Genomic DNA, 115,738 nt, shown 5'->3' on the forward strand with positions numbered 1-115,738 from the left:
TGAAGAAAAACTGGTGCAAACCCCCAAGCATGCAAATCTGGGGATTTTTTTCCTGCTTAGCTGCGGGGTACTCCGTGTCAGCATAACCTAAATGCAAAACGCTGTTTGGAAACTGAATTAGGGCATCATCTGCTGAGCACACCAATGTCCAGCATCCTCCCCCTCCACATGGCTGCCAGTCACCCCTCTGGGGTCCTTGCACCAGCTCGAAGGCAGATGTGTTCATGCTGATCTGCCCTAATGTGACCCATTTGGGCTGAAGAGAATTAGAAAACACCCATGAGGGTGGGACCAATCCCCCAGGGAAGGGAGGCACAGTCTCCCCAAAAGCTCAGCTGGCTCTGGAGGAGGATGCTGTCAATGGACAGGGGAAGCTAGAGCTTAAATGGTCTCAGTGTATGCCTTCCTCAGGCCACAGAGAGCTTTCTTCTGAGCTCGAGTGCTTTGGGTAATGATCACCATGCTTTATCTAGTTTGAAAATCAAATAAACTTAAGCATATACTCATATTTAAGTGTAACTGACTCCTTGGTTTATCCCCACAAAGAGAAATCTGCAATTACTCCTCTCTTGATAACCTTTCTGTGACACTGGGGCCATGCTGCCTCTCCTGCTTGAGCTTCACAGAGTCCCAGCCTTCATCATCCTCAAACACAAATAGTAGATGCTGCTTCTGACAGCAATTAGCTAATCTTCAACTAAAATTTTTTGAGGTCCAGTTTTGAGCCCTGATGGTCCTGATGAATTAATGCAAGTGTAAAAACATCAGTGCTGTTACTGGTTGATTCTGAAAAGGTGCAGCTTCATGTGGAGAGGAATGTGAAAATCCAGAAATATTCAGCCTGAAACCTTACACCAGCAGTCAGCAAAAGCCTAGCAGCAGGAGCTGCCCTGTACTCACAACATTCTAGGTAAAATATGCAAATTGCTCACTTTTGTCTGGATAGTGAAATGTGTATTTTAAGACCAACCTGTTTTGAAAAGCACCAGCCCTTCCTGCTCCCTGCTTTTCATACCCACAGGGCTCATTTAGACACCAGTTAACTAACTGGGAGGTCAGACTGTTGGGGCTCCTGCTGCAGTGAGCAGATTTCTTGCCCTTCATCACCCTGCAAATGTAACTGCAAGATTTTTGCCATGGCTGTATTTGTTTCAAGGAAAATGGGTGATGGGAGGTCTCCACAGCCAGAGTGCACACCTTGCTCTCTCCGAGCCCTTCCCAGCCACCCCCCCACTCCTCAGGCCTGCCAGTTCAGCCTATTTCTCCATGCACAGGACATAGTTTCACCCCCGCAATGTTTTTTTGGTTTTGCCTTTTTTTCCCTTTTTCCACCATTAAATATTTTCGTTCCATTGTTCATCACTCTTCACCATATAAACATAAGGAATTAACTGGCACCAGAAGCAAGGTTTTGCTACGTTAATTACAGCAGCCCCAGTTCTTTTGGAGCGGTGTGGAGCAGCACATCACAGCAGCCCCAGTGGAAAGCAGATCACCGACACGGTGCTGCGCTTTCTCAGGCTGCGGCACCAGGAGCCACCCCAAGGAATTAGGTTTTCTTGATGTCTAAAATTAGGTGGAGAAAATAGTACTTGCCATAGTGGCTACCCCAAATAAAATCAGATGCTTCCTGTGGCAGAAGTGTAAACCAGATCTGTAATTTCTACATCAAGTGAACCCAGTGTTTCTGTGGCACAGCAGCCTGCCTGAAGAGTAGGACAAAGGTGACTGCTTCAGCATCCATCCTTCCACCTGGGGCCCCATCCCACATGAGGTGCTGCTTCACTCTTGGCTTGTCCTCCCCAAAACAGGGAGCGAGTCTTAGTCCTCGGGTACACTCAGTATTAAACAAAATCACTCTCCGTGTCACTGTGACTTTCATGTCAGCTGGTAAATTGTGGTTATAGAGGTAAGAGCAGTCACTGTTCAGTTTCAGGCCGCACACACACAGAAACTGAAATGACCACACTGGATAAATGGGTTTCATGTTAATTTCCGGTAACCTTCAGAATGGTAAATGTAAGACTGAAAAATGATGCACTCCTGGAAAATTTAGGACAGTTGGGATGTGAGGCTGAATTTTGTGATTTATAGCCAGCTGCAGTTTTATGCAGTCTTTGCATTAGACTCTATTTTCCATGGGCAGCTGGTTCCTGCTTCCTGAATCCTTGTTGGCCAAAAATGTAAAAGAACAGTGGCTCTCATCTTGAACATTTCTGGGTGTAAGCTGTTTTTTAAGCAACAGAAATTAAAACTATTTGGGTGTGCATTTATCCCACAGCATTAGTTCTTCTTTTTCCTCATACCCACCATTCTCTACAATTTCACACTCCTGAATCCTCCAAACCCTGAGGTAAGACTATTTAATGGTATCCATACCATGGATAGACCTTCAAAGTGCCATACCATCATCTGATCCCAGTGCCCCAGGAAGCCCTACATGATGGGCAGCTGAGTATGATTGCACAGCATGGGGAGTAACAAACTACATCCAGCTTCAAAAAGCTATATTACATTAAAGGCTAAATCTGTCTGTTTGTCTACCTAGTAATTATTCCAAGATATTACCATGACACTCAGGAAAACAGGCAGCTAGAAATTCCTCGGTAAATTATATATATAACATTATCCTTTTAATAAACAAAATATTTATATAGTCAAGATATTTTTGAGCCTCATGCTTCCATTCTCCATGAAGACTTTACCTGGATATGCACATTTTCACATTTTATTATTAACATAAGATTTAAGTGCATATCTAAGGGTTTAACAGTGCAACTGGAAAGCTCTCCATGGACTATGAGTCATTAGCTGCAGCTTACAGCAGATGAGCACTGAGCCTTTGGAGTAAAAACCAGGGGATTGTGCTTATTTGGGGTGGCTTGCAAGTGCTGGAGGGGAGCAGTGCTGAAGGGTGCAGGTCTAGTACATCAGCCCCAAGGGATCTGTGGTCAGGTGGTGTCCTGGGCACATAGAGTTATTGTATCATTACCATGCTGGCATGTCAACCCATAACTTTATTTATTAAAAGACATATTCCTATTTTTTTTCTCTTTTGCACATGCTAACATCCTCATTTGACATGGCTGTTCAATATATGTGTCTCAGCAGAAAATAAAAGCTAGAAAAGAAGATACAATATTCTTCCTTCAAGACAGCACAGGTCAACCTCTACACTTGTTCATTTGGGGGGTTTTCTACATCACCCCCACTCGCAGCCACCAGCCAGCACTCCAGCACAGCCAGGCTGTTTGCCCAGGCACTTGCGAGAGCCGCTGCAGTGCACGGATTTAAAGGCTGCTTTGGAAAACATCTTGACCTGGGATCTCCTCAGCAGGGCCAGGCAAAGCTGTTGCAAGCTACAAGCAGGAGCAATAGGCTGAAAATCCTACACAGGCAATTCAATTAATCAGGGTTTCTGTGCAGGAGGATGGTACTGGGGCATGAAGAGTGCAGGAGCCAGAACTGGATGCAGCTTTTTAGCCACACTCACTCCCTGTGGGGGAAACTGGATTTATTTCACCTCCAGCAGCTCTGGGAGGATGGCACTGATGGCATTAACACCAGCCACCAGACAAGACTGGGTTTCCTCGGCCCCAGCGGTGCAGGGTGGCAGCAGCAAGTGCCCAGGGAGCAGCTGGGTGCAGGTCCAGGGCCAGCCACACTCTTGGTTCAGCTGCTGGTGTTTCCTTCAGCAGGAGTGAAGTGACACCTTTGGAAAGAAGCTTGAAGGAGGTGAGGAGAACCCCAGACACAACCCCATCTCTGCTAAGCAATGCCAGTGGAGAAGCTAGCAGTGTGGTTCAGCCATCAGCAGCAGCAACTCCAAGCATGAGCACAAGTGGCCACCCACCATGAGCTGCAGAAAGTCCAGAAGAGCACAGTGAAAACCATGAGCACATACAGTTTAAATGAGCCTGTGTTTTGAGGAAGGCCACTGCAAACAAGCTGAGCATCTGAAGATCACACAAGAGTCAATGGCAGTTGCAGGCACATGGATTCTCTGACAACCAACATTGTTTTACCTTTTCTCTCATAATGGCAAGATATTAACAGGAAAACCAAGATGATAGTCCTTACACCCTCCAAAGTGTATTTGCAACCTGATGGACAGGTAGCAGACAGAGAGGACTCCCAGCCACCAAGTGCCAGCAGAGGAGGTGCCACAGCTGTCACTGCCAGCAGTCCTGCTGCAGGAGGGGAGGGCATGCTCCCTCTTGCACCAGTATTTCTCATGGCACGTCAGGTTGCTGTTGTTAGCAACCCAGTCCTGGGCCAGCACAGGAGCTACTGGGCACACCTTGCAACTTCTTCTAGCAGTGACAGATCTGTTCCAAAAACACATTCCCTCTTTACAGACCTCTTTAGTGGTTCTGAATAATTATTCCCTGTGATGCTATTTCCCATAGTTTTAAGAGCCAGTGATATATTTTACTGCTGTCCATCTATTAGATTTTAATTTCCTCAGGAACACAAGCGCTGAGAAAGGAGACAGTGCAGGCTCCCTGTGGTTGGACATGAAGCATTGGCAATAAAAACTTGCAGCTAGTTTTCATTTTCTGCTTTCTTGAGCTAAGTTTCTGGAGGACTGACATCCATTTGTCAAAAGAGATTATAATGAAGCGATACCTATGAGCTTATAAGCGAAACCTATTGACTTACTGTCTCTGTGAAATTTCTTCTCAATTCTTTCTATCAGAGCTGAACGCAAAGCTGGCCATGTCCCCAGGGAGCAATTCAAATAAACTTTTCAGGTAGTACCACTGCCCAACACACCTCCTTCCAGGACTGCCAAGACTTACAGAAACCCACTGGGAAGAGCTGTACAAGTACTGCTGTGGAGAGTTGTGAGATGCACTTCCCTCTGATTTGGTGTGGCCGATGCTCTGGGGGCCATCACACAATGTCTGGGTGGTGGGTCACCCAGGGCATGAGTTATCACTTTCACCCATGAAGAGGATGCTGATCTCCTGCAAATAGTAAAACACTTTCTGCAGCACTTCATCCTCTGAATTAAGGAAAGAGCATGTAGCATGTCCAGGACCTGAAGCTGAAGGAGGCAATTATGCAGCAGAGTGCAGGGCTGCCTCACAGCACACAGGTAGAGACACACAGGTATATTTTCCCCCTTTTTCTATTCTGCAGAACAGCCCAATGCCTTGGCAAAGGAACAGAAGGGTGAGACTGGGGCAAACCTAAGCTTGCCACGCGCTCCAGGCAGGCTGTGCTAATTTGGGCGTGCAATGCCCTGTGCCTCCTGCCGTGCGCATGGGCAGCGCAGGCAGGCTGCGGTCCCTGGCAGGCCGTGGGAGGAGCCAGTCGCCGAACACCCAGAGCCTGTTTTATGGAAATTGCCCTCTGTGATGGTACAAAGTCTCTTGACACAAGCACAGGAAAAGTTTTGGCTGTCTTTTTCTTTGTCATCTCTGCCTGCCGTTATCCCTCCTTGCACTGGAATAAGGAGGTCAGCCAGACCCACACAATTAGAGGAAATTGTGTAAGGTTGACCTTGTACCCTGCCAGGTCCTTTCAAGCATGGGCAGTCTTTATCAGTAGCAGCATAGAAAACAGAAGAGATGTGCTTATAGGTGGGAGAATGAGATTGTTAAGACATTTTTTCCCCTCACTTTCCACAAACTAAGATAGTACCTCTGCCACTTGGGTGAACTTAGGTTATTCCCACTCATATCTGGCAGCCCGTGGTTTCCTCCTTCATCTTGACTTCTGCTATTTTCATTCTGTGATGTCTGTACTTTTGCACTATTGGGAGTGGATTGTGTGTGGATCACTAACTTTTGGACAGGTCAGCTATCTCAGCCTGAGCACCACTAGATGGATACTAATAAGAGGAAACGAATACATCAAAGACAATTCTTTCTTTTACTCCTCATATCCCTCTCCCAGGCACGCTGCTTTCTTCTGCTCTTGTTGTTGCTGCCCTTTCTCACTCTGCGTTTATGCTCTGATTTCTGCAGATGGAGCTGTACCAAGAAGAGGTGAAGATTGGCACTTTTTAGGTCTGCTGGAACTGCACGAATGAGACTGTGTGGAGTCTCCCCTTCAAAAGGGATCATGTAAAAGAGATAATGGATTCTACAAACTGTGCATCACATTTAACAAAACAATTAGAGCTGTGCCTCTCAGGAGACAGGTGATGCTGCTGTGTGGAACACATCGATGGAATGTGAAGTGGCTGTTTGAAGGAGAGATGTAAACCCTGTAAAGGATGGGCGTGTCCACTCCAATTAAGTCATTTGATGACTGGACATGGCTGTAGCTAATATTTGGTCCACACAGGTCTAGATGAGCATACCATGTTTATCACTTCTTGGCAGAAGTGCAGGAGCCCTGGAAGAGCTGAGCAAACATGCCTTCATTTTGTACAGCTTTAAACCACCCAAGAGTGGAAGCCTAGGGGGTCACTGTGGTTGCTATGAGTTGGAAATAAGTTTTTCCAAGGACATTGCCTAAACATAAGGTAAATTTCCCTTTATTCAGAAATAGTAGAATCTGGTAGGCGTGACTGGCCAATACATAACAAGTGTGTACTTGTCCTACCCACCAACAGACCCTGTGTAATTCAATCCAGTGACCCAAGTGAGTTGGTTATGCAGAACTGTTGGGGACCAGAATCTCTGTGTCCACACTGACCTTGACTGCAGACATACACATGTCTCAGCTGCATTGCTGTGCTGCTACTGAAAGCCCAGTTTGACTGGTAAAATCTCAGCTACCAATGGTAATCCCTGAAAAGGAACTGTTCTAGTCTGACTGCCAGGCTGGCTCACAATAGCTGCAGTTAGGAAAAAACATCCTTTACCAGTAAAGGGAGTAAACTGGATTTGGAATCAACAGGATACAATAACCTGGATTTCCAAAATACTGTTTCTATGGTACTTTGAGGATTTCCAGGGCAAAAAGCAAGTATGTCACGTGGCAGGAGGAATGTGCTGGGTGAGACTTCCTCTTTCTGCTGCACTGGAAGGTAACAGGAGACAAGGCCCTAAAGCTGAGAAATTTGGTGTTTTGGACCCATGAATTCAAAGGAGTTGGGAACTTTGTGCAAGTTTGTCTGCATTGGGACGTAGTGTGCTTTCCCAAAGCAGTTTGAGTTACCTTCTCTGGAAACACATGAAGACAAAAATATCCCACATGGCAAAGGTCTGCCAGGACCCCAAGCATTTTGAAGAGCCTGGGAGAGAGGGTGGCAAATATGCTGATTTCCAGCAGCTGACTAATTTTGTGGGATAGTTACGGAAGCACGGAACTCTTGGCTAACCCCTTCCTTATCTCCTGGCCTTTTTTTTTTTTTTTTTTAAATTCAGTTTAAGCATCAGCCATAAAAACAGTAGTGTGGCACGAGGAATAAAGATACACAAACTGCACTCAGTCCAACCCGAAGTGCTCACCCTGCTTTGGATACATTAACAGGTCTGGGCACAGAAAGCAGCTGCTGGAGGTGCCATGATCTGCAAAGGAACCCTGAGACATCAGCTCACATCAGAGAGCCTGGATTAGACACAGTGGAGAGAAGCAAACCAGAAGTGCATGACAAATTAACGGCTTTGCAATTTGTCACAACAGCTATGGTGTGAGGTCAGGTATGCAGACCAGGCTGTCTGGTACCAGCCTCAAGGCACTCTGGGCAGATAACATGTGCAACACATTCTTGAAAGATACAGTGTTCAGAAATAGCTTTCAAATCTGTTTTCAAAAGTGGGAAGTCCTTATTAAACTAATGATCCTAATTAATTAAGCATATTTTTATTATCTTAGCAAACAAGTCAGTGCACAAACACCAAGGTTCAGTGACCAGTTGCTTCCTAGATTTCTTTATGCACAGGCTATTTGTTGAAAGCTGTTTTAATGGCCTGTGCTAAGTAAAATGGAACAATCCTTCCATTAGTGCAACTTGGAGATGGCATCTCACTTGTGGTTTCCATTTTTCAGATGCATTAATAACTACAGTCCATTTTAAATCCCAGCATCAAGGATTTGCTCCCCGTCTGGTTATTAAGCCTGTGGGAAGCTCCTTCCAACCCCCAGGGCACTGCTGGGAACAGGAGCCAGCTCAGGCATCTCCTCCCCAGGGCTGCCCTTCAGCAGGCAGCGTGGCTGTAACACAGCGTACATGGATCACAGGCACCTGTGACCTGTGGCAGCACAGGCCAGGGAACAGTCACAGGGCAGGACACTGGCTGAGCTCCCAAGGAGGACACTGCCAGGCTCTTCCACAGCTGTTTGCAGGTACCCTGTGCCCGTGCTGAGGCTGGCCAAGCAGATGGGCACCAGCTCATGCTGTGGCCTCCTGCCACCACCTACTTTAGCCCAACAGCACAGCAGCTCCTGCCTTTACTCTGCTTTTGGCTCATGTTTGGGTTTTCAATTGCAAGATTCATGCAGTATTTCAGAGACTAAACACCAATCACCTCTGACACTTAAAAACTGCTTGTTTTTAAAACCTCACTCGATATTTGTATGTGCTATGTATTTTCCCTGGTGGTTGTTCTAAGAAATTATGGTGGATTTAAATTTTTTTAACCCAATTATCCTCCTGAATGTTTTCTGCTACCTGAAAAGTAGCATATGGGGGAAAAAACCAACAAGAACAAACTCAAATTTGACCACTGGGGTCAGAAAACATCCTCCCACATGGCAGGGTGGTCCCATCCTTGTGTGGAGGAACTCACAACTGCCCACTCACAGCAGATACCTCAGCCCTGCCCATTTTCTCCAGTTGTGATCTAACACAGCTATTGCACCACATGTGAAAGCAGGATACTCAGTTCAGTGGAAAAGGTGATGTGTAACTTTTTTCACAGTACCGGTGGAAATGCTTCCACTTCCAAAATTTTTCTGTGCATATCAAGGCTTCCTGCCTAAAGCAGGAGATCAAGGCTGTTTTCCAAATGTTTCTGATGACAGACAAGGCAGGTAGAAATGCACAGCCCAGAATGATTTTGGTGCAGATTCCAGAGAGACCTCAGGAGGAATGGACCTTGGACAAAGAACCACCTCTGATCCCAGCAGCATCTCTAGGAAGCACAGCTGGCTTCAGCTGTCACCATGATGCTGGGGCAGGCTGTAGGCCAGTACAGCCCATGCAGAGTTGAGTCAAAATTGATGAAAACTAACCCAGACCACTTTGTCTGAAAGCAGCATGTAAACATTCATATGTTCCCATACACCATTGAGTCCTGCTGTGGGAGGGAACAGGCATTAAGGAGTGGGAACATAATCCTGACTACAAGGAGATATCACCTGGGTTTGCCTCCATCCTACCAGGCTGTAGTTCTCCAGGTCCAGCAGTCATTTTTGGAGGCACTGGCTGTCTTGGGCCGGCTGATGCAAGCCCCCACATTCTGCCAACCCCCTGTGGTGGCACAGCTCTCCTGCTGGCCCCCACTCGACCACCCCCGCGTCTCCAAGCTCTCCCCTTTTGCTAACATTCCCATTAGCTGGTAATGACTGCCATTTAGAAAACATATTTCCTCCCACATGGTTCCAGAGGGGTTTGCAAACTGAGAGACAAGAGCTCAGCAGGGACTGCTCTGCTCTCTGGGGCGAAGCATCGCGGCGGCTCCAGGGTGCACTGCAGCCCAGGAGAAGTCCCACGCACCAGCACTGCTGTGGGACAGGGCTGCCAGCAAGGGGCTCGGCACCGGGGACAGATTCCTGCATGCAGAGCACCCCTTCAGGGGAAGGTGGCCCCAACTCGACCAGAAAGCCTCAGGCACCAGGGGCTGCTGGTGTCCCCAGGCAGTGCTGCACGCCAGCAGGTCGGTGCCCGGCGTGCCGAGGCTGCCCAGGGATCACCTGTGCTGGGAGGGGCTTGGCACGGGAGATTTGCAGCACCTCCTGTCCCTCACCTGTCACGGAGAGACAGAGAGAGCTGGCAGAGACAATAACCTGACAAAATTCACCTACTTTCCTAATTTTCTAAATGTCCAGCCATTAAGTGTTTATTTCAAATTCCTTGCCACAGAGTCATTACGCATTCAGGTGGAGAGGAAAGTGAGCTCCACGGGAGGCTGACAGTAATTCTGCATTAGTTAAGCATTAGATGACAGACGTACAAAGCAAAGCCATTACTCCTGTCAGCCGCTCTGTCCCAACTCCTGTCCCCATTGTGGAGCTCCTCCAACCAACAGCTCCGGAGCACCACATAAATGCAGGAATGAAAGCCTGGCAAGAGGGGGGAGAGGGGAGGGGCCAGTCATAATTAGAGGTGAATGAAAGTGGGGGGGAAGGATTTTGTCTGGAACACAGTTTGTCAAAGTGTTACCGTTGTATTTATTTATTTCGGCGCTTTTCTGTTGAAGCAATGTCTTGGATACAAACCTTTCCTAATGCACACTGGCCATTTAGAGCAGGCACACCAGAAACAATGCTTACATAGACTTCAGATTGCTAAATACTAAACAAATTTGAATGTATTTGAAATTCATCCCATTAGTAATGATATTGTAAAACCACAAGAAGTCCCTAGAAAATTTGGCCTCCAAATAGTTTTGACTAAATCACTTACTACATACAAATCAGTAAGTACTATTAATAGCAAAAGAAATACATTAAGAGATCACAGAGTACAGCCAGGATCCAGAACTGTATAAGAGATCAATGATGCTTTTCTGCAGAGTAAACTTTAAAAAACATTAAATATATAGATAATCAATGCAAATTACAATTTCCTGTTATTGGGTGCAAAATCAAGGATACATGGAGCAAATAATTAATTCTTCATAGCATTTCTTCAGCCCTCAGCCTGTCTGAGCCCTCACAGGACTGAAAACTGGCCCACCACCAGGACCCTGCAGTTCAGAAACATCTTCAGAGCTGTAAGGAAGAATTTCCAATGTGGCAGAAATCAAACTGGTGTCTTGGACAAGTCCTTGTCTAAAAGGCAGAGCAAGTCTCAGGTAAGTCCTTCCTATTGCATTATATTTAATGTAGAATTATGTCCAGGAACTTAAATAGCACCTAATAAGGTATTTAAAGACAAAATAAGGCAAAAAAAAAATCCAACCCCCCCCTAAGCTTCCATTCCTGCTTTTTTACCAAATGGTGTCCATGTGATGTCCATGCTAAAAGTTTTTGCACAAGCAAATGCAAAGGCACAGTGTGAACAGGACCCACATTCCCCATGTGTCAGTTTGTGTGAGGACCCCCACAAGTACAGAAAATAATGTCCAGGAAGAATGTACAGCTCTCTATGATCCTGGTGAGATTCAGCTGAATACTTACATTCAAACATCTGAACAAGATCTGTGGAACTTTGAGTGCAATTAAATCCTCCCAGTACCTCCTGGTGCTATTTTTGCCCCAAATACTGTCACTGCTGTGCAGCTTCAGTTCTCTCACTCTCTGTGGACGGTGTCAGCAGTGAGGATGTTTCCCTTTAAAAGCACGTCAGAACAGCTTTTGTCTGCTTTTACTTTCTTCCAAAAATGGGCCATACAACAAGAGGAAGGGGATGATGGCTGACCCAGTGGCACCTGGATGGCTCTGTGCACCTGAGTCCCCCTACAGCACCAAGCTGTCTGCAAGGCTGCTTTAGGGGTGCTCTGCCCCAAGTCCAGCAGCCTAAGCTGTAATAAAACTTTTCTGTGAACTAAGCTAATACCAGAGGAGAAAAGAATGGTGAATTCTGAGAACCAGAAACCTCCTATTGTATCTCTTCAGTTTTAAGTGTTTAGTTTAAATCAAACTCAGAGATAAAAGACCCTTTAGTCTAGCCTTTAGGAACTCTATGGAAAGGCACAGAACAAACCTCATACCCAAAGGACTTTCTAATGGTCCTGCAGGGCTTCTTGCCCAACACTTGAAGCCTGTTTCACTTTCTCTCTCTCCTCCCACCTTTAACTACTTCAACATTATCCACCTTTTAATGACTGACTTCAATATTTTATTGCCCTATACCACTTTCTGTTAAACCACCCTTTATAATTTCCCTCCTGCCCATTAGATGTTCCCCCTTAATAAATTATTAAGGCCTGTATTTAGATCAGAGAAGCAAAGGAATTAGATTACATTGATCCATGGCAATTTGGTCTCAATTTCTTCATGAAACAACATTCCTGACATGCTTCATTCACATCGAACCTCAATATTCAAATCTCACCTCCAACAGCCTGGGAGTCAGGGTGGGCATGGGGAAGGGGCACACTGTGTGGTGGGGATACCCAGCATGCCCACATTTCCACTGGGCAGGTGCTTTGCAGTACGAAAGCAGGGCCCCACAGACAGGGTTATCAAACTTGAGAAGGGGTATTTCCTTCTTTTGGCATCCCATTTCTCTTTGACAGCATTTTTCTTAAAGAAGAGACAAGATGGAATTTTAATTATTTTCAAGGCTTCCCTGAAATACCAGTGTCTCCACACAGCCCTGCGTCCTGGCTTGGGTGGCTGTGGTGCCTTCCCAGTGACAGAGTGCTGTCACAGGCCTGTGTGATGGCAGCATAACCACATCCCACAGCACTGCAATGGGGACAGGCAGATGTGGAAGGGGCTCACAAAGGCAAATGCACTGGGGAGAGATTGTAAGGGAACTTCTATCCACTTTTATTCGTAGACAATCGTGCCTCCCAAACCTCATCATTCTCCAAAACATTCCAGGTATCTGCATCAATTTTTTGACACAGCAATTTATTTTCAAACAGAAACCATCAAAACAGACAGCGAAGTGTCACCTGCAAGGTACCATAAATAAACAGTACCAAAACCAGCCTGTGCCTCCAGGGAGCTCATAGTGCCACTGGGGGGACTGAGACACCCCATCCCACAGGGAAAGGCTGGGACTGGAAGGCAGGCTGGGATGACTGCTGAAGACCCCTGTCTCTTTCTGGATGGGATGGGGCCCTCATGGGTACTGAGGAGCCCAGCTGAGCCCAGTGCCCACCTCTGAGAGAGGTCCTGCCCTGCTGGCTAATTGCAGGTGACACACTACAGGGCAAAACCCACTTAGCTTCAACAACTTGCCTCTGTGGGGAAATTCATCTCAATCCAGCTCACTGTATTCAAAGCAGAATAGCTATTTCTGACCAACCAAATCCATTATGAACCTTATTCCAAGCTCTAAAATAAGCCCAGGCTGAAGTACAGATGAAGACTAACATTAATCAGGTAATTCAGTTTGTGCCTAAGCATGGGAGGTGACTTCTCACACCAGTGGGATGAGGGAATACTTTCTACAGTGAAAAACAACTCCACTTCTGAGGGGATGCATTTTTCCAGGACAGACAGGCCCAGGACATTGGCATGAGCCACCCTGCCCTGCCCAGACCACACATGGTAAATCAGCAGCACAGGAGGGTCCTGCCTTCATGGGGCTGTGGTCCAGCGGCAGGCACTTTGCAAAGGGGCTGCTGGATGTGTTCATGTCCCCAGCAGCCCTGGTGCACCCATGGCCAGGTGACCTCCTAGACACAGCCGTGCTCCACCCTGTGGAGAAAGGAGCATGTTTCTCTGAATACTTCTCAGTTCTGTAATAAGATGTTAAAGGGGATCAGTTTAATTCTAAAAATCAGCAAGAATAATTGGAGAGGTATACAAAATAGCAGCAGCCAGGGCACCAAGCTCTGCTGCAGAGCTCAGTAGTGTGTGGTTGGCTAGCCTGCACAGCACTCATCTTGCAGATCACAATTATGCTAATTTTGTTAACTTCCCACATCAAAAAATGAAATTAAACTCTTTCCTTCAGAATCCCATTTGAGGCTCGTGAGCAAAGAGTTTTCAAGCCTGCTTTGCCACTGTGGGAAGACAGGAAAGAACCCAACGTGCAAAGGGAGGGTTTCTAACTTGGGAAATTTTGGAGAAAAACAGATGTTTAATTACTCTTGCATTTATCAAATCTTTCAATAGCATATTGAGGAGACTATTAATATATGACCCAGTCTGCATTTGCTACGTGCTATCATAGCAAATCAAAGCAACACACTATTTTCTACATGATCTGTGTTGTTTAGGTGGGCACAGTGCTTCCTGCACAGGAGGTGGAGTGCTCCTGGTTACCTGCCTGTCACTCCCACTCCCCCTAAACACCGAAGTCACCCTCTGGGACAGGCTGGGGTGGTCGGTGGAGCCAGGGGGGTTTGTTTCAATTTTGTTTCTTTGTTTTTAAAACTCAGAGGTAGCTAACAAAGAGTATCCATTTCTCACCTAATTCTAATTAAATGTTTAAATATAAATTTCCATTCTTTGAACAAGGTTTTTAATTTTGTTACATGTTCTCATATAAATGCTCCAGGTTGGAAGGCAAACAAAGAAACTGCAACCCAGAAACAACTTTCTGCTGCTCTGCTTCCAAGTCCATCTCCACAAGCTCTCAGTGGCAGAACAGTTGGAGGACAGATGCAGAAACAGAAGACTAACTTTGATTTTCCCTAAATAAAACAACTTGAAATCAAAATGCCAGTTTAACCAGTGAGGGCTGGTGATTTCCTCAGCCTCGAGGCACGGCTGAGCTTTTCTGCGCCTCTTGTGCCGAAGCGCGGGCCGGCCTGGGAGTGCAGCCGCACAAAGCTGCTCCCTGTGTCCGGCCTCGGGGCTGCAGCTCTCGCCCATGGCGGCCCTGACCCACCACACACAGCCCCAGCTGCTCTGATTGATGCTTTCAGGATATGGGAAAGGAGCTGTGCAGGATACCCCTCAGCCTGGGGAAGGAAGTCCTCTGTCATGCAGCTCTATTTTTCCTTTCTGTTCTTTCTGTAATCATCAGCCAGAGCAGACTCCAAACTGAATGGTTAAAAATACCCTAGGATACGGTACTGATACAGATGGATAGCAGGGAAACAATGCAGGCCTTCCATCATGTTTTACTGACATAAGCATCCCCAGCTATATGAGAACCATCCCAACCGAGCCGAACAATGCTCAGACGCATTATTGTAATTCCCCTTCTTGCTTTCCCCCCTCTCCTTTCTTTTCCGATGGCTCCAGAAGCCAAATGTGTCCTGCAGCGCCAGGATCCTGCTGACCGCCTCCCCCGCCCCCCGGCACGGGTCTTGCTGAGTCTGCCTGGCCCGCGCTCCGTTGGGCCCGGCCATCCCGAACGGCGCGGGCTCCCTTCGAGCATTGCAGCCGGAAAAGGCCGGGGCTCCCTGCGAGCATTGCAGCGGGAAAGGCCCGAGCTCCCTGCGAACGTTCCAGCTGGGAAAGGCCCGGGCCGCGGCGATTCCAGAGCGGGCCGGGAACCCCTGCCCCGCCCGCTGCCCGGTGCGCGGCTGCCCCCTGGTGGGCAAGGGCGGCAGCGCAGGGGGACCAGGGCAGGGGCCCTGCGGACGCCGGCACCGCCTCGGGAAGGAGGCTCAGGGAGCGGAGTTCTCCTCTTCGTCCTGCTGCTGGGGCACTTCCCCTCCCCGGGGCGGCACCCGTGGGCTCTGCAGAGCCGGCCCGCCCCGAGGGCACGGGCAGTCTCTGGATTTCCTGTAGGTTTTGTCTTAACCTGCAACTCCACATCTGCGGGCTCTGCCAAAGCCCTGAAATAAAGCGGGGCCCACTGAGCGCTGCTCCCGCCTGGCAACGCCTATCAAAAACTGTCCAAACAGCCCTTCAGCTTCCCGCTTGTCCTAACGACCCACTCGCATCTTCCACTTGCTTTAAACCCCTGCTTTCCCAATCCTCACGGCACATTCGCACATTCGCGTACGAACCACTTAAAGTCGCGAAGCAGTTTATGTTAAGAGCTGTTTTCTCCTTCCCTCCCCCCTTACGTTGCTGCTCGAGGACTCAGGCATATGGCATTCCTTTGAAAGAAAGACTTGGCGCTGGAGAAAGCAAAAGCACTGAAAGAACGGTTCAGAGAGTTCAGGAAACGTGCGACAGCCCCGGCTGGGCAGGAGGGAGCCACAGATAACCCCACCGGCTACGGCCAGATAATCGTTAGATTATCTGATTACATACTCTGCCCGTTCAGCCAGGTGACTTCTCAACAGAACCACCCCTGTAAGTTAAAAACTGTGGAAAAAACATAGAAAAGTACTGTATCAACAGTGGTTTCAGCAAGACCTAACAAGGACAAGAAGAAGAAAAAAAAAAAAACCAGTAAAAGGAGAAGTCCCTGATTTAATGGGTCAGGCCCTGGAACTTGAGCCACATTTTTTCATTGTCAGGAAGGGTAAAGAACTTCCTAGTTATCTGATGTCTTTGCTCTGCTGAGGGACCTGGACACTCTTATCACATCCAAGCAACTTTTTTTTTTTTTTTTTTAATGAGAAAAATCATTCTCTTAACACTTTAACAGCATGAGGCTTGTTTTCACAGTCTTAGCTAATTTCTGTGGTCTCTAATAGAATACCAGTGTTTCTCCAAATCCCCCCTAAAATATGGACTCAAACCAGGCAATTCCAGTATTTTTCCTCTGAAAACAGCACTTGTAAAAGTGCTCTCCCTCCTGCTAATGGAACCAAAAGAGAAAAAAGCCATGCAAGGATTGGGTTTATGTGTTTCAGTGCAGTCAGTACAGCACTCACTCTTACAGCGGTGGCTGCAAAGCACCATCTCCCAGCTGAAACACAACTTCTTCATGACTGGATGTGCAGGAGCCAGCTCTGGCCTATGCCTGTGCTCGCTGATTGAGTTCACTTAACCAACCAAGTCACTCAGAAGCAAAATCTTGGTTATTTACTACATTGCTGCTTTGCTGTCAGAAAATTTTGCCACAAAAGAGTTCCCATCACTTAGAAGAGCCAAATTTATTGTACAGAGGTTGCGCTCGGCCTGACAAACCAACTCAGCCTGCCCACAGCCTGCCTCTGCCTCCAGCCTTTCCACACAGGTGTCACTAGCTGGAATTTCAGAAAGCTTTAGCCCAAAAGCCTAAACACTTACAGTGAAGGATGAAGAGGCTTGAAGCCTCACAGCTTTCATGAGAAATGAGTACACATCCTGTTGCAATTTCAGAGTAGCTCACAAGAGGCAGCAGATACATTTCCAAGAAGTTTCTACTTCCATTCATGCCATCTGTGATATGTCTTACTTCACTACAGCTCATTAGTTTACACAAATTACACAATCCAGCACTCTTCCCTCCAAAAGACAGAGAGAAGAAGGACCAAAGCAGACATCACTAAAATGTTCCACAGCTGGTTTGCACTGAAATATTAAGGAAATTGCTACTAAGTAAAGCAAAGCTATGCAATAAAGCAATACTGACTCTAAATATTAAAGCAATACAGTGATGCTTCTGTTTGCTTTTCACACCCTAGGAAACCTCATGAAGCTTTACAGATGCAGAACAAAGTGCTCAGATGTTAGAATGTGTCCAAGTTGAAGTGTTTCCAATGCCCATGTACAGTATGGCACATTCTCTGATTACAAGATTACATATTTAAATAAAGATGCACTACTTCTTTAATTGGGTGACTGTTTGATAAAGAACACAGCATAGTTTTGTTTATCATCAAGTTTGGGGCTTTTTATAGGGAGTATAATTAGAGGAGTGCTTTCTATTATCACCCAGCATTTAGCACGCTTAGTGGAAGCAACTTTTCTTCATCCCTTGTCACTGAAGCTGAGGACAAAAGAGTCAGAGGGTTTGGGGTATCCACTGACAGCATACCAACCTTGATACTCAAAATAAAGAAACCCTTTCACAAACACGATCCAGATACTTTACTTGGTTTGCCCAAAGTTACAGGGAAATGTGATAGGCAAGAAACTCCAGGAAGAACATAATGCTTTTTGTGACATCTCAGCTCTCAGGATTACCACAGCCCTAGAAATTTACAGTATGTTGCTGACTTTTATCTATGAGGAGCCTTCCAATTTTGGCAACACCCTCTGCCTCTATTACATAAGGCAGCTTCGATTTTAAAATACCCCAGATATATTGACACAAACATCCTGCACAAATAAGTGAGCAATAGTCACACACAACAGAGGACAATCATAACTAGGGAACACACCAACATCATCAGTCACACCTGGATGGGACTGAACTGGAGACTCAGTTCATCATCTTCTAGACCCTTGATATTGCAGCTTTAGTGTTGTTAATGTAGCCCTGATACATGAACCAGCACTGAACACAACTAAATGAATCACAGCTCCACAGTTTTCAGTTTCTGACTTAGACTTTAGTCTAAGATCTACCCACGAAATTAGGAATTATAATTACTGATGCCAGAATTTGCCAGGGAACATTTCTGAACAATTAGTTCTCACTGAAGAGATATTAAGAAGCTGCTAAGACATCAAAGTAGCTTAAGTACTGTCAAGCCAACACTGTACATAATTTCATTCATAACAGACTTGAGAATGGAATTTTTCTTCCCTCTACACATTTCACTTACCTCCCCAACAGTGTTACAGCCTATTAAACACTATAAAAGAATTATAAGGAAAAAGTACCAAAGAGGAAACAGAAGTACCCAGCAAAATATGTACTTTTACAAACATAGTAAGAAGTTTACAACAGACAAATGAGCCCAAAAGAAAGGATTAAGAGCCTTGGGCTCACACCATTTATTCAGCCCACAAACCAAGAAAAACCAAGCACATGTGAAAATTTCTTAACACAAGAGAAAATAGCATCCTGCCTGGTACCACAGAACACTCTCATCTTTAGTAAAATTCATTTAAAAAAAAAAAGCAAACTAAAAACACAATAAAGAACTTATGCTCAACTCTATGTAGCACAGGTAACTAAAAAAAAAAGTTAGAGAAAGAATGCAGAATTACAAAATGCTTAAAAGAACAGTATGTAAAGGCATTAAAATAATTAATCACCAAGCTTCCATCATCATGCACTCAGACAGTGCAAGATGATGGAAACTTGATGATTAATTATTTTAATCATCTGTGCACTCAGACTTAAGCAGCAGCCCTCATCACTCAGGCAACCAGTATTTGTATATTTCAACACATCTGTTGCAAAGACTGTTTAGACAGTAAAGAAGTTTACTGCTGCCCTGCCACAGTCTCTCAGTCATGCTCTGCAGCTGGAAAACATGAGAAATCACCTTCATAAACCAGTAACTCTTCTTTCTCAATCCTACGGATCATATGAGTGTTTGAGGGGGACTGAGCTGACAGGTTTTCCCATAGCCCACCCAGGATTCATTCTGTGCCTGGGCACCACAAGGCACAGAAACAGCTAAACCAACTGAGGTTTACATGCAGCTGTGCTGAGGTTTTACATGCAGCTTTGCAACCAGCATAAGCAAAACGGCAGTAACCGAAGCTTTCTTTTGCATCTTGCAGATTACTTTAGATAAATATATCATGAATACGTTCTTACCTGGAGCAGGGTCCTTCTCCTGACACTGCAGCAGCAGGCAGCCTTCAAGGTGGTGTGGGAGAGCTGCCCACCCCTGGCACAGTGCTCATCTGCCTGTCACTAGCTGCCAGCTGGTGAAGTAGCAGGATAAAAGAAAAGACAGGCAAAGGGAGCAATGCACTTTCCTCTCCAGTCTGCAGTGGGTAGAGAGCATGTCACCTGCATTTTGTCCATGGAAATAAAAAAGCAAAGCAAGGGCACTGGTTCCTCCCTCTTGGTTGGGTTGCAGAGTTACAAGGTTCCCTGTGTCACTTTGATCTGCTCCAGCAGGAGACCAGCTTCAGATGTCTCCTTGCCCTCCACGACTGGTGCTCAATTCCCAGGCTCTCGGTGCAGGGCTGGCAGTGAGAGCTGTTTTCCTCCTTGGCAGCTCTGACCACAAAGGTGCAGCAGAGCCGCTAGCTGGGGAAATGGGCAGCCTCCCACTCCCTTCATTCCTTGTCCTGCCTCTGCCATGTCAGTGTATGGCATCAGGCTGAGATGAGGCCAGGATGTTGGAACACTGCAGAAAAGTTCTATGCCCTGAAATACACCTTTTAAACAAGGAAGTCACTTTCTCCTGCCTTGGTTACTCAAACTTTACCAGGCTTCTGCAGCTGGATTACAGTTCAACAACATTTTCATTTAGTCCACATATAAAATTTGAGTTCAAAAGCAGGTCAGAATAGCACTGGTGCTTGAAAAATATTTTAAATACAAGTTTTCTGTCAGAAAAGTAAATCCAGCTAAAGATGTAAGAGGGCAAGATGAGAAATACAGTGCCTTTAAAATATACCTCAGGTCTCTCACCACATGAGACCTGAGGAAGCTGAAATCAACGGCAGTACTGGCAGTATGAAGAGAGTCAATAATTCAAGCACTCCGGGCAATATTTTAGCCTTAACTACAGATGAAAGTTATCATTCCTCTTTCTACTTGATCACTGGAGCAGGGTTCCGGTTAAAATCTGACCCGATATGTTTTCTTTTTGGTAAAACGCAATGTAGGCCTCAAGCGACTCCTGCCCAGCTAAGCAGTTTGGAAAACAAACAGCAGATTGATCAAAGGATGTGTTGAGAGCAATTTTCTGCCCTCAGCAGCCCTCCTGTGGGCCCTGATGCTGGTCAAACATGGGGTTTGTTCCCATCCTCAGGTGTAACACAGAGGTTTGAGGACCGACAATGGAGACAGTTTGTGCTCTCCACCCTGGCCTCAGCCAGGCGGCTGTTCCACACAGCCCCACACTCCACAGGCCGCCGGCTCTGAGGGGAGCAGAGGCACCTCTGGAAGCTCCCAGGTGACTCATGAGTGAGCAGCAGAAGCAGCCAAGTGGGAATCTGATCTCTCCACTTGGCTCTCCACAAGCAGGGGCCCAAGGCGGGCTGTGCTGGAGCCCTCACGCCCCTGGGCAAGGAGGTGCTCCCGTGCTGGGCAGTGCTGCGTGCCCACCTCCCTCACACACACCGCGCCTCGACCACTGCGGCACCGCTTCCCTGAGGGAAACACTGCCAGCTCTTCCAAAGTGCAGTAGGACTTGGGAACTGTCCACAGTTCCATTCACCTTTGCTTTCTCTTTACTCACTTCTACAGTGCTTCATATTTTCTTCTTCTACACTTCCGAGCACTGTGAATGTTTAAGGACCACTGGCCTTTTAAACTGATTTTAAAAGAATATACCTTGCCCAAACACCTAATTGAAGGAAAACCAAGCATTTTTATTTGCCTAAAAGTGATTAAAACCATTTGTGAGAATCTGAAAACAGCAGGACAATGAAAGAGGTACATATGCTGCTCAGAGGTTTTCTCAGAAAAATGAATAACAATTCACTTAGATGATAACATTCTGCAAAGCTTGGAAACTCTCAGAAGTTGGAAAAGGTTTGTTTGTTTGGCTTGCTTGGTTTGTGTGGGGTTTTTCCCTGTATTTAAATCACTGAAGTTTCAAACATGATCTCCTTTGTGCACAGGTGTGCTGAATTTAGTTTTACGCTAATTTCATGTCAAAACACTAACTTCAATCTGATTCACTTGAAAAGTAAGCATCCACAGAAGGGCTCCACTTGTGTCCAAATGCAGGTATAAACCGGTTCTGCCTTTTTTAGCTCCCTTAAATTTCCTGTTCATATATGAAAGCAGAGGCCCAAGCTGACTCCTAAAATGGCAACATACTATTCCTTTTCCCTTTTACATGTCTCATTTATTCACAGTACAGGTGTGTACATCTTTCACTCTGTTTCCTTGGGATACTTGGTTTTAGCACCTTCCTCAGGACACAGAGGGATTAGTGTTTGCCAAGGTGCCACTCAGAGCTGGAGGCCACTGCAGGGCCTGATCAATCCCTGCGTGCCAGAGCAGCATCTCAACTTCCCACTCCCCACCTCTGGAAAGAGAAATTCTACACCATGACAGCTAACTCTTTAGCAAAGTTCACCTCAAACCCTCAACCTCAAGTGTTAAAAAAGAAAAGCCCTTAAATGATACAAGTTATTACATTTAATCCCTTTGGGAGGAGTGGGGAATGATTTTGTGATTAAGGACCTACTGTGGGGCTCAAGAGAATTAGTTCAATTCCAGACTCTGAAACAAGCTTCCAGGTTCCCCTGGGAAAGCCTCTGCAATCTCCTATCTCACATGGACACCAGCAGAGCAATTTGTAAGTGTGTGCAGCCCTCAGACATTGTAGTACCAACAGCTAAATAAATTCATAGTTAGGACTTAGATGAGGTTCAATAATTTTGAGGGCTAGTTACCTATTCAATGACAGCACTACCATTACACTATCACTTACCACAAATCATTCTTAAAAATTGATATTACATTCTTGAAAAATAGTAAGCTACATTATTACTTACTCCTGGGCTGACAGGTAGTTCCTAAGGGTTTAGTTAATGTATTAATGAAAGTGATGAATGAATGAATGAATGAATGAATGAATGAATGAATGAATGAATGAATGAATGAATGAATGAATGAATGAATGAATGAATGAATGAACGAATGAACAAACCTGCAAGATAAAAATAAATTGGCAGGTCTTACAGAAAGATACTTGAGATAGTTCTCAAGCACAGGACTATTTTCTATGGTTTGCACTGCAGAGCAATTTTGTTCCATTAAGATTTATAGCTGGTATTGTTTCTTGGAAAAAAAAAAAAAAAGAATTGATCTAAGTCATAGAATGAATAAATTTAATAATGCAAACTCATCTGACAATGAGTTGTGATAGAGAAAATCCAGCAAGAACTATCAGACAAACACAATACTGAAGTCACTGCGTAGTCACCTTCTAGACAGTGAAGCGCTGCAGTACACAATGCACTGTGATGACATCAGACAAGCTGTCTTGCAAAAAGAACAAAAAAATTTAATTACTCTGATATACTGATAAGAACACGTACTAGTCATATTCTTTGCTATTCACTATCAGAGGAAATTTTTTCCTACTATTATGAAAAACAGCTGTCACACACCAGAATTATAAAGCAAAAGCTAATTCACATTTTTAAAGACATAGCAATAATTTAAAAATTTCACTAATTTCTGCAAAGGTACTGTGACTATTATGGTTGCAGGTAATGATGTATTTAATGCATTACAAACGTTACTTTCAGTAACTACACATATACTTCACATACTTCTAAACTATCTTCTGTGTGAGAACAATTGTCTCTCTCAGAAGTTGGAAAAATGCACATAAACTTTCAAGAACAGCATTGCTGGCATGTTTGTTTATGTTCAATCTCTAAGCCATATTTTAAACTTAAATGTTTTGGCAGAACATCTGCCATTTATTTTACATGTATTAAGTCCAAGTATACCTGGTATTTTTGTGGAATGGATGTTAAAAATGTTTAAATCTGATATTTGATTGGAATGTATGTAACTACAAATTAAGGCAGTTCTTCACATTATTTTACTTCACTGCTTTTCTAATTATAATTATTTTGATTTTTTTCTTTAATTTTCCCACTGTTATAATTTCAACTTATAATAGAAGTTAAAGCAGTTGAAAATTAAAAATATCCAATTGCAAGCAAATTCACCATTAAAGAGACTGCTATAAAACTGTTTCAAACTGTCAGTTAATTCACAGCAATTCACACCAACAATTCTTGGTCAGAGTCTTCACCTTCATCTCTCTAAGGTAAAAGACAGAAATGACTGAGGGATTTTCCATGGATTACGAGAAATTCCATCCTACCCAACATGCAGAGAAAGCCAGGCCTGATGAGACCTGCCCATTCTAATCTGAATAGTCTGAAGAAGTTCAAACACAAGCTGAAACTGATGGCAACTGTGTAAAACACACAACTTTATTCTGTGACTGTTTACAACTTGAATTTAAAATCACAAAGGTGCAGCAGTGACATTCATGAGCATTTGTTTTAATGGAAAAGCCTTTTTAAATTTTTAATTTCTCACAGGTGACAGAGGGTGTGATGGTGGTTACAGGACTTCCACTGTTCTCTGCTGTCAGTGTCTTCGTAGCTGAAGCTCTCTGTTGGTACTGCACTGGTTTAACACGAATAGCTGTGACAAAATACAACAAATACTGTAAGGCAGTTGTAGTTTCTGTATTTGGTCATCCTCCCCACATACGATTACATATAAAAATCAGTCCCCTCTTTCATTAGTGAAAGGTTAATTGCCACCTTAATGTTTCATTTTATTGTATTACCAAACCTAATGATTTGATATATACACTTTTGTGTGTTCCATGTCCTTGTGGTGTCCCACACTGAAAGGGAAAGTATCAGTTGCATAGATGCCCATGGCTGGATAGGAATGACAGAAGTCAGAGGGACCACAAAAACTCACAAAGTTTTATTTTGGAATGAAAAACTGGTTATTTAGTCCCTTCTAGCATAAACACACAGTGGTGACATTTTGAGTAAGGGGTAGGAAAGGGAGGAAAGAAGGGAAGGAAGGAGGGAGGGTGAAAGGGAAGGAAGGGAAGGAAGGGATTATTTTCAATATAGAAACAGTACTTTTCAGGCTGACATGGCTGCTGTTTTCATTATTTAAATGAAAAATCCTTTAAATAATTATTTAAATCATTTAAGGTCTCAATTTAGAACAGATGTGTAGTTGTCGGCATCAGGTTCTAAGCAGAAATGATTTACAGATACAAACCAAACAGCTACAGGGCTTTGTCACTCACCTGGTGGTAAAAGGGCAGGTGTCCCTCCAAGCTGTGGTCTTTTTGCAGGTTGATGTCAAGAACATCCCAGAAGTCCGAACCTTTTAACAGGTGCTAAAAGAAGAGGTCGAAGATTTTCCTTTGCATCTGAGAGTCCTGTTTGGAAATAGTTTTTGCGTTTTGTTGTCAACTGCTTTAAACAAACAGTAAAATCCACCTTTGTTTGTACAGGACACTCCTTCAACTGTGAAGGTCTAAAACCACCAGGCTTAAACAATGCCTGAAAACAGGTAACTGAAAGCAGATATAGCAATGTGCAGCCAAAGCTGTGGCACCACAGCCCAAGAGCTACAAATGCCTTGGCCTCTCTTGTTCAGTGCCCTACTTTAAAAGATGTACAGGCACTGAGCTACCAGTCCCATAGGTATTGACAACAGAGCACACTGACCTGCAGTGTTACTAATCATAGCATGAGCACAGTACAAAGTCAAACTCTCTGATATTAATGTTGACCTGCACACAAGTTAAAACAAACTGACAAATGAAGTGCAATTGGTATGAAAAGTTAAAGCCAGATTTTATTTCATGACAAACAGATGTTATCTGAGGTGGTTCTAAGAAAGGATTTAATCCATGACCATAATGTAGGTCACTAGTTTTGATAGAGTTTGTACCTAGTATTCATCCAGACTCAGCACATCAATAGCTGTCAAGAGTGTACATGCAGTTTCTTTTTACACCAGCGTTTAATAAAATAAAATAATCCAATTAAGCAGATGTCACAATGTTTTTTTGCTGACTTCCCCATAATTTTCAATCATTAAAGCAGTATTTAATTTATAACAAAACCCTACACTCTAATCCTATGCATCCAAGAATATTCATGTTTAAAACCTGAACCGCCCTCACCGTTTCTGCTGCCCTTCTGGTTTCCCCATGAGCTTCAGTAACTCAAAAGAATTGCAACCAACTTGGTAACTAAAAAAGAAAGCTTTGTGGAATGGGAAAAGTTCACAACAGGGGAGGAAAAAAAGCATTCTAAAATAGCCAGGTGTTCACCTCAACCCATACCAACTTCAAACAGATGCAAGGACAGTAGCTGAATCTGATTTCAGACTAAGGACATGAAAGATGAGTTTTATGTTCTCATGCTTTTATAACGTTAGAATGAATTCATTTTTAGATAAAGAATAGTATACTCCCCTACTCTCCAATTCTTTCACATAAAATTTGCTCTGAAAATAGCATGGCTGCGTTCCACTCTTTCAACTATTATTTGATCACTGCCAAATATTTGCAAGTTCAGATTTTTCCACATCTCACCCATCTACTTGATTGCAGTTCATGTAGTATCTACTATGTTTTGTTCTACTTCTATGAATAAATGTACTATGGCAAGGGATCAAGTCAGTCACAGAAAGAGAATGAATTACTTTGAAATACGAAGCTGAAAGAGTGCTGGAAGAAGAGCCCCTGACAGCCTTTCACTCAAGTCAAGGTTTAACCTTAGGAAGGATGACTAGCCGAAGACAGCAATACTGCTTGGCAGCAGAGGAGGTGAAGGTGTGTTCAAGGTGTGGATGACAGTGCTTGTCCATGGCCTTACATGTTCATGAGATTGTCTTCATCTTCAGGTGAAGGATGAGTTTGTCCAATAAGTCTGAGTCTAAATAAATACAAGTGGTGAGCAAAACTTCAAAAGAAACTAGGAGGACAAATAGAAGCCTATGAGAATCTCACAATCCTCTTACCACAAGGGCATAAAATAATTTTCTGTAGAGTAGTTCTACAGACAAAATGACACCAACATTTCAAGTCTAACTCTTGTTAAACCAAGAGTTGCATTTTATTTTGATGGATATCACTAACTTAAACGCATTTTTGTGTACAGTGCTATTACAACTTAAATCCTCAACAGCATTAGCAGATGATCAAACACTTTGCAACCGTAACCAGTGAGAGAGCAATTCCCCTTAGGAACATGTGTATATTTCCTTAGAACATGTCTAATTTTGTGAAGAATATCTGCACATACTGCAGGGTGCACATGCCCATTAACAGACATGTCAGCATTTTATACACAAACTTTTTATCTCTAGTGCCTGTCGTTTATTTACAGATTATTTCTTATGTATAAGCAATTTTAAATCAGATTTAAAAGTTGCTCAAAGTTGTATTTCAGAGGGAAAAAAATGAATACCTTAAATTATCTGGTAGTTACAGGGTCACTTACTGGGTTCAACTCCAATCAATCCAAGTATTTTCCTACTTGTAATAGAAATAAGTCTCATGTCCAGAGGCACACTGCACATCTCACAGCTCCCACGCTAGGCAGTCATCTACCAGATCAGCTGTCTAGTGTGAAGCCCTGGTACACTCAGATCTGTTCCCAAGAGCTTTGACTATGAGAGCCAGTGCATCCTGCACAGGCACATTATGATATGCTACAGAGAACAGAGAGACGGCTTTATCAAACTGGTGTTTTCATCGACTTTGCACTTCTCCAGACAGATAGAAAAAATACAGCTGTTGAGTCTGTGCAATATATCAGAATGAGATGTTTAAAGCTGAGTATTGACCCAGCCCTCCTGTAGCTGCAGAGGTTAGTTTTGATTTAGAACCAGTATATGAACACAATTTGAAATATAAATGAAAAGCTGTAAGTTCTCCTTCCCCCTGCCAAATCATTATTGGTCAGTTTTAACTTTAGATCATGAACAAGATAGATTCCCAATACTACACAAAGTCTTTCACAAACATCTACACCCAAAATAACAGGATTTGTACAGATCTTTTTCTTAATTTTAGAATATTTTTAACTGAAGAACAGGGCAGTTACTTTTGCTTCAGGAGAATTTACATTGTGTTCCTGATACACGGAAATCTATAAATTTGTAAATTTACAATAAAAAGTTCTGAAACAAATACAGATAAATCGTAAAAAGTTTTTTTACTTAGTTACATAGAATCAACACAAGAAACTGAAATTATTAGGCAATTACTATATAACTTCCTATCATTTACTAATTATATGTGAGTCTGTTAAGTGCATTTTATGCCATGTAAGCAGCAATCCAGGACAGACATTGAATCACTACATGTATTATGCATTATTAGAAATTTATTCAGTGAACTATTTCAAAGCTGTCTCATTTTAACTAGGTCAAATTCTGTTACCCAGAAGTGCAATGAATCTGTGTTTAAAATTTAAATGCCTTGAAAGAAATTTAAACTGCAGTTCTGAATGAAGAATATTTTAAGCAACTTCTCTCAAACAAACTAAACTTTCTCTAGATAGAATAATGAAGTCTGATTACAGGGCAAGAGGAAAATGCTATGTTGAGCTGTTCAAGAATACAAAACAGTCATTTAACTTGGAGTGCAGGTGTGAGATCTGACTTATGTGAGGTATGTTATTTTCACCTCATGTTCAGGTTCCTGTAAGTGATTGCCTATAATTCCAGAAAAATCCCCTGAAGAAAACAGAAGCTGGTTATATCAAACTAAAAGTCTTTCCCATTGCTGTGCTGTTGCCATCTTGTATGTACCAGAAGCCACAAGAACCAAGTCCAATGCTGAGCTGTGAGAAACCTATAGAACAATATGTTCTTTGATCAGAAACACCTTCTACAAAAAAGAGAGGTATCTGTGATCTCTATTTTAAGCTATGCAGAAAAGAAAGTATTTGTTACAGTAGGAAGCTGTAATATACATCAGAGGAAGATTTTTAGTTAATGATTCCTGCTTGATCACATTTTAGTGCTAGAGTGAAAAAGTATTAAAATTTATATATATAACCTGATTTCATTTCATCATCCTAGCATTCTGAGAAATATTCAGCTGAAAAGAATATTGTCTACTATGAACTATTACATTAACATTATTATAATTTTGTTAGTAGCCTGTTTTTTTGCAAAAATACTGAAGATAGCTCAAAATTAAGACTAGGAATACATATGTTCTGAGGATTGATGCTGAATGTTAACCTTTAAGAATTTTACTGATATCTTGATTTTAGTCATTTAACTTGGAAGATTACATTTCTTAGCAATGTAAAGAGATGAAAGTCACAAATTCCATTTGCTTCACCAACAAAAATGTTTATTCACACTGATCCTGAAATTACGAGTGGAACAGTAGATAGTCAAGGAAGAATGAACTTTTTAATATTGGAATACACCTACTTTTTTAAGCAGTTCTAAAAGTGTATCATATACAAAATAAAGCCACATATTTGATTTAAAACAACTGAAAACAAATCAATTTCTCAGCTTTGCTATTTAATTGTTAAAAAAAAAAATTAAGTCCATTTACAACCTGCTCCAATCATCCCACATGATCTTTGCATTTCAGACACATTAACCAACCCAGCTGAAGCAGCTGTAGTTCTATCTGGATTCCTATGTCTAAACATTTCAATAGATCACTAAACCGTGACAGTAGCAGAGAATTTCTAACTCTCATTTGAAGAGATTATGTACCACTACACATGTGCAACACTCTATGAACCAGAAGAGAGAACCTCTGGTGAAGTTCCAGTCATATCACTATCAGAAAGAGATACATCAAATTTGGAAGTCAGTGAAGAGGAAAAGAATTAAATATTGCAAAAGATACTGCCTAGATACATAAGAAAATTTAAAACTAACTAGAGGTTTTAAGGTGATCCAGAAACATCAAATAGGCATGATCTTCAAACATTATCTACATATTTGCAGGGTCACATTTCTGAACTGGGTTACACCTACCTATATAATTACCATCTCTGCAACAGAATTAGCCAAACCCTTTAATAGGAACCTACTTTTCCCTCTTGCTAGTGGCAGCAATGACAGTCAGAAGGTGTCTGATTCTTTCAGCATCTGTTGGTAAAACAATTTCTCTTTACAATCACCCCTGGTGTAGTCATCTGCAACTAACTGGAAAATCAATTAAGGAGCAGCACAGTCTGCAAAACTGTACTAGAATGTCACCAAGTTTCACTACTTTACTGCTTAACAATGCTGCTAAAAATTATAAAAATAGTTCCTTAGAGCAAGGGGTTTCCCCTTTTCAATTTCCCTGAGTATATTTGTTAGACATGTAAAAAATGCTAAGAACATGGCTGGTTAAACTGGGCTGCAAACTTCTCAGAATTATTCTACTGAGAGCAGCCCATTCATCTATTCCAATCCACAGAACATTACTTTTGTAGCATTCTCTCCTGAACCGTCTTCCTGGGATGCTGGGACTCCAATCTCACTCCAAGGGAAGGCAGTGCAACTAGGAAAAGCCACCAGACTACAGCCAGACACTAGGGACTAACCAGGAATATTCTTCACCTGTGTTACAAAACATCTTTCCTAAATACTTTTAAAGTCATGTTGAAAAAATCCCTGCAACAGACCTACACCAGTGTAGGAGTCATCAGAAATGAGCTTGCTTGCCTATCTCCAACAGAAGCCACCTTCCAATTTTTTGGAGATCTGCCAAATCTACACACAGCATACCAAAGGCCAAAAGTACAAGCATATTTATACAGTTCTATTCAGGCAGTATTTGCATAATGAATCTACATCACTACTTGGCTAAGCTACTATTATTATTAGATACTATTAAATATAATTATTTGCTTAAGTTTCTCTTACCTTGATTTAAAGGTACAGTGCATTTTGTAAAGATTTCTACTAGAAAAGGTAAGAATATGAGTTTAGGTATATGTTACCAGAAAAGACTTTCAAAAGCTAGACTAATCCAAAGTGTTAAACAGATAAAATAAGCATACTTAATAGATTTTCACACTACATTTGTTTTGTAAAGAGTGACCTATCAAGTAGAAGTGATATACTATTTTTCCTTCACCACTCTTCATTAACAAACTCTAGGGAGAAGTGAAAAGGTCAGATTTCCTTCTTTGGGTTTGCCTAAATTACTGAATGCCTGATAACACACTTAGAGCAGCTCAGTCAGCTCCTCCTGACAGTGCTTAAATAAAACCTAAAGTACACGGACATCACAACAGTCATGGCAAAAATTTGCAGCCACAGTGGGACATTTTAATCCAAACTTTCTGCTTACACAAGATGCTTCTAAAGCTTTTGCTACATCCATTTTTCCCTTAAGTAAAGAGGTACTGAAAAGTGTACAGCAGCAAGTGCCTTCATTAAGCATCAGCAGTTAGACTTCTGCATTAAGGGAATAGGAATTAAGCAGAATAAACACCCCTTTTGGATTCCAGCTGGTCCTCAGAGATCAGAGGGGCTGGGGGTGACCAAGTTTGATTTCTGATTAGAATCAATTCAGCACTACAGGTCTGGTTGAATTCAATAAGAACTTTCATGATTACAGGTTCATAAATAGTACACTTTATTGAAGCAACAGGAAAGTGGGTTCAGGATTGCCAGTTATAAGGGCATTAACAGTGGATTTTGTTTTTTAAAGGTACTGATAGCCTGAGTACAAATAATTAAATAAAAAGAATCCATTTAAATTCTGTGTTTATCAAGAAACAGTGCTTTTCCTCAGAAGATTATTAACTAAAAACCTCAGGAGAAATTATCTCCCACTTCTTTGGTATAGCTGCAATACTACAGAGAGAAAAGCAAGAGAAGTTTACTTAACAGAGGGATTGTCATGTTAGTTCAGGATATGGTCTTCTGGAAGCAGGTAGAGGGTGGAGCTATGTGAGCAAAAACCTATAATCAGATTTGTGTTCTTGTGGTTATTTTGTTTGTTTTTCATAAGAAGCACTTGTTAGGCTGGAATGAATCCTTGTTATGCAAAAGTAGTATCAACTTTAACCCTACAGGACAAGCAGACAACTGAATGCAAACAACCCTCACAGCAGCTGCTGTGAATAGGATCTCAAGCTGAACAAACAAATGCTCAAAATGATGGCTGGAAACAACAAGAAATACAGCAAGAAATGCAACATATCCTGGCAAGCCAGCAGTGTACATGGCTCATCATTTCAAAAGCCAACAAACCTCCTACTCCTGTGTCTGGCACAAAGCAGGCTGTGAGCAGAGCAGTTCAAACAAGTGATTAGATGCCAGCTCTTGAAGCTGCCACAGGAATGCAGCTCTTTCAGCAGCACAACCTGTCACACTGTGCTCTGCACCCATCACAGCTGGTGAGAACATCTCAGGGCTACCCCACTCAGAGGTGGCAGCTGCCAGCCAGGGAGAGAGATGGGGACATACCCACGGGGAATGACCAGGCACAAGGTTTGCCTGCCCACAGCACAGATTGCACACCACTACCTCCAAAAGAAATGAAGCAAATCCAGCTTCCAGTCTTGGCTTCTCTGCATTGTTAGTAAAACAGTTTGGTTTTCCTATGAGCCTTGTTGTGGTCTAATGTTTTTGGCATAAATCTATGATTTCAAAGAAAAATGTCCTTGTTCTAAATACTTAACTTTCAACCTGAGAGTCAGTAAAAGAAGACAATGTTGTCACTCTATTATCATACCAGGAGTGACATTTGAAGGAGTAAACCAGCCTTGAAAATAAGGCAAAATCAGGTGAATACATCTGTTCCCTGACAGCTTTTAGAAAACCAAATACAATGTGTAGGAGAACATGGGGATTAAGAGGCTGAGAAGACTCTACTGGGGAATTGAATGGGAAGGACTAGAAAATGGAGAAGCTGAATACATATGGTTCAAGACTGAGCAAGAATCAATATCCTATTTTTAAAAAAGTGGCAAAAAAGTGAACAAGAAGTTGATGAGGGAGTTTCTTGTACTAAGTGCAAGCAAATTTGGCAGAAAATAAATTCCCTTGCATTCCAGCTGGTCCTCAGTTATCAGAGGGGCTGGGGGTGGCTGGGCCTAATTTCTGAGTAAAAGCCAATTCAGCACAGCAAGTAAATGCAGAGCCAGTTCAGCACTACAAGTTCAGACACATTCCATAAGATCATGGCCTCATTCACAAATAGCAAATTACTGAAGCAGCAGAAATGCAGATTCTTACTGCATTGCTGGATTTAATTTCTTGCTCAGAAACTAGTGTGCCTCTAGTGTTACAGCTGTGTAAAGAACAACAATAAGCTAAATAAGAGATTAAGCTATCCTGAATAAAAGAAGCCTGTCTTTTGAAATGTTAGATGGAATATGATTGATAGATGGAATATTGGTGAAGTTTTACCACACCTGCTGTAAGTACCTCAAATGATAAAAAATGTCATTCCAGTTGCAGAAAAAGAGCAGAGGAACACAAATTAGCTTTACAGTCTACCAAAATTCAAACCATTTATAGCATCTCAAGACATCATGTTCAATGTGGCAGAACAAGTTTCATACTACACTTCTAAGAAGTGAAAACAAATCTTCTGCTACATCAAGCCACACACACAAAATCCATATTTCTACACTATACTTACATTGTGTAGAGATGATCCTCTGGACTTCGTTCAGATGTCTAACAAAAGGCATTTTCTCTTCTACAGAATATGCATCTATTCAATGAAGCTCATCTTCCAGGACAAACTTCAAAATATATTCTATAGGCCTGCTACAAAAAAAAATAAAAAAAGAAAAAAGTTATGGAATCTTCCGATCAGATTTTTTTGTTGTTGTTGTCTAAAGCAAGAAGTCACGAGTATGGATCCTCTTACAGAAAAACCCCAGCAGTACTGCAGATAAGTAAAAGACTCCACAGGGGAAATGAGATAGAATGAAGAAAAAAAGGACAGTCTCTTGATAAGATTTAAACTTTAAGCTTCCAAAATCTACTCAAAAAAGGAATGTAAAGCATGTAAACACTATCATTATATCACTAAATGCAAGTTAGGATTATACTCTTCAAACTTACTGCAGTAAACAGATTTATAAAAATACACATTTAGTAAATGCAAAAAGACTGAATATACAACAGTCTTAAATATTACCATAGAATCTCTGAAGTAACATGCTGCCTCAAGAGGGAGGGATTGTTCAGAGGAATATGATTATGAGAAAGGATATGCAGACTAAAAAATGCAGATGGCTGGAAAAGCAAACTAAGAAACAAGTGACCCATCCTAATTATCTCTGATAGCAGATGCTGCCAACAGATGCTCTCACATTATGCTCCAAGTACAGCTGTGAGAATCAGAAATAGATACCAAAGATGCTAAACTCAGAAAGATGCATTCCTTGCACCTCCAGAAGAGATACTTGAGGCAGCACTCGAAACTGACAAGCACAGTTCTTCCAACACCTCTGCCTTGTGAAGCAATCCAAGTGGACACCCAGCCCTTTTGCTTAGGCTGTTCATTTTCAGGCTTCACAGGTGTTGGCAGAAAAAGATATCAAGGGTTACTAACAGATGCACTAACCCTAAGAAACAGTTTATTTAAGTCATAGCTGTAGTGTGATGACAGTTACATTACCTTGCCTCATTTATCTTGGCTAGTCAACAGAGTTGTACAGTAGACAGTAAAAGCTATTTGGGGGAAAAAAAAATCCCAAAACATTTTTAACAATCCAAGAAGTTTTACATTAGAAACAATAAAGGAATTATAATTTACTCAGGTATATCAAGGGTAAATTGATCTTGGAATTTTTTCCCTGATGAAGGTTCAGCCTCTAAGTGTCACAAATCATTGAATAAAAAACAGCTTTATGATATCTACATCTGGTCAGATATAAACCTAATAGCTGGAGCAATGTAAATGACCAGAGGAGATCTGCACATCAGCAAGCTCACACAGATATAAATAGCTCAATGCAAATAACAACTTTCTGATCCTTTTGGGATGCTGGAAATCTCCAAGGGCTATGCAGAGAACTCACTTTTTCAGAGCAGCATCCAGTTTCCTAGGGTCTGATTAATTCAGGGTTCTACAAACTGCAAGAGTACGGAAAGAGTAGAAAGGAAGAAAACAACTTCTTCCCATACTCCAGTCTTTGATTCTGTGAAACTCCAGTGCTAATATCTGCTATAGTCTTTGTCAACAGTCAGAAAAAACACCACTGAGGTGCTCTGCCTTTCCACATGGAAGACACAATTCCAACTACTGCCAGTACTGTACTTTTACACTGGCAAAATTGGTATAAACTAACTAGGCAAAACTGTAATAGACTGGACTCAAACACTCCTAAGAAAATAATAGGCCATCATTTACATTCAGTGAGACATCACCAAAGCCTAAATAATGTATGAATTTCTAGAACACACAATTTTTTGTAATTATGCTTAAACCAACCAAAATTGCTATAATCATATTTTCATGATTTTCTAGGTTCCTTTTAATAAATAGAAGGAGAGAAATTAGACCACATACCAACCTCGAGAGCACTACAACACCTCTGCTTTAAGCAACACAAAATTCTTACTGGACTACAAAATACAATCCAGGTTCCAGTACTAGTTAGCTGAAAACAGATGGCAGTGCAGAGAGCCCGGGTCCCAGGAGAGCTCCCTAATCGAGTAACTCAGAAAGCTTTCATTTTGCAAACAGACCAGTTCAGTTACCTCTGTGGCCCAGCTGGGCTAGCAGCAGGCAGGGCTGCGGGACCATGATGGCTGATCCCTGATGTCCCATGGGACACTTACAACCGGCAAAGAAACCCAACCTTTCAGCGCTACTTGTGGCTGACCATTATTTCGGCTGTTGGCATCCAGTACGCGATTGCTACCGCTGGAGCACAGCCGGGCCTGGGCTGGCAGCACAGCAGGGCCACCACTGCTGCTGCTGTCCCTGTTAGAAAGGGCGTCCTTCTGGGGCCACACCGCTCCTGCAGCAATAAACCCAAGGGATGGGGGTGAGGAGGGATGTGTGGGAGCACCTTACAGCCCTTCTGACAGAGATACAGGCCCATACCCAGAGACAGATGGTCATCTGCCCCAGCGCCATCCTCCTGCATATAAACCCTGATTAACCGAATTGCCTGCGCAGGATTTTCAGCCTACTGCTCATGCTTGTAGCTTGCAACAGCTTTGCCTGGCCCTGCTGAGGAGATCCCAGGTCAGTCTTGCTGGACCTGTTTTCCAAAGCAGCCTTTAAATCTGTGCACTGCAGCGGCTCTCTCAAGTGCCTGGGTGAGCAGCCTGGCCGTGCCGGAGCGCTGGCTGGTGGCTGCGAGTAGGAGAGTGTAGAAAAGCCCCCAAATGAACAAGTGTAGATAGAGGTTGACCTGTGCTGTCTTGAAGGAAGAATACTGTATCTTCTTTTCTAGCTTTTATTTTCTGCCGAGACCCGTATATTGAACAGCCGTCTCAAGTGTTGTGAGGATGTTAGGAGGCGCAGAAAAGGGAAAAACCGCGACGCTGCTGTTTAATAAATAAAGTTCAACACAGCTGCTCGACAACATCCCCAAAGCCGACCGAGCCGCGCCCCTTCCCTGCCGGTAGCCAATGCGAGGCGCGCTTGCTGCGGGCGGCGCGGCGGGCGAGTAGCGCGGGGCGTTGTTGCGGGGCCGGGCCGGCGGGGCGGTGCGCGGGGCCGCGGGGAACGGCCCGTGCTCGGTGCTCCGCCCGGTGCGCGCCGCTCCGCCCGCCCGCCCGCCATGAACTCCCTGGACCAGGCTGAGGGTGAGTGCGGCCGCTCGGAGCGAGCCCGGAGCTGCTTCTTCAGCGCGCCGGGAGCTGCCGGCTCTGCGCCCGGGCTGCCCGAGCGTGCTGCCCCGTCCCTGCGGAGCGGGACGAAGCGGCCGCGGGAGGCCTCGGCTCCCTCTGCACCGCGCTCCCGGCGCTCCTCCTCGGCCCAGACAGGCGAGCTAGGGCGGGGTTCCGGGGCCTCCTCGGCGTCCCGCGCTCGGGGCGGGCTGTGCTGCTCCCCGGGCGGCCCGGAGAGCAGCGCCCGCGGGAGGGCCTGTGCTAAGGGCTGCTGCCTGCCCCGGGAGGAGGGAGTGCCCGCGGTTTCCTTTCGGTGCCGCTGCTCGGCTGTAGCTGAGGAAAATCCTCTTGTGCTGTGGGAGCTCCTTGTCCACTCACGGCTTTTTGCGGGAGACGCGTTTCTTGCAGCTCTTGAGCCCCGCTAGCCGTTACACCGAGCCGGGGCTCCTTTCGCATGTGAAGAACGCGACCTCAAGTAGCCCCTTCTTGTCTGGGGGCACTTGATGGTTTGGGTTACAAGTTCTTTGAAGTTACAGCTTACAGAATGTTAAAACCCTGAAAGGAGTTTTCAGTGTCCAAAGACTGGTAGAGATTTTTAAAATGGACCAGTGTTTTGGAATTAGCAGGTGCTTTGTAGCTGGCATCAGAGTAGGCAATGTCGACAGAAACCGATAGTCCGGCGTTGTCAGGGCTTTGTTGCTATGCTTGTGCAATCTGAGGGTTCCCAGAGTGCGCCCTGCTAGTCACAGCTGCCAAAAGGATCAACTCAGAGAAGGTTCTTAAAACGTGCATAGTTCAAAATAAGTTTAAACTTCAGTTTTCTGTTCTCTGAAAAAGTTTTTTTCATATTTTGTTTCAGCGATGGCTGCATTATGTGAGTGGTTTTTTGGGAGCTTTGTTGTCAATAGCCTGTTTTTATGCCTTCAGGGTGCTGTTTCTCAAATAGCAGGTTCTTGTGTGGTGCCTTGTGTTCCCCCCGCTCGCTTCAGTGACTAGTTGGAGGGGTTTGTGCTAGTCAGGGAACAGTTAATTAGCTGTAATTGCCGGCGGTGGTTTAACTTCCCCAGAAGGGATGTGGAGGACAGGCCATTAATTTCTGTGTTCTTGGCGGTAATTAAGACTAGTTAGCTGTTTTGTGGCTGAAGTCAAGGTACTGTAATCTTCCCCCATAAATTCACCTGCAAACCACTTAGGAATAAATTCACAGTGTAGAAAACTGCTTTCATAGTGATCATAATAGATTTATTTCTTCCCAGCTTATTCTTTAATTGCTTTATTGAGATAACTAATATAGCAGTAGTTGGAAATTGAAGTTCCACGTTGATGCTGACAGAGACTTTAGCTGAAAGTTAAGTTGATCCTAATTAAAATTTTACTTCAGGTAGAATTGTAGCTTTAACTGGAATGTTATCAAATTTTGACCTTGTTGACTGAAAGGAAGTGTAAATCTAACCTGGACTTATGGTGAATATGCTCCTTGGAGACTTTTAGGAGTATCAACTTGAAATGGATTTAACAGCTATTTCATTGGGAAGACCATGGGAGAACGATGGCAATAAAAAGGAAAATCTATTTTTAAGAAATAATGATTGGAAAAAGATCATTGGAGCAGTGTTTCCTGTGGGATTTTTTGCATATATATATATATATATATATATATATATATATAATGACACTCAAAGTTTCTACAAAACAAAGTCATCCAAGCCACACTGCTACAATAACCCCTTGAGCAGTGGCAAATGGCCAACTTTTTAAATTGCCATTATATTGACATAATGGCAGAACATAGTAGAACATAATGGTTTCCTGATATACTTCAAAATGTGATACTTTTTTTGGTTTTGTTTTGAGAGGCAATTTAAGTCATTATAAATCTAAGTCACTATTTCTAAAGATATCTGAAATCAACTGTATTGATTTTTCTTTTTGTAAATGGGAATGTTTTTTGCTTTTAGATTAACTCCACCACTGTGTTTTTTACCAGAAGTTGAGTAAAGCTACTGTGACTAGACTTCTACTTTAAGAGCTGGGTGTGCACGGGGGAATTCTTTTTATCTTCTACTTTAAAATATGACTGAATAGATGAAGATCTAATTATGCTTGATATGCATCTTTCCCAGATCTCAAAGCTTTTGAAAGAAGACTTACTGAATACATTGCATGTTTGCAACCAGCTACAGGACGTTGGAGAAGTAAGTTTGGTGTTCCAAGGAATAAATAGGAGTCTGTCTTTCAAGCTTGTTAGATTTACCAGTGTTTATCCTTTATTTAAGTTTGTCCAAAGAAATAATTTTATTTATACTTGCTTTAAAATTTGTGGCGTGCATTCAAACACTCTGCAGCAAGTTCATACAGGGTAATAAACTAATATTTTAGCCAGAATTAGGAAAATAAGGTTAAGATTGAATTGGCTCAAGGCTGAATTATTCTGGAAATATCTGAAACAATAAGTTGTGTTTGTTTCTGCTTTATTTATTTTTTATTATGTTACTGAAGTTTTTTTCTTCAGGACTGAGACTTCCCACACTGTTGCTGTACTTACTTAAACTAAATATGATTAGGTGAGATAGTCCCTATGAAACTGAAGGTGAAAAAGTTACAGCAGTGTGCCATAAAGGCAGCTTTGTTTTGAAAGGAAGGTTTGAAGGAGGGGGGAAGTAAAAAAAATTCCACAGATATGCTGCTAGCTTTGGGATCAGTGGTCTGTGATGGAAACACACAACTTTGGGGGTTTTTTTTATTTTGTTCTTGAGACTCTGCTGAAGTTTTCCTACTCAAAGAATACAGATTTATTTTAGAACACATAAAATAGTATCTTTTCTCCTGAAAGGTCAATTTTGAGTGAAGGAACTGAAGGAATGACTACTTAGAAAGCAAAACCAAACACCACTAGTGCCACCTCAACCCCCCCTTGTTTCAGATATTTATATGTAGTTCTGCTGAGTTTGTGCACACCTACTTTAGGAATGCATTTGACTTCCAAAATTGCTATTTTCTGTCAGTTATAATTTAAAAAAATTACTGGAAACTTTTAACCATATTTAAATGAGGTTTGCATAATTAGTATTGTATTCACTGGCTCTTTTTTTCCCCCAAATTGCTTGTTTCGTAATTCACATAAAAGAGGGACTTTCTATTTTAATAATAATGGGATGTGTGACCAGTGTTAACTTTCTTCCTGTTATCCTGAAAAGAAGGTATTTATATGATGTGGAGAAGAAGCTCTATTTGATAGATATTTTTCAACTTCCTTTTGAAAAGATAACTTTGGTTCCTTCAAAGGACCAGGATGTTTTTACTTGACAGAATTTAGATTTTCAGATGTTGTAGATTTTCAGTACTTGTTCTGTCCAGGAACTTTGTACAGAATCCTTAGGGTTTCACATATTAGAAGTTTCTTTGCATATTTTTATTTCTGCTTTCCAATTAAGAACTTTTCCTCTCAGAAGTGAGAAAAGAACTAAGTGTTTAAGAGTTGCTGCTGAAAAATAAATGCTTTTAAATTTGAGTGAGTTATACTGTTTATGACTCTCATTCTTTTCTTCATCAGTGATTTTGATAGTGGTATCAGTCTGCACAGCAACTGGGGCTTGGAACTGGTTAATAGACCCAGAGACACAAAAGGTAAGGTCAGGCTACTGCCAAATGTGCTGTGTTTCATAGCTTGGTGTTCCAGTCAGGTGGTATATTGAAAACTGAAAGGCTAAGTGCATTCTCACATGAAACTGGGAGGTGATTCTTAGTAAAGCTATCAGGCCCTCTGGAGTTATTGTGGAATGTGTCCTGGGACAATGCCTGCCAAAACACTGTACCCTGAATGCTTATCTAAAGAAATGTTCACCAGTACTTGGAAATGGCTGGGAGCAGTATTTTATTTTTAGCTAAGGGATCTAGGCAGTGACTTTGTGTGTTTTAGAATGTATGCAGTTGAACTAACGTGATTTCTTTCCTAGGTATCATTTTTCACATCACTTTGGAATCACCCATTTTTCACAATTAGCTGTATTACCCTAATAGGCTTGTTCTTTGCTGGAATACATAAAAGAGTGGTGGCACCATCAATGTATCCTTTGATAGTGTTTGTCATGTTAAAAGTGTAGCTCCTGCAGTTGTTGGAGCCTGTGCTAATACTGCCTTTTTAGTTTCTGCTTACTGTGTGTACAAGTGTTAGATGCTTTCCTTGACACAATCCACGCAGTATAGCAGCCCGATGCCGAACTGTTTTGGCAGAATATAATATGTCCTGTGATGATGTAAGTGTTGCTGCTTCATTGCCTAAACCTTCTTTGTTAAAAACCAGAAATAATTTAAAAAGACCCATAGCCTGCTTTTCTGAACAGCACTTGGATATACCTCAGCAAATTCTGTGTGTCTGTAAAACTGGAATGTGGAATACTTAATATTGTTTTGTGTGTTGTTTTAAACTCTCCTTGTAACATTGAACTTGAAGCTTAATTGTTGGGTTCAACTTTCAGGGTTTAAACTTTATTTATTTTGTTTTCTGTCTTGCAGACTGGAAAATTAATTTTGAAACCTAGGCCTCATGTTCAATAAGGGCTGTCTTCCTTCATTTTTTCCACTGCCATGGAAACCAAAAATGACCTTTTTTAAGGTAGTATGACAGCAAAAAAATCAAATGGGACTGGTTGTCACTGCCTGGGAGTAAAAGTCTTAACACAGTTGACAGTGAAAGTGTGCAATATTACTTTCTTGAATATTTATCCAAATTCTTTGTTATCACATTATCAGTGCTTTTGCTACTTCTGATTACCTCTTTTTCAGTATTAGTGTCACTTTTTTACTTCAGCTAGAACAGAACATACAGGTGAAGTATGTTAATCGGCAATGAAGTTGAACTTGAAAACGAAACCTCATTTGTGTTACGTGTCTTTCTAAGCTATTGTAAATAGCAGATCGATGCCAATGTTGAGGAAAAAAAGAAATATCTGGTGTATGGATTTTCTTGTTCTCATGAAGAGTATTGAACGGAACGTTTGCCATTCTCCTGATGTTTTATTAGCACACTTCCTCATTACAGCCGTCCTTGTCTCCTGGTCACTCTTTTGGAACTGGTTTAAAGGCTCGCAGGAAGACTGACTGTTTGTGCCGGAGAAAACTGGTCTTACTGTTAAAGAACTTCACAAATATATCAAGGATTACATTTGTCAAGTTGTGTATATAGTGCACCAGCCACTTTCCTCGTGGTCATACGTAGTTCCTTGTTTGATCTGGTTCAAAACACTTATTTTAAGATTTTAATTTTTTTTTAAATTGTCTTAAATATGCTTGTATCTTCCCAACTGTAAGGTTGTACTGTATCTAAGTCCACCAGACCATTCTGAGTGGATTTTTATGCTCTGATAGTCAGAATATGAAACTGGTATTGCAAATGTATAAAATCAGATTTGGTGAAGAAAATCTAAAGAGTGCCACAATAAAATAACAAAATTTGTTATTCAGAGTGTTAACAACCAGCTGTGGATGATATATGCATAAAGTGTAACTTTTGAATAGCTAAAACTGTACAGTTTTAAGAGTTTAAGTTGTTCAAGGTGCCTTTTTAAATGTTTTGAACTCTTTAAATTGATTCTAACTGCAAAGCTCTTGCAACTTCAGTAACCCCTGCTACAGGGTAGACTGGCTTTTAAAGGCAGCCTATTGATGTAACTTTGTCAGTTGAAACTTTAAGAATTGTCTTCTGGATTTCTTTTCCAGTAAGTCTTCTGCCCATCCATTATTTTTAACTGCTGTATATTTTGTAGGTAAATGTGTATAAAATAAAATCTTTGTATAAACAGGTGTTATCTTCTTTTGTACTGTACAAATACAGATCTCCACTGAACACAGAAGAACTTCAGAAAATTTATAGCTGCACTCAGTAACTTTCATACCGGACCAACATTTCCTGTATTTGATGTGGGTCTTATAATCTAAGATACTGACACCAGAGAGGAAACCCCTTCCAGGTTTCCATCCTTCAGGTCAATCCCGCCTCTGTAAGTGCCCTTAGACGACATTGTTTCTATTGATAATTTTCTTGTTTGAGCGCAGTAGGCGCGGTGTCCTCCCTGGGTGCGGGCTGCGCTGGGTGCCGGTGCCGGGGCGGCGGGGGTCGAGCGCGGATGTCCGGCGGCGGCGGGGCTGCGGCAGGGCGGGGTGTGCGGAGCGGGGCGGGCGCGGCGCCTGCGCGGGGCCGCACACGTGGGCGCGCCGGCGCCGAGCGCAGCCATGGGCAAGAGCCGGGCGCGGCGGTTCCGCAGGGCGCCCCGAGCCCCCGCCGGCCCCGCGCAGCAGCATGACGGCGAGCGCGGCCCCGAGGAGGAGGCGGCGGCGGAGCTGCTGGAAAAGGTGCGGGCGGGGGCGGGCGGGCTCGGCGGGAGCCCCGCTCCGGACCGGTGAAGTGGCGGGGGCTGCGGGGCCGGCCGTGGGGGTCGAGGCCTCGGCTTTCCCCGCGGCGGTGCAGGGCGAGGGCCCGGGCGTGGGACAGAGCCGAGCGGCCGCGCGGGGCCGCCCCTCCCTCCGCTTCGCTCCCCTCCCCTCCCGGCCGTCGCTCCCGCGGCGTCACGGCCGCGCGGCCCGGCGGGGCGGCACCGGCACCGCCCGCGCTGCCGTGCGCGCTGCGGCGGCGGGCCGGGGGAGCGCCGTGCCCCTCGGCCCTGCGCGGGCTGCCCGGCAGTTCTTGCGGGCCTTGCGTTCGGTCTCCCCGGCCGGAGACTTCTACGGGTGGCCAGAGCCAGGTGTTCAAGAGCCACACGTAAGGAACGAGGGATAGAAAATGCTGAGAAAGACTGGGTTTGCCCAGTTCTGGCCGTAGTCCTGGCTTAAGTATTGCAGGTAAAAACTGATGTAAATCTCCTTCTGCAGGTGTGACTTTAGAATCAGAAGAAAAGATCTGTTTTCCTTTAAGTAATTAAATCCCCTTTGCTCACTTCACCCAGCCTAATTCACTGAACAGATCACTGATTGATTATTCTTCTGGACTAACCTGTTTAGGTGAGAGATGGGATGAGAGAATAAATAAAGGCACAGATGAGGAAGAGCTAGACACCTTTTTCAATAGAGGCAGGATCTGATGTTACCACTCTTCTGTTCTGCTCTTCAGCAGATGTTTATCTACAAGGTTTTCAACAAACTCCGTGGCCTTCCAGGATATGCATTTCTACTGTTACTATTTTTGCAATTTGTAATTATTGTGTCTCACCTAAAGCTCTGCTACAGCTCGTGTGAACATTGTCTTGGGGAATGTAGGGAGCACTTGTTTCTTTCTGTTACACAGACGCCTTTAATTTAAAGGCTGTAATTTTTTGGGGTTTTTTTATGTTTCTTCGGCTTTTCTTTATGTGGCATGTATTATGTCTGTTATACTTCATTGATGATATTCCCCCCCCCACCTTAGTCCTTTTTTTAATACATTCTATTTGAGGTCTCACCAGTGCCAGCTAGTGTCAAATCTGTGTCTGGACTATGGTTGTCTTGTCAAATACCCAGAATAGCTTTTATCTAGTCATAAAGTTAAAATACATAACCCAGGCAAGGATTTATAAGCTTTCATGGAAGTTAAAAGTTCCTGTTTCCACTCAGGAGCAGTAAAACAGGAGCCACAATGCCCTGATCAATCTCTTCACTCAGTAAAACCCTCCAGCTCCCTTTTCCTTCAGTGTGATGTTCTCCGTGTCTCCACAGCTGCAGCATCCCAGTGCTGAAGTGAGGGAGTATGCCTGTGCCAGTATTTCCCAGCTGCTGCAGCAGAAGCAGGTCATCCCAGCCTTTGTGCAGCGGGACGTGGTGCGCTGCCTGGGGCCGCTGCTGATGGATCACAGCCTGGCTGTCCGGGAGACAGCTGCAGGTGCTCTCCGGTAAGCACTCAGTGCTGCTCTGCTGGAATGGGGATCCTGGCACGGGGGGGAAGCTGGGGTTCTGCTGGTGACAGCTGTGAGCTGGAGTGCCAGCCTCTCTTGCTTTAATTCTGAGGAACTATGCCTACATCAGCTGAAGTCTGTGAGAGAGGGGCTTTTCTTTCGCTGTGACACTTATATGTCAGGAGCAGGCTTTATACTAGAAATGTATGGCTTTATGAAGAAATAGAGAGAACTTGAGTGCAGTTTGGATGGCATTTTATGTTGTGATGTTTTAGTACAGATACACTTTCCAGTTATGCTTAATGAATGAACGGAAATCGTATTTTCCTAACTCCAAAGTTATTCTCTTGTGTTAGTGAGCTAGAAGACTAAACCTACTCAATTTAAGCAAATTGAGTTTAAAACAAGAAGTATCATAACCTTTAGAGAAGAATATCAAAGGCATGGGGTTTTTGAAACATTCCTGGAAAATATTGTATCTCATCCAAAGCATTAATTTTTTTGTTTTCCCTAGAAATCTGAGTGCTTGTGGAGGATTTGATGTCTGTGATGACATGGTGACAAATGACATCATGACACCCCTGGTTGCACTTCTGAAAGAGGTGTGCTTATTTTTATTTTGATTTTAAACCTGATCTAGGCATTGAATTGTCCCGTATGCAAAAACAGTTCTATTTCTGTAGCTGTTAATACAACAAGGTACTTGAAAGATCTTTTGAAAAGAATGTTTTGTTAGGTTTAGTGATACAAAAGTTATGCCAGAGATTTCTAACCACTGCCTTCTGCCTCCTGGCCAGCTAACTTGTGTCCATAGTGAGGTTTGCTGTCTAGGATGATTTTTGAGTGAAAGATCTGGAGGTTTTGGGTCTGTTATGTCAGTTAAGACAAGTTTATTCTGTCAGTGAGAATCAAGGCCCTTCAATTATGTTGCAGCTTATTCTAGTGATGGTTTTTTGGTGAGCAATTTTGTCTCAAGGGATATTTGGATGTAGAGCTGGGTAGTAAGTGAAAAATAACACATACTTAATTTTTATTCTTTGTTTGGTCCAGGTGTTGCAATGCAGTTTGGATATTGCATTGATTTCTCTTACCTGCTGTCTTTGTATGAGCAACCTTGAGCAATATCATCATTTTCAGTATGTTTCTTCCCCATTTTAAAATATGAGTAATAGCATTACTATAGAGCATAGTAAGGTATTAGCTGAGTATATTTTTGTGTTGTTAGAAACAACTGTTGACAACTGCATCCAGACTATTAGAAAGAAACAGCATTTCAGATTCTAAAATTCCCAAGTATTTTTTAATTAGAAAGCACTTCCAAAGACTAACTGCAAAGCAAGTACGGTAAGAGTCTTTCTACAAGAGAAAAGCTATCAATGGTTCAAGTTTTCATAAAGAAAAGAAACTAGTCAGCTGTTCTGGTAATAAATACTGCATGAGAGGATCTCTCCAGTCAGTGCTGATAATACCTTAAAGTTTTGCTTCTCTTTGTGGCTTAATTATTTCCCAACCCTGCTTCTTTTGTTTGGTTGTAGTGCAGCATTGGACTGGATGCTAACCAGCTCTCTCCAAAGAAATGCAGAGGAATGAACAAAAATTATATTGAAGACATAGCCAATGAGGCTATTAATTTGCTGTGGAATATATGGTAAGTACTGTGTAAACTGGCATTTTAGCCAAATTAAATGGTTTCTGAGAAGGAGTGTGGTAATTGAGGAAGAAAAGAAATGGTTGTCCTGGCATGGGAAGATGCATTCATTTGCTGATTCTGATTGTGTTCCTCCTACATGTACCTTGCTTTAATAATGATGAGCCCTCATCTCATCTGAAATAAAAGTTTATCTTCTAGTATAGATTACTTTTTTTAAGTGAAGGATTCTAAAAGTTGGTAATTAGTTTTAGAAGAGTAACAAATTCTTTTTCTACTGGTTCTTCATCCTGAGTTCTAATCCTGTATTCTGCACACTTTCTGTCATAGTCTGTTGTTTGGGTTGTGGCTTCTTGCTTATTTCCTGTAGGTCCCCATATCATGGTACAAGAAACGGTGAAAATGAAATTCTGCTCAGTGGATCAGTGCTCTAGGAATATGAGGAGTTTTTATACTGCTTCCTTCCTCTGCAGATTATCCCAAACATTAACTGGTTGGGGCAGCTATCCCTTAGCTACTGAGACATTGTGAGAAAATTATTATGTGAGAAAATAATGTAAATTGTTCTGTTAGTAGTTTACATTGGAAACCCCTTTCAGGTGAAGGAAGACAAATGGAAACACTATTAATACGGAAATTACTGTAAACATTGAAGTGATATAAATCTGTTCCAAAAGTTCTCCTTGCACTTTGTGTTGTTTCTCTTTATTTTTTCTCACATTGTACACTTTGCATACAGGATTTTGTTTAGCACTGTACAGTACCTCAGTGGAACTGCCTCTATGCCTGTCTGTGTGATGTGGCTGCTGGCTTGAGGCCTTATTTCTAATGTGGAATATTTATTTTTTAAGGATTGGAATCTAGACCAAGTAGATAAACAAGTAGATAAACTCCTTGTTCAGCATCTTGCACAGAATACATGACCCTTTGTAACTGACTCAGCAATGTTGTGTGTTCATAATTTTTTTTTGCTTTTAGTCAGTGCTTGAGAACAGGAAGTATAATTAAGTGTGATGTAAATCACTTCTGTATTTTGAACTTTGTGGTAATGAATGTGAACTGCTTGTTTCGTTGCTAAGTTTGATTCTGATAAAATTAGGACTGGCATTGATGCTGAGACATAGTATTTTCAAAATTAAAGTTTTGAAGACCCTTGTAGCTAGTTAGCCCCTGTGCTTTTTTTAGTTTATATCAATATATCAGTTTAAAAGAGAGAGTAACTGTGAGAACTTGAAGAAACACAAATCCCACTGTTAGGTGATGAAGGTTAATGCATTTCTGAATGGTAAGAGCAGTCATTTTTGGAGTGAGTGGGTACTGATGTAAAAGGCAGCAGCCTGCTCTGCTGGCATTGGGTTTGTGGGTGAAGTCTCCTGTGGCTGCAGGAAGCCCTGGGCTGGCTTGCAGCCCACAGCTCTGAGCTGCCTTGCACTCTCCAGCAGGAGCCTGGAGTTAGGCTCCCAGGTAAACTCCAAACACTGTGTGAGGAAGCAGCTGGCTCAAGCCAGCTTTCCTCAAAAGTGTCTAGGATTTTGCAGCTTCTCTTTCAGCATCTCATATGGAGTTAATCATAACCTCAATAATGAAGGATAGCTCTTTGACTAATGCATAATTCTTAGGTAGCTTTTAAAAATGTGAGTAATAACAAGTATGGGGTGCTTAAGATGTTGCTACAGTACTTTTTTTCCTGGAAAAATGTTTAACTGATCTTTTCTATACATTAGTGAATGCAACAATACTGCCCTATACATATTCAATAAAGAAGGATGTCTGGAGGCTGTGTTACATTACATAAAGAAATTTGCCACAAACGTGGATCTGGCTATTTCAGTAGGTAAGTGGTAAAAAGAGAAGATAAGGCTTTAAAGATATCTTTTTTTTAAAATTGTATGAATGTAACACTCGTATTACATTCAATGCATAATGGACCTGCTTGAGCATTGCTTAAGTTTGCCAAGAGTGTAAGACTGTAAATTCATTTTTGAACAGCACATAATAAAGAAGTTGATGTCTGTTGTGCTTATTTTCAGGCCAAAAGAGAATGGCTTATTGGTGGTTACATGGGAAGAAAAATTTTGTGGGAAGAGGGCTTTAGAGGAAGGCTGTGTTTTTCATTCTGTTTTATGTTTTGGTATTGGAGGGTTTAATTTGTTGAGCAGAGGAGATAGTCCTTCTGAAAAAACCCCAAACAATTCCAATCACTTTCAGTCTGGTTTTATCAGTATTATTGTTATTATTGTTTCAGAATGGTCATACAGGTATGTGTGCTTCCAGCATTTTTTTATGTTGTCTATTGTCAGTATATAATGGATAAATTTAATTTTGAGTAGCTGAAATTAATACAGCCAATTCCATGGTGGTTGTGGTATCGTCCTCACATGTTTTATGTACAGGTTTGCCACAGAATGTCTTTTAATCCAAAACACAGCTTGTGAAGCACAGTGTCAGACCATTACAACATGATGCTGCATGAAATTTTTTTCCTGTGTCAGCATTTCATTACTCCAGCTTTCAGGAAGATAATGCTTTCTCATTAGCAAAGCAAAAGCTACTACTGAGTTTGTTAATTATGTTTACTCTTGTTGTTTGCCACAGCAAACTGCTTGCAGGCAGTGACAGAGGATAATCCAGATCTTCTTTCTTCATTTAATGCTTCTGCACAGCAAATACTGGAAACAGTGATGTTGAGTCCAGAGAGCACCATGAAGCACATCCTTCTGAGAACACTGATAGCAGGTACAGTGCTCAAGGGGGTTCATTGCTTTGAGATGGGGAGCATGGCAGGTAAAACTGGCTTAAATGCTTGATTCTGAATTCAGCTCCTGCTCAGTGTGGTAGCCCACTTTAACTGCTCATAATGAGTCAATAATAAGTGGTACAGGAGTTGTTTTGATCTTACTGGCTGTAAGGTTTTTTTTTAACCTCATATTCTCTGCCTTGAATTGTTGTTACCTCAGATGTTTAACCATGATGATTTTTGATACTGGAGTGTAATAAATTAATTTTGTGACTCCTTGGAAAATGCTTCTCGCATGTGGATTTGTTAATCTCAGGTACAGAGTGACACCAAGGTTGCTCCACATAAATATTCTGTAAATATTTACATGCTGAAATTTACTTGAGCTTAAGATGTGGGCATAACAATTATTACAGATGGGTATATGAAATGTTAAAAAAAAAAAAGAAATCTGTAGAGAAAAGACTTTAATATTTATAGTGAATATAAGCATTGAATATTTAAGTAGTGGAGGCTTTGTCCTTATGAAATGGCTATTACAGAGCTAGGAATTAAGCACTTTAATAATTTGTGTAATTTGATTACCTCATATTTAGGCACTATCTGGAATATAAAGGATACCATTCCACCAGGCAGCCTGGGAAGCACAGTTAATGCAATCCTGAAGATATTTTCAGAATCATTGGCAATAGACGCTGGTGAAACAATTATCCGTATGAATGAAGCTGAGAAAAACAGGTTAAAACTTACTGTGGAACCAGAAACTGAAGAAAACATGAGTGATCCTACAGAAAACTGTGTTTTGAGTGAAGATGATAACATGGAAGAAATACCTAAAGGAAAACTCAGAAGAGAAAATGACGTTTCAGATTTACTTCCAGTAAGTGTGGCTAATTGGCTTTTGGACAGCTTTAGTGCAAGTGGTATTCCTTGAGATTAAAATTTGTTCTGGATCATCCAACAAAAAGATGGTGTATAACACTGCTTGGGTTTGTATTTTGGAGTTTTTTTTCAAATTTGGGTGTAGACTGAGAAGAGGAAATGGCTGGGACTGTATTTTTAACTGACAGTTTGGATACTTTAAATGGAACTTGAATGTTGTTTTCCAAAATCAAATTTGGTTCATGTTTTTAATTTTTTAGTCTGATAAGTGGGAACTGAAAGAAGTGACAGCTTTACTGACGGCTCAGCAGACTGCTCTGGAGATCATTGTTAATATGTGCTGCAGTGAAGGTTTGTAGGAGTCTCATTCATTGCAAGTGTTGTGGTGTGTTTTGTTTCTGAATAGGTCACCTTTAGTTTGCTGTTTGCTCATCTGAGTTTTTAAGGGCAAACGCCCATGGTATATTGTCCCTGATACCCTCATCTGGTGGCAAAGTAGGTTGTCATTTCTATTACTAATTTAATTGTTTTTTCTTCATTTAAGTGACTTATGTTGCTTAATTTTTTTTTTTTTTGTGTGATACTGCATTTGCCAACATTTAGGAAGAAACAAAAAAGCACTCATGCTAGAGAGATATTTCCTAAAATGTTACAGCAGAATCTTTGTTCAGTTAGAGTGAGGTCTCACTGTTCTGATGCAAGATGTGTATGAATCTGATTGCAGGATGGGGGCATCAAATTTTTTAAAGCAGTTAAATCTTACAGCTTTGATTTAGTTTTGATACTACAAGTGTTGCAAAATTAGGAGTAGGGACAGCTTTTGCATGCAACTCTGGCAACAATGTAGATCTTGGCTTCCAGAGTTCTGCCTTTATGAGCCTTGAGGAGGAGGAGAAAGAGAGGCTGTTATTTGGAGGAGAATAGGATATAGATATTCTGTATCTTTTATGAACTCTGAAACTCTGTTTTGATAGCTTTCTTCTAATCTTCAGGAAAACAAATTAGAGATTATCAAATTCTATTTCATAAAGCCAACAAACAAACAAAACTGATCCCCTAAACTCTCCAAAACCTGAAAACTTTGACTGCTATTGTAGTTTTAGCCTGATGCAGGAGTAATTGTGTAGAAAGTAACTGAGTAAAATGGTCAGGCTCTTATAAAATCCACAGTAATACCCAGTTATTCCCAATGGTAACTTTTTTTTTCTCTTACAGCACAAGGAAATTCTGCACCTAGTGTATGAAGCTCCTTTCATAACTGCATTTCTCATCTAATGAGCTGTAATTCATAAGCTTTCCCCTTTAATTGGAAAATCTCTTGTGGATAAGCTGCATATTCTGCCATTCACTCTGTGTAATGTAAGATTGATTGTGTTGTATTTTGCTACAGTACTTTACCCATTCATGGGCAGACAGTCTCTAGAAATTAGGAGGAATCCAGAGGCAGCTGTTCATTTAATTTTCAAATTATTTGAGGACTAAAATAGCTTTAGCCATTATGCTGAGTTCATAAAAACACTCAGCTTGCAACAGAACTGAGAGAAGTAACCAGGCTGGAGAGGGATGTATTGTACTGAGCACTGGCCAGGGCTTGGAAAGAGCAGAGTGCTCCCCTTGGATGGGCACCTGGGCAAGAAGCCAAGAGACTCTTGCACTGCTGTTCAGTTTGTGATTCTTGGGTCACCAGTGCTAGGTAAGATGGGATTGCTGCTGGAAATGCCTCTGTGTTTCCCAGAACATTAGAAGAAACCTGATCATAGTTATGGGCCAGTGTTCTAGATCCCTGCTCTGCCAGTTCCTGCTCTGCCCTGGTCACTTGCTGTCAGCTTAAGACAACTGCCTTGTTATTGCTGAATTGCATTTGTCAGCTTGTATTGTTAGCAGTTAGTTTCCAAGGGATACTTTTTGCTTTCTTTGTTTTCTAAAGATGCAAAAGGAATTTTTTAGAAGTGGCAGGAGACTGTAAAGGAGATATCTTGCTTTGTTTTCATTTTTCTTGCTGCCGTGGTTTGGTAAAGCATGAAGACAACCTTTTTCTCATGCAAAGGCCAATAACACCAGCAAGTTATGGCTGTAGAATTAATTGGATATTACCATAAGATGCCTGTGTGGTCAAGTTGCCACACCTTGACATCTTTACACACCTTTACATCTGATAGACCATAACCATCACCTCCAAATAAATTCTTTAACTTGCACAGTACAAGTGAAATGCATTCGTTTGGATCTTTCTTGCTGTATTTTTAGTAAATTTACATTCTCCTACATCTCAGGAGAATCTGTGTTGTCAAACAAAATTACTTGGGGGTGAATATGATAGGTGGGGTTTTTTGTCACAATAGTTAAATATCCTGACCTATGTACACAGAGTTTTCATCTGCTGGAAAGAAGGATCAGTCCAACCTGTAGACTTAGGACTTGGGTAAACACTAGTTAAAATGTAACCAGATTTAAAGAAACTTCAGCTAAATGAGTGTGAACTCTGTGGATGTAGATAGACGAGTTCAGATATAAATGAGGGTGATTTTAGTTTGTGCTTGTCAGCCAAAGTCCCCCTTGAGCTGCAGACAGATTATTCACACAGTAGCCTGTTGCTAATAGAACTTCTACTCCTCTCACCATATCTGTCCTTAAAGATCTGCTAGTAGAATAAGTCATATAAGTAGCCTAGTTCAGGTTTAAGATTATAAACCTAGTTTAATTTATGTGAAATGTGTTACTTGAAATAACTATCAGAGATTATTTGGCTTTCTTTGCTGTCATCATTTTGTTTCAACTGACCTTGCTGTGGAGACAGTAACGTCTTCATCCAGCCCAGCTACTGCCCAGGCAGAGGACATCTGTCTGTGCTTTCAGTATTGCCAGGGGAAACAATTGCCTTAAACTGACTGCAATTAGTAAACCAGTTAAGTTAAACTGGTGTATTTACATGCTTGAATCAACCTCAGAAAATGAAGTGGTACAATCCAAGTTAAAATCTTAGTAAATATTTATAAAATGTTTCTTCTATACCTTCTTTTGATATTTTTAAACAACCCATTGTTGATATCAGTGATTAACATGCCCACGTATGAAGAACCTCTCTCATAAGAATATTTGTGCCTCAATGAGTATAAAATATTTTTCATAAAATATTTAGAACTGTCACTTAATGGCACTTGGTTTGTGAGGAGTTCGTTAGAGCTCATGAACTTAAAGATTCCTAAACCAAGATGTTTGGAGGAGCCAGTTTCAGTTGGGAAGTAAGATAACCTGTTGCATGAAGGCTGTTACATTTACAAATCTATCTTGTGTTCTCAGATCCCTCTGATGATGAGTGGGAGGAACTGTCCAGCAGTGATGAGAGTGACTTGTTCATGGAAAACTCATACAACGAGGGGGGTGGGCTGCTGCTGTCACCCCTGTGCCTCTCTGATGAAGTTAACTCAGCATTTCTGAACAACCTCATTCCAAAGAAGGTATTGTCTTCTGTATTATTTCCAGCACATGTTACAGTCTTTCCCTTGTTCCTGCTTTGTATCCCAGGTTAGGCAAACAAATTACTCCAATCCATCTGGAGGAAGGGAGTATTTTTTAAGTGAGTTTGGCCTCACTTTTTTCACCTACAGATGGTGCATCATTGCACGACCTAAATAATTTGCTCATGTAAGTGAGAATAGAAATCAGAAATCTGGGAGGTCTTTTTAAAATTTTTTTCCCCCAAAATACAAAGGTTGTTATTCCTTTATTTGGACAGGGAAAAGATTACCCACAGAAAGAAAGGAAACTTGGCTGAAGCGTGACAGCCAGATTTCTGTATTAGCTAAATGAGGTGGAAGTAACATTAATGAATGGCAACAGTCAGCACTGAAAAAGTGCAAGTTCCTCTCCCCCTGTTTTATACAAAGTGTCTAAAATACAGTATTTGGCACTGACAGGAAATCAGATGTTTTTGTTTCAGAGTTGTTTTGCTCATTTTTATTTGGGGTTGTAAAGGTGAAGTTTGTTATTTGAACCAGTTACTGTGTTAGCTCAGCAGCATTGTAGAATTCTGAGCTAAGACATCAAAGTGCAAGGTGAAAACTTTGAAGGTTTTTTGTACTTAATAGCCAGAGTTTCATGGCAAGGCCTTCCAGACTTGCAGCTATCTGAAAATCCTGTAGCAGAATCTATAAGAAGAAAGAGCTAAAGAAGAAAGAATAGCAGAGACCTAGAAAATCACCTGTTGTTAGTACAGTTCAGCACTTTAGATACTCTTTGCTAAACCCAGTGTATAATTGTACCATTTAAGTGATAGAGGAAAATTCTGGCATTTTTAGCAAGCAAGATATTTGCTATCTGGAAAACTTTGAAATATGTAGTTTGAAGTATCTGTTTGACATTAAGCTAAAATTTCAGTCTTCCCTCTGAACACACTATAACAAAAAAAAAAAAAAAAAAAAGAAAAGGAAAAAGGGCTTTATTGCTAAACCTTTCTTTTTCCCCTCCTCAGATTCTTGAAAAAACTGCTTTTCCAAACAGCGTTGCTGTAGACATCTGTACGCACAATCCGTCTTGGAAACCATTAATTAAAAAGTAGGCATTTCATTGTCTCTCTTACTATTTCTCATGTATATTCAGTTGTTTTAGAACTTTTAGAAGGATTGTCCATCTTTGGCTGCTCTTAAGATCTGGAAACTGGTAGATCTGATATATGATTTTGAATAAAGAGATACAAATGTTTTTGTGAACTGCATACTGAATCACAACCTAATTCAATTCAAAATTCCTCTTTATATTTCAACAGGTGTGTTCAAAAATACCCACTCAGTGGTTTTTTTTGTTTGTTTCAGACTGAATGCAGTGCAGTGTAGAGCTTTAACGTGTCTTCAGAGCATTTTGTTGGTGTCAGATGTGGATTGTCTTGGGGGAGCCTCAGCACTTCAGTCCCTTGCACAGCATCTCTCACAGTTGATCTTTTCTAAAACAGGTAAGATGTTTAGTAAAGGGGACTTGCTGACCCCCTTTGCTGATCATCTAGATATAAGGTAGCCGTGTTCCAATGCTGTTTATTTCTAACTTTATCCCTCTGGTCCTTCAAGATAAGGATACTGAATGTTGGCAATGTACTGACATAACTGTGTATCCTGTTAAGATGTGTTTATCCAAACTGCACCTTGAGCAAGTCTGCTTGTAGTGCAAGAACCTGCTTCATGTTTGGGTCTGCACAGAAAGTCTCTGAGCGGATTAACACTGCCTTGTTGGGAGGCCAGAACTGTTTGCTGGATCATATTTGTGGTAGTAATGGTTTTTCAGCCATCAGACAAGCATGAAAAAAATGGGACATTTTAAATGCCCTAACTAGCCTAAAGAGATGTGAAAACAAAACATATCGAGCACAGTCTTTCACATCATTTTTCTAGTAATCTTACCAAATTATGGCAAAAGCAATTGGTGCTAAAATCTCAAGAACGTCCATGCTTCTTACAGTAGAAAAGAGAGCAGCCACCTTGTCCCCAGGACATGCTTCATGCTTATGATGGCTTAGCTTCATTGGAATTATATTTGTAGTAAGAAATTGTTCAAAGGTGTTACAACTGCTGCTCAGCTCCCTGTTCTGGTTGTGGGTTCAATTTCAACAGAGAAGATAATAAATTCAATTCTTCTAAAAATACTATTTTAGAATATATATATATATGTGTGTGTGTATATGTGTATATGTATATATATATATATATGTTAGATCTGTATTTAGACAGTGGAGTGGGCTGCCCAGGGAGGCTGTAGGCTGTGGAGTCACCATCCCTGGAGATGTTTAGGACAGACTGGATGTGGCACTCACTGCCAGGGTCTGGTTGACATGGCAGTGATCAATCACAGGTTGGACAGACCTCAGAAGTCTTTGCCAGCCTCCCAGATTCTGTGATACATCCTGATAAGCACTAGAATGTCTTCATTGGAGTTCCTCCAGGGTGAATTATTGCATGGACTGTTCAGTGCTGTGAAGGTCTCCCCATACATCTGCTAGTACAGTGTTACTGGATCATGTCTACAGCAGCTAACATTTCCAGCTGCTTCCTGGGATCCTATACATGAGAGCATCATGTATATATACATCATTTCCATAATCCTGTTGTATCATTTATGCTTTGATCTCTCTGTTACTGACATGAGAGAAGCTGAACCAAGATTGGAGGAAAAAAATAAAGGTTTAAGAAAAGGCCACCTGTTTCTAAACTGAGGATGTGGGTCCCTGACAGACTGTTTTCTTCAGACTATTCTGATAATCTTTGTTTTAAGGTCAGTAGTGATGGGTTTTCAAAAAATAAGAGAGATTCTTAGAGCCTGGAAAAGCTGCCAATTCTCCAAACTGTCAGAAAACATTTTCCCTAAGACAGTTCTGTTGAAGTCTGGCATATGTGTGGCTTTGTCATTTCTCATCTCTTAGAAGCTCAAGAAATTCAGTTTCCTTCCCTTCCTTCAAATGTCTCTCTTTGTAGCCATAGCTGTAGCTTATGTAGTGCTTTGCTGTGATGTAAAAAATGACACTGCATTAGTGCTTGAAAATGCATCTGCCTGCAGATCACACTTTTTTCTCAGTGTCTTTAAAGACATGTGATTAGTCTATGGGAACATTATTACTGAGTGCAGTGCATGGAAAACTAAAATGCAGAAATGAAAATGTCTATGAAAACATATCCAAGGAAGTTCACATAAAATATGTCTCATGCTTGAAGAGAGGACTTCCAATATTTTGGGTCTACATGTTATGCTTTGTTATAGAAAGCTCTCAGATGAAGCTGGAGAAGTTGATATCTGAAGACAGCTAAGGATGCTAAAATTATTTAATTGGCACAGGCCCATTTTTTCATGTTTAAATGCTGTGTAATGAAAACTGCCAGATTAGAGCTGATAACATACCAACATGTGGTTAGAAGGAATTCTGTGGTTTACAGAGTGAAAGAGAGGCATAAAGATCTGATTGTTTACATGAGAAGGGAGGAGATGCACATAAATCAAGAAGTTCTACATCTGGAGTGGTCCAGAAAATAAACCCATTAGAGGAAAATGAAAAGCCTCAAGAAATGCAGAGCACAGATTGGAGGTGATGGCTGCTACTGATGAGTTTGTAGTTAAACAAGAATAATGCAGGGTTTGAGTCATACATTCCTGGAATGTCATTAAACCACCGGAAAACATGCTCTTTATATGAATTGGAAGGAGTCCAGTGCTCTGGGTGTCTGAAAAGCTTGCTTAAGAAGGCAGAAGGGAGGTGAAGTATGCAGTCAGCTTCTGCAGTTTTCTCAGTTCCTGTATGTTCCTCCCTGTGATACCAGTTTTCAGCTGCTGTTCTGGTGACAGTGGCTGGCACTGTCCCTTTGGTCACACAGTGTCTCAACCAGGGATGTGCCTGGAAAGGAGGCCCAGCTGTGTTCTAACCTCCAGATGCAGTCAATGCTGAATTCAAACAAATCACAATGGTTACAACCTACGGAGACCAATCTCTGAAAATCTAGCTTTTCCTGTTGTGGTAGTACCTGGAGGAACAATTAAGGGATTAAGGAATTTGTATTTCTTTGCTTCCTATGTCCCTCATATTACTGTTTAACTTCTGCTCTGGGTTCTGTTCTTTGACAGAACTCCCTAAAGACACAGAATTCCTGGAAGCTGTAACCAGTGCTTTGAGGGCTCTCCTACAAACAATGGCATCAAAGAACATCTCCCAGGTAAAAGCTTTCAAACTCAAATGCTTTGGTGGGTTCAAATTCCCGTGAGATTGGATTGGAAAGGTTTTGAAACAAACCAATATAATTTTGGTTCAAAACTTCAGCAGTTGTGAACACTGGAAGAACAGATTAATGGCATTAACTGTATTTTTCATGGACCTTACAGGAATATTTTTTTAATATATCTCCTCCTCAACATGTAAAGAGATGAAAGGTATTTCAAAACCAGAGTAGCAATAAGCCACAGGTATATTTAGAAGATAGTTATAATTACAAATATTTAGGAAATTAGCACCTAGAATTGTGGCTTCTTTATTTCCTGATGTCACCTAGCTGGTGGTCCTTGAATCTTGGTTGGATATGAATTAGGGAGGTGAATACAGGAATGAAGCTTAATGATTTGTTATACAAGACACAGTACTAGGTAGTCTGCTAGTCCTTTCTGGCCTTAAACTGAAAACAGCTTTTATGCTGTAAGTTGTAATGAGCTAGAAGCAGCTATTGAGCTAGATAAACTTGTGAAAATCTCAGAACTTTTCCTTCAACTTCATGTCAGCCTTGGATATGTTCTGGAAGAACCAAGGTGAAACAGAAATTTCTTGGTAATTGCATTTTCAGAATTCTTTAAGTTTTCATAATATAGAACTCTGCAAAGAATTTGCTTGTGTTCTGTAAAAGTACAGTGTCTAAATGTAATATTTCAAAATTTCCATGAAAATGTAACTGTGTGTGTCTTCCCTCTTTCCCTCCTTTCCTCTTGTTGACCAGTGTATGACTCCTGAGCAGCTCTTGGCTTTGTGTGAGGCTGGTATTCAAAGCAGCAATGCCAGTGTTAGAGTGAACATGGTGAGCATCCTTGGAATTTCTGGCAGTGTCCTGGCAAAAGGACAAGATACAGCTGAAACACTGAAGGTGAAAAAGCAAACTTTGCATTGCAAGCTTTAAAGAATTTTGGTGTTTCTTTCAATTTTTTTTAGCATTGCCAGAAAAATCAATTCTTCTTTCTTATTACAGATGATTGGAAAATTTCTTCTTGAGGTTGCTATGAAGGAATCTTCTCTTGTGGTAGCAGGGGAAGCCTTGGATGCACTTTTTGATGTATTTGCAGATGGTGAAGAAGCAGAAAGGGCAGCGTTACAGATCAAGTTGCTTTCAACACTGAAGGAATTTCAGCCAGTGTTCAGAATGAGGGTAGGCATCAAGGGCAGCCTGCTCAGGGTCTCAGCAGACAATGTAGGTTAAAGGTTGAGTTTTGGGCTCCTAGAAGATATAATTAATTTATAAGGTGACAGAAAAAAAAAGTGATTTTCTGATAATCCACTTTAAAAGAAAGCAAATACCTTAAAATTCATGGATGTGTCAAGGTAACAGTGCAGCACCTGCATTGCAACATCTGCATTACACCATCAGTATTACTGATGTCCAGATCACTGCATTGTTTTGAAACAGTTGTACAAAAAATCCTGCAGATGTCTCTGGTGGGAGAAAAATCCTTTCTGAAGTTACATTGACATCTTTGGTTTTTAACTTGAAGTAGCTGTTGGATGTTTTTGTTCATTTCTTGGTTAATTAAAACAGTTCATGTATCCTGTATTTTCAAGAATAACAAGGCTGGCATTCTAAACTGTGATTTTTAGGTACATCCTAGACTTTAACAGAGACTGACCTTCCACATGTTGTTTCTTTGGTCAGATGCAGCTCGAGGAGTGACTTCCATAGTCCAAAAGCCAAGTACACACCAAGTACATACCTGATGGTGCTTCAGTTAGGTTAAATGTGCAAGGTTTTCCATATAAAAAGCCACAGAAAAGAAATGTATGTCTCAGACTTTTGGAGGAAACAATGTGCCATTAGTTAGTTTTAGGCAGCAGTGCATTATAGTAAATTGACTTGCTGAAATAATTGCTAAGCTCCACATGATAGGAGAAACTTCTCCATTAGTAAGCCATGTGTTCTTTTGGTTTTACAGATGCGAAAAGAAGGCAAAGGACAATATAGTACAGATCAACTGTGTGTTCTTGACAATGTGAAGATGAATTTGAGAAGATTCATTGCATATCAGGAGACACTAGGGAAAACCCCAACTTGAAACATCGAGGAACTTTTAAGGTTTTCCTTATTGAGTAATGTTTTCAAAAAATATAACTGTTTGAACTTCCAAACTTTACTGAGGAGAGCAGTTTTGCTTTGATGTCAATGCTACATTTTATAACATTCAGTATTTTTATACTTTTGGGTTGATGCAATATGAAGGACATATCAGCATAAAAAACCCTGTAGCATATCCTGAGATTGTTGGAGTGGTAAGAAGGTGCTCTTGAGGTCCTGAGGTCTGTACATAGCACCACTGTCATTGCCTGGATATCTTCATGTACCCTGGCAGAAAACGACACTTGTGTGAAAAAGTAATTCTGAAAATATTCTTGGTCATGTGACAGATTGGAAAAAAAAATAAAGTAAAAGCTCAAGGTCTGTTTCAGGGAATGGAGCAGTGGGAGAATATTCATATTTGCTATTTGCTCTTACCTGTTCCTAGAATCGCACAGGCACTTACGGCAGACTTCCCAAAATAAGTGTGTGACAAATGTGTAGATTCTAGTCGGCACTTGGATCTCTTATTTTATGAGGTTCATGAGGAGAAAATTTTCAGATTCATTTATGATAAATTCAGTATGATAGCTTTTTGCTGTGAAAATCAGTGTAAGCAGATCCTACACTTAGACACAACACCCTGTCTTTATTTTGATTGGTATTTCTGAAAATTAGGTCTCCTATTTTACAGTCTTCCTTTTAATTCTACTTTAGCACAAGTTTGAATTCTGGGAAGCAATAAACCTAACAGAAAGTATTTTTTATACTGAAGTATTACCTGAAGTAAATTTATATTTGCTTAAAATACCTTTTGCAAATATTTGTGATGGAGATTTTTAAGCTGTAAAATACAGAAAATATTTTTAATAATATCATAACTTCATGCAAATTGTATGATATTTTCCATATATCAAAAGCTTTGGTTTTGTTTCTGTGAGTGAGGTGTACTCATACACATTTTTCAAGAAAAAACCCACAACTAAACAGAAAAGCATTTTGTTTTCCTGGTTTTTGAAATGGAAGGTTTCTTTCTCCTCTCTCAATGTGCTGCCTGAGCTCAGGCATCCAGTTTTTGGCAAAATTTTTCCCATGTTAAAAGCATGGAACTTAAAAAGACCAAATTTTCTTGTTTTGTTAGATTTCAGTCTCTAAGATTGGAAAGTAGACTTGAGAACTGACTGGTAACTTGCAAATGACTGACTTTCTGAAACCCTGACAAGTATGTCGTTGGTTGCAAGAGGAAGGAGAGAAGAGTTTAAGCAGCTGTACTGCCTGGAGCTGCTGTTACTGCTGTACTTGACAGGAGTCAGAAATGTGTGATGTGATGCCTGCCACTCAGAGGAGTGAGAGGTGGGATTGGGAGGGCTCAAGGCCCAGTGGAGCTGGACTAGAGAAAACCAGAAGTCAAGAGCATGGGCCAGTTGAAAGGTTATCCAGGGATTTAGCAAGACAGGCAGTGAAGAGGTCTGCAGTGTAACAGCTGAGGAAAGGTGGATTATGGCATAATACCCTACAGTGTGTGGATTTTAATCCTGGTGTTAGTTATACTTGCTGTACACTGAGGATAGTGTCCTGTTAGCCTGATGAAAGGTATTAGTATTTGTTTGGAGCACTTAAAGGACTTTGTGTGAAAAGTTCTGCTCTCATTTTTTGGGCACTACATTAAATGGCAAAGTCCTAGATTGGAAGGGATCTCTGGAGGTCTCTTAGTCGAGTCCTCTGATCAAAGCAGGGCTGACTGGGGAGGCAGGTTGTGCTAGGCCTTGAGCACCTCCCAGAATGGGAATTCTACAACATTGGACAGCCTCTTCCAGGGCTTGACTTCTCTCACTGGAAACACATTTTTTCCCTTTTCCCCTTGTGCCTTGTAGGACTTTCCCCTGCTGCAAAATGTGCCTCTTGTCCTTTGACTGCACACGACCAAGAAGAGCCTGGCTCCATCTCCTAACCCCCACTTGGCAGCTGAAAACAGCAATTATATTTCCCTCTTCTCCAAGCCAAATAAACCCAGCTCTCTCGGCTGTTCCTTGTACACCCTCTCACCCTCCAACCATCCTAGTGGCCTGCTTGGCCTGCTCTGCTGTGTCTTGTACTGAGGCCCAAAACTGGACACACCACTCCAGATGTGATCTCCTAGGTGCTGAATAGAGGCAAGTAATTGGTTTTCTTGTCCTGCTGGCCATGCTTCTGCCAGCACAGCCTGTTATTTGTTAGCTGTTGTCACTGCACTGCTGGCTTCAGCTTACTGCCCACCAGGACCCTTTGGTCTTTGTCTCCAAAGCTGTCCTTTGGTCATTCAGTCAAGAGCACTATCCCAAATGTAGGAATTTGCATTTCGCAAGTGTAGCAGCCTGAATCTGTTTCCTGGGGACCATTAGAAAACCAAAGTAGGTTATTTTTTGGTTTGGGTTTTTCTTTTAGGTTAATAATGACAAGAAACATTTAATCTACAAATACAAATCTGGAAGTTGCAGATAAATATACAGAAGATAAGGCATCCATAGAAACATGGTTTTCTTACTATAATCAATTAGACCCTGTTTTTTTTCCTTCAGGTGCAAAAACAGACTGACATTTAGATCTTAAACTATTCTGGCAATAGGAAGGCACAGATTATTTTTTTGCTATGCACTGATCAGCTCAATGTCTTGAAAAAATATTTTTCACCATGAGATTGGTGCATAGTACAAACTATATCACTTAAAGAGGAATATTAATGCATCTATGGAAGACAAAGCAAGTTATGAGTAATTTAAAGAAGCATCAAAACAGGGACTAAAACCAGATGAGATACACTGGCACAAGAGAGCTAAGCCACAAGACTGGGGCTACAAAAGTTGTTCTGACACAACTAAGGAAAATCCAGGCAGCAGTAGAAGTGATGATAATATGCAAATTAAATATTCTGGGGACTCTATGAACACTGGTTTATTTAATAGGTCTAGGGTAAGCTTCAAAGACAAGATCCTTTACAGCCTACAAAGGGGAAGATGGATCTTGATGGCAAAAATTGGACTGATGTAGACAGTGTGTAGCATAAATAAATAGATACTAAATATATGTAAGTGATCTTCATCAGTTAATCTAATCACACAGATAAGACTGGTATCAAAACAGGTATCTGAATTGGGTTGCTTATTCTGGTCCCTAAGGCATCATCTATCTGCTTCAGTTAAAAACCACAGTCCTTGGAAAGTGTGGATTGCTGCTCTGCTTGTGTCCCTGCCTGATGCTGAGCACAGCAGACTGGCTCTGAGCTGAGCTGTAATACCAAAATAGGTGCTGAGTTTACCTTGCTCTGGGGTAGAGTGTGAAGGAGGCTGTGGGTCCCCTGCCCTGTGCAGAAGCAGCAGGACCACTGACATTTTCTGCTGCCTGCAAAATGTTGAATTCCCTGCTGTGGAAATAAGGAATTATCACTTGTGTGGTTTTGTTCTTGCTCTCTATGAAAAGAAGCAAGTGGCAAGATTTAAATGTGTATTTGTTGTTTATACATCATGTCCTGGCATTCAGAAGCAGAAGATGGCTGTATACCACAGTCAAGTCAATAGTTTAACTTTTTGGGGGTTATGGTGTGTGTTGAAGCTAATTGTTTCCTCAGTATGGGTTTTTTGGTTTTGGTTTTTTTTAAGATTGTCTTCCTAGAGGAACAGGAATAACTTCAACCAGCAGTACTTGGCTTGGTTTGATGTTTGCATTTTGAGAGACAAATACGAAAAAAATGAGAGCACAGTAAAATTACAAAATGAGAACTGTGTTGGAGAAAAGATGAGTTTAAAATTAGTTGGCAGTTTAAGTATTATAAATTAAATTCATATCTTGTGGAATATTAACATAAAACAACCAACCAAAAATGTCCATAAACTTGAGTTCTGTTTCCTTAGTGAGGGATTTTCAATAAGAACATTCCCAAGGATTGGATGGAAATGTCTAGCCTTACCTTTACTGTTGCAAATTCCAATTCAGGCAATGGTAGTGGTAATTGAAAATAATGTAATTGTTCCTTTCTGGCACAAGTGACTTGAGCAAACAATCTATATATTGTTTGTTCTGGACAAGCTGTTATGATACATAACTTTAGGATAATTGGCAAAATCTGAGGTCTCTGACAGACAGCAAATGAAGGAACTTGAAGTTTTTCCACCAGGGCTGACACATGGTGAGTCTTTCTGTTTGAAGAAGCTTTTATTTGAGTGGTGGGGGTTTTTGGCTAAATTTTCAGATAATTTAAAACTGTTATTTTTTGTACCTTCTGGGAAAAAAATTGAAGGCATTGAAGTAAATTCACTTAAATTTCATTTTGTTTCTGTATAATTTTTGTAAGTTTCCTCTCTCTGTGAGAGGCGTTTTGTCAAACACACCCAGACATAATTCAGTGACCACATAAAGCCTAGTTTGAGGCTTTCACATGTGAGGATATGGGAACATGCTTTTTTCTTTTGAATCTGGGTGTCAGGAGCTCCTGGCACTCCTGTTACATTATGGGTTTTAATCAGACTGTTTGGGAACTGCAGTAAGATCCCATGGTAATAATCTGTAGCTGTTGGATTGTGGCTGCTGTGTGTTCTGAGCACAGTGAGGGTCCTGATGCAGCATTGGCATTGTGAGGTGCTCACATAAATCCCTGCACCATGCTAAAAGATATGTTGGGCTTTCAGTAAACCTTCTGGTTTTGTGTTCCTGCTATGATAAATATCCCATTTAGAATTGTTTTCTTTCTCCTCTGACATGAATTTTTTTTCAACTTTTAAGGAATATTGCATTAGCCTCTTCCCTCCTCTCTGCCCCTTCAAATAGAGAGTGAAAAGCACTTCCAGAACTTCATGGAAGAATGGCTGATTCAGCTAGTAAATGCATGATGTTTCCAGATAACCTTTCCTGGGAAATTCCCTTTCTAGTAAATAAAAGTGTCAAAATTCAAAGCAGTGATCAAAAAAACCTCAATCTGACCGTATTAAAGTGTGGGTTTAGTTTTTTATGGCCCCATGGCATACTTGCTAATCTAAAGCATTTGTGTTACTACGCTACCTGTATTGTGTCTTGTCTTGGCACATTTGCTTGGGACTAGGCTTGCTACTGAGGAATCCTGTAAATTAATAAACCTCAGTCCTATAACAAAACTTGTTGACATTTATGTGCTGTGAGTGTAGACTAAATCACGGATTTTTGCAGAATTAGCTTTATTTAAAAAAAGGAAACAAATCAGTTATTTTTCCTGTTGCTGTTACCTTCTTAAGGGTAATGTAAAATCATTTATTTGACTTATACTTGGTTGCATTTTTAAAAAGGTTTGTTAATTGAAACTTTTTAATTTGAATTTTTGATGTGCAGGGAATATAGTTTCTTGTTACTTTTTCCTGCTATGCTTGTAATTACCAGAATAACTGAAGAATGTGGGGTTTGGAAAATAAGGTTATTCATAGTGGTTGTTTCCCAATTCCAAGACATGTTCAAGCCCCACCAGTTTCCATTTGGCTTTCACTAGAAGTTTCACTAGCAGTTGAATTTTGTCAACTCAACCCCCAAATTTCACCCTCGTGCAATGCAGATCAGACACGCTGTGACATAACAGAGGAGTGCTGAGGACAGGATCTTCTGCTCTGGGATGGTGGGGAGAAGCCAGGACTTCAGACTTTGGTTGTCACCAGGAAATGGTGCTAAGTCTTCCTTGCAAACTGTTCACTTCACGGAATGCTTGAAATTGGAATGCGACTTTTTAATTCTAAACCCTCCACCTCCAGCTTGCTTAAGAGAAATCATCTCCCATGCCAATTCTGCAAGTGGGGGAAGCACCAGGCCCTTCGTGCAAAACGCTGGAAACTTTGTAGCTGATATTAAAGATATTTTAAGGCTGTTGTATGAAAACACTAAAAATAAAACCGAGTCTGACAAGAACTGGTACTACTCACTGTTGCTGTTTGTGGTATTGTGTATGTGGTGTATTTTTCCATCTACAAAAAAGGCTGCACCTAGGCTGCCTTTGCCCCTCCTCTGGTGCGGAATGAAAGGCAGGAAGACCCTGAACTACCCCTCCGCGTCCTCACAAGAGTTTTGGGATGGGGAGGGTGCAGAGTCACCCGTCGGTGTGCCCACAGGGGAACGCTGGGCCGGGTGTGCCCGCACCTCTCCGTGTGCCCGAGCCGCAGCCCGGCGCGCTGGCAGCGGCGGGGCCGGAGCCGCGGCCGCTCGGGCGCCTGCGGGGCCGGAACGAGCGCTCGGCCCTCGGAGCGCGGCTGGTGCCCCGAGGGGCGCGGCGCCGCTGCGCGCCGGCGGCGGCTGTGCCGGGACAGGAGCCGCCGGCCCCGGGTCCCGCTCCGCGGCGCGGCCCGGTCCGGGGGCAGCGCGGTGGTGCTGGGGGAGCGGCCGGGGGGCCGCCGCCCCCCGTGCTGCGCGCGGCCCGCGTGCCGGCGGCTCTCCCGGCCCGGCCCCGCCTCGCCGCGCTCGCCAGGAGGGGCGGGGGCTGTGGAGCGACGGCGGCAGCAGCGAGCAGGCAGGCGCGGAGCTGCCCTTCCATAGGAGCCGCCATTAGCGCTGGGACCCGCTGACAGGGTCTCGGCGGCGGCGGCCGGCGCGGCGCGGGGAGCGGATCAGCCGGGGTGGGTCCCCGTTTGATGGATCCCCGGATAGCCTGGTTCCAGCCAGAGCAGCTCGGCCCCTCGAACCGCCTGTGGATGCAGATCTGGGAGACCACGCAGGGGGTCCGCAACCTCTACTTCCAGCAGCAGCAGCAGCAGCAGGAGCAGCAGCAGCAACAGCAGCAGCAGCAGCAGCAGCAGCAGAGCGCCCCCGCCGCGGCCGGCCCGGCCTCCCCGCCCGGCATGTACCGCGCCCCCCGCGCCGACCCCCCGCCCGACTTCCTGCCGCTCGAGAGCGCCAACAACCCGCACAGCCGCGGCCACCGCCAGGCCTCGCCGCCCCCGGGGGCCGCCGCCTGGGCCCGGCCCGCGCGGGGGGCGCCGCCCGCCGCCGCCGCCGCCGCCAGCAACAAGAGGAAGCGCGACAACAAGGCCAGCACCTTCGGGCTCAACTACAGCCTGCTGCTGGGCCGCGCCCCCGCCCCGGCCGACGAGCCGGCCGCCCGCGCCCAGCCCGGCCTGGCCGAGCCGCTCTACACCGGCACCCCCTGGAAGAAGAGGAACTACAGCCAGGGAGTCGTGGGGTGAGCGTCCGCGGGGCGGGCGAGGGGGGCGCCGGACCCGACCGCGTTCGGCCTCCGGAGAAGGAGGAGGAGGAGGCGGGGGCCGAGGTCCTTCCCCGCCCCGGGGCCGCACGCCGGGGCCGGGCAGTGGCCGCCGAGGGGCCGCTGGGCCGCGGCACCTGGGGTGCGGCGCGGGCCCGGCGGGTGGCGCAGGGAGTCGGGCCGGGTCCGCGGGGTTGGGCAGGGGCGGCGGGCGGTAGGTGCCGAGCCGGCGCCGCCCGGCCGTGGTGACAGCTACGCCCCGCCGGTGCTCGAGCGGCCTGTGCGGGGCAGCCCCTGCGCCGAGCCTCCCGCCCGCCGGGGCGGCGGCTCCGCGGGGCCGGGGCCACACGCGTGCGGCGACGGTGCCCGTGTGCATGCTGATGGGCGCGGGCACGCCTATCCGCAGGGACCGGGGCCCCGCCGGCCCTCCGCTGTCACCGCCCGTGCACGTGTTACACCCTGCCGGCCGGTGCCGCCGAGCTCCTCGGACACGGCGTTCCGCTGTCAGCGCCTCTTCGCGCTCGGCTCGGTGTTGTCGCTGCTGTAGCGCCGGGTGCTGCCCTCGCTGCTCACGCACGTGCGGCGGGGCCGGGGACAGCACAGGGCCGGGAACGGGCACAGGCACAGGGCCGGCACGCCTGCCCTCTGCAGCGCTGTCAAGCTCACCTCGAACCCTTTGTGCTGCCTGCGGAACAAATGCGTGGTAGGGACTAGAACTTAAAAAAACAATAATCATCTGCTGCTGTCAAAAGAAAGCGCACAGACTAGGTAGTTTCTCGGGGAGTGTGTTTTCTGAGACCTGATTGAGAAGGTATGCATGCAGGCAGGCACCTGCTCTCAGAAATAAACTTCCACGCATTTATAGCGTGCAGTGGTTTTAATGTGGGTTTATTAATGGTTGCTATGGATCTCTGACTATGGAATGCATATGCTGATCTGAATGTTTTATCATTAGTGTTTTTGTGTTGGCTTAGGTCTCATCAGTTGGCATTGCATGATGAGCCCACAGAGAAGGAGGACAGGCAATCCCCTATCTTCTGTTTACCTGAAAACTGAGTCCTCCCGTTTTTTTGAACACAGTGATGCCTTTTGATATGGGCGATGCCCTGGATAAAGGCCATTTGGTAATGTCTGTGGATTTTTTTTTTTTTTTGTAAAGTTCACGCTTTTCAAAACATAACCTTTGCCTTGAACCCTTCAGAGTCTAGATGACGGAGGTGTATGGTTAGAGTTGAAGGCCTGGCAGAGCTCACTTTAGAAATCAGTAGTGATTTAGTTGCATGAGTTTTTGTGTGCTCAGCTTGTACCTTAGGGTTCTTCAGTCTCCTCACACAGGAAAGCATCCGCCTCTTGGCCTTCTGAAATTGCTGTTCTGTGAGATTTATCAAAATGACTATTCAAATTTGCTGATCGTTTTGGAAGACTAGTTGTTACCACCTCTGGCTGTTTCCTAGCCAGCTCCTGTGTTACCTTTACTGATGGGCTTATAATAAGTCATACAAGGACATGGCAGAAGTGTACTATTTTAAGTGTTTTAGTCACTGTACCTTGGAACATCCTGCAAATTTCTTCACTCAACTTTAAACTAATGTGTGTAAAACATAGTAAGTACTGAGTTTTTTAAAGTTAGTTTTTGGACTCTGGTTGTATTTTGCCTTGTAACTTATTTACTTGGAGGCCGAGGAACATTTTTAGAAGAGCTTTACTCTCTCTGTGTCTTTAAATTTGTAAATTTTTTTCTGTATTGAAGATATAGGGTGGATAAGGGTAAGTTTCAACAAGACAGTAATAGTAATAATAATAGGATGAAAAAAAGAGTGAGCTTCAGCAAGAGATTAATCACAATAATAACAACAACTTTCCCAAAGTATTCAAAGTGTTGCTAGAGTTGAATTTTGGTGGAATCAGTTTCAAACTCCAAGTGTTAGGCCCTTGTGGAGTTTTTTTTAACAGTATCAAGACATACTCAGATATCTTAGCCTGCATGTGTATTCACTGTCTAGTTGTGGCATATATTTACATGATGCTGAGCTTTTGTTTCAGCTATTTCCTTTATTCAAAGCAGAGCAAGGTAGAGTGTCTCTCAAATACACCCCTACATTGCTTTTCCTAAATTACTGAAGTTTCCTTTTTAAAAAGCTCTAACATGTTTTAGAGGCTGTTGGCTAACAATCTTGAATGAAAAATTGTGGAAATAGTTTCTAAAAGGAGCAGAAGCTTCCTAGGAAAGTCTAGGCAATGCCTAGGTCCTGTGAAGGTTGCAGTGTGACTGACTGGCTGCTGGGGTGTGACCTGAGGTGCCCCAGGTGACCTGAGGTCCCCTCCTGGACCTGGGGTGTGACCTGAGGTGCTGCCTTCTCTCCCCACTGCAAGTTTCTCTTTATCAACTGTCTGTTCTCAGGCATCTCTCTGCATTTTGAGACACTGGGCAGTAAGCACGTGTAGAGAGGTTTGTAACCTAGCAAATGAGGTTGTTATTAGAAAAAATATTTTAAATTTGTTGTTTCCAATGTAAATTTCCAAAATTGTGTTGTAGCAGTTAATGGGGGAAAAAGATATCAGCATTGCTATTATATCATTACTTGTGTGTTAACAGGTATCTTTTTCTTCCCTGCTTGTAACTATGCAAATTGTGAGAAAGTGGTAATGGCTCTCAGTGCTTTTCCCTATATATCATCCTGGAATTTTGTTAAATTGATCACTTTAAACTTTGACTCTTTGGAATACAGCAGAATTGTGGAACAGTCCCACCTTCATCAAGATGAGACCAGATTTCCTGGCAAACACAGCTGAAAGCTGACATGTGGCATTCACATTTCCAGTGCAAGGATGTCACTTGTGTGGATGGCTGTGCAAAACAAGCTCTGAATATGCAATTTTATTGATCAGCTGTCTGGAAAACCAATCCAATAATTTTTAGCAAGTTGGACAAATTTTGTAAATGCATAACAGTGTGCAACTAGCTGTCTAAAGATTTAGGTAAGGCAAACATGTTGAAGTAGAGATTTTGGTTACAAGCTAAGTAGCAATTCTGTTAAATCTTGATTTTTTTTTTTCTGCCAGGTTTGAGAAATATACCCTCTTAGTTAAGGCTATGTACACATATAAAGAAATAGTCAAATAATTAAAAAATAACTCACAACAGTATTTGGTTTGGTTTCAAGATAGATTTTTTCTGAAGTATGCACAATATTCCTAACATTTTCCTGTTATGAAATACATTCAATTAAAGGGAGTTTTTGCTCTCTTGGAGTTAATGGTGCTGTTGTGTACATTGTATTCTGGCTTATCTTTATTATTTTTCCTTAGTCTAAGTTCTCAGACTTGCAGTTCTATTAATAAAGCAGGTGTTTGCATGACAGGTACTCTATTGTGTTGTGACACTCTTAACATGGTGATTTGTGAAATATCACTGTAAATCAGCTGTGTAGTGCTGCCTGCAAGTTGCTTTGCACCAGTCAGAGTCAGCTTCCATGTCTCACATCCTCTGGGGACTGTCATCAGACAGCAATTCTGTCAAGAACAGATAATGCAATATATGAATGAAAAGTTTCACAGCATGAGAAGGATGTTAGTTTAATGCATACCTTTAAAGAGTTAAATTGGGTTTGCCTTGGCAGGGTAGTTAGTAGCAAAACTCAAGGATGAAGGAGGATGTGTGGGTTGAGGGTTTTGGACGGGATTCTCTGTGTGTGTGTCCATGTGTGTGTGTGCGCGTGTGTCCCAAGGGCAGCAGTAAATAATGTTAGTAGTGTCGCAATTAGAAAGAAAGAAAAAGTATTTGGGATACTGAAGTAGCTATTTTACAGCTTTCACCATATTTAGATTGAGCCTGGCTAAAATGTTAGAAAAGAACTGCTGAAAAGAGAAGCCTTCAGTGCAACAAAACCCAAAAATAAAGACTTGCACTTAAGTTTGGCCTATTTATTGTAGGTTTCTGTGATTCTTGTGCCAAAGGAAAGAGCCCAGTGCTACACAGTTCCCAGGAAGGAGATGTGGATTTGGGACTCTGTAGGGAGCTGTTTTCACAGTAATCTAGAGCTGAAGGCAAGAGCTCAGTTAATGTGTGAGTTTAAGGAAATAAATTTGTGGTGTGTGTGCTGGGAAGAAGCATTGATTAGATAGAAAGATGCATTTTGAAATACTGAATGCACTTTTTGAAGTACTGATGGAAACTTTGCCACGAAAGGGAGAGAATCCTGTGACCCCCACAGGAGGGGGTTGCACACACAGAGGTGCAAACACTCTCACACTGCTGAAGTGGTTGGCACAGACTTGAGCAGACTTCTGCTTGTTTATAAGGTTTCTCAGCATGTTGCCCCGGATTGCAGAGGGTACCATGAAATACAACCATAACTACTTTAGAGAAGAAAATAGCTTAAAGCCGTAAGTCTTTGCTACAGAAATTCCATTATAAGTTTTCATGTGAAGTTTGTCAGCTTCTCAGATCTTTTAGTCTCATTTTTGAAAGAAGCAAAGTGCATTAAGGCAGACACAAACCCATTGACCCAGGTGTGAGCTGACCAGAGGACCAGGAGCCACGTTAAGGCAGCTGACTGTCATAACTTACCCTGCATGTCCCTGGCTCTCTGTTTGCTCAGGCCCTTGCATGCTATCAGCCATGGGAGTATGATTTCCATGTGGGCTGGAGCACAGACAGAGCTGAGGGTGATGTGAGCAGAACAAGTCTGTGAACCTCCTGTGAACCGCAAAATGTAAAACCAGCTGGAATGCCTGACTTGGGGGAAATCTAATAATTTGTGTTGGTTTTCATCATATACTCTTAAGTGCTTAAATCAAATGCAGGGTTGTTGCCTGATTTACTGTTTCATTACTTGACACAAAAGCTTAATGTAGGTGAAACAAACAAACAAACAGATTTCTGGTGAAACAGCAAGGTGTGTGCATGCACCCTCTGTTAGGATAGTTGCACGTGTTTTGGATTTGGTGAACTCATGTACATTAAAACATAGGCTGCAGGTGAATTCACTGTGAACATCACATATGTAAGAAGGAGTTATTTGGAAAAATCCATAGACATGAATCTGCTTGCTGCCTGAGAGAGCCTGCTGGAGCAGCACTCAGTGCTTGCTCCATAGCTGCATGTGCCGGCTGCGAGGTGCAAGTGCAGGGATGTGACTGGAGTGCAGATCCTTCCTTGTACCCGCCTGATGAGAGCCACTGTCACTCTCTGTCTCGTCCTGAGTCATGCCACAGCACCCTTCTGGCAGTACCCTTGTGACAGCTTGTGCAGCTCTTGGAGGCAGTCAGCTGTGCTTTATGGAAGTGAAACCGAGTATTTCCCCACAGCCTCCTGTAGTAAGAAATGCCTTCTTTTGGAAGGGCTGGGGGAGAGAAACAGGTTTACTAGGGATGAAGATGTAGACTGAAGGCAGTTTGATAAAACATTCTGAGAAATGTATGGTGAATATTATATAACAGTATTACTTGAGGTTGCAGGATTTTGGAATGGAGCCAACCTTTCAGCGTGTTTTGTTTAAACAGTTTAGGGAGGACTTCAGAGGCTGCCGATTTCTGCATGTGCAAGAGAACAGCATGTGGATGTATTCTTGTGAACTGTTCTGTTTTCTCCAATATTCATATCTTCTGTTTGGGACTTGGATACCTATTTACCTTGGAGTGGCTATATAAGGAACACAAGTTTGGCAGACTTTTTTTTGGTAGATGGAGATGTCTATATTAAGTAATAGGAAGAGTGTGTCATTCCCTCTTGTGTGCTTGCTGATTCCCAAGAGCTGCTGTGAGTTTTCTGCAGCAGTATGCATTGAAGAAGAAGGATCTGTTCACCCTGTATCTCTATTAGTGTCATGTTAAACTGTGTTAAAGTTGTAGCTCTTACTGTTTAATTGTCAAACTGTTAACATAAGGTCAGTTTTAGGAAGCCTGGTATCATGTTGTCAGTCCCAGGAAGCACAGATAAATGGAGACCTGTATCATGAGAGCACGTTATTGCTTTTCTCTCCCCTTCAATTTTTTTTCTGCTCTCTCCATATTATACTTTGTTCCTGTCCGTTTCTAATAATTTATTTAAAATTAGAATGTTAAATCTGTTTATCATTTTGAGGATTCACTTTGGAAAATTTAAATGTGGTTTTCAGAAGCTGTGTGCATAACTTTGCTATTAAAATGATAGAATAGGCTAAAACAGGAGTACTTAATTTTTTTTTTAATTGATCTCATCGTGTGGGGGTTCTGAACACATCTTTCAATATGGTGTATGTGCTCCCAAAACCATGCATATGCCAAAATTTCAGAGATGACTGTTGCTTCAAAGCTTTTTGTTTATATTGTATGTGATGTAAAACAGTGGTTCCTGTGCTCTCCTTGCTGGATGTTGGAACTGGCAGCAGGAGCAGAATGCAGCCTAGAGCCAGCTTAGGTGTTGTATTGAGGGAGGGAGTTGTGCTGGTAGTGATAGAGGAACACAACCAGTGCAAATCTTGCATAATACATGAGATTTGCATATAAGCAAATAAATGCTATTGCTGTTCTTAGTAGGCATTTGGAATGCTAATTTATTATTTGAACATGCTGGGAATTCTTAAATTATGAGTGTTTCTCTTTTTGAATTATGTTTTTGGATGAACTGCCAAAGAGTGCTCAAAATGTCACGAGTATTTCAGTATTACTTTCTGTGCCTTTGCCTAGAAATGGGGGCTAAAGGAAATATTTCTATAAGCAAGAAAAAGAGGAAAACTGCTGAAGTCAATATGAGCTGCAGATGTTTTTCCTAGGCTGCAAATAGCTATAGCAGGAGCAGTTTGAACTTCAATCATTTTGTAACTTTAAACAATAGATAAAACAGCAGGAATTTTTTTCCAGCAATACTATGAACTTAAGATATCAAAACAGGAGACAGACATGAATCAAGGGAACAGAACTATTGTTTATATGTTTGTACAAAACTCTCTCCTACACATCACTAGAGCCAGTATAAAGCTTCCCAATACCTTTGTATTGGTAATACTGGTGTGTTGTATCATAGCCATGCAATCAAGGTGTCACTATTGCTGCATTCAGTACAGGTTTTCTGATTCTGCCTGTCCCTGATAGTTGTCTTCCTGACCCTTAAAGCTGTGTCACAAAAGCTGTGTGACACTGAGCCACACAGATCGTGTCCCTTGGGGCTGCCAAGCTCTCAGGGTGGGTCATGGGTGGGAGGGCAGCTCTAGCACAGCAGCCCAGAGTGAGGGTGAGCTGCTGCCTGACTGAGGCTGGGGTTGTCTTGCGCTGGGATGCAACAGCATTTGTTATTTTCTTCCTCCCATGGCAACAATTAAGATTATTTGGCAGCCCTCGCTTCAGATCAGCCTCTCTGACAGTCTTATAACATCTTCCCCGGTATGACATCTACCTCTGACTTACTGAAAAGTGATGTTCAGTGGAAGAGGCACAGTGTTGCTGCAATGGCTTGAGAAGGCTTTATGGTGTGGTATTTTGCATCACCGTACTGTAGTGCCTACATTGTGCAATTTTTTGTTTTGCATTGCATTTTTTAGGGTTTTTACTGGACAGCAATGGTAGCAGAGACATAAAATCAAAGTCAGTGTTTGTGCACCTCCACTCTTCTGTCTTGTCAGTGTGATCTCTTATTGGAGAAGTAGCCAGCACTGTATTGAATATGTTAAGACAGCATGGAGGAAATAGTATTGTGATTAATTAATAGAATATAACATATAACGGGACAAATCCAAATATTAAAATCCTCTAGAACTTCTAAATCAGGGAAATGAGGGAAATTCTATGATAAGTGAGAAGTGTATAGGTGAGTAGCAACATTGCGTCATCACCTTCACTTGGTGTAGATTTACTTTCAGTTACATTTAAGCACACCCGTTCAAAGTGTCATATGATTTCTTACAATTACTTTGTTTATGGATGCAGCAACACCTGAAAGAACTTGCATTAATCTGTCACAAATATTAAGTATAGATAAGCCTTTCTTTGAATGTCTTCTAGAATACAGCATGCAGCAATGCTGTGCTGTAGTTTGAGTGATGACTAAGGTGATGATCTTTCTGTTTGAGTCACGGTGTATGGTCTCAAGACAGGGAGTCCTTAATCAAAGCTTGTTGACCCTGCCTGACCTCTTGATGCTGTGTTTAGGCTAGACTGAGGAAGTGTGATAACTTGCTTTCTTAATTCTCACTGTTAATTTTAGAGCTGTTCACTTCCTATGTTACTTCAGGAGCAGCTATCTTTTCCTGTGTGCTACAAAAAGCAAGTTGCTTTTGTTCTGGTTTTGAGGGGTTTTTTTGTTTGTTTCATTTCAACAGGGTTGTTATAAAAAGTATACTCCTTTCTATGCATTTGCATTCCTCCCCCTTATCCCTCAGTAAGATTTTTGCTTTAATCTAAAGTATGCATATCATTCCCGAAAGTGGTGTGAAGGACTTGTGCATTGCATCTGGCTTTATCTCTTATGTATTCAGAGGCACTCCTGGTTGGCAAGCTTTCCACAGTTGCCAGTTAAAGTGTTGAGTTAAACATAGTGTGGTGAAGGAACTGTCTTAATCTGAATAATGGCCATGATTGCAGATCACAGTCTTAGGTCCCAGTACTGAGTCAGGCTAAAAAAATTAGGTCCTAAGGTTAATTTTATTTAATTTTTGCTTTGTTCTGTCACACTCTCCAGTTGGGTGATTCAACTCATATGTTTGAGGATCTTCTATATACTCAGCCTTCTGGTTGTGCTTCAGACTCAGTATCTTACACTCATTCATCCATGGGGAATGACTACTGTAGTAGTCATACTTGGCAGGTACTCACATGAGAAAATTTTCATGTTGATTTTTGCCCTGAAGAACTAGTTGGTTATTGAGGTAAGCAGCTTCTTTACATGTCCCTCTGCTTCCAGCATCAGGTGGAAGAGAAGTTTGCCTCATCTAGCTGTTAGATTGCTTCTTATGGGATAGTTTTGGAGATGAGGCAGAAAGGACAGTACAGTCCTGCTTCTTTTGCTCTCTTGTAATTCCTTTGTGCATAATGTGCATTGTTTTCTAGCTGAATTTGAACTAACCAGTGATCTTCTGAAGCTGCTGTTGTTACAGCCTGGACAAGGGGCACATACAGTAGGTAAAAGATAAAGTTTCAATGGCAGTAAGTAACAGTGTCAGCTCCTGGCGTAGAAATACCCAGGAGTAAAGAAGAGAATAACTGTATTAACAAACTTCCTCCCTTGTTTTTTGTGCAGTGTGGTATTTGCCTGTAGGCAGCAAGTCACTGAACATTATATGCTGTAATAGTTCACTTCAGCCTTTGCTGCTCTGAAGCAAACCTGCTGCAGACGTGCTGAAACTTGCTCTTTCAGTTGCTATTGATTCTGCACTTTGTGGAGCTCACAGCTCTTATACCTCTCTTACAATTGGTCAGTGCTGCATCTTCTACTCATTTGTTGGGTACACAGGACACTACTACATAATCTTCTAATTATTTTTAGAGACTGTTTCCAGCAAGTGAGTTGGATGAGTCTGAGGGTGTTTCTGAGAGCTCTGCACAGCCTTTCACTCTGCATTTGCTACTTCTCTTGGAAGTGCACAAATGGAAGTGCATTTTCTACTTCTGTTGTTCTGTGCACACATATGTCAATGCACATGTGGATGGTGTGAGCAGTTGTGCCAAGTGAGGGATGCCCCATCCTGGAGTGAGTTCCAGTAGTCACCTTTGTGATACTAGGTCTGAGTAAGAGAGTCCCCCTTTTTCCATCCTGTGCTGATTTTTCTGTCTTTGTGTCCAAGCAAAACCCAGCACTTGAGGTAGCTGTGTGAAATCTTTACTAAGTCATCTTTCAGTGTGGATTGCTCTTTTAACATTTTGGATTCATGGGAAGTATGCCAATGCAGTATTTTCTAGTATTTTCTCTACTAAACTATTTCTTGGTAGTTTTCTGACAGATATACAAGCTGAAGCTTCAGGGGAAATAAAGAATATAAAACCCCATGATTTGATCCACAGGGTTAGTCAGGGACCAACTTCTCTAGGTACTTGGAAGGATGAGATCTGTCACCTACATTAGAAGAAGCATTTTTTGCAGCTTAAGCATGCATGTTTATCACTGGGCTGATAGAGGTGAACATGGGAAACATTTTCTGTGATCTGTTTAGGTACTGTCCTTTTTTGATTGTTATTGTTTGTAGCTTTCTATCCTGTGACAATAAGCAGAACAAATGGAGGCTGTTGACTCCAAAATACTTTGCAGTGTTACTGCTCCCAGCCCATGGTCTTTCTGGTAGCTGTGCATCCTGCCTTGCAGATAAGAGTATCTGAGGACAAGAGAACAAATCAGAATATGAACAAATAGTTTCTAATATATACCTTTAAGGGAGCATAGTACTGCATCATGAATCCCCAAATACTGCATTGTTTAATCTGAAGATAGTTCACTGTGCACACCCCTACTTTAAAGATAACAATTCATCAAAATAAAAAGTTACCCGAAATGTTCCTTGTACCTTTGCCGTAGTGAGTGTGATTGTTCCTCCTCTTTCAAGGTGCACCAACTGCAGTTGCTTTTAAGCATTTAGAAGTGAGAGGGGGAGCTACATATGTGATTTTAATTTTGCCTGACTGTGACAGCAGGGCATCTAAACTTGTATTGGTACTGTAGGAAAGTGTCACCAAAGTAATAAACGGTTGATGCCCTTGTTTCAAAACAGGTAAATTGGGGTCATTTTTCATTTTGCTCAGGGAATAGAAATTTAACCTACAAACTCAACCTTATGGTTTTAATTGTAATTGTAATAATAGCTTTAGATATTTTCATAAGAAACTTGGAGCACTTCTGATATAGGAAGTGTAGCAAAGTAACTTGGGGCTCAGTTTTGTAATCCTCGATTGTTCCAAAATGATGTGCAAAAATCCCTTCTCTTTAAAAAACAAACAAACAAACCTAAAAAAAACTAAAAGAACCCCCCCATCCAGAAGACTGTGAATATAAGAAGATGCTGGAAAGGCTTAGGAATCTGCATTGACTTTCCAGATGGCATACTGGCACTTCAGATTTAATTTGAAAATGTTCTTATTCTGGAGCTGTAAAGTTATTAACGAACTGCAACTGTGGCTAGCTATTGGACTTCATATTTTTATATTATTTTCAGTTTGATCCCCTGTTCCTGAAGGAGAGGTGTTGAGAGTTTTATTCTGTTCCTGGTTCCCCTGCCTAGTGAGCAGTTCCAAAGCAGGTTTGCTGCACAGATGGATGTGCAGAGGGTTTCTGGAGCGAGCAGGGTGTGTGCGGGGTGCGTAACTGATCTGTGCAGCCAAGTGGGGCTGCAGCACTGCTGGTGGGTGGGAGCCCCGAACTCAGACTGCCTTTTGTCTTGGCTTCCAGGTGAGCAGGGTAGGCCTGGCATTGTGGTAGTGTCCCTTCCTTCTTAGGGACTGCTGTGGGCTTGTTTGCAGTGGACATTTGAGAGTGTAAATCTGCTCTGATGGAAGGAGACAGGAGTTAATAATTACATTGCTCTCCATTCTTTCATTTAACTAATCTTTCAAGTCAAATAATTTATCAAGTCATAAACAAGAATATTTGCCTGGCAGAACCCACTGTGTGTGTGTAAGTAGAGTTTTGTCCATTCTGTTCTATGTGAGAAAACCCTGTGCAAGGCTTCCTGGGCTTCCTGTTGGGTGACCGGCTGCTGTGCACATGGTGGCAAAAGTCTGCTGCAGGTTTTTTGCTCCCATTAGAGTTTTCAGGGAGAGTTTTTTTCCCAAGCCTGTTATCCTCCAGCAGTACTCATCAGTCTGCTGGGAGTGTGTTAGTCTTGCCTCTGCCCAGATAGCATGTGGTGCCAGTTAACAGAAGGTCACAGATTGTTTGTTTATGTGATAATATTTACTACACTAGTAAAATAGAAGCAATATACTGGAGCTGTATAAAGATCTGTGCTACCTGGCTTTATGGAGACAGACAGAAAGGCAGATTACCTGACCTGCTGTTGCCTTCTGGTTTGGTTTAATGGTAACACCACTGGTGTGATTTGCAGAACTGATGTAATTGACCTTTATTTGCTTTAAAACTCCCTGCTCATCCCTGTTATGCTGGTTCAGAGGGGGTCAGAGCTATTTGTGTGTTACAGTAATTTAGTAGATGCAGCTTTTGTTACATCTCTAGTACAAATGCAAATGTTGCTGTTTTACTAGGAAAGGTTAACTACTATTAATTGAACTACTGTTGATACTGATAGCTACTTTTACTTGTTAAGCTCTTGTTTTAAAGCAAACTTATCAACTGTTGTTTGGTCTTTCTGAGTATTTTTTTAAGCAAAGGGAATTGGCAGGCTGAGGAAATCCTAATTCCCCACTGTAGGATAAAGATACCTTCAACTTCTCTGTGGTTTTAAATGTTTGGAAATTAACCTGAAGCTGTAATTGCAGAATATACAAAGTGCATGCTAATAGTTGCACTTTAAAGCTTTGGAAAAATATATATCTGTATTTTAAATGATGAGTTTGCTCATCATTTAACTGCATAGTCTGTATGTGCAACTGTTCCAGCAGACTAACACTGATTTTCAAGCGAGCTAAAGAAAAACAGTGTGGCTGTCTTTTATAGGAGATGTTAGAATTACTGGTGTGTTTTAAGATAATTAGATATTACTAGAGTTGAACTCTTTGTCATTATGAAATAAATCAGCTTCTTCCCATTGCTGCTCTTCCCACTTGTTTTTCCTGCACAAAACCTTTTTCTCCTGCTTCATCTTTTTGTTTTGTAAGTACTTTTTCTTTCAGATCAGTTGAGGTAACAGTTCCTCTTTTTTTTTTTTTTTTTCACTGCTCTGGTAGCAAAATGCATCTTCCATCACCTGAGGGAAGAGAAGCAACAGACTCTCACAGCACTTGCTTACAAAGATGGGAAGGAGGGATGACATGGGGATACTTTCCAGGGAAGAAATAGAAGGTTATTCCCACACATGCAGTGATTCAGCGAGATTGTTTTTATGTACAGTGTGATTGAAAAAAAATAAAAAGGCAGTGGGAAGTAAGGGTATTTCTCAAAACAGTCTTTCCAGTTGGCATTTGATGTTTTTGCTGGAAATGCTGCAAAAAATAAAGAGCAAGACTGAGAATGCATATGGCATGGATTTAAAAGGCAGTGGATTAGTTGCCGAGTTACACTTCAAATCACTTAGTGGTAGGACTAATTCAAGCATCTGATTTATAATTAAAGTTCAGTAGGATTTTTCCCCCTCTTGAAAGACAAATTTCTGTAGGAAGAATTCTAGTACATCCAAGTGTACTTTAGGAAAGCAAAGCACACAATGAAATATATAAACAGACAAAAAATGCTCTCTTTTACCTTGGTAGGAAAAGAGTCTGTTACATCACTTCTGACTAAAAAATATGCTTGGGAATTTTAGGTAGAAGTAGCTCAAATAAGTTTAAAGAAGAGAGCACTGATGCTGATTGAAACAAAGGGTCTATAAAATAAATAAACTGGGAAGATAGAGATACCAGTTTAAATAATTAAAAAGGGCTGTCCACATTTCTTCTTTGTCCAGTGTTTTAATATCTCTACTACACTATGCTGTTTCCATACAGCAATGCTATTTTAGTGCCTTTTATGATGCAGTTAAACCTATAAGTTAATGTAAAATACAGAACATAGGTGAAAAAAAACAACATTAATTTGAGGGATTTGGGGTCAGTGGGTGTTGACTGGAGGAAGAAATAGGCTTTCAAGTGTTTGCACAGGATAGAAAGTGTAGGTCTTGTAGTGTAAATTTAGTGACTTTTTTTCCCCCCCCAGCATTTGAAGAAACATGCATAACTATCTCCATGTTTTCAAAACTCAGCATCAGCATGATCAGATTAATCCCAAAATACTTTAGTCCTGGAAATAAGATCAGGGTTGCTAAATCATTTACATATTTGTGGAAATTTTGCTCTCCCTTGGTCCTAAAAGGCAATTATTTGAATTTCTCAGCAGATAACAAATGTTAGTTAGAAAGGGCAAGCTATTCTTGGGTAAACCCTGAAAACTACCAGAGGTGATTGCCAGGGGTGGTTTTTTGGGTGTAGCTGTGCCCTTTGAAGTTCTGCTTGCATCTTTCTACCCTTTGCCATCTTGGGGGGCTCAGGGGGTGAGGGTTCCTCCTTGGGCTCCCCACAGCTCTGAGAAATGTCTGCTTTACCTGAACTGATAAAGGTGGTGGGATTGAGCTTGGCTAACCCTGCCCTGGATGGATTAGGTTGGTTTGTGTAATCCTGTTATAACAGACTCTGTGTCTGGGAAGTCAGGCACTGGTAACAAACACCTGGGCTAAAATGGACAGGGACAGGTAAAAACCTCATTTGCCTACCTGTCTGCGGAGGGAAATTCTCCATTTGCACCTTAGAAACTGTTTATATAGTGGATATCCTGATTTTTAGTGATGTTTAGTGGTTCCTTATGCAGTGGAATACCTATTTTTTTTCTGCATGTCTGTTTTTAGTTTAACTGTGAATAGATGGTCTGTGAAACTGTAATTCAAATGGGAGAACTGAAGGAAAAAATGTGTGATATCAAAAACCTAGCTCCTTAAGCTGGTTTTGTCAAGTTGCTATTATGGACATGTTTTGGGATGTTTGATTTTAAAGCTCCTGTAGGGCATATATGTCTCAAAATATGGTTACTGTGTGGCATATAATATATTGATATGGTTCAGTAATGAAAGATAAAAAAATTGATAGTCAAAGTCTCTTAGGCTTTTGAAAATTGTTTCCTTTATTATGCATAATTTTATTTTCTTATGAGGACTGATGTGTCAGTCACCATGAAACTTAAGTACCTATTAAATCACCTGCAAATGCAGTTAAGTGGTTTTTTTTCAGTAGCTTAAGCCAGCAAATATTAAAAGGATTTGTCTGCTATGGAGGCCCAGGTGGTAGGGAAAGGACCTCAGCAGATGCTTCATATTTACAGTTCCCTTCAGGACTCTAATGTTTGGTTTTGTCTGAGTTTGTAGGTGGGAAAGTAATTTGTGATCTTTACAGTGTCTGCTGTTGTTCCTACTTCATTATTCAGCACATGCAGATGGTAATGGTAATCTAGAAAATATTTTATTAAGCTTGTGGAAGAGCAGTGTTAAAATTGAAGGTTAATTTAGGAAGGTGTTGAATTCCCTAATAACATTGTGAGGGAGAGAGTGAGGATTGGGCTTTCTGTGTCTTTACCTCAGTACAATTATTGTTCAAAACTAATTCAGAACCAAGTAGGTCATGAATAGTAGGGGTAAAGCTTTGTATAGTTCATGAAACTTAGGAAGTTTTGGCAGAATTTACCAGTACCATCCTTTTCTTAGTAAAATACCTTTGGAGGCTTCAGACTGAAGTTATTCTGTCTCCTGTGCAATGCTGGCTTTCCTTTTGGGAGTGAAGGGATGGGTGCATGGGTACTTTGGGTTCTTAAGTATTGATGCTTTCAGTGGCTAAAAGACCTCAGGTTCCTCCTTCACATTCTTCTCCAAAGACAATTATAATCCTGAAATACCACAGTATTTCTCCTTGTTTCCTTCAATTTTTAAGAGTTTGAATGATAGAGGCAATTAAACACTGTCCTTTAGGAATTACTTATCCAAAGAAAACTCAGATACAAAAGGCTCATTTAGTGCTGCAGGACTATGTTGCAAATATCCCTTAAACTCGTACAGTTTAAATCATAGAGTTTGGGAAGATGAAAGTCACCTGTGTGACTTTCATCTTGCTTCAGCCCACCATCCACGGCATTTCTAAATAATTTAGATTTTCATCATTCTGCAAATGAAACTTCCTTCAGAAATCCTGCCAAAACCAAACTATAGTGCATGAGCATGAGATGATTTTTTTTGAGTGTAGTTGATATCCACTGTTTTAAATTATCTTCAGTGACGTTGCAAATAGCCTTTTGTGTGCAAAGGAATATATAAGCCCAAGGCAGAGGAGCTCTTTGGGATGGATGAGCAGAATTTTGAACAGTTGGAGCAGAAGCCATGGGTAACGCCCTGATGAGAGAAATTAGAGCATGCATGCCTGCGTAATTTCTCCTGTGAAATGAAGAATAAAGAAGAGCTAGAGGAGAGTGGAACATAGCACAATTCCAGAATGACTAAAACAGGAATTTTTTTAAAACCAATTATTCTGGTTAGTGTAATACAGTGTGTTGAGACACAAAGCAACACTTAGCTGCTATCCTGTGATGAAGCAAAACAGGTCAGAATGATCTTCACCTCGCTGGCTGCTCTGCTTTAGCAGGACTGGGCTCTGCTTTAGCAGGACTGGCATCTACTTTAGCAGAACTGGACTTTGCTGCTCAGCTGCTTGGGACAGTGGGGCCTGAGGGAATGGTCTCACTCAGCCCCTGGTGTGGCTGTCGAGCCCTGGGCACTAATTCAGTCAGGCTGGCTTCCTCCAAGCTGCCAAAATCTGTGAGGACAGTGGGCTGCTCATTTATTCTGCATCTGGATCTGAGTGCAGAGAAGTGACACTTGCAGTATCTCCAGTTGTGTTTCATAGTGTGATGTCTCTCCCGGTGTCACTGTTGGTTCCAGTTCTGGACTTGCAGCAGGAGAGTTGTGCTGGTTTAGGTGTCAGGCAGCTGAAGTGCACACACATCAAGTGTATGTGCTAGGCCATGTTATCTGTGTGCTCTGCATATCAAACAGAAAGGACAGTTTGTTCATACATGATTATTTTTTAATTGGTTGCCAGACGTGCAGCAAGATTCATACTCCAGAACAATGTCTTATGTAAAGGAGCTTGAGATTCCTGAGTTTTACATGTAGAGCCCACAAGTTGTGCTACAAAATAAAGTAAGTTGTGATCAAGCTAAGAAAGTAATGTAATGCACTATGTTCTATAGTACTTGCTCCTCAGAAAAACTGCAGCTTTTCACCTAAGAGACTTCAGTCTCACAGTCTTGTGTTGCTGGTGGGGCTGTTCAGTGATGTTACCATGGGTAGTCATTCTTGTGATTTTGCAGCCATAGTTTATTTTTAATGATGCATCACTGTCCCTCTTAGTGGGACATGAAACTAAATTGAGCAGCTTTATAATTCTGTTCTCGCTGTGAAATTCTGATGGAATCAGCTTACCAGACTTGAAAACAGGTGTGATGCAGGTAAAACTTTGTTTTAAAACATGTTTAGAGAAAGTGTAAGAGAGCTTTTTATTTTACTTTTCCCCATGTGTTAAGATTTCCTGAAGTACAGGACAAAGATCCACTTATTTACTCCTATTTGCTGTAACAAAAATGGCAAACTAATGCTCTTGTGCATGGCAGAGAATTCTCTCCATGCATCCTGAGTATGTTTTGGGTGTGCTTCAGTATGACTATAAAGCCAAATGAAATATCTTTCAATAGTGAAATCAGGTTTATTACAGTGTAATTTCCTTCTATAAACAAGTCTCCTTTTAAGGACTTTTATCTGAAATTACTGATGAATGTAATGGTATTAAATAATAAAGTACTGTTATGATGCCAAAAAGAACATCTCAGTCTCTTTGATCTTCATTTTGGCTAAATATAGAAAATTTCACTAGAGACTTTTGTAAACAGACTCTATTAATCCTAACAAATTGTTTTGAAAAACAGCAACTCTAATAGATGTTGATTAAGACAGTGAATAACCTTGAGTTTTAATTTTCAATACAGCATGAGTTAACTCCACATTAATTGGAGTCACGCCTCTAAGTCATGTTGTTCTACTCTGAAATCCATGTGAGCCTACTTCTGTTTGTCTTGGCTTTAATTAATCATTCCCTTATTTCTTGGCAGCAGCCTGTTATTGGGCAGGGAAATATGGATCCAGGTGTAGTCTTGAGCCCCTGTAGCTTCTGCCTGCCTTCTGCACACCATGGCTCTGTGCAGCACAGGAGGTCCTGGCAGCAGGAGTCTTGCAGCAGATGAAACACAGATATGTCTGTACTATTTCCAACTGGAGTGCTGATGAGAACTCTCTAGTAGTCTTTAAGCCTTTCTTCTGTCATTGAAAAAGTTCAGATTTCATTCTTTTCTACATGTGTAGTGTTTACTAACATTCAGTGCATGTGTAATGTAGGTTTGTGTGTTTGCAGGTAGCTTAATTTTTTGTTTTGCCACAAAAATTTTCATGACTACCTAAGAATAAGAAGGATCCCGTTCAAAGAAATGAAGGCATCTGTTATTTATGTTTAGAGAAAGAAATACATCTGGTTCTGACAACACATGGTTATTTTATGTGCTTCTAAAGAAGGCAGCAATTGATATAATTATCTGGATTCAGAGTGTCAGGGGAGTTAATAAAGAGCAGTGCCCTGAGAACTGCAGTGTGTGTATGGCTTGGCTCTCTGTGCACTTTGGGGACCTCTTTTCTGATTGCTTTGTTCTTTCAAAGTTCCCTGATGGGACAGGGCAACAATTAACTTCCATAAAGCACGAGCCCAGGAGCAGCTGGGCCCGCTAATGATGGGCACTATGGATTTGTGCTGTGCCATGCATGAATTTCTCCCCAGGGATACTCCCTTGGTATCATCCCAGTGTCTCCGGCCATTCAGTGCCCTCAGAGAGCGTGGTGTTGCTCCTCGTGGCTCGCCGTGCGTGTGGGGATTCAGTCCTTGCTGAAAACGCTGCCCCAGAGCAGTGGTTCATGTGCCTTGTGGGTGTAACCAGTCTGCTCCAGCTGTCCAGAGGAGCAGAGGCAGAAATGGGGTTGGTGTTTCTTGATCAGTTCCCCGCTGTGTAGCCCCTAAAGACAGACCTGACTGCCAGGTCTGCCTGTAAACTGGTTTAACAATTACAGTTGAAACATAATTTCTATTTTCAGGGGTTTAATTAAGGGGTCGGGGTTTGCCCATTTTCCTTGCTACTTCTGGTTTTGAAAGCAAGATTAATAGTCAAGCATGTGGAAACAAATTACAATGCAGTACACGTGATCTGCAGTGAGGACAGAATGAACTTGGTCATTGAAGTGCTCAACTTGTCCTTTATCACCTACCTGAATCCCGTGCTTGCACTGGGAAGATAACGGTGAGAAAGTGTAAATGCCAACACATGGAATAGCAGTGAAAAGTAGAACTGGCTGAGAAGCTGAAGGCAGAGTAGTCAGTCTGGTGTAAGAGGTGGTTTGGAATGTGCACATTAACTCCAGGGTGTAAGCTTCCAAGGAGAAGCAAGAAAGCGGCTGTGGGAGGAGGTAAGAGATGTCCTTTGTCAGAGGAGTTTTTCTCTTAGCCTTGTCTGTATAGAGAGTAATGGCAATGGTCACCCCAAGCTGCCAGGCTATTGTGACCGTTCCCCTAACTTGGGGTGGAGGGAGGGAAGCTTGAAGTTCATAACACTGCAGTATTGGAAGATCTTAACACAGGTGGTGTGAGCTCTTTGCCTGCTCTGACTCTGCTAAACACAACTGTTGGATATTTTAATCAGTTTTGTTGACACCTGTATACAGCTTCCAGTTATTAACATTTGATTTATTTAAGTGTGTGTGCAGTAGGGAAGTATTAGATTCCCCATCTCAGCTAAGGGCTTGGTGTTAATAAATTGCTCTCTTCTGGTGGTCCCTCAGAGCTTTAATGAAAGATGCAGTTGTACTTGGTAACTAGAAACAATACATTCTTAAAAGATAACTAGCTATTACTATAATGGTCATTGCAGGAAACAAATGAAATCAATTTAGTTACTCTGTGGCTGGGATTATATTATTAGTCAAGTTGATGATGTGTTTCTGGTACTACAGAAGCTCAGACATTTGTAGCACTGTATGAAGACATTTTTATTTCAGCTCTCATTGCAGGCAAGCTAAACATAACTCACTGACAATGAAAAACACATGTAATATGGTAAATTATATATGGGTTAACTGTCAGTCACTTATCCTCTGAGCAATTGCTGCTGCATGCGTGCTGCGTATTTTCTGGGGTTATGGGGGGAGAGTACATTTTTAGTTTATGTGACTTCTATAAGCAGTAAAAGAAGCAGTTTTTCTAGCTCTAGTACTGGCACAATTACTGTCAACTTTTGCAAGCGTGGTGCTGAATACAGACTGCTGCCTGAAACTCCCTGCCTGGTGCCAAGGGGCTGACTAGGAAGTGTTTTTGTGAAGTGTGTACTCAGAGCTACAGCTGCGTTCATAGTTGAAGACTGAACCATTTCTGTGTTATGCTGGCATTAAAATAGAGTGTGACTTTCAATGTGAATTGAAGGCCCTTGGATTTAGATTTGCTTCCATGCTTTTAGCAAATCAAGTGCAATATTGACCTGTTGGCATAAGAAGCTAATTGAAACTAAATGCTACAAAGTGTTGTGAATGTGGATTTTTTTTAATTGCATGGTGCTCTAAAATTGCCCCTTTAAATGAAACTGAGAACTAGGAGCTTAAAATATTTTTTGCTAGAATAGTTGATATTTTATTTGCATGTGGGGTTTTTTCTGATTCTTTGTTCTTTCTCTTTTTATTTCTTTCTTAGTCTTCATGAAGAAATCATTGACTTTTATAAGTATATGTCTCCCAGACCTGAAGAAGAGAGAATGCGGATGGAAGTGGTGTCCAGAATAGAAAATGTTATCAAAGAGCTCTGGCCGAATGCAGATGTGAGTAGGACACTGTTTTATTTGTTAATATGTAAAAGCAACATTTTGTACCTGTTTACTTTATGAATGTTGAATATTGCAAATGCTGTTTATTTTTCCATGTTAAACAAAGACTTGTGATCTTGAATAAATCTGTTAAGGTGGTGTACCAACAATATCACATTGCATAGACCATGGTATTTTTAATGTTCAGTTAAACTAAATTGATATATTTTACAAATCTAAAAAACTCAGGAGTCTGTGTTTAGGAAGAAACAAATCTGTAGATCTGTGTGCTGAGCTGTGTAATGCCTCTTTCCACTGAAGATGGGTTTTTGCTAGTATATACTCATTCAAAACAAATTTCTCCTATGCAGAGCTGTGGGGTTTTTTGATAAAGGTTAGATTAAAAAGAAGACAGAGAAGTTGCATTTATAAGTCAAAATGGTTTTATGGGGACACAGTTGGGTTTCTGGCATAATTGAATCTAGTTTAATTATATTCTTCTACTAATATTGTGTTCATTTCCAGACTGTAAATTTCTAGCTGTAGTCATCTATTTGTAGATAACAGTAGCTGAAAATAAGGGCTTGTTAGCCAGAATAACAAACCAGATTCAGACAGCAGAATCTCTAGTATAAGGAATGCTCTTTGATCCTGCCACAGTAAAAGACAGTGTTTTGACACGAGTGACTTAAATCCACTGTTCATTTCAAATCTTCTTATCCTGTTTTTTGGAATGCCTTTTTAGAAATCAGCAGAATATGACAGAATGTGAATTCTGTATAAGCTCTATGTATGTGATATGTGGGTTTGTGTGTAAAATATACTCACATTTTCCAAGTGGTTATTGTTATGGACAGTGTATCAGAGAGCATCATATGGAAGGAGCACTCCACTCAGTGACTGCTGCCTTTGCACAGCTGGAGGGAGGTGTTTGAGTCATTACTCCATGTATCTGGCAATTTTCTCTTTGAGCAAACGCAGTAACCTTTCCATGGGAACTGTGTAAGAGAGCAGCATGTGCCACAGGTGTTGCACAGCTCTCCTCTAACCCACTGAAACAGTCAGTTGGACCCTAATCAAGAGCAGGAGTAGTGGACAGGCATTAGTGTAGGGAGCAGTGTGGGTGCCACATTGCCAGTGCCTTAGAGGAGAGGATTTCACCAAAACCACTGATGGCTTCAGCCTAGAGATGTTGAAATTTCCTAGGCAAGTTTGTGTGCTGCAAACTTGACTAGTCTAGTGGGGTGAATGGATTTATTACCAGGGGATTGATCTCTCTTTGTTACCACTAGCACTTTGAATGGGGCACAAGAACACAGTGCTTCCAGAGATACTCTGTGCCTGGTACAGGCACAGAGTATCTCTGGAAGATATACAGATACTCAAGCCTGTGTACAGGCTTGATCTGTAAAAGTCTTTTGTATTAAAAGTAACCTTTTGTGCACATATATAACATATATGTGTGTGTGTGAGTGTGTAAGTTTGCATCCTTGAGAAAAGAGTCTTTCTTTAAGCTGCTGAAAGTTGTTTGTAGCCACCAGGTATTTAAGGAGGGGAAGCACATTACAAGTCCTACCACAAGTGACAGCTGACCACTGGGCTTAGCCATAATGTGACTGAGAGGAAGCACACACTGTGTAGTTGAAAAACCAAAGTTCACTTTTCAATTAGTGCCAGTTAAATCTGCCAGGACTGTCTTTCTCCACTGTGCTTGAAAATGTTAGAGAGCAAGAGTGTGCCAGTTCCTTTTTCTCAAATCAGTAACTGTTCTTCAAAGCCCAACTGCATTTTGTCTGCAGTTGTTACGTTGAGGAAGAATTCTCCTTTTGTATGTCCTTCCGTTTTCTGGAGGCTAAAAGGGAACTGAATGGTGACAACAGCATTACTGTGGTGTTATTTTTCTAAAATTTGTTTTGCCAGATCAGCTTGGGAACTGAACTGTTGAACTCAACTGTGTTCGACTTGGACAGTCTCTTGTAATTTTTCAGTCCTTGGAGTTAATCACTAACCTTTTGACAATCTGTGTTGGTTTAGCTACTTCTAAGATTCAAGTTTTGGGTGCATGCTCTGGGAAGGTGGAGTGTTATCTGGTCCAATGTCCTCAGCTCTAGCTGTAGTGTAAAGTGATGAGTTAATGTTTAAGCTGTTCCTTTTGAGTAGTTGATATGGCCAAACCAGCTTAAATAAACTTGGAAGTTAAACATACACATTTAGCTTGTAGTTTCTCACTAAACACATAGGTAAGACATAAAAAATATATAAATACATAAAAATCCAATACTAAGAAAAGAAAAATATGGCTTCATGAGTTTAAATGTACAGGGAATGTACACATGGAATGTGCCTGAGCACATCCTTTTTTTTTCCCCTCCCCTGTTCCACTTAGGAAAAGGCTGAAAAAGCAGATGGAGGGGGGGGTAAAACTAGGTATCCTAAACTGTTATTTTATTTATAGAAGTTAGCAATTGTGTCATTTGCTCTCTTACTCAAGGGAATGTGCTTAGAAGGAAACATTCCTAGTAAGTGAGAACTGTTCTTGGCATCAGCAGGGCTCTGACCATAAGAAACACTTTAATTACGCTGAAACCAAACAACCCAAAACATTTAAATGAAAACTTTTTAAGACAAATATTTTTGACAAGTTCAGTAGGAAAATTTGGCTACTAAACAAATAAGTACTTATGCAGTTGAATTTAGGATACATTTGTAATGATATCCTCAGCTTCGTGTCCATGTGACCCCATAGATCTGAAAAGAGGGAATGTTACATATTTCACACACTTGAATTATGAAAATACTGTGATTGGGAATGAAGGTAGAAAGATGAACTCTATTTACTTCGACAAACTTCAGAAAATTCTACTGAAAGATGTAGAAGAAAGGGAAATTAAATTGGCCGTGGATTTTTTTTTGTTGTTGTTTTGACAGAGGGATTTTGGTACCAGAAATTTAACATGCTTTTGTGGGTTTCCAAGTTCCTTTGTGCTTAGTGAGCATATATTTGGACACATACTGTAATTAAAGCTCCTTCAGGAACTGTGGAATTTAATATGAACAAGTTCACAGAAGTGTGGGATAAACAGTAACAATCACATAGAGGAGTAGGAGTCATTACAGTACTGTGAGGACTGAAGTTATCCTATGAGTGCAAATACAGATCTCTGTCCACAGGCAATAAAAACATGATCAGCAGCATTGGCACAACACAAAAGCTAATGCTCACATCTTAAGCCATAATAGTGTTCTGATTTGGGATGCTTTCAATACATCCATGGCTACAGAGCTTCAACAATTTAAATTCCAAATTGATAATAAATCAAAGTCCTTTAAAATTTGTGTTCTGATTTCTCCACTCTTCCTCTTTTATCTTTCCAGTTTTTGTGAGAGAGTGGTTGAAGTGTGGGTGTGGGTTTCTTTTTTAATAGTTCAGTGTTTCTCATACTCCAAATTATTGTACAAGAGCAGATGTTGTCTCATTCCTTTTGGTAAAGGTCATATATGTTGTATCAGTAAGTTTATGAATACTTTCAGGGTTGTTTATTCAGTAAAGGCTCTCTTTGCTGTTCAGCTGAACACACGATTTTGTTTGATATTGTGAAAGCACATTTAGTTTTTTCTGAACCCATCAGTGGCTGTTTCATTTTGCAAAAGCACTTTTCTGGTGGTTTTGGTGCCCAAATGAATCCTGGTTTGACTGAACCCAGTTTTAGAGGATACTTTTATTACTACCCTGGATAAACATAGTGTTTATTATTATTATTATTACATTCTTAGCTTTGTGATGTCTTTATGCTTTTGTACAATACTGATGGTTGTGCTGTGGCACCTCTCACAGGCTTTGCCAGTTTGAGAAGCTATGAACTTTCAATATTAAACTGTGTATGTACTTTATATTGGGCATGGGGTGAGGGGCCAAGAGAAGTGAAGTGATAAAAAATAATCCAGAAGAAGCACTCCAACTGCTTCTTAGTCTACTAAAGTATGAAGGCACTTGCAAAACATCGTCTTTTCTTGTCTCCCCATTTTTCTTATCCTGAAGGGGAAAAACGTAAAAAGTGGGTCACTTGACATAAAAATAGGTGGCAATCAAGCTGATGTATGAGACTCATTAAAGCAGAATACTCAAGTCTGTATAAGGTGGCTGCAGGAAACACATCAGAAGAATGGCTGAAAATTAGCCCGAATGTGTAGTTATTTTTTACTTTGAAGTCTCCCCAACCTCACTTTGAGACTCAGCAGTTGAGTTCGACCTCTCTGCAAGGCTTGGCTAAGTAATGAGAATGTGGTTTTGGACAGCTTACAGGGGAAACCTGATGGTTTACACCTCCAGTGCTAGTAAAAATCCAGCATAATAAAGTAATTCTGTGGGATGTGAAGCTCTCTGAAACTTCCGTTTGTTGTTTAAGCAGAAATAGACAGAGTTGTGCTACTTGCTTTGTAATGCAGAAAAAAAAATGGGTCATGATAGAATTGTTTTTTTTTGAAGTATGCAAAGTAATGGAAATATGTTAAACTTCGAAATGCTTTAATACTGAGAGATATACTTTGAGATGCGAAAACAAAAATCAAATTAAACTGATACTGTTTTTCTTAAATATTCTGTCATCGTTAAGTATTTCAAAATCTTGGGTTCTGGGTATTTGACAAATTTGGTCATGGGAACAATTTTTACATTGCAAAGCAGTTGTTTATTAGAAAAGCCAAAGTTATTAATGTTTTATGAGTAAAAAGAATGAGGATCAGCTGTTTGTAGTACATTGAAGATGTGTATGCTTTAACAGAAGTGTTCAGTGCCTGTTAGCAATACCAAAATCTACCAATGGAGGGTAGCAATAGCCAGCCTTTACAAGCAGCTTAATAAACTTTGTCTTCTGAAGCCTGAAAGTTTTCTTAATTCATCCTATATGTTTTCTTATATATCCTTTTCTTGTGTTTCAGGTGCAGATATTTGGAAGTTTTAAAACGGGTTTATATTTACCTACAAGGTTAGTAATTTTTCAGTGTAAATTCCACACAAAAGAAAAGTAACTTGTTTGACCTGTAACCCTGGGGTTATTTATCTGCTCTCCCAGGATCTGTGTTACTTGTGTCAATACTTGTTATGCTAAGCAAGTGTTAAGCTATTAGTTCTCTGCAAAGTGTACAGAAATGCAATAAGACTATTGACTGTAACAGGCGTCTGTATAGATCTTGCATGTGTCAGTAGAAGGTTCTGAATTACCATGTGGTCAGAAAAGGCTTATGTTGGAATTTGGCTTCATTAATAGAAAAAGATGTTGGCCCTAAAAGAAAAGCTAAATTTTATCTCCACAGGTGACTAAATTGAAACCTTTAGCATAATGTTGTTAATGTTAGTGCTGAAGAGAAAATGTTACAACAGGGTTTTTTTCCTTCAGTCTTCTTTTGTGAAATCTGTACAATAGTCAACATCTACCTTTTCCAAATGTATTGCTAGTTTTCATAAAGAGTCTTTAATCAGTGACACTGGTATCTTCTGTGTAGAAATTGTATTTATGGCAACTAAATAGAAATGGAGTAAAAGGCTTAAATGGCTGTAGGGGATAAACACATTTAAATAGCATAAATCTGAGGATAACTTTTGAACTGAGTTCCATACTTTGGGAACAGGAGGACATCTAGTACTGACTGCAGGTGAGGGGTATCCTCATCATTGTTCCATCTCTGTTTGTAAAAGAAAGAACCTGACAGATGGTTTAGTTTCAGGAGTTGTAAGGAAGTCTAATTTCTCACTTTTTGTTTGTAAAGCCAGAAGTGAGGTGTACAAATACTCATTGTTTTCACATTTGGCCTCATTCCTGGCCTTATTAAAATTTATTTAAAATAGGCTTAATTAAATATGATTTAATGCTGGTAATGCTAGAGATATATTCCTGACCACTTGATGGATACTTTACTATATTTGTTTGATTGTTTTGAAACAGATATAACAAAAATGTTTTTCTGTTGTCTTATACTGCCTTTCTTGAGTATTTGTTTCAGGTGAGGTTTTGGGGGAGAACAAATGCAGATACTTCAAATGCAGTACATAAACCCACAAAAAACCTTCCTGTGGCAGTGCTTGCCAAACTTTCAAAATAGTCATCATTTCTGTGTTGCTCATTAATTCACTGTTGCCTTCTATCAAAGCTTCCCTTTGCCCTAGGTTTTCCCTACCTCTGAGTTTGTTTAGATCTCAGGCTCTGGGGTTCAGAAAGGCCTGAGGTGTGTTTTTAATGCTGTGTGTCTCTGTTGGGATTTGCTCTGCATCCATTAGCTGAAGCTGCTGGTGAAGGTTTGGGCACACAGTGGCTTTGCTGCTGGATCTCTGTGTCCCTTTGCAGGCAGTGTCTGTGCTCAAGGTGGCAACAGAGCTGCTTTTTCTCTCTTGGTGTGCATCAGGAAAATGTCTCCTGTTTCTAACTGTCAGCAGTGGGTTTAGCACTCATTTAGTTTAGAAGAGACATGTCCAGCAGCATTTCCTGCTCTCCAAGCCAGTTTTGAACACCTTTCTGAGAGAGGCTGGGTGCTGCCTGTCTTTGTCAGCCCAGTAGTCTGTGGCTGAGCTGCTGCTTCAGGAGACAGCTCATCTAATGCAGATGCAGTTTCTTTGGGATTGTTAAAGCAGTGGTGTTTGTCAATCAGCACACCTATAGAATCTGTTGCAGGGGGAAGTATTTCTAAACTTCCTTGTGTTTTCTGTTACACAGTTTCCCATATCACTGAAGCACCCTGCTAGCATAACTATAGGGTTACATGCTCACCTCCTTGTGGTCCTGACCAAGCAGGGGAATCAAAGGACTTGGGGAGCCAAGAGGGAGGAGCTCAGGATCTCACAGTAGCCCTCACTGGCTCAGATGTGACACCAGCCACCTTCTGAATTTGAGTTCAGGGATTGGATTAGGGTGTCAGCTTCCTGTGTAATGAAGTGATTTTGTGTGTGCATAGGGAGGAAGTGTAGTAAGATGGAGACACCCTTCAAGGAGCTGAGTTAATGAGTGAAGTTAATTAGTGGCTTGATCATATTAAATAGCTTGTTTCTTCCAGAAGTCCAAGTTGCCATGTTTTCTTCTCCCTTACCTTGCTCCCTGTTCTTGGTACTACAGGCCAGCAGCTTACCCTGTGCCTTCTGGTGCTCTGATCATCCAGAAAAGCAACTTAGAGATGCAAAGAGGCAGGAAATGACCCCAGAATGTTCTGTGGGTCTTTTAAAGGGAGGAGTGAAGAAGGTTTCTGCCAGACCCATTAATAGGTTGAACTGCTTTGCTGTGGATTAGGCAAACACTGGACCTGGAGCAAAGGAGGAGACCGGGTCATGTCATGCATGGTGGGGGTAGAGGATGGGAAACAGGACTTTTCCTTTTGGTGTCAGGCTGTTAAATCAACATTCCTGATGAATACAGCCCAAAGGTGGTGATTCACAAGTTCATTTCTTGTTCTGAATCACTCCAGAGAAGTTGATCCCTCTCTGTTCACAGTGTGGCCTGAGGAGACTAATTTTAAGCTTAAGCTTTGCAGCCTAATTGATTTATGTTTATCTGTCCCCTCCTCTGGGTAACCTGAAATGGTCTGTATTTCCCCAAGTGTAAGAGTTTCCTCAGAAAAATCAGAATTATTTGGTTCAGCTATGTTCTGTCAGCTTTATTCAAGTTATGTATAAATGTCAGTTGTTTGTATTTTAAGTGTATCATTCTTTTAATTTGAATATTTTTTTTTTCCATTTCAGTGATATTGATTTAGTTGTGTTTGGAAAATGGGAGACATTACCTCTTTGGACCCTGGAAGAAGCTCTTAGAAAGCACAATGTAGCAGATGAAAACTCAGTGAAGGTTTTAGATAAAGCAACTGTAAGTTTGGGGGAAGGGGTATTCCCTTGTTTTAAGCTAAATTTCTCATCAAAGAAAGATGTTGGTTAAAAGAATGATTTTTTATAAGCAGAAACTTATTTTGTATATTACATTTGAAATAGAATATTACATTTGAAATAAAGAACTTTTTTATTTAGTATGATTTTTATTACTGACAAAATAATTGATACTGCAAAAACAGAAGCATTTTTTCTATTGTGGAAATTGTCTGATATTTCATATGCACAACTTGTTGCTTTTAAGAGAGATTGGACTAGTCAGTGTTGTGCATTGCTGTTTTTTAACCAGTGCATTTCGGGACTGAGTTTTTACATAAGTAAGTAATTTTTTTTCTTGCAAGTAAGCAGGTATAATCAGTTTTCAGATAGAAGTACTAAGTACAGCCTTGTCTAAATAGGTAGTGGTATGGCTTGCAAAAAATAGATTAATTCCATTATAATTTCCTACCTTTTGCTAATTGTAAGAGTATTGGGATATCTGAGTCAGAGCTGTTAGTTATTAGTAGAGAAAGGTAATTTGTGGTCACTCAGGTGGAGACACATCAGAATACTCTCCATATCTTGTACTTCTTAATTGTAAGTTCATTTTGGTGAGGAAATGATGACCCCAGTGACATGAGTTGTGTCATTTCTGATGTCTCCAGGACCATTTCTCTGTGTTTCTCCAGTGTTTGTCTCCCTCTGTGGTCTCCACCAGAGCTGAGCTGCTGCAACAGCAACTCACCCAAACCAATCCAAAATAAATCACCTGGAAGGTGAAGCATTAAGTTCTGTTCAGCAGGACAGTAAATTGAAAATAGTGTTTATGAGTTAGAAAAGCAAAGTTTCTGTAAACACATTGGCAAGGCAAGTAAGTTCATAAATAGGAGTCCTGATTTCACTGCCTCTCTATAAATTCATAAAAAACTTCAGGTTTTCTGGTGCATGTAAGTTATAAGTGCAACCAAGTGTCTCTTGGAAATCTGTATTGACTTATTATATCTTTCTTTTGCAGGTACCTATTATTAAACTGACAGATTCCTTCACTGAAGTAAAAGTTGATATAAGCTTTAATGTACAGAATGGGGTTAAAGCAGCCCAGCTCATCAAAGATTTTATCAAGGTTAGGTAACACTCATGGAACTACACACTGAGTATTTGATGACTTAATTTTATTTTCTGTTTTACTTCACTGCATCCTTACTAGAGATACACTTTTACTTTGTTGTTTTTTGTTGTCTGATAATGCTGAGAGGTGGTCTTAAGTTGTAGATATATTGCCTTAACAGGCATGAAGACACTAAAATACAAGAATAAAATGTGGAGTAGTTCTAAGTGTACAATGATTAAGAAAAATGCACTGTTGCCTGTTTTAAGTGTTCTGCTCTTTTAACTGCAGTTCATTGAGCTCTGCACTTCTGAATTTCAAGATGGGAGATAGTCTTCTCATGAAAGCCTGAAGGTGGTTTTGTGTGGGAAAGCATAGAAAATCAAGTTACCTGGGTTACTTGTGACCCTCTGGCCTTGGGTCTGGGGGTGAGAGGGATCTGTGCCCCTGGGGATCCCCCTGGGCATGCAGCAGGAGCTGTGTGTGGCAGCAGGGACAAGGCTGGTACCCCAGCCCAAAGAGCAGAGCAGGTCTGGTGCCAGTAGCTGGGGTCAGCTCCCAGAGTGGCCAGTGCCTGGAGAGAGAAGTGGCCAGTGAGGATGTGCAGGCTGTGGGTAGGGTCAGGATCAGGGTCAGGATCAGCACCAGTGCAGGGCAGTGTGGACCAGTGCAGGGAAGCAGCTCTTGAGCAGAGTGGAGGCACTCCCAGCAAGGCTTCCCACACAGTGCTTTCCCACAGGGCTGTTTTCCCAGCAGGCTGAGCCAAGGCTGTGTAGCTGTGCCACACCACAGCTGGCCTTGAGCACGGGCAGCTAAAGAGGAGGTGGCACGGGCTGCTGTGGAGGCTCCTTTGTTTGTCTTGGAGAAAACCTGGTGCCTTCTTGCCAAGTGACTTAGTTGGTGTTCTTGAGGCACTCTCTATATAACACTTGCAGGGCATTCTCTTGGGTCTTATATTGTTCCATATAACTTCAGTACTTTACTGAGATGTCACATTTGGCATTAGGCTTGGAAATACCTCTTTCTCTTCATCCAGGTTATTTAGGAAATCCAAGGCACACACCTTTATCAAGGGTGTGCAGTTTTCCAAGAAAAATCCCATCTTTACATTTTAATATATACTGATATTCAACTTCAGCTTGTGACTGGATGTTCTTAATAGTTCAAAGTCTTCAGTTAGACAGTTAGGGATCTTCAGTTAGATAAGGCTCCTAATACTCACTGAAAGGCTTGTGCAGAGAAGTTCCTGGCAAAATTCTTCTTTCCCTTCAATCTTTTTGAAGTCACGGACATAATGGTCCACATTTCATCCATGACACTAAGGAACTTTTTGGCTCTGTGTTGATAAAAGCAGTGATCTTACTAAGCCTCTTTTGCTCCTCTCCTGTGAGGGGTGTACAGAGTGCAGGTGTAGCCCAGCCCTCACTGCTGTCCCAGAGGCCTATGTTCACCACACCTCTTAGGGGAATCCATGCAGATAAACTCTTTAAAGGGGTTACCTAAAGGTATTTTGCTTGTTTGAAAATGTTATCTGGGTGTAATAATTTTGAAGGGCTTTCTTTAACTATGGACATTCATAGTACTTGCAGGACAGGAATCTCAGTGCACTTTGAGCTACCTCTCAATTGTAGTAAGAAGGTTTTGTTACAGATGTCAGTATATCCACAGTTGTTCCTTTGCCATATTTCTCACTTATATGAGAAAAGTGTGTGTGTGCACATATATATATTACATACACACACACACATATATATATATAATATATATATATATATAATATATATATATATATATATATATAAATATTCAACCCAAATACTTCTGATTTTATGATGTAATGACTTTTTTCTGTTGTTGATATCTGCCACCAGAGTCTAACAGGTAAAATACCTGTGTTCATCACAGTGCATTGGCTCTTCTCCACTGTTACTAAAAATTGTAGGTTAGGTTTATAGTTAGCTTAAAGACAAAATAAAATAAAACAGATGGTTTCAGTATGCTCTCCATTGTATGCATGCATCACAGTATTGTAACAGCTTTGTTTTTCTCTTTCAGAAATATCCTGTGTTACCATTTCTAGTTTTAGTATTGAAACAGTTCCTGTTGCAGAGGGACCTTAATGAAGTATTTACAGGTGGAATTGGTTCTTATAGTCTCTTTTTAATGGCTGTCAGTTTCCTTCAGGTAAGTTCAATGGAATCTGTCAATGCCGTTGGTGCCTAAGGACATCACCTTAAGAAGGAATTTGATCAACCCTCAAATTTAATTATTTAAGTTATCATTTTTTGGGGTTGCACTCCCTTTTCATTTAAAATCAGATATGTCCCGTCTGTCTTCTGTTCCTTTTCTGATGCTGATACTTTAGGTACAAAAGGTGTTTGGAACATCTGTTGGTGTTCCTGTGCCAGGCACTGATATATATGATTCTGATACACATGACATGACATGGGTCATTCATGGTAAAACACCTTGAATATTGTAGAACTTGCTTGGACCAAGTTCCATAAGGTTGGTGTTAGCTGCAGCTGTCCTTTATAACACTTTGTCTCCAGGTCACACACCCTGTATGTGCTCTCACAAGTGCAGTGTCATCTTGGTTCTCTGGGTTTCTAAGCTGATATCAAACAAACATCTTATACAACTTTCTCTTAAATCTAATAGAACAAAATGCATTAGCTAAATCTATATTGTTGTGCCTAGGAGTGGGAGATACTGGACAAATAAGAAGTAGCTGATTTCTGGCTGTATCAGCCCTGTTATTTTCCTGAACTAAATGTTATGTATAACTGTGTTTGCAAGTGTATGTCCATACTTTTCCAGACTGTAATTACTCTAAAACCTGAGCCTGGAACTGGAGCTTGGTATTTGCTGAGTGCTGCCTCTCAGGCTGCTTACTTAACAGTAGAGGGGATCCTGTACATAGCTGTGCATGTGAGAAGTCTGTATTTGTATTGCAGACTGGGGTTTGTGAGGTGCAAATATCTGCTTTTTCACAAGAACCCTGCCATTAGTGCTGAAAGTTCACTTATTGGACTAAAAGTTCAAATGCAAAAAGATTAGTGATTGACAGCCTTTTTTTGAAGAGATAATTATTTTATAAAAGTTGTCATAGCATCTTATTTTAAAGATGCAAAATTGCTTAATCAGGGGAAAATACTTTATTTAGACATACCTATTTTATTATTTTTTATTACTGTATTTAGACATGTTTTCTGTGAAAAAGAGAAGAACTTGAAGTCTTAAAAGAATGAATTTTTTTCTCTCTTCTTAATAGCTGCATCCCAGGGAAGATGCCTGTATGCCCAATGCCAACTATGGTGTTCTTTTAATAGAGTTTTTTGAGTTATATGGACGTCACTTCAATTATCTGAAGACTGGAATCCGAATAAAGGATGGTGGCTCTTATGTTGCCAAGGATGAAGTGCAGAAAAGCATGTTGGATGGCTACAGACCATCAATGCTGTACATTGAGGATCCATTACAGCCAGGTATCCTCAGAAACCAAAGTGGAATAACAGTACTATTAAATAGATGCACTGCAGGATTTTTTTCTCTTCATTATATGTACTTGTTCCTAGAGAATTGCTGGTCTGGACTTCTTGACATCTAAATCCCTGTAGGTCCTTTAAGCTGTTAATGCTAAAGAAATATGTAGATATAGATATATACATATATATGTATAATATTTCTGCTTTATGCTAATCCTCTTCTACAAGAGGTGGCTACAGTTATTTGGGACTTAAGGGCAATTTTTAGAACAGATTACTGTCTCCTGCCTGAAAGATGACAACCACATTTTCAATCTAACTCATTTATTTATATTTTTATTTTAAGGTAATGATGTTGGGAGGAGTTCCTATGGTGCCATGCAAGTGAAGCAGGCTTTTGATTATGCCTATGTTGTTCTGAGCCATGCTGTTTCCCCAATAGCTAAATATTATCCTAACAACGAAACAGAAAGGTAAGGTCTCCAAGTCTAAATCTCAGACATTCTTTGCTTACATTTTTCTGTGTCTAAAAATTAGTTGTGGTGATGGTTTTGTTTTTGGATTTTTTTTTTCCTGGTTTGCAGTATATTAGGGAGAATAATTAGAGTAACACAAGAAGTGGCCACATACAGAGACTGGATATCCAAGCAGTGGGGAATGCAAAGCAGAACAGAATCTTCCTGTAATGGTGAGTTCTGACCCAGCAGGGCTGAGGGGGAAACTTCCTGCACATTTTGTTTGTATAGATTTTGTTGTTGCTTTGCTTCACATAAGTCTATGTGTGCATCTTAATAGCAGTTTCTTCTCTTTTTTTTTCAGTATTCATGTCTTTTCATCCAGAAAAGTCAGATTTGTACAAGAGTAAAATGTCCCCACCTTTATTGTGCTACAATAGATTTGGTTAGTAGAGAGGTCTGTAGAGAGTGCTGCCTTCCCAAAAGAGACTGGAAAAAATTCCAATTGAAATTACCATGTTGTCAGTGTCATGCTTCCTTTGTCCTTTGAATATGGACAAGGTTTTAACAAGAATTGTTGGGCATGCTAATTTAAATCTGAATCCTTAAATTCTGCATTTTTAATAGTAACTTTCAAGTCTAACATACCATATGTGTAAAGGAAGCAATACTTAAGCCAGAATTCACTATGTAAGTGGAATAAGCCTTTTAAAAAGAAAAGTCCTGAAATATCAATCATGGTCTTGTTTTTAACAAATGGAAATACACAAAATCTAGCCAGAGGACTTGGTGACAATGCCCTTTGGAATCACCTTTAATCCACTGCCCATCTTCTGACTTCAGCAGCCGGTTGCCACCCTCTTTTGGTGCAGGTGTATCTGCTGTCTGGAAGTTTTTAAACTAGAAATAATTTTCATACTCTCCAGTTAATTTTAGAATGTTTCCTGTCAGAAGTGTTCTCTTGTTAGTGATTAATCAGAGAAGATGTTTCAAGGACCCGTTCTTTTGGCTAGGCTGGGTTTTTTTTTTACTTGTTTTTAGGACTTGTGTGAGTGATTTGTCAGCTGATGTGCTCTGTGCCATTGGAGCTGTCACCCTGCAGGCCCTGAGCTCCTATCACCTCCCTTTTAGCTGCCTATGTACATGGACATCATGTACATAGGCATGTACATCTCTACCTCCTAAGTGTCTTATTTCAGATAAAGCAGCAATCAAAAAAGAAAAACAACCCTGGATTAAGGAAGTAATGGTGACAGTAACAGTGGTTGTCTTGTTGATTTAGTTCAGATCTAAGTTCCAATTTTATTTTTATTTTTTTTTAAGGCAGAGCTTAGTGAGATATGAGAGTTATATATCTTGAATTTTCAGTGTAGGAAATTCTACAAACTCCTCTTTGGAGTTCTTCTGATCCTAGCAGCTCCAGCAGAAGAAAAATTGGAGTTGCTGAGTATTGGGAATATAGGAAGAGAATTTAAACCTGTGCTTTTGAGTGCTGTTGAAGTGTGGCATGAAACAATCTACAGCAGTACATCTGAACTTTGTTACTGCCTTCTTCCAGGTCTTTTGTCCCTAATTTGTCCCTAATTTCCATCTCAAAGCACAGGCAGCGCTCAGTGCATTAATGTTAATGTCCACCTGTTACTGTCCATGTGGATGTAACATGTATTTTGCATCTTAGGGGCTACATTAAAAAACCCCAAGGCAACATATTGTTGCATTTAAATGTGTGGTGATGCTTCTGTTTTGTTTTTACTAGGTAATGGAGTAACCTTGATAGTAGATACTCAGCAGCTGGACAAATGCAACAATAATCTTGCTGAAGAGAATGAAGCACTGGGAAAACCTAGAAATAAAACTTCAGAAACACTTAGTAAACATTCTTCAAATTCTTCATCAGGTCCTTTATCATCATCATCATCCACACTGTCCAGCTCTAGTGATGTAGTAAGTACTGGAAGTTTTCTCAGTTTGCTTTTTAGAATTTCTTTGGTTTTTTTCCCTTCTCATTTATATTGTCACAAAATACATTTTGGGAGCTCACAATCCTAGTCAGTTAATTCATCCAGAATCCTAACTTGCATAAGATGTTAACTCTTATGCAATTTCTACACATACCAGTTGGAGTGTGTTTTTGACACAATACATGTAGAAAGTGAGTGTGTAGACACAAAGTTCCACAGCCCTCGTTTCTCTGGGAAAACTGTATTTCAAAAGTAAAACAGACTGGTAATCCTAAGCCTCATACTTTAAAAAACAAACGGGCCAAAAGATCTTTGAAAAAGATCTGTTTGGGAATTTTACTTAAAAAATAAAAGGCAAATCTCAAAACCAGAATCATACATCAATACATCTTTAAATCTGTTTTACTCGATAAGAATTCTGGATTGAAAGAATTTTAATATATAGTAAAATAAACAAGTTTTCAGTTTTGTCCACTGTTAACTTTGTTTTTAAAAGAAAATTCACCTTTAGAAATAGTCACTCTTAAGAAAAGCTCACTAATCCTTTACATTTTCCTGAAGGATTCTGATGGAACACCTTGCAAAACCTCTAAACAGTTGAGTTGTCGTCAGTCTACCACAAACAGAGTGGGGTCACAAGAAGTGTCACTGGAATCCTCCCAGTCAAGTGGGAAAACACAAAATAGCCAAACAGCCAATACATCCAGCAACACGAACAAATCTCAGGTTTGTGAAATGTTTGAAAACAGCAACTGTGTAGATTATTTGAATATTACACAAATCCTCCATGGAAGGGTAACTTGTTCTGGAAAGGGAACACTGCATTTTTCACCTCCCTTTTGCCCCATTAAAAAGCTTCCAAGCACTGATTTTATCTAAAGCCACCTGGTTCTCTGTTAAGTTTGCACAGATGAATTTGCAACCGTGGCTTTCCCAACTTTAAAACAGATGAAGTTGGTCTGACCTGTACACCAGATTTGCCAGAGGAATTCAGCTATGTTGCACCCATTTCCTCCTTTGCAAAAAGCACATCAGTCCAGTTTTGATTGCCAAATATGAGAAATGAGGTGTGCCTACATTTAGTGAAAGCAGTTAGCAAAAATGTGTGTTTAAAACTCTGACTGACTGCTCTTTTAGGTGTTGATACTTAGTGATCTGTCTTCCACTAAGGGAGGTGAACATTCTTTGTGATACATTACATTCACCTTCATTTCCCCCTATAGCCAAACATCCTTATGATGACACCTCTCAGAGCTTATACATTTAGGAGATTTCCCAAACTGAGGAATGCTTTAGTATTCTGGAAATATTCTATGCCACTGTATGCAATATACCATGGATATATGCAGTTTAAATTCTTAGACTTTTTCAGAAATTGGATCTTCTATGTTTGAAACATAGTCCAGAGCCTTCTGGAAAACTTTCCTTGAAAACAATTCTGCAGGCATGCCTCTTGTTTGCTGATGGTCTGTCTTCTAACAAGACAATTCACACACCTGGCCTTGGCTATGCTATACGTGTGTGTTTGCATTATTGGGCAGAACTAATTCCAGGCTGGAACGTGCATGTCCATGTTCTGACATACCCCATCTTATGCCAAAAGATGTGGCATAAGATCAGTCCTGGATCAGATTTGAGCAATCTTCCTGTGTTGTCTTGGATTATGGACATTTCTGTAAAATACCTTTATACTTTCCAAAATTCCAAGTGCTCTGCTCCTCTCTGCTCTTTTTTGGGGCTAGAGATGAACATATTTTTGCAACCACCCAGGTGGGAGGTTGGCACTGCAGTGCTGCTGTCTCAGCAATGGCCAGGTTCCTTCTGCCATAGCAAGTTTTCCAGGTGTGTTCCCAGGAGTCAGCATGCTCGTTGTGCAGAAGCAGGGCTGTGTGACTGCCATGCTTTATTCCCTCTGCAGGCATTTACCATGTTCTCTTTCCTCCACAGCATGGATCTGCACGGTTATTTCGCTCCTCTAACAAAGGCTTCCAAGGTCCAACAAACTCAAGCCATGGTACCTCAGTCACAAACAAACAGCACCAAGGCAGCAAATCACACCATCAGTTTTTCCACGGCAAAAAGAGGAAACACAAGAGGGATGCAGCCCTGTCAGACCTTTGTAGATAGTTGCCTACTTTATGACTGTTCTTCTGTGTGCAATGATCTCATGCTACAGGATAGTTTGATAGTGACTCCTTGGATTTCTTCTGAAGCTTCAGACTGTTCAGACATAGATTAGCAACTGCATTTTTTTTTCCCAGCTCGCCACGGAACGGAACATGAAGATTGATCACTGCAAAAAAAAAAAAAAAAACCAAAAAAAAAAAAAAAAAAACCAAAAAAAGAAAGAAAAAAACCGAAAAAAATGGAAAAAAAAAAGGAAAAAAATTAATTTTTTTAAAATGAGGAAAAAGGCTGCTCATTTGATAAGTCATATGCTACAACAGGGTCATTTAGGATATAAAAGCTTGAATGTAAAATAAATGTATTTCCCATCAGCTCATGCTGACCTGTAGAGATAGTACTCAGTGTGTCTAGGGGGTGGTAACAAACAAATAAAACACAAAAAATAGGAAAAAAAAAGGCAAAAAATTGTATTTTGAGGGAAACCCAGCCTTTAAAGGTGAAAGTAATTTGTGCATGATTTTTTAATTATTTTTGCATATACTTACCATTTTATTGTGTATATATAGATGACCATATAGGAAAACTGACATTTGTAATAGTGGATTTGTTAATACTTTTTACATAACATTACTGTTTAAATTGTAAACATAAATTTTTCTCAGGATTAGTTTGGAAAATAATCTGAATTGTCATCTTAACATCCATATAAAGAGACATTACTAGTTATATTGCTCAGATTTTCTTTTCTTGGCATTTGGAAGATCTCATAGAACTTTTGATCTGTAAAAGCTGTTCCTCTGAAAGAAAGGTTTATGGTGACAAATGAAGATTTTCATTTGTGTAAAGTGTACATGTACTTTGTGTAGACACTGAGCTTGTCATCTCTGAGAAGTAACCTTCACCTTGTTTTCTAGAGTGCCATCATTTCAGGCAATGGGGTTTTATAGTTGCATCCTTCTCTTCCTCCCCTTAGTGGTCTCTCCTCAACCCTTTTTTTTAAAGAAACAACAAAGGGCCACTTGGGGTTTGGTTTTGGGTGTTTTTTTGGGGTTTTTTTTGTTTGTTTTGTTTGATTGATGGTGGTGATTGTTTTTTTTTTTTTGGTTTTTTGTTTTTTTTTTTTTTTTTTTTTTTGTTTAAAAGAACGAAACAAGAAAACTCAGTTTGTTACAGACGTTTGCATTCCTGGGCTTCTTTAATCCCATGCCTCCTTGTTTGTGCCTTTCCTCCCCCCTCCAGGTCTGGGTTTTTTTGTCTTTTATATTTTTGCTAACTCCTGTAGGAGATGATAACTGTTGAAGCTTTAAGTAAATTTTACAATTAAAGTATTTTTTTCTCACTCCCCTCTTAGGCATTTTTATATACACTTAATTATTAAATACAAAACAATTTCAAATAACGAAATATACTTTATATTGCCTTAAAGACCCAAACCTTTCATATCTCATAATATTTCTTCATTGACCTTGTTCTCATTTCATTGAAACTCCACACGTGTGTGGTTCAGTCACATCCCAAGTCTAGGTTGCAGTACCTTTGATGCCATGAATGCGAACGAAATGGAAAATTGCACTCACAGGCATAGTTTGGAACAGGAGTGGGGACACTTCAGTGCTAGAGAGTTAAGTGGCATTTACTTTCACATATTTCTGTAAAGAGGAGAGTCTGTACTTGGTGTACCTGGCTGTTATAAATGGAGCAGTTCTGAGATGATGCTTTTATAAAAAGTTCTGGTAGCTTGGAGAAAATTTTTATATACATTTACAGAATACTACAGACCAACCTGACCTTTATGGGCACTAATGAGTGCAATGATTTTTGAAGTAAAATGAGACCAGAACCAATGTTATCACTTAAATTAATAAACATTTTCAATGTGTTAAAGTGTTTTACTTCAAAAAGGAAAATATATATATATATATATATATTCCAAAAATACAGCAAGTCATAACATTTACTCCAACACTAAGCTTACGTGATGTTAATTTGACAATTTTTTTTAATTTTTAGAGTCATATTTTAATTTGATCAGATAATTTTATCAAGATGTTCAGCTTTTCTTCATAGAAACTAGTGAAAGTTGTACCACATTATGCATAGTCACTATTTATTTTGTTTTAGATTATTGTGAATGTGTAGACTTATGTTCACCGCTTAGGGAACAATTATTTATAAATTATATTAATCCAGTATTGTTAGCTGCTATTAGCAAAACTGTTCCAAAACTTAATACTTGCAAAGATCTGTATCGCATTTACCACACTGAAGTGTTTTTAAAAGAATCACCCTCATTGTTGAAAGCAAATGTACTCCTAGGGTGCAGATATTAGTGTTCCAATAAGCATGTGATAATTTTAAGGTGGTGGTAGCGGGAAGATAATCTTGATTCCATTGGGAATCTTAGGTTTGCCTCAATTTATGGTTTTCATAAATTTAATGGAAAAAAGCTTTTCCTGGACTGCTCAAGTTTCTTTTTGGTAAACAGTATCTTTCTAAAAGAAAAAAAAAAAAGAAAAAAAAAAGAAAAAAAAAAGCATGAAGGAAAAATTGAGGTATTTTACATTGCCTCAAATGACCAGCATTGTATTCATAAAATACTGTATATCTTGCAAAACTTTATTTAAACGGAACAGTTGAACTGTTCGTTTTTCAATCTGAAGTAAAATACTTTCAAGACCTTTTAGTTTGCCTGCTCATTTGTCTTGTACATTTCATCTCTGTATTTGACTCAAGTCTAATTCCTTTTTGAGTTTCAATACTTTTGTGAAGATTTTGTGAATATATGAAAAAAATAAATGTTTAATCTAACTACTGCAGTTTATCACCATTCTTGACACCCTGTCTTCCCCTTCGCAGCGCTGTGGAAAGAGTTACTCGAGTAACGTTTTTTGTAGGATCAGGGTCCTTCCTCAGCTGAGTCCTGGCCCCTGTGCATGGACTTTGGAAGGTGATTTTGTTCAGATGGCCCTGGTCTGCTGGTTTTCCTTTCAGGAAAGCTGGAGCAGAGTCTGTAAGCCTGAGAATAAATGGAAGATAATAAATGTGTAAAGATTTCTTAATGTATGATTTTTGTCTAATTTTCATCCTCAAATACGTGGGAAACTTACGGAAGCATCCATTTTCCTTGTTTTCTGAAATTGGCTGTGGGGTGATGTTTCAGCTGCAGGGCAGCAGCTGCTCAAAGCTGTCATGCTGAGGGGGTTGTGTAGAACTATTCAGGAGTTAATTGGATTTACTTGCTGCTAAAATCCATGTTCAGCACTTCCTGAAGCACAGCTGATGTTACTGAAGTGTGTTCTTGTTGTCCTTCCCTGGGAGATGTGCACATACTGCAGGTTCTGGTAGTTTTCCCTCTGGTAGTCCACGTCACACCATTGGAAATACATAAATAATCTGAAATGTTTGTATATCTTCCTGTTTGGCATTAAATTGATTTGCTGAGACTCTTTTAATTGAAAAGAAAATTGATCAAATGGTGTTTATGGTTAAAAATATATGTTTTTTTTAATTGACAGTCTTCTCCGTTGGGGCAGAAAAGAAGCTGAAATGTAAGTAAATCTTCCTGTTTGTGAGACATAACTTGATTTCTGTTTTGTCAGAATTTACAGCTCAGGTTTTTTAAATACTAAAACCAAACTTGTTTTCCTAGAACTAAATCTTTAGAAAATAATTGTAGTCCAGTGGCTGGTGACAGCTTTTTTGATGTCCTTTCAAAATAGATATTTTCCATTTTATGTCTGGAGTCATCATGAGTATATCCTAAATATAATGTGAGCAGCTGGTTAGAAAATAATCTTACCTGAAAAATGTATTGTAAATAAATGCAGCCAGCCATTTGACATCTTGATGGATGCTAAAACTCATGATAGAGCTTAAAACAGAATGTTTGACACCAGCTTTCTTTCAGAAAGAGTAAAAGCCATAGAAGATAAAGTGTGCAATTACTCAAGAAGGGAATATATTTACCTATTTAGAGGTTGTAACAAAAAATAAATTATTCCAGCTACTGTTAAAGGGCAAAAAGTGGTTATTCTGCTGATTCCTAGGACTTAATTCTTTTACTTAATGCAAAATAATTTTCTAAGAATCAAGTGTAGTGTGTCTTGAAACTGTTGGTCTTAAAAGTGCAGATTTTGAGAGCTTTATATTCTTCCTAATCTGTAGTGGTTTCAAAGGTTTTCCTCAAAAATGTTTTCTGGGTGCAGTGACCTAAATGTGTGTCTTGACTGTATTTCCACAAGTTATTTACTAGCAGTTCTGACAGATACATTTTCATGATTTCATCTACAGATTGAAAACAGATTTGCTTTTCTCATGGTGCTCAATTTCTTCATGTTTTAGATTTTCCTGTGCCAAAGATCATTTAGGCTCTTCCCTGTAGTAATTTGCTCTGAAGCCTAATGAACTAATATTCAAAGTTGAATGTTAGGATGTTCGAGATGATCCCAGGGAAAGAAATAATCAACACCAAGAATCCTTTGCAAGTTACTTAATGTCCTGAGTAACACATGAATTCAAATTGAAATGGCTTTATTGAGTCTTTACAAGCCCAAAGTTTCTGTCAAATACCTGCTTGAAAAGAAAATAGAAAGGAAAGAGCCAGAAAGTGGCTGTTACTTGGACATGATAGTGCTAGATCAAATTAATGTGTATTTCAGATAACTAAAATTTAGATCAGTTATTTTTTGAAAGCTTTGATTTTAATTCCTTGTGTATTTAGTGGCTGGCCCACCATGATCATTTCATTAATCTGTGGACTCCAAAAACTTGTAAGAGGGAAGTGTGGTGCCTTTGTTGGGAATCTTGGCCATGCTGTTCAATGGGCCTTTCTCTTGGCAATAGCCAGCTCAGAGGTGGCCTGTTCCCATTTGCTCCCTCCTGTAGCAGTGCAGGATATGGATGAAGCTGGGCAAGAAAAAGAACATGAATTTTACTTCGCTGTAAGCTAATTGTTGAAAGCTGATGGGATCCTGAAAATCATTTAAGTACACCTGTAAGTAGGGGAAGATGAAAAATCTCGCGTGTCCTCTGCATAAAAGCCATTTGGAGGAATTGCCATCTTTCTGCTTCCAAGGTGCATGGAAGTGAGGTGCTGTGGGATTCTGGTGGGTCTCTGCTCAGGCATTGCCTTGGGATACCAAATGACCTCAGCAGTGAACCTCTTAGGGCAGTGTCTCTGCTCTGTAGCAGGTCTAATTAGCTCTTGGCATTTGAAACTTGCTGCATTGAGTTTCCTCTTCCTTTTTCAGCTCTGAGCCCACCCTCTGTTTTTTGGTGCTAAATGTGACATTTTCCAAATGCTGTCCAACAGGTAATGGTGAAGCACAAAGGGGATGCAGATCATTAGTGCTTTAAGAAGGGTATTTCCTGCTGCTGCAGCAGCTCTTTAAAGGAAAATAGACCAGAACCCCTTTGATTGAGCAGGCTGAAGTAGGAGTACGACCCCTTAGCCTTCACATATCCATATTTGAAGCTAGTTTCCGTGTAAATTATTTGACAATCTAATGTTGGGATGTGAGGCTGATTTTTTTAGTGTTTCTGTATAATGAAGTCCTACTTTCCCATAGTGCAAAACTCTGCCAGAAAGAAACACTTGGCTGTATGCAAGAGCTGGCTTGTAAAGAATGCATTTGTGTGATGGTAGAGAAATCTGAGGAACCATGAGTGCAGATTTGGTGAGTGCTTTGCTTGTTTAAAATAAATAAAATGCTCTTGTGCGGGTATATGAAAAGACCTTTGCTTCTGTATGAAGCAATGTTTGACTCTTGAGCTTAAAGATCATTAAGCAATCAAATGCTTCTGAATAGCTGCTAGTGAAACTAATCTGCACTCTCGGCTGCATTTTCCCAGGTCTAAAGTTCATTTGTTGTGCTGGATTTGGTGACAGTGAAATCTGAAAATAATCCTGGTTCAAATTGCTTGTTTATGCTGCCTGGCAATGTAACACAAAATTATCTGTTCTGAACTTAAAGCTCCATCTTAAAAAAAAACCCAAAATCCCCAAATAAATACATCTTCCTGGTCTGTATGCAACATATTATTGCACCAGGAGTGTGAAGAAATACTTAAAAAAAAAAAAACATTATCTGGTTTAGGTGAAATGTGCATTAATGGTTGCTGTTTGCATTTCCCTCCTCCTGTGACCTATTTCCAAACAGGACTGTTGTTCATTCTTAAAATAAATAGGAGACTGATTAAGGCTGGGTTGGGGTTTTGTCCCTCTTCACTAAAGTGGATCTTGAATCAAGCTGCTTTGTGGTTGCCTGGTAATCAGTAACTATGAAAAGACATTCTCAGTCAGAAAAATCAATGGCTAACCCAACAGCAGGTAGAAATCTTTCATATTGTCTTCCTTCAATGCATGTTTGCTTTTCCTTTTCAAAATTTTTCATGGTGCATGGGAGGAATAACTTACAAAATAATGTATTATTTCTATAAGATTCTTTTCATCCCAATGTGTCTTACTAACCTGATGTTATGATATCAATTTTTATCCATCAAGATAATGTCATAAAGCATGATTGCTGACAATTTCAAGTATGTCTGACCTGCAGTGTGTGCCACCTACTGAATTGCTTCTGTGCAGTGTTTAAGCCACCAACTCCAGCTACAAAAGGTAGTTTGAAGGCTTTGACTTCATAATGTTTTTTGAATGCAGACAGTAGCACCTTCAGGTAGTGGTAACTACCCGCAGAATCCCAGTAATCTAAGGGGAGAACTGAGAAAACTGAAATTTGTTGCAAAAAAATATTGGGACAGTGTTAGTAGGGTGGAAAACCAAGGGGTCAGGAGCAATACTGGCTCCATGGGAGAGGCTGCCCTGGCCTTTTCTGTCGTGCATAGGGCCAGAGACCACACTCCCCTGGAGCTGCTCTCCTACACCAAGTGCTTTGTAACAAGTCAGCATTTCTGAGCTCTTCAGATGAGTCACAGGATGGTCTGTCCCAAGCAGAACAAACTTCTTGGGGAGTACGGGCAAGTACAGACATTGGGAACCTGGAAGCTGGGCCATTAATGTGACAAATCAATCCAACCTTTTCAGTTACAGAGAGCACTGGTCTGGTAATTTTACCTGCCATGGACAGTCTGATTTTTAAAAAATTACCCAAAACAACACCTAAATCTTCAAATGCATTACTGCACTTTATTTCTATTCAATAAAGTGATATTTTATGTTACAATTTTAGAGGAGTATTTTTAAAGTAAAAGCAATAGAAAAGAATAACTAATCATGAAATAATGCAGTTCTATAGTTTCTGTATTATGTAATAATTTTGCTAATTATCACACTTAGACACAAAAACCTGTCCACAAAAATGACACAAAAACCTGTCCACAGAAACCCAGTAGCTGTGAACTATAATTACTGTCTTTGGACATTTGTAAGAGTATAATGTTCTGGTGCTGCTTAGTGAGGGAAGACTACAATAGACAGTTGTGATGAGCTGGTGAAACACTAAAAGGACATCAATTAGGACTGGTGTTTATTTCTCACATGTCATTATTGGAAAGTTTTTAATTTTCATTTCTTCTTTAGTGTCTTCATCAGTGTCTCAGTTTTTACAGGCTTTTCCTAATGTTGTGCCTCATCTGGCCAGCACAGCACATCACAGCTGTCCTGTATCCCAAACTGGCTGCTGGCCTTGCTTGAGATTAAATTTTATGAGCTGCATGGATTCTTTTTAAAGAACAAAGAGTATCCATTTTGGATACAGTCCTGTTAGAAGCTAGCCAGGTTTTTTCCCAGTTCAGTATTTTATCCACATTGAAAAAATTTAATTTGTAATGCCAGTAAAGCCAACTATCATGAGGACATGCTAAAGCACCAGACAATCCTTACCTCATGAAATTAATCACTGCCCAGCTGATTTCAGTTAATTTTGTGTTGTACGGAAAGCGAATGTAGCGAAGATGGAGAATGAACAATTTTAATGCTACTATGTCAATAAATTCTAAGATTTTATTGCAAAGGAAAGAAATCTTTGCTATTGGAAATTTGAGGTTACTCCTCTGCCTTACTCTAAGAATTACCACAGCCTAGTTTTGTTGAATTTAAGGGGAGTTCTTTCACTGATTTCACTGATAGCAAGCAGGACTCTGTGATTTCAGGATATTAAGAAAGTAAAGTATTTTCCACCTTAGTCTCTCTCAGATTGGGGGTAGTTATTATACTGGTTTGTTTGAAAATACCAGCTACTTGGAGGAAGACACACTGTTTCTCAGCATAGAGGAAAATAAAGGGAGGGCTACGTTATGGCTTTGTATTCTCTCTTTTAAAATCCCCATTGTGATCTAAATAAACTAATCTTCAAGAAGTAAGTTACTTCTGAAAGCTCAGTGAGATAACATGAAAGGCTACATCCTCAGGGAATAGAAATAAATTTTACTTCTTTGGTTTCACTATAATAGGGCTACATTGATTTAATCAGATGAAGTTTGTCCACACTCTTTTAAAATTGATTTGTAACAGGGATGGGTGGGTTTGGGTTTGTTGGGTTTTTTGGTTTTTTTTTTTTGGTAAATCCATGTTTCCTAGTGGATTCTTTAAGAACTTTGTGTTCTACAACTGTATTCCAATTTACGTAAGAGCATTTTCTCCTAATAATACGCATGGTCCATTTGCTCCTTACTGATTTTTCTAAAGTATTCTTCTTTTCTTTCCAGTATAGAAGTTATACTAATGCAGGTTACTAATGCAGAGATACTGAAAGTGCAAATTGAAAACAGTTAGCTAAATAGCTTTATCATTTGCTGTGAACATAAAACGATCTGTTCTTTTCTGTGTTCTTTCAATCAATAGCATCTTCCATTTTGTGACAAGCTCCACCTGCAGTGTTAGGGCCCCTAATAGGGAAATGGCCTTCTTTTCATTTATTTTCCTTTCTTGTGTAACTTACCAATTAATAAAAATAGTGACTCCTCAATAAAGACCATCTAACAGTTTTCTAGGAAGCCACAGATTGGGTCCTTTGTCATTGTTGAGAGCAATTAAATTTCTAGAAGAAAATGTTCCATTTTATTACAGGTCAGCTTGAGTATACAAAAATATTTAAAGCCCAGGCTAGTCTATAGCCCTTGGTTCAGTACAAATCACACTTGCAAGTCAGGTAAAAAGGTTAAAGCAATTAACCAGCCACAGATTTTTCAAGGAATAGTGCATTTTCTTGTTCTGGAGGTAGAATCTTAAGCATGAACAGGAGAGGAGATGCAAGTGGTTTTTCGGTTGTTTGTCCAAGAATTCAAACAAAACTTCATAGACCAGGTTCTGGAGTTGCAAGTGGTGGGACTTGTATTCCTAAGTCCTTCAGTTCGTCTAGGAAACTCTGCATAGTCTCCTTAGTCACACACTTTTTTGCACTCTTATCATTTCCCAGTGCTGTGAGCTTGAGCTAAACTGTTCGCTTGAGTCTTTCTTTGACGTCCCGCTAACTTTAATGAAGGCTGGAGTGCTAGAAAGCACGATCATCTTTCCAAGTCAGCCAAGAGTCTTTGACAACTTTAAAACAAATGACAAGAGAGCTAAATAACTTTTCACTTTTCATGTCCCCAAAGAAACATGTATGACTGCTATTGCTCTGCAAATTATTCCCCAAAGTTTGGTCAATTGATCCAAAAGCCAAAAATGCAAACCACATAACAGCAGTGAAACTCTGCCTTGTCTTTGGCCAGGCTGATGCAGTGAGATGCTCATGCATCTAGCAGCATAAACCTGAGAGTCTTCAGCAATTGATTCTAATATTGCCCTGAAAATAAGGGTGAAAGCAATGTAGCAGCTCAAAAGAGTGTCTTACTACATCCTTCCTAAGTATGTCGTTTCTAGCAGGTTGGGATTGTTCTATTATTAGATATCTTTACAGGAAATAGCAAATAATTTACTCAAGTTGTTTGTCTCATTCTCTAAATTGATCAGTGGCCAAAGAGAGTGGAGTGTGTGCGGATGCACACTGGTAAATAGATGCTAAATCTCATCCAAAACAAACAAACAAACAATATTCTAATAAATACTTCCTACTGTAGAGTTCATTTAAAATATTTCATTTCTGTCTTTCTGAATCAGAATCATTAAACTAGTGATAAAAAGCAGAAATTATGGTTGTCTTGGTCACTGTTTCTGGGTATTTGGGGAACTACAAAAAGGCAGCATGGTAAAGCATGCACCCATGGTAAAACACTGCACCCATGCTGCAGTGTTGCAGGACCTCAAAGGAATATTTAAAAGAAGTTAATATATTAAAACTCTATCTGCTAATTTTACAAGTACAACTCCACATATTGTGATACTTTATATAATGTCTAACCCACAAAAGAGTCTGCTCTATATTAATTTTCAATTTTTTCCTAAAGGTTTTGAAGAATATTTTCTGGGGTTATAAATATATTTCTGATTTGCTTTTGTCATGTATTTATTTGGTCAGCAACCACTCTTTGAGTCCTAACTGACTCATTTATGGGAACCACTGAAAATCTGAGTGTTGACACGTTTTGCAAGTAAAATTATTTAGAACCAAATGCTGTCATTCTCTTTACTACTCTGAATAGTACAAGCATGCACAAACTGAAGGCAGGTTCAACCCATGGTGACTTACTAAGAGAAAAATGTAAACCCTTCACATGAGAATTATTCTTGAAGTTTACTGTTTTTCTACCTCTGCTTCTTTTTAAAATAGTGATCTTTCTCTGTCTCCTAAAGATTCATGGTTCTGGGTACTGTAGGAATTTACACTGAAGTACACATCTGAATTGTATGAAACAGGTTCCTGTGATGCTCTATAACTCACTTTGTAGCTACATTTGTTTTAAACATCTTATCTACAAATAACTTACACAGAAAACTAAAGATTTTGTTTTATTACATTTTTATCAGCAAATGTTTTGCATTTTAGCTGAATCTCTAAAACTATTTATGATATTGTTTTCCAGTTCAATCTTGAGAAAGATTACATTTTTATGTTTAATACTCTGACTTCATCCACTCAATATGTACATATCATTGTAGAGCTGTTGGATTTTTTCTAAGCAAGAGTTTGAAAATAATAATGGTTGCTTGTCTGTGAAGAAAACTTTCACAGAAGCAAATACAACCCTAGGGATCGCTGTACTCAAATTTGGACATTTCAGATGGACCTCCAATGAAGGGCCAAATGTCCACAGTAACCGACATTTACAGCTACCACGTATGCATAGGAAATCAATTTTGGATTAATTTACAAGGGCAAAAAGATAAGCCACTAAAAGCACGGGTGGGATGCTGTCACTTTGCTCACCGAGGACAGAACCTTGTGCCTAGGTGGTGGCGTTAGCAGGCTCCCGGCAGTGCCAGCTGCTCTCCAGTAAGGGGTGGTAGCATCTGCTTGTGAGAGCCAGCCCTGGCTGTGCCTCGGCTGCCGGCGCTGAGAAAAACATCAGCAGCACAAAAAAGAACGGGGGAAGTCTGTACATAACACGTGCAGGAGGCAGTGAACTTGGTATTAATTTCCATATTTTAGGGTTTTTTTCCCTTTACATCCTTTTTTTTTTCTTTCTAAAAATATGTAATTACAGTAATTGCTGATAGTTGAAGAGTGATCTGCACAACCGTGTACATAAAGCACTTGGAATGCTTTGGAGCTGCTGCTGTTAAAAAACCCCTAAAACGTCAGTCGTGTTGAATCATGCAGGAATTTTAGATCTTACTCTGGGATAGCAAATACTTTTTGTGGGTATACAGAAATGATGTTAAGCAATGTGTGTACTCGGAAGGTCCACAAAATTCTGATGAAGTGATAAATTGAGTCCATCTGTTCTGAAACTACTCCATTTATGACCTCAGCAGAACAATGTATTTTCCATTTCCTACAGTTTTTGAAATCTTATTATCTAATTCAACTTCCAGTGAAGACAATTCTTTTAAACAATAATTTTACTGGAAGATCCTGCTCCTTTCCCCTAAGAAATGGTCTGAACAGCCTGTGCACTGCTTCCATCTGAATGCACCTCTCATTTCTGAGTGCTTTTGGACATTGGGTCCAAAACAGGAATGGGATGACCAAGGTATTATTAGGTACCTTGCCCAAGACTGCACATAGAAATGTTGCAGGGCAGGGTTCAGAGGAGCAGAGTCCATCTCTCTTGCTGCTCAGTCCTCTGCCTCAGGTACGGAACCACTTATCCAGCTGTATTCCTTTTCTATTGTCTCACATAGCTGAAACTGGATTTAAATTCCTTCCCAAAATTCAGCCTGAAATCAT

At 40.9% G+C, this 115,738-nt stretch overlaps 3 protein-coding genes and 1 long non-coding RNA gene across 7 annotated transcripts; 3 read left to right on the forward strand and 1 right to left on the reverse strand.

The window, feature by feature from the left end:
- Positions 1-23,538: 23,538 nt before the first annotated feature.
- LOC103816617 (uncharacterized) lies at positions 23,539-35,709 on the reverse strand. 2 transcript variants are annotated; one of them, XR_624902.4, is made up of 4 exons: positions 35,494-35,709; positions 32,757-32,884; positions 24,417-24,551; positions 23,539-23,785 (listed from the first exon to the last, which is right to left on the reverse strand). It is a non-coding gene; the product is annotated as an uncharacterized LOC103816617 (long non-coding RNA). The 2 variants fall into 2 exon arrangements; XR_001990576.3 differs by having other exon boundaries at positions 32,757-32,887.
- A 53-nt stretch (positions 35,710-35,762) lies between these two features.
- CNEP1R1 (CTD nuclear envelope phosphatase 1 regulatory subunit 1) lies at positions 35,763-41,877 on the forward strand. 3 transcript variants are annotated; one of them, XR_007778548.1, is made up of 7 exons: positions 35,763-35,890; positions 38,038-38,109; positions 39,468-39,541; positions 39,871-39,980; positions 40,116-40,170; positions 40,430-40,529; positions 41,748-41,877. XR_007778548.1 is itself a non-coding variant. In XM_050978828.1 (6 exons), exons 1-6 carry the CDS (start codon positions 35,866-35,868, stop codon positions 40,469-40,471), a joined length of 378 nt encoding a protein of 125 aa, XP_050834785.1. In that variant the 5' UTR covers positions 35,763-35,865; the 3' UTR covers positions 40,472-41,716. The 3 variants fall into 3 exon arrangements, 1 of the variants encoding a protein (XP_050834785.1); XR_007778547.1 differs by lacking the exon at positions 41,748-41,877 and adding an exon at positions 40,956-41,716; XM_050978828.1 differs by lacking the exon at positions 41,748-41,877 and having other exon boundaries at positions 40,430-41,716.
- A 256-nt stretch (positions 41,878-42,133) lies between these two features.
- Positions 42,134-64,714, forward strand: HEATR3 (HEAT repeat containing 3). Its single transcript, XM_030227481.2, has 15 exons — positions 42,134-42,265; positions 43,601-43,773; positions 44,291-44,378; positions 45,312-45,424; positions 47,149-47,258; positions 48,020-48,160; positions 48,758-49,041; positions 49,304-49,394; positions 52,344-52,501; positions 53,515-53,597; positions 53,855-53,991; positions 56,640-56,728; positions 57,497-57,640; positions 57,743-57,919; positions 58,698-64,714. The coding sequence occupies exons 1-15, from the start codon at positions 42,146-42,148 to the stop codon at positions 58,815-58,817; spliced, it is 2,028 nt and encodes a 675-aa protein (XP_030083341.2). The 5' UTR covers positions 42,134-42,145; the 3' UTR covers positions 58,818-64,714.
- Positions 64,715-65,290: 576 nt separating this feature from the next.
- TENT4B (terminal nucleotidyltransferase 4B) lies at positions 65,291-106,319 on the forward strand. The gene is made up of 12 exons (XM_030227754.2): positions 65,291-65,978; positions 86,421-86,544; positions 91,468-91,514; positions 94,253-94,373; positions 95,388-95,495; positions 97,536-97,664; positions 98,755-98,968; positions 99,315-99,441; positions 99,553-99,656; positions 101,180-101,367; positions 101,946-102,110; positions 103,332-106,319. Exons 1-12 carry the CDS (start codon positions 65,431-65,433, stop codon positions 103,509-103,511), a joined length of 2,055 nt encoding a protein of 684 aa, XP_030083614.1. The 5' UTR covers positions 65,291-65,430; the 3' UTR covers positions 103,512-106,319.
- Positions 106,320-115,738: the final 9,419 nt, after the last annotated feature.

Source organism: Serinus canaria, chromosome 11 (genome assembly GCF_022539315.1).
Source record: "Serinus canaria isolate serCan28SL12 chromosome 11, serCan2020, whole genome shotgun sequence".
Lineage (NCBI taxonomy): Eukaryota > Metazoa > Chordata > Aves > Passeriformes > Fringillidae > Serinus > Serinus canaria.

Bases quoted from the DNA above. Each gene is read 5' to 3' on its own strand.
- CNEP1R1 (XM_050978828.1), top strand. From the start codon at position 35,866: ATGAACTCCCTGGACCAGGCTGAGG. The intron at 35,891-38,037 runs GTGAGTGCGGCC...CATCTTTCCCAG, and splicing joins CTCCCTGGACCAGGCTGAGG to ATCTCAAAGCTTTTGAAAGA. The intron at 38,110-39,467 runs GTAAGTTTGGTG...TTTCTTCATCAG, and splicing joins AGCTACAGGACGTTGGAGAA to TGATTTTGATAGTGGTATCA.
- HEATR3 (XM_030227481.2), top strand. From the start codon at position 42,146: ATGGGCAAGAGCCGGGCGCGGCGGTTCCGCAGGGCGCCCCGAGCCCCC. The intron at 49,042-49,303 runs GTAAGTGTGGCT...TTAATTTTTTAG, and splicing joins ACGTTTCAGATTTACTTCCA to TCTGATAAGTGGGAACTGAA. The intron at 53,598-53,854 runs GTAGGCATTTCA...TGTTTGTTTCAG, and splicing joins TGGAAACCATTAATTAAAAA to ACTGAATGCAGTGCAGTGTA.
- TENT4B (XM_030227754.2), top strand. From the start codon at position 65,431: ATGGATCCCCGGATAGCCTGGTTCCAGCCAGAGCAGCTCGGCCCCTCG. The intron at 97,665-98,754 runs GTAAGTTCAATG...TCTTCTTAATAG, and splicing joins TGGCTGTCAGTTTCCTTCAG to CTGCATCCCAGGGAAGATGC. The intron at 98,969-99,314 runs GTATCCTCAGAA...TTTTATTTTAAG, and splicing joins TGAGGATCCATTACAGCCAG to GTAATGATGTTGGGAGGAGT.